General features: G+C 45.7%; 1 protein-coding gene across 1 annotated transcript; it reads left to right on the top strand.

Moving 5' to 3' along the window:
• Nucleotides 1-49376: 49376 nt before the first annotated feature.
• On the top strand, nt 49377-115972 carry PGBD5 (piggyBac transposable element derived 5). Its single transcript, XM_037510182.2, has 7 exons — nt 49377-49704; nt 95968-96395; nt 102231-102365; nt 105835-106015; nt 109323-109520; nt 111922-112027; nt 113890-115972. Exons 1-7 carry the CDS (start codon nt 49377-49379, stop codon nt 114083-114085), a joined length of 1572 nt encoding a protein of 523 aa, XP_037366079.1. The 3' UTR covers nt 114086-115972.
• The last annotated feature ends 538 nt before the right edge of the window (nt 115973-116510 follow it).

Here is a 116510-nt window from a genome sequence, read left to right as displayed (position 1 = left end):
TCTCTGCTCTGGCTGCCATGATAGCACCTAACAGACTGGGTGTTTACAAGCAGACATTTGTTTCCTCTGGAAGCTACCAGCCAGTGCTAGAAGCCACAGGACCAGGTCAAGGTGTCAGCAGGGTTGACTTCTCCTTAGCCCTCCCCCTGGGCTAACAGGTGGTCATCTTATACCCGAATCCTTACGGCATCTGCGCTGTGTGTGTGTCTGTGTCCGAGGACAAAGTCGGGGACTTGTGTCCATTGCTGGGTTCTGAAGGTGTGGTCCACTCGGAAAGGAGGAGGCCACTTGACTTATCAGCACGGGGACCTAGAATCCGCTTCCTCCCGAAGCTCCCATAGCGAGGGATTTCCCCCAGGGGCTGTTGGTGCCAGGCACCCCCCAAATGACAACCCTCTACCTCAGGTATTCAATCTCTCTATATGTGGCTTTTCCCCCTAACCTTTGGCAACTTACTTTAGAAAGCTATTTCTCATCTTAAATTTGTTCTGTAGTTCATCTAAATGAATGCTTTGTAATTTTAAAAGGGCACTCTCTTCCAGGTTTATTTTGTTAAATGACAGCAAAACAGTCATCCTTACCCATTCCCTGATGGCCTCCCCTCTGCAAGCCTTGTCAGATGAGATGTCAAGGTTGGTCTGTTGCAATTAGTATGCATTCCACGTGGGATCTCTGAGCCTTCCTTTCCTTGTATATAAAAATGACAGGCTTGGATGATGTAATGTTTGGGTACTTTTAGCTATAAATTTTTAAAAAAATTCAGATTCTGATTAAAAAAATTGTAAAGCTGTTGCAGCCACTGATTAATTCATTTGCACAGAAAACGATGAAACCCACACAAAATATGCCTTAGCATGAGTTTGGAAATTTACTAGCAGCAACAAAAAGCGTGTTGATATTGTAATGGTCATTGAACCAAAATGGCTGCATGCAAAGGCCCTGCTCCTGTTTACTCTGCTTCTGAGCTGCCGTCATGGACAAATGACAGCCAGCCGGTGCCACGAGGGAGCAGGTAGAGATTCTGGGTTGTGAGTTCATCCCAGCAATACCCACCCTGCCACTTCCTCTCCGTCAGCTTTCTCTAGGATTTCTCCTTCTCTTCTTACCCTCCCTAAAAAAAAATTCTACTTGCCCTATATTGTCTTTAATTTTCTATTTCTGGAAACATTTGACATCTGGGAGCTTGCAACTCTAGAGGGACTGTCCCTCCCAGGGTTAGCCAGTTCCTAGAGATAGTAAACAACTAAGCTGCAAGTGTGACTTATACTTGCAAGCCCACCCACTCAGAACTCATACCCCAACCATACCCTCTATGGGCTCTCATGCTCCAAGACTCTACCCTCTGGCCCTGATCTCCCAGGACCAGGTATCAGGCAACTAGGGACAGTCCTATGCCCAAGAGCCCTGAAATTACTCAAACTGGCCAATCCTGAGCCTGCTTACTCTGCCTGTTCCCCTTGCAGAAACCACACTCCCCCTGACCAGCCCCGGTGCTTCTCTGTGCAGCCCCCCAGTGTGTACCCTTTTCTCTTGGGAGCTGTGACAAGCTCTTTTCAATGGCAATCATCTCCTGGTCTGTTGGCCTTACTTTACTGAAAATAATAGTAAAATCTATATTACAACACTCAAGCACAATAATTACCTGGACACTCCGTCCAGCTTTGGCTGCAACCAAGGAGCCAGGGAATGAGGACATGGCTCAAGCAACAGGAGTATCATCTACAGTCAGATTCATCTACTCCTTGAAAACACAGACTTTAGGGGAAAACCACATGGTAAATATTCCAAAGCAAACCCAGGCTTAGCAACAAAGTTGGGTGAGAAATTAAGTCTAGTCACACTCCATGTGGCATTCTGAGTAGATAGGGGTGTTATCCTAGGAAAGGGCTTACTCTATATAGAGTGACTCAATCCTTTGTTCATTTATTCATTCATCCATTTGTTCAGTGACACTGTTGCCAGCATCACGTTGAGGATACACATGTGAACACACAGGGCCCTCCTCCCTGCCGTCACAGTGTATTGGGGTCCCAGATCCCCACAGGGACCCTGGAGAGGGAAAGTGCACCCAGGAGTTGACCATAGCTTTGAACACTGAAGGGAAGTGATCCATGAGGACAGAGGTCAGTGGGAAAGGGCCAAGGCACCCCTAGAAGCCCAAGAGCCTTTTCCTCCCAGAATTGCTTGGAAAGATTTGAAAATCATTAGCAGACTATTTCATTACAAGTCGAAACTGCTTCACTAGGCAGGCGAGCCTAAGGCTGCTCTAGCTACAATGTTCGTTCTCTCCCCTTCATTGGGCTGTCTCTATTTCCTTCCAGTTGGCATTGTGGGAGTTGTGTGCTTTAGAGGGATTAAAATCAGATTGAATAAGTAGGTAAAAATCAATTCAAATTCACATTCCCCCTGGGGGCAGGAAACCTATAATTGGGGATATATTTTTTTTTTTCAAGGCTGATTTCATGCATCATACACAGAGGCCATATGGGGAAGGTGATTAGAAGAGTGAGAAAATAAAAGACTAAATTTCTCTCTTGTCCTCCCTCCCTACCAGCTAAAGGAAAGCAGCTGAGCCTTCAGAGGAAGCAACAACATCCTAAATAGAGATAAAATTTCACACATATGCTCTGCAGATTTTCAAAAGAAGAAATAATAAAGTACTTGTGATATCAAGTAGCCTTCCTTGTATTATTTTTCAAAGCCTGCTAGATTTAACTCCCTGTGGCTTCTGGACTGCTCAAGTGAACTCATAAACAAAAGCATTATCTAATGCCTTAAAAGGCCACTGACCATCCTTTGCAGGAAGGTAAGAAAAAGTACTTCTTAGTGAAATGAAGGGCTTTAGTGATTCCTGGTTCAATTTAAATTTAAACAGCTAAAACTATTACAACACTAGCCACTTTAGTTTTCAGGGGTTGACATAATAAAGGGAAGTTTTATTGTTACATAACTCTGGCAGCTAGAAGTACAAGGTAAAGGTGTTCCTCCTTCAAGACTTCCCTCCTTGGTATATAATCAGCCATTCTCCCTATGTCTTGACAAGGTGTTGTCTCTAGTATGTCTGTGCCCTCATGTCTTCTTGCAAGGACAATGGTCACTAAAAAGCTTCTGTACAGCAAAAAGAGACTATAACCAAAACAAAGAGACATCGTACTGAGTGGGAGAAAAGTATTTGCAAACCATACAACTGATAAGGGACTGATATCAAAATCTGCAAAGAGCTCACACAACTCAACTAAAACAAAGCAAATAACCCAATCAAAAAGTGGGTAGAAGGACTAAAAAGACTTTTCCAAAGAAGAAATGCAAATGGCCAATGGGTATGTGAAAAAAATGTTTAACATCACTTGTTCTCAGGGAAGTGCAAATCAAAACCACAGTGAGGTACCACTTCACACCTGTGAGAATGGCCCATATTATTGAAAAACAAAACAAAACAAAAAAAACACACCAAAAACTAGAGAGAACAAACGCTGGCAAAGATGTGTGTGAAAAAGGAATCTTCTTAACTGCTGGGGGGAATGTAACTTGGTCCAGCCACTATGGAATGCTTTATGGAGGTTCCTCAGAACAATGAAAATGGGCCTGCCACATGATTCAGTGATTCCACTCCTAGGAATCTATCCAAAAGGACACAAAACCAGTAATTCAAAGGAAACCTGCACTCCTGTATACTGCAGCACTCCTTACAATCGCCAGAATATGGAAACTATCTAAATCCCCCCCAAACAGATGAATGAATGAAGATGTGTCTATACACACAATGGGAATGGTATACTCATGCCATTTGTGGCAACTTGGATGGAGCTGGAAGGAATTATGCTAAGCAAAATAAGTCAAAAGGAAAAAGATAAGTATCGGATGGTTTCACTCACATGTGGAATATAGAGAAATCAAACAAAGGGTCATGGAAAAAAACAAAGAATGTAAGCTGACCGTAGATCTGAGGCATCCAGCAGGGGAGGTGGAGAGAGGAGGACCAAACAGGGAAGAAGAGCTCAAGGGACTAGGGTGAGGGGTCACATTTACTTTGGCGGTGGGAGAACTACAGGACTACAGCAGAGGGGAGAAACCAGAAACTGCCCCCCAAATTAACAATAATGTAAAGAAAATAAATACATTTAATAAACAAAAAAATGAAGAGGTTGAAATGAATATTTAAAATCCATTGACTTTATTTTTTTTTTTTTACATGAAGTTTATCACATCAGTTTTTTTTTTTTTTTTTTTTTTATAAATTTTATTGTTTATTCCCCATACAATTGCCACCCCCCATTCTGACCCCAATCCCTCCCTCCCGCCCCCGCCCCCTAAAAGTGTCTCTGGTTCATAGTTTTTTGTTGATTTTGATTTTCACTTTCTTATAGTTTTTCATTTTCCTGGTCCATTATTTAAGTTTTCTAGATTCCTGCTATGAGTGAGACCATCCGGTTTATTTTCTTTTTCTTTTTGGCTTATTTCGCTGAGCATGATCCCTTCCAGCACCATCCATGTTGCAGCAAATTGCATGTGTTATCTTTTTGAATGCTGAGTAATATTCCATGGTATATATGTACCACATCTTCTTGATCCAGTCATCTATTTTGGGCATTTGGGTTGTTTCCAAAAGCTTAGCTATTGTAAACAGTGCTGCTATAAACATAGGGGTGCAGGTGTTCTTTGGAATTGATGTTTCTGTGTCCTTTGGGTAAATACCTAGGAGTGGAATTGCTGGGTCATATGGAAGCTCTATGTTTAGTAGGTCCAGAAATCTCCACACAGCTTTCCACAGTGGTTGGACCAGTTTGCACTCCCACCAACAGTGCAGAAGAGTTCCTTTTTCTCCACACCCTCGCCAACATTTGTTGTTGCTAGTTTTTTTAATATGTGCCATTCTCACTGGTGTAAGATGGTATCTCATGGAGTTTTTGATTTGCATTTCCCTGATGACAAGTGATGTTGAACATTTTTTCATATGCCTGTTGGCCATTTGCATTTCCTCTTCAGAGAGAAGTTCTTTTAAGCTCTTCTGCCCATTTTTTGACTGGATTATTTTCTTTGTTGTTGTTGAGTCTCATCAGCTCTTTGTAGATTTTTGTGATCAGTCCTTATCATTAGTGTTGGGTGCAAAAATGTTCTCCCAGTTGGTGGGGTTTCTCTTTGTTTTTGTTATTGTCTCTTTTGCTGTGCAAAGCTCTTTAATTTGATATAGTCCCAGCTGTTTATCTTTGCCTTCACTATCACTGCTTTGGGTGATGTGTCTGTAAAGATGTCTTTGATGTGCAAATCACGTAGTGTTTCGCCTATATTTCCTTCTATATATTTTATGGTTTCAGGTCTTATGTCTAGTTCTTTAATCCATTTTGAGTTGATTTTTGTGTATGGTGTGAGGTGGTGGTCAAGCTTCATTCTTTTGCATGTAGCGACCCAGTTTTCCCAGCACCATTTATTGAACAAACTTTCTTTGCTCCAATGCATAGTCTTTGCTCCTTTGTCAAAGATTAGTTGACCATAAATCTGTGGGTTTATTTCTGGATTTTCTATTCGATTCCATTGGTCTGTATGTCTGTTCTTGTTCCAATACCATGCAGTTTTGATGATTATGGCTTTGTAGTATAGTTTTGAAGTCTGGGAGTCTGATGCCTCCATTCCCTTCTTTTTTTCAGGAGAGCTTTGCTATTCGGGGTTTTTGGTGATTCCATATGAATTTCATCAATAATTGTTCTATTTCTTTGAAGAATGACATTGAAATTTTGATTGGAATAGCATTGAATCTGTATATTGCTTTTGGAAGGATGGCCATTTTAATAATGTTTATTCTTCCAATCCATGAGCAGGGGATGTCTCTCATTTTCTTGTGTCTTCTTCTATTTCTTTAACAGTGTTTTATAGTTTTCTTTGTATAGGTCCTTTACCTCTTTTGTTAGATTTATTCCCAAATATTTGATTTTTTTTGTTTCAATAACAAAAGGGATGGTCTTTTCGATTTCTTCTTCTTCAGATTTATTGTTTGTGTATAGGAAGGCTACTGACTTTGCGTGTTGATTTTGTATCCTGCCACTTTACTGAAACTGATTGATGAGTTGAATTAGCTTTTCTGTGGAGTTTTGGGGTTCTCTATGTATAATATCATATCGTCTGCAAATAGTGATAGTTTGACTTCTTCTTTTCCTATTTGGATTCCTTGGATGTCTTTCTCTTGTCTTATTGCCCTGGCTAGGACTTCCAGTATTATATTGAAAAGCAATGGTGAGAGTGGACATCCTTGTCTTGTTCCAGATCTTAATGGAATTGCTTTCAGCTTTTCACCATTGAGAATGATACTGGCTGTTGGCTTGTCATAGATGGCCTTTATGATGTTGAGGTATGTTCCTTGTATCCCAAGAACTTCAAGGGCTTTTATCATGAATGGGTGTTGCACTTTGTCGAAAGCTTTCTCGCATCTATTGATATTATCATATGGTTTTTATATAAAATCCATTGACTTTAAAAGTCTAAGAGCCCATCAAGACCCCACCACTGTGACCTGGTAACTAAAATCACTACCAAGTTTTTCTTAAAGACTCCCTGAGCTGGAGTAGCACAGTGGGGACCACCCATACTCCCTCAAATTTCTGAAATCCCTTTCAATGCCATATATTCCTCTGATCTCCTATTCTATAATCCCTACTCTTACCATTTGCTCAGCCCATCAAAATTAACCCTTCATGCATGTCCCCCTTCAGCCTCTCAGGTTTCCTACCCGACTGCCGAGATCAGTAAAGGCTCTCAGTTCTCTGTTCTTCCAGGGTCCGCCCTCCTGGAAGCACCTAAATGCTTCGGTGACAAAGGTGAGAGGATGCGGAAGCACGTTCCCCGCCGCCATCTGCAGGGCAGAGCACTCTGGTGTGGGAAACTATGCTCACTAGGACCTGCTCCACCTGCCTGCTCCCAGAGGTGCTGGCCAGGAGGGTGCACCACAACCAGAAGTGGGACGCTTTGATGTTACAAGCCCTGGAAAAGTATAGGTTCTTTTATTACACAGGTGCCCATGAAATGCCTATTGATGGCATAACACATTTCATTCTTTGATTTGTGATCTGAATGCTATATTTTATCTGTTTGTGTCATAATGTCAACTACCAGATTCTAAAATGCAATTCTGGCCTGCTTTTTCTGAGAAGGGAATTGTACAACGCTGTTCGGACATGTTTTCCCACTGAAACGGCACTACTTTTAAATACCTACTGTCCACATTATTAACGTGACAAGTACAAAAACCTGTCATGTGTTGTGAATACTGTCCTATATTGACCAGGCCAGAATTTTTGGAGGGGAGAGAGTGGGGGGCAGGGGGGACAAGTGCTCTGACTTAGAGTTTTTCACTCTCCTCTTCCTTTCCTTCTGGGGTCTTCATGACCCTCCCACCCTGTCATTTGGCTTCTCCTGGCCTTCTGCCTTGAGGTTTTTCCAGCCCAGCCTCCTGCTTACCTGGGTCCAGGATACAAATGCAGGCAGCCTGCATCCAGGGCCTGGGCCCTCCCCAACAACAGGGCAAAGAAGCGAGGGGGCACCTCTACTTCCCCTGCCCCAGCACAGCACCCCTAGCCCTTTGCTCAGGGTGTCCTTCGCTCCACTGGCCACTTCGGTTCACACAAGATAGCACAGTCAAACATCTTTTTGGCATAATCCCAACACAATCACCATAATTCCCCCAGTTTCCAACATGGATCAACGTTGCTTGATTAAACATATCCATTTAAAGTAAAAGCCTCATTAATATCCATGGCTATAAGCCTATTATACTTGGATAACTGCTTGCCTTCTTATTTGATTTATTCCTCTGCCCAGCTCCTATCATAAGGTCTCCCCTCCACTTAATTTAGCATCTAAACTAAACACGTCTGTCTCATCCGACCTGTAGGGCCTGGAGAAGCTCCAGTCTGGATGCCACCCCCTCAACCCCCACCCCCACCCCGGGTGTCTCCTTCCCATCTGTCTTTCAAACTTCCCCTTTTCTCTCCCAGGAGGAGGAGTCAGGAGGGCATTCAGGACATTTTAATCCTGGAGAGAGGCGGAAAACAAAATAAAACACACACACACAAAAATGACTTGCTTTCTACGTGGACAGTTTCTAACTTGTCCTAAGTACATAGAATTCACGTTAAATCCACTCCGGGTGCGCGTCTTCCAGGGCCCTCACTGCCAGCTCATGGTGTCGATGGGCAATCTTCCCGCAGACACTCATGGATGAGAGTGAAGATGATTCAGTTTGCTGAGCGCATCCCCGCAAGGTCACAGCTAACACGGGACGTCCCAGCGTGATAATAGTGTTCCTTCCGCCTTCTTGCCAATGTCTAGCCATCTAAGTACTGCTTGGGAGAACCTCTATCCTGACTGACAGTCTCCACACACTCCTGTATTACACTATTTTCCACATAAGAACACAATTTTTAAAAAAGTGTGACTCTTGCATGGATGCCTTGCTAGTCCCTAAAGCAGTGAGTCTCAAATATGTGGGAGGTATGGACAGTGTTGTCTCTAATTAAATATGAAGCCCTGCCTTCACCTTCCTTCTAGAAAGTTCTAATTTTCCTCCCCTGGGGGTATTTCCTCCCTTCCAATCTTCTTAGGAAATGACCTATCTGGGAGCTCCATTCAGGTGTATTGAGAACACTTGGGAGGATTCGGCAGATGGTGAGGGGTGTCTGTGTTGGAGGGTCTTATCTCTGCCCTCTCTCTTGTGTCCTTTAGGACAGCTTGGAGAAAATGTACAAGAAATTAATATGCAAGTGTCTAGATTCTTCTGGAGGTGTTGAGATGGGTACCAAAAGTCAGCATTCTGCAAGAAAGGGTGGGGTGCAAACTTCTTTCTCCCTGGACATTAATGTCACACAAAAGCAGATAAATAGGGTATCTGTCCTCCATAGCTTGGAACCATGAAGACTGTATGTAGCACAGAGCAGAGGACAGAGTAGCACATGAAGGTAGCTCGAGAGACTTGCACAAATGACAAATGGGTTTCTGTGGGTGATGGGAGCTGCTAATGGTTCTGTGATTATCCGGTCTCAGTAAGATTTGTGGATGATTTAATACTGCAGAATGAATTAAGTGTCAATTTGCTATTACTACAAGATAAATTCATACTAACTTACCTGCATTCAAAGTGTCCTAGTGGTCAGGACAAGGTGGGATGGCAAAGTGCACCTGTGGCCCCCGTCTCATGCAAGGAGCAGCCTTCCCTCAGGTGCCCAGGAGGGGTTAATGTCTACAGTGCATTGCAGGCCCTTATTTTCACACACACAATTTTTTTTTTGCTATTCCATCAAAATTTAAGTGCATCCAATGAATCCTGTGAAGCGTGTGAACTTCATCCATCATGTGTGATGTGGCAGGGGAAAAACAGTGAGACTTGCTGGTCTAAGTAATTTCTGAAGGCTCCTTCTGACCCCTGCCAGGGAGGCTGGGCTAGTCTTGGAATGGGGTGAGAGAAAGATGGGGGGTTGCCACTACTCCCACTTGTACCAATAGGATGAAAGTCAGAAACCAAAGGGAAGCCCCTTTATCTCATCATAGAACCACTTTTGGACAATGATGGGAAGCTGCCTAAAATTGCTTTCCAGCGGGGAGAACAGAGAAGACTATATTTGGGCTTGAAACAGGTCAAGGCTGCTGGGGTACAGCCCTGCACTTTGCCACTGAGGAGCCTGCATATTCTCCACAGGGGAGCGGGGATGGGCTGTGTCTGACTAGCACTTTAACAAAAAATGTAGGTTACATGCATAGTGTTCACAGTGATCATGCTGAGTGAAAGATCAGAAAGTGGAAGATAATTATCAGGCGATTTCTCCCATATGTGGAATATAAATAACCAAAGTAAATAATCTAACACATCACAACCAAAGCAACTCTTAGATTCTGAAAAACATAGTGGTTACCAGAGGGAGGAGGGGCAGAAGGAAGGGGAGACACTGAACTTTGGTGGGGGGAGGAGGAAGTAAGACGTACATGCACAGAAAGGTGAAGATGCAACCCTAAATTTATATAGTTGTTTAGATGATGGTAAATCAATTTTTTTTAGTAATTTAAAAGAAAAAGAAAATGGTTTAGGTCTGCTGTCCATGCTACTAAACTGGGACAAGGATTTATGGAAATTGTGGGGAAGATAGAGCCCCAAAGTTAACCTTATTACTTCCCTAATTCTGTCTCCAAATTCAGAGGTGATTTGGGATTCTTCTCCCACTGCCACTAGAGCATGCCTTTAACTGGACAGCCACGAGATGACTTTGCCCAAGAAGCCGTACTAAGCTTCAGCCTAATGCCCAGGCTAGAATTGCAAATCCTAAAATGCAGGATTTTGCCCAATGGTAGTTATGACCATCAAGGGCTGGCAGAGGCCTGTGCTCCTGTCCAATTACCCTCTGCACCCAAACATTCTTCCCCAAGCCCTGGCACTTCCATGCATACCAGTGTATTCCATCTGTTCCAGCACCTGCCTCCAATTCTGACAAGGACTTCCCACACTGGCCTCCACCACAAGCCAGCAGGATTCCTCCATTAATGACCCAGCACGGCTCAGCCTCATTGTTGCTCTGGTGACATCACCCCAGAGTACATTAAGAGAAAAACAGCCACTTTGTTTGACAGGTGGACATTCCTAACATGCTGTGCTGGCGCTGGATTATAAAGGTTTCCAGTTTTCCCCAAGACTTTTCTTTCCCCACTAAGACTTTTTTAAATTAGGAACCAATATGTAACCACTAAGATCACAATTTCCCTAGCAACCAGGAAAATGTTATTGCTTCTTGTTGCGGAGGTTAAAAATAACATAGTATGTGCCACTGTTACCAACTGGAATCTCCAAATTATCTTCTGTAACATCACCCTGATCACAGCAGGTGCCTAATTTCCTAAACCTCATCTATCAAGGTTACCTTTTTAAGGCACACATGCAAGTTACCTGTCTGAATCACTCAGCCTGCCTTTGCCTACAGAAGGAAAAAAAAGTCATAGTCAGTTTTGTCCCAATGGGCAGGGTGGGGCTCTTTCTGCACAGCGCACCAGAACAGGTGCCTGGCTGTCTTCCTCCTTTCCTGCCTTCCCCTAGCCCACTCTCCCACCCTCGCTTCCTTCCTTTTGATACAATTAACATACAATGAAATAAAAAGATCTTAAGTGATAAGTTCAATTGTACATGCAGGGCAAAAATGTAGACTTTCCATCACCCTAGAAAGTTCTTCCATGTACCTTTCCAGTCACCCTCACCTCTCAACCCCAACCCAGGGACAACCATTTTCTGATATCTATTGTTATAGATTAGTTTTGTCTGTTCTGGAAGTTCATAAGTGGAATCATAGAGTGCATTCTTTTGTGCATTCCTTTGTGGGCATAAGACAATTTTAAAATCTGTTTTTCTGTTGATGGACATTTGAGCTGTTCTCAGTTTGAGATCATCATGAGTAAGGCTCTTAAGAATAATTTTGTGCCAGTCTTTCTGCAAACAATTGTTGTATCTTTTTTTTTCTCTCTTGGACAAATGCCTACAGTGGAATTGAGACACAGGTTTCTACATGTTTAATTTTACTAGAAATTTCCAGAGTCCCTAGAGTAGTCAAATGGATGGAAACAGGATGGAAAATAGTGTTTACCAGGAGCTTTGGGTAAAAGGAATGGGGACTTACTATTTAATGGGTATTGAGTTTCAGTTTGGAAAAATGATAAGAATTCTGGAGATGGATGATTTGCACAACAATGTGAATGTATTCCTGTCACTGAATTGTACACTTAAAAAGGGTTATGATAGTAAATTTCATGGTATGTACATTAAACCGCATTTTTTTAAGTAAAAAATTATTTGTGGGGAAGAAAGCCAGCACATGAGATCAATAGGGGTTAATGTGTTTCCCAGTCAAAGCGAAGTTGTTCAAAGTTGAAGGTCATCTAGCTGGCTGACCCAAGCCAATCACTACAAGATGCAGCCACTATCCAGGGCACTCATGCTCTTGTCACTTGCTCACTGCCACTCACCATCTCTTAGTAGATGTATAAATGGAGTCTGTGGGGTGAACTGCTTGATTTAGTAAGGCCAGGCCAGAGACAGGACTGAAAAATTAATGCTTGGAGGTTAAGACTTGTTGGAAAGACCAAGGGTCGTCTAAGAAGTAGTTTCCCACTAAGAATGAGTGGGTGGAAACAACCTCAGATGTTGACAACTCATCACTAAATGTGCCATTGGACACAAATGCCAGGCCACGTGCTCAAGGAAACCTTGGGAACCAATTAGCTCAGCACTCTCATTTGACAGATGAGGCACCTGAGGTAGAGATGAAGTGATTTTCCCAAAGCTTCACAAATTGGTAGGCAAAGACCCAGACCTCCTTGCTGCTCAGTGCTCTTTCTACTCTTTCCTGAAATAAACCCATATTCTGAGGGAAGCTCATCCACTTTGAAATCCTTATTCGTGGGGGACAGACACCTCAAATCTATACCCCAGAGCCTCTATGGTGGCACAGTTTGCTTTTCCCTTCCAGCCTCCCTCTAAATTCCATTTTGTTCTGTCCCTCTACCTTACCCCCTGGACAGTGAATCCCACTGTGTTATCTGTGTCAATCTGCTGAATGACTGGGCTTAGTTGGACGTATCCGTGGAGCATAGAGATTGTTCGTTGCACAGTGCATCCTCAGTGAGACCTGCTAGTGCTCCCTTTATGGGTTCTCAGTCCATTCTCCCTTGGTTGCCTTCATGAAGTGACAGTTCCACAGCCGCCCTTCTTCAGCAACCTGAGGAACTCTTACCTTACTCATCCACTCTGCCTCTGACTTGTCTCTGACTTCCTCCAGAAAGACGAGCCGTTTGGTCTAACTTTCCTCTTGCCTCCACCTTCTGATGGATGGTGATGATCTCTGCCATCTACCCTTCCTCTCTTTCAGGTCAAGGAAAAGGTCTTTTTCCTACCACCCATGCCACTTTCTACCCCTGAGTTCTGGATTTCCCGTTGCTTACCTCCAGTGGGTTCTCCACCAATAAATTCTCCCTTCTCTGCCATCTTCAGTCACATCTTCACTGGGTCCTTCCTTTCATTTCTCCAAGATTTACCGATTTGATGTTCCAAATCCTCACCACCCATTCGCACCCCTGATCCCTCAGTGGGCCACACATTGTCCGATCTAGTGGGTGTACAGAGGTGTATTTATTCTACAAACCGCTAGCCTTCTGGCAGCCTTTGACTCTACTGGCCCCTCCTTCATGCATCCTCTCCTTCATGCATCCTCTTCTTTCTCTAATTGCCCTTTCTTTTCTTTTCTTTTCTTTTTTAAATTTTATATTTTTATATCATTTTTCATTTTTGCACAATGTATGCATTTTCCTCTTGGTTATATTTCTAATTGCCCCTTCTTGATCTGCTTCACTACTTCCTCTAGTTCCACCTGCATCTGAAAAAATGGTGTTCAGAGGGAGGCAGTTGGTCGACCATCTTTATTCTTCCTGTACTTATTCTTTTGGTCTCAGGCCCTCAGTCCCTCATCTCCTAAATGTGAATCTAGTTCTGACCACTCCGTCAAGCTCTAGACTAGTATACCTCTGCCTTCTGACATCACATTTGGGAGCCCAAGTCACCTGAAATGAAGCCTGTCCAAATGGAACTCACCTGCCTTCCTGAGACACTGCTTCATCGACATCTATCCTATTGATCTCCCTGCCCACCAATATAAAAAACCTAATGTTTCTGCACTTCCCTCTTCCTCATTCTGCATGTCCTATCAGTGATCGAAGCCTGATAAGCATTCCTGACCTTATACCCACAACTGCTCATATCTGGCCCTTGTCATCTCTCTAAGACATTGACAGTGGCCTCACAACCAGCTGCCTCCAGCTGGTCCCCTGCAGATTCATCTCCACGTCTCCATACGCTGACACAGAGTTCTCCCTAACACAGAACTATGTCCCTATCACTGTCTGGAGTCAAACATAAAAAAAAAAATTCTTATCAATTATGCAACTTTTCAGCTAAAATATAGTGCTTCCAAATAGAATAATGTGCAATTCCTTTGGCTTTTGATATACAGATTCCATTCATTTCCAAAGTTACTTTGGTCAGCACCTTTTCTCAGCACCCCTTAAGTGTCTTTGCTTCACACATTCATGGTACAGTTGGATTCTCTTTTCTCAGTCTGCATTCTTTCCTGGGATCACCCAACCTATTAAATGATTTTTTTAAAGTTTGTATACAATAAGATTCATTAAGCTTAAAGTTCTTTGAGTTTTGGGCCTCCCTGGTAGTGCAGGTGGTTGAGAACCACACTGTGAAGCTGTCCGCAGCCTCTGCAGTGCCAGTTTGATCCCTGCTGGCCGGTGAGAATTCCACGTGGCACAGCAGACCTCTCCTGTCTCGCCCGCTGCTCCCCTCAGCAGTGTATTTCCTCAGTCTGCCTGTTCTGCTCCCTGCTCTGTCTCTGGTGAATCCCCTCACCCTCCCGCGCATCTGGCCTGTACCCCAGCTCTTGTATAAATAAAATAAATATTTAAAAAAAAGTTCAATGAGATTTGACAAATGTATGTCACATATCCACATGCCATTCAGAATAGTTACTGCCCTAAAAATCTGTGCTCCACCTAGGTACTCCTCCCTACCCTGGCTCCACTGATATTTTCACTGTCTCCATAGTTTTCCTTTTCTATTATATGATGTAATTGAAATTATATAATATGTGGCTTTTCAGACTGACTTCTCTCAGTTAACATTTAAGGTTTCTCCTTGTCTTTTCATGGCTTGATAGTTCACTCTCTTTTGTGCTGAATGATACTCCATGTTCTAGATGTGCCACATTTATGCGTCCATTCCCCCACTGAAGGACAGCTTAGTTGCTTCCAATTTTTTGAATAAAGTTACTGTAAACATCCACATGTAGATTTTTGTGTGGACATAAATTCTTGACTCACTTGGTAAGTTGGGATTGTATGGTAAAACTATGTCTAGCTTTGTAAGAAACTACCAAATCATCTTCCAAAACGTCTGTACCATTTTGCATTCCTACCAGCAATGAGTGGGGTTCCTGTTACTCTACATTCTTTATATAATTTGGTGTTGCCAATGTGGAGCCATGATAAAGTGTGAGTGTGTAGTCTTGTTGCTTTAATCTGAAGTACCTGATGGCAAGTGATGTTGAGAATCTTTACATATGCTTCCTTGTCATCTGTACATCATTTTTGGTGAGATGTGGATCCATTCATATTTTCTTTCATAATTGAGATTTTCTTGGTTATTTTGAAGATTAACATGGACATTGTGATTTGTACACAACTATTAGTGCATTTACCAAAAAATATGAGAAGTCATATACTTTCTAATTCTCTTCTATCCTAATAACTAATAACTATCTAACTATCCTAATAACTATCCTAATAACTTTCAAGCTGAAAATTTGCAAACAAGCTTTCCCTAAGAAGATATCATATAATATCTCAAGGGTGATAAGCTGTTACATTTTAAGTCTCACTAATTCACACATGAATACCATGCATCTTACATATTCAACTTTTCAATCTTTCATAGCACAGTCACAAATTTATGAAGAAAACTGGACGACCACCAAACAAAGATGTTAAAAAATGCACAGTCTAAGAGCCAAGGTAGAAGTAAGATGGAGTAGTTTTCTTTTTCTTTTTTTTTTTAAAGATTTATTTTTTTATACAAGCACTGGGTACAGTCAGAAGCACAGGAAGGTGAGAGAATTCACCAGAGCCAGAGCGGGGAGCAGAACAGGCAGACTGACAAAGAAACACACCGCTGAGGGGAACAGCGGGCACGGCAGGAGAGGTCTGCGCGCCATGTGGGACCCTCACAGGCGGCCAGGGATCGAACTGGCCCTGCAGAGGCAGCGGGCAGCTTCACAGCCCGGCCCTCGACCACTGTGCCACCAGGGGAGGCCCTGGAGTGGTTTTCTTAAAGAAACAACATGGTGTAGAACTAATTTTAAATGTTCAAGATCGAGGGCCCATTCATTCTAGCTCAGCAATGGCTTTTGCAGCCTGCCAGCTGCCCTGGGGACATCACAGGCTTCCACTGTTCCCTTCTCCTCATCCTCTAACTTAGAGATCACCTGCCCTGTCATTGTTCCTGCTGCTCTTGCTGCAATCTCTAGGTGGAGCTTGCTTGGGTCTGTCTCATGTCCGGAAGCTCTGAGAGAATATGATCAGTTCTGTCACTCACCACCATCCCGGGAAGAGTTGAGTTGTCTGAGCCACCTGACCTAGGCACAAGCTGGCCTGCAGGTATACTGATTTGGGAAAGGCACCCCCATAGTCCCAATGACTTAGGGCCAGGTGCTGGGGTCACATGTACCAGACAGGGAGCCAAAGAGCTCCCTGACTTTCAGAGGGGTACAGTGTTTAAACAGGCTTATTCAAGCTTTCCTTCGGGAAAGTTCGTCATAAGGTTTCCCCTTTAATCAACCCCACTAACAAATATCCCCCCAACACACTAACATTTGAATAAAGGGCTCCTAAAGGAAAGGGCCATCTGATTCTAAATGAGTTGAGGGGGAGGAGAGGGGTCTTCCCCTCCCTTAATACCACAGTGGACCCCAGGATTTACTGCTCCAATGGACAAAGACACTTCCACTGCTGAACTCCCTCTTTTTGTCATGATAGAGGGCGCACAATGTAACTTGTAAAAGGATTTGGTCAGCAGGATCGAGAGTAACAGAATAGGAGGAATATAGCTGGGATGTCTGCTAAATGGATACATAAAGCCTTTACACTGATTATAGAGAAAGCTGGCTTTACATACCCATGTATTTAGATGCCAACATTTGCATAGGCTTTATTTTCATATGCATTTGACCTAAGGGCACCATTATATAAAAAAGTGAACTGATGAGGAGAAAAAATTATAGTCCAAGATGTCACAGTCCACTATGGAAGAGTGCAGGGGAAAGCAGAGCTATCACAGACTCCTAAAGATATTTCTAATGTTTTTTTTTTTCATTTTTGTTTTTGGAATTTGTGTGTGTGGATGTGTGAGTAAGGGTGAGAGAGACAGAAGTGACAAAACATGAGCTACATGAGCTGCAGTCTGAGCGTGAGGCTGTGAGTGCTGAGGGTGAGAAGGATGCAGTCACATCTCTGCTGTCTCACTTAAACAGACAGCAGTTCCCCAAAATGAGATGTGGCACTGTCACTAAAGTAAACGCTATTTTTCATGAATCAAAGCTAGGTTTGTGCCTCTAAAAATCATGTAGAAAGAAAGACTCACCAGCTTCCTCTAACCTCTTGAAAGAGACCCTATGCACAGATAGTGACGTATCTTCTCTTTCTTCTGTCTGCAGCTGCAATGACTGGATCTTCATGTGGTCTGAAGTAAGATATTTACTGAAAGGGAGAAAGAAACTTGGTATTAGCTAGGTTTGTTCCTCGCATGTTTCCCCCTCTCATTTCAATTCTAGGGCAAAGTCTTTCATTGCTGCTGTAATTCAGATTTTTCTAACTTCCATTTGAGGGCTTGAGCTTCATGGTAAAAATCACAGGGCCAATTGTAATTAGAGTGCAATTATATCTGCATTTCAGATGAGCACGATCCATTTTGGTTCTCATAATATTGGGGGATGAATAAATCATGCTCTTAAGTTGTGAATGGCTGCAGAACTGAGTCTCCAGAGAAAGGGTGAGGGCAGGATCCTAAATGCGCTGAGCTATTCTTGGCAGCTAAGGTGTTGCTTTGAGGAATCATGGTAAACTTGGATATTATTCTCTTTAGAACATGTTTAAATGGACCTGGAAATTTCATCGCTGAGCTGGAAACATTTTATCAGGTTATCTTAACCTTCACAAAAGAGCAAGTCACTCTACTTTTAAAAGAAACACTTAGAAAAAATAGATCCTTGTGATGGGCAACATGCCAGAAATGCCACCGTTAGTAAGTTATTATAAATGGGTCATTTACTTTTTGGGTTTTCATCTAAGGTGCATGTCATGGAAGAGGGGTAGAGCATGAGTTGTTTTCTTGGGAACACTACAGGGTATGTGTGTCTAGTCACTGAGTCACCAAAGAGCTTCTGTTAGAACCAAAAGCTAGACTCCTGTTCCAGGCAATAAAGAGGTTTGGGGATCCTGGCCAGCCCTTGTGATTTGAGTGATTACATTGTTGAATAAATGTTAAATTTTTCCTTTGAAAGGCACTGTTGGATGGCATCAAAGTATTAAGTCTGCAGAGACTTAAAACAAAGCAAAATCACTAACCTTACCTGTTAAGCAAATGCAGAGTTCACTTAGAAGGTTTCTGTTGAACACCAATACTAGAGCTTCTGCTTTGAGGAGTACAAAGGTGTGAGAGGCCAGATTAGAACCATAGAGGCCAGTTTTAGTGAGAAATCTGATACAAAATACCTGTATAAGGTAGGGACTCCAAAGGGCTATAATTTTAGGTGTTAGAGTAAACCAGAAATAAACCCTAATATGCAGAAAGCAAAGTAAGGAAACTTAACTATCTCGACTTAGTGCTTGGAACAGAAAAATCATTCTGAGCATACATAATTCTAACTAAGTTATTATGCAAGTTTTCAGACTAAATTCAAATCATCTTTGTAGACTCCCAAAGTCACAGTAGATAAATTTATTTAAAATGGTTCCAGGTTAAAAGACAAGGATGTCCACTCTCACCACTGCTTTTCAATATAATACTGGAAGTCCTAGCCAGAGCAATAAGACAAGAGAAAGACACACAAGGAATCCAAATAGGAAAAGAAGAAGTCAAACTATCACTATTTGCAGATGATATGATAATATACATAGAGAACCCCAAAATCTCCACAGAAAAACTAATTCAACTCATCAACCAATTCAGTAAAGTGGCAGGATACAAAATCAACACACAAAAGTCAGTAGCCTTCCTATACACAAACAATAAATCTGAAGAAGAAGAAATCAAAAAAACCATCCCTTTTATTATTGAAACAAAAAAAAATCAAATATTTGGGAATAAATCTAACAAAAGAGGTAAAGGACCTATACAAAGAAAACTATAAAACACTGTTAAAAGAAATAGAAGAAGACACAAAGAAATGGAAAGACATCCCCTGCTCATGGATTGGAAGAATAAACATTATTAAAATGGCCATCCTACCAAAAGCAATATACAGATTCAATGCTATTCCAATCAAAATTTCAATGTCATTCTTCAAAGAAATAGAACAATTATTGATGAAATTCATATGGAATCACAAAAAAACCCAAATAGCCAAAGCTCTACTGAAAAAAAAAAGAAGGAAATGGAGGCATCACACTCCCAGTCTTCAAACTATACTACAAAGCCATAATCATCAAAACTGCATGGTATTGGAACAAGAACAGACATACAGACCAATGGAATCGAATAGAAAATCCAGAAATAAACCCACAGATTTATGGTCAACTAACCTTTGACAAAGGAGCAAAGACTATGCATTGGAGCAAAGAAAGTTTGTTCAATAAATGGTGCTGGGAAAACTGGGTCGCTACATGCAAAAGAATGAAGCTTGACCACTACCACACACCATACACAAAAATCAACTCAAAATGGATTAAAGAACTAGACATAAGACCTGAAACTATAAAATATATAGAAGGAAATATAGGCGAAACACTACGTGATTTGCACATCAAAGACATCTTTACAGACACATCACCCAAAGCAGTGATAGTGAAGGCAAAGATAAACAGCTGGGACTATATCAAATTAAAGAGCTTCTGCACAGCAAAAGAGACAATAACAAAAACAAAGAGAAACCCCACCAACTGGGAGAACATTTTTGCACCCAACACTAATGATAAAGGACTGATCACAAAAATCTGCAAAGAGCTGATGAGACTCAGCAACAACAAAGAAAAGAATCCAGTCAAAAAATGGGCAGAAGAGCTAAAAAGAAACTTCTCTGAAGAGGAAATGCAAATGGCCAACAGGCATATGAAAAAATGTTCAACATCACTTGTCATCAGGGAAATGCAAATCAAAACTACCATGAGATACCATCTTACACCAGGGAGAATGGCACATATTAAAAAAACTAGCAACAACAAATGTTGGCGAGGGTGTGGAGAAAAAGGAACTCTTCTGCACTGCTGGTGGGAGTGCAAACTGGTCCAACCACTATGGAGAGCTGTGTGGAGATTTCTGGACCTACTAAACATAGAGCTTCCATATGATCCAGCAATTCCACTCCTAGGTATTTACCCAAAGGACACAGAAACATCCAATCCAAAGAACACCTGCACCCCTATGTTTATAGCAGCACTATTTACAATAGCTAAGCTTTGGAAACAGCCCAAATGCCCAAAAATAGATGACTGGATCAGGAAGATGTGGTGCATATACACCATGGAATATTACTCAGCATTCAAAAAAGATAAACACATGCAATTTGCTGCAACATGGATGGAGCTGGAAGGGATCATGCTCAGTGAAATAAGCCAAAAAGAAAAAGAAAAATACCGGATGGTCTCACTCATAGCAGGAATCTAGAAAACTTAAATAAGGGACCAGGAAAATGAATATAAGAAAGTGAAAATCAAAATCAACAAAAAACTATGAACCAGAGACACTTTTTGGGTGGTGGGGGGCAGGAGGGGAGGGATTGGGGTCAGAATGGGGCGTTTGCAATTGTATGGGGGAATATAAAAATAAAATTTATTATTTAAATTAAAAAAAAAATGGTTCCAGGTTGGTGGCACCTTCAGGGTACTATGAAGAGAAGATGTTTGTATTTGGAGGAACTTAATATCAGCCCTAACTCAAAGAATTCTCAGACTTAATGGCCCAAGGAATAAACTTCTCATAGCACAAATCACAAACCCTATAAGGAAATGAGGTACCATGTATGAGAACCAGCAAAAGCAACAGACAGAAAACAGAAACCTCAAAAAACCTGAAAATATGAACTCTCCCAAAATGACTACTAAGATATTATTTAAATAAGAACATCAAAAAATGAAAGATAATAAATGAAATGAAATCAATAGCAAACCAGCAGATTTGATAGAGATAAACAGAAATCTAGCTTTAGATAGGTCAAAAATATTTTCCAGAATGAAGCTGATAGAGACAAAGGGAAACAAGATATGAAGGAAGATCAGGATCAGAGACTGCAGTGATAAGGTGTAAGATGCAACATTAATAAAGCATGAGATCGGGCCCTCTCTGGTGGTGCAGAGGATTGAGTGTAGCACTGTGAAGCTGTCTGCAGCCTCCACGATGCAGGTTCGATCCCTGCCGGCCAGGGAGATACCCACATGGGGGAGACCTCTCCTGTCTCGCCAGCTGCTCCCCTCAGTAGTGTTTTAGGTCATCTCCCTGTTCTACTCCCCACTCTGTATCTGGTGAATCCTCTTACTCTCCAGTGCCTCGGGCCTGTGCCTCAGTTCTTGTACAAATAAATCTTAAAAAAAAAAAAAAAAAAAAAAACCCAAAGCATAAGATAGGGATGGGCGCTTCAGTAGGGGGAGTGCTATGGCAACAACACTTGGGGAAAATACTGTACTGTGAAAGCACTGCAAGGATGTGGAACAATGGTATGCCAATAACAATAAATAATTTTATTTGAAGAATAAAACAACCCAAATACCCAAAAATAGATGACTGGATCAAGAAGATGTGATACATGTACATAATGGAATATTGCTCAGCAATCAAAAAAGATAAACCCATGTCATTTGCAGCAACATGGATGGAGCTGGAAGGGATCATGCTCAGCGAAATAAGCCAGAAAGAAAAAAAAATATCCGATGATCTCACTTATGGCAAGAATGTAGAGGATTCAAATAAGGGATCAGGAAAAAAATTAATCATAATAAAGTAAAAATCAAAATCAACAGGCAACTATAAATCAGAGACATACTGGGTGTGGGGGCAAGAAGGGAGTAAGATCAAAACAAGGGTGGGAAAAACACAAGGGACCATAGTGATAGTTCACTGGTAAATGGGTGGTGGGAATTTTAGGGGGACTATAACCAAGATGAAAATGCATACATTGTACAAAAATGAAAAATGATGTAAAAAACAAAATAATTTTAAAAATTTTAAAAATGCAACAGCAAAGATGCAAAAAAGAAAATAAAAACCGGTAGGATAAATCCATTTCCTTCACTGGCCAGCAGAGGGCAGAGCAGCTGGAAGCGTGACCACTTTCGAAGGTCCTGTACAAAGAAGTTGTATCTGACTGGATTATTTTCTTTGTTTTTGTTGAGTCTCATCAGCTCTTTGTAGATTTTTGTGATCAGTCCTTTATCATTAGTGTTGTGTGAAAAAATGTTCTCCCAGTCGGTGGGGTTTCTCTTTGTTTTGGTTATTGTCTCTTCTGCTGTGCAGAAGTTCTAATATATACACAATGGAATATTACTCAGCTATCAAAAAAGATAAACACATGCACTTTACAGCAACATGGATGGAGCTGGAAGGGACCATGCTCAGCGAAATAAGTCATAAAGAAAAAGAAAAATACCGGATGGTCTCACTCATAGCAGGAATCTAGAAAACCTAAATAAGGGACCAGGAAAAAGACTAATAAATACAAAGTAAAAATCAAAATCAACAAACAACTACAAACCAGAGACACACTAAGGGGGGGGGCAGGGACAGGAAGGATTACGGTCAAAATAAGGGCGGGTGCAATTGTATGGGGAATATAACCAAAATGAAAATGCATACATTGTGCAAAAATGAAAAATGATGTAAGAATTATATAAAATAAAATATTTTTTAAAAGTTTGCAAAAAAATCTGTTATCTGAAACACTTACATTATCTGAAATAATGTAAAGATTGCATATGACTATGAAATAGCCAAAGTAGTACTCTATTAACCTAAGTATTAACATTTTCTACAATTCTCTGAAATAATGAGGTGGGCATCCAGCTTTAAGAATACAGCAGAAATAATCCAGGGAAAGTGGAAGGCAGAAATGATAAAGTAGATGATAATGATAAATAAAATAAACTTACCTTAGAAAGGCTCAAAAAACCCAAAAGTTAGTCAAATGAAATCCAGCAAAAAAAAAAAAAAAAAGACTGTATCATGATCAGGAAGATTTAATCCTGGGAATAAAAGATAAAAATGTTAGAAAACTGACTTATGAAATTCACCATAATAATAAAGGTTATTAAAACCTATCTCATAGATAAAACTATCTTGTTTTTTTACAACTCTGACCCTATTTTATTTTATTTATTTATTTTTTAAAAAGAGTTATTTATTTATGCATACAAGAACTGGGGTGTAAGCCAGAGGTGCAAGTGGGGGGGTGAGAAAATTCACCAGAGAGAGTGGGGAGCAGAACAGGCAGATCTACTGAAAAACACTGCTGAGGGGAGTAGCAGGCGACACAGGAGAGGTCTGCTGCGCCATGTATCAGCTCCCTGGCCAGCTAGGGGATCGGATTGAACTCATGCAGCTATGGCTGGTGACAGTGCTGTCTTTAACCTGTACCACCAGGGAGATGAAATTATTTTAATAGATGCAGAAAAATTGCATAAAATCTTTTAGCAAACTATAAAAGGAAGGAAGCAATTTCCATAGCTTAATGAAAAGTATTTTAAAATATTTATAGCAAGCATCATATCTAATGGCAAAATGCTGAAAACATTTTCTAGATGCGCAGAGTAAGCAACATGGCAAGAAAAAGAAAAGACACTAATATGTAAGAAAAGTAAATCCCAATTATTTGCTAATGATTATATGGAAAACACAAAAGAAGTTACCAAGAAGTTATTTTAATTGGTAAGAGAATTTAAAAAGTTTGTTGGATAAAATCGGCAGACAAGATTCCCCAACAGAGAAGAATTATGTAACATGTAGTAAAGTTACATATGCACTTGTCCTTTGACACAGCAATCCTGTTTCTTTTAGTATATCTCAGGTGGCAAAATGAAAGATGTGTACACAGACTACTCATTGGAACACTGTAATAGCAAAAGAATGGAAATAACCCAATTGTCCCGCAACAGGAAACTGGTTAAATAAAATGTTTATGATATATCCACATAGTTGAGTACCTTGTAGTTAAAAAAGGAATGAGTTACGCACCCCTCTACACTCAGCTGGAATATACCTTCATATACCCTGTTAAAAGCAAGGTGGAGAAAAGTATATACATTACACTCCCATTGGGTGAATGTGAGTCTATAAATATGTTGGTTCTTATTAAAACAAAACAAGAAAGAATAAATTAAGCAACTATAGTAGAATGATTGGGATAGAGAGAAAGTGGTAAAAACCAGACTTCTGAATATATCTTGTTTTGCAGAGCTGATTTTGTAAATAAGAAGATTTTTTCATGATTGTGTAATATCCCTAAAAATCAAATGCAAGGGGCCTCCCCAGTGGCGCAGCGGTTGAGCGCTGGGTTGCAAAGCTGCCCACAGCCTCTGCAGCGCCGGTTCGATCCCCGGCTGCTCCCCGGCCACCAGAGGAGGGTCCCACATGGCGCGCAGACCTCTCCTGCCGCCTGCTGCTCCTCTCAGCAGTGTACTTCGGTCCTTCTGCCTGCTCTGCTCCCCACTCTGGCTCTGGTGAATTCTCTCACCCTCCCGCACTTCTGACTGTACCCAATGCCTGTATAATAAAATAAATAAATAAATAAATCTTTAAAAAAAATCAAATGCAAATTGAAACAAATATAACTATTATATAGTGAGTTATTGGTATAATCAAATAAAGAAAATTATTCTAATTGAATTTTAAACATTTGATGATGTATTTCTAAAGAAATACTTCCTACGAACTTGAAAACATGTAATCACATGGTTAATAAAAATTGCCATTGGTGTTCTGAAAGAGAAGATAAACTATTATGTCAATGTGGTTAGGAACTAAGATTTCAATATCAAACATAATATGAAAGAGGTTCATAATTCATAATGTGCTTAATATTTAATCTTTTTAAAATGCACATTTCTTAGTTCAGTCTACTGAAAAAGGCTTGAGCCAGTGACCAATCTACCAGCAATAAGTACCACAAGTATCAGATTGTGATCCTTAAATATCATTTCCTACTAATAGGAAGCAGACTTCCTTTGGAGAAATGGCTGGTTCCTGGAAATGCACATGATGGAACTTATACGAAGACTTGTAGAAAATGAACTCAGAAATCACTTAAAGAGACTCCCAGGGGCCAATTCACTGTAAGATGTAAAGAAAACCCCAAAGGCTTCTTTAGTGAAACAAACATGCAGAAAATGAGCTGAGATTCACAAGGACAGTCCAAGAACACAGTTCAGGGATGGAGCTGACTTTCTGCAGAGCAGATCACTGCAGGGCCCTCCCTACCACCCTGCACCATGCCTGGAGGGGGACCCCAGCAGGGCCCCAAGAATGCCCAAATCTCTCTTCTACTGATCAAAAAGCCAGCTCAAGTTCCTGAGATATCTTCTGAGAAAGCACAGACATTCAGACTATGGGAAAATGTCAATCCCTGTTCAAAATTAAGACATTTCCTCTCACACATGAAGATTACTAAAACAAAGAGCTATCATTTGCCAAATGCTATTTATCAAGTACAACTACTATAACAACTTCTTTTGGAGAAGAGTCTTTGTTGATAAACATCATGGTAATAGAGACTGGATCCGAGAGCAGGAGTTTCAAATAACAAGAATATAAATGAGACAATTAAATCTCTCTTGGGGAAAAAAATGAACAGGAATTTTGGCGACTGAGGGCAGGGGTATTGCTAAGAACAGAGGGGAAAAGAGAAAAAGAGGGGAGAAAGTCAGAGGATGATGCAGTAGGACACAATGTCAGAACTAGACTCTAGTGTGGAATATTTGAATTTATGGTGTTAGGGGTCATTTCAAGGTCTCTTGGATACCATCACATAAATTGATCCTGTCCTCAGCTTCTCATCCATCAATTATTCTGTTATCGCTGATTGCTTTATATGACAGCAAAATTTAGAGTGGTAATCAAGGAAAAGGGACTGAATTGCACATCTGGGTCAGCACAGAGAAGAGAAAGAAACTCTAGGGGTCAAATTAAGTAATCTCAAAAGGGTCCTGCAGAAGTGGCAACTGAAAACCTCACATGATGATGAGAATATCAATTTCAAAGATATGCATACATTTTGGAGAAAATGTAGGCTATGAGGTTCAACTGCTCAATTAGGTCACAAAAGAAACAATACACTCCTTTTATAAAATGCTGACAACCAAAGTTAATTGTTTATCCTATTTCAGTTTCAGTGTTATTTTCTTTGAACTAATAACCTTGTGAATTTAGGGCTCTTATCATTATCTTCATTTGAAAATAAGAAAATTGAGACTGAGAGCAAGTGATAACTTGCCCAAGGGCACTCAGTAAACCACCAACCCAGGATTTGAGCCGACACTGCCCTCTCAAAAGCCCAAAGCTCATCAGTGAGGATTTAGAGTCTATTTTGTGTGTGTCCACTGGCAAGAACAGCTCACAGCTAAGAGCTCTTATGATTTATTGAAACTCTTCTCGAGGTCACCAACAATCTCCATCTTCCATTTACAAAATCCAATGAGTTGATCCAATAGGTCAAGAAGTAGCAGAACCCAGTGGCCCATGGGGGTCCAGTGCCATGGGCTCCCAGCTGGGCACAGAGCTTCTTCAGAGCTGCAGGCAGAACTCCTGCAAGGATACCACCCTGCTGGTCTGTCTTCCAGATGGTATTGGAAAAATTAGACTGCCACAAACAAAAGAATAAAAAAAATTACAAAAATTAACTCAAAATGGTTTAAAGACTTGAATGTAAGTCCTGAAACCATTAAACATATAGAAGATAACACAGGCAAAATTTTCCATGACATTGTCTCTGGGATTTCTTTATGGAATCACTTACAGTGGCGAGAGACACAGAATCAAAAATAAACAAATAGGATTACATCAATTTAAAAAGCTTAAGGGGCTAATCTTCAAAATCTATAAAAAATACATGCTGCTTAACAATAAAAGAACCTAATTGAAAACTGGGCAGTAGAGCTAAATAGACACCTCTTTAAAGAAGACATAGAGATGGCCAGCAGGCATATGAAAAAATGCTCATTATCACTTATCATGGGGGATAGGCAAATCAAAACCACTTCACACCTGTAAGAATGACCCATCTCAAAAAGACCAGAAACAATAAGTGTTGGTGAAGGTGTGGAGGAAAAAAAGGAACCCTCATACCCTGTTGATTGGAATATAGACTAGTATAGCCCCAATGGAAAATAGTATGGCGGTTTCCCAAAACATTAAAAATGGAACTACCACATGACCCTGCAATCCCTCTCCTAGGTATTTTTCTCCCAAAATAAAAACACTAGCCCAAAGGGATATATGAATTCCTAATGTTCATTGCAGCACTATTTACAATAGACAAGTTCTGGAAGCAACCTAAGCCTCAAAAACAAGAGTGGAAGAAGATGTGACATATATATACACAATGGAATACTACCCAACCACATAGATAGCTTGCCATATGCGACAACATGGATGGAATGAGCAGGAATTATACTAAGAAAAGCAAGTCAAAAGGGCCTCTCTGGTGTCACAAGGGGTTAAGTCTCAGCACTATGAAGTAATCTGTAGTCACTGAAGCATGAGTTCGATCCCTGACCAGGTTGCTGACCCACATGGCACAGCAGACCTCTCCTGTCTTGCCCGCTGCTTCCCCAAGCAGTGTATTTCAGTAGATCCCCCTGTTCGGCTTCCCTCTCTGTCTCTGGTCAATCCTCTCTCCACCCCCACAATCCCCCACCCCTGCACCTCTGGCCTACACCCCAGCTCTTGTATGCATAAATAAATAAAATAAACCTTTAAAAAAAAAGAAAAAGAAGTCAAAAAGAGAAAGACAAATACCTAATGAGTCCATCCATCTATGGTATATAAAAACAAAGCAAAAGAGGGCCTCCCCAGTGGTGCAGCGGTTGAGCGCTGGGTTACGAAGCTGCCTGCAGCCTCTGCGGCACTGGTTCAATTCCCGGCTGCTCCTCGGCCTCTGGAGGAGGGTCCCACATGGCGCGCAGACCTCTCCTGCCGCCCGCTGCTCCCCTCAGCAGTGTACTTCAGTCTGCCTGTTCTGTTCCCTGCTCTGGCTCTGGTGAATCCTCTCACCCTCCCGCACTTCTGACTGTACCCAGTGCTTGTATAAATAAACAAATAAATAAATAAATAAATAAAACTTTAAAAAAAAAAAAAAACAAAGCAAAAGAACAAACCCAAATAAACCCTTGTGATCTGACTTGCATAACAAAGGCTACCGGAGAGCAAAGGTGACTGGGGAGCAAAGGCCGCAGGATGCGCTACAGGTGCTTTGGTGCTGAGCGTGTAAATCAATGTTGCTTTAATAAAACTAAACAAACTATATATTTTGTCTTTAAAATGTGACCTACAGAACACTGCAAATGGTTAAAAACAAAGTAATGTGAAAAAAATCACAATCAAAATGCATTCTTAAAGTCACACATATTTTTCTTTGATGATGTGCTTTGATTTAATTTGGGACACTTTTAATGCTTTATTTGTGTTTATGTTAATCTTTGAAGGGCTTGGAAATAAAATTTCTTCTTAATTCATCTTTTTCTACGACAGCAAAAAAAAAAAAAGCTTCTTCCTCCTTCCTGGAACTTTATTTTTCTCTACAGCACATAAGACCATTTTATATTTTATATTCAACTTGATTATTTGTCTATTGTGTCCTTCCCCAACTAACTCACTCCAATAGCAGAGACTTTTGTTCTGTTTTATTAGCACTCAACCTTAATATTTAACCAGAAACACAATTTAGAAATATATTAGTATTCTTTAAAAAGCTAACAATAATTTATCCCATGACCCAGCAATATATCTATGTATATACCTAAAAGAAATAAAAATATGCCACCCAAAGTCCTATAAGGACACAGTGTATATAATATACTTACTCCTAACAGTAACAAACTGAAACCATCCAAATGTTCACCAACAGGAAAACAGATGAATAAATTATGGCATAGTATTCCTTAATTGGATTAATACTCAGCAATGAAAAGGAACAAACTGCTGATATAAAAAGGAGTGGGCATTAGATGATTAAATCAAAAATAGTAAAATATATTTCTAAAAAGACAAAATATGTTACTATAACCTCTTCTATCTAGAGTGCAGAAGCAAAAGACAATATTTTTTTAATTTTATTTTTATAGTCCCCATACAATTACAACCCCCTTGTTTTGACCCCAAACTCTCCTTTCCCCGCCACCCCCCATAGTGTGTCTCTGGTTCATAGTTGTTTGTTGATTTTGACTTTTTCTTTTTTTTTCTTCCCTTATTTAAGTTTTCTAGATTCCTGCTATGAGTGAGACCATCCAGTATTTTTCTTTTTCTTTCTTGTTTATTTCACTGAGCATGATCCCTTCCAGCGCCATCCATATTGCTGCAAATTGCATGTGTTTTTTTTTATTGCAGAGTAATATTCCATTGTGTATATGTACCACATCTTCTTGATCCAGTCATCTATTTTTGAGCATTTGGGTTGTTTCCAAAGCTTAGCTATTGTAAATAGTGCTGCTATAAATATAAGGGTGCAGGTGTTCTTTGGAATTAATGTTTCTGTGTCCTTTGGGTATATACCTAGGAGTGGAATTGCTGGATCCTATGGAAGCTCTATCTTTAGTAGGTTGAGGAATCTCCACACAGCTTTCCATAGTTGTTGGACCAGTTTGCACTCCCACCAGCAGTGCAGGAGAGTTCCTTTCTCCTCCACATCCTTGCCAACATTTGTTGTTGCTAGTTTTTTTAATATGTGCCATTCTCACTAGTGTAAGATGGTATCTCATTGATTTGCATTTCCCTGACTGCAAGTGATGTTGAACATTTTTCATATGCCTGTTGGCCATATGTATTTCCTTTTTGGAGAAGTTTCTTTTTAGTTCTTCTGCCCATTTTTTGACTGGATTATTTTCATTGTTTTTGTTGAGTCTCATCAGCTCTTTGTAGATTTTTGTGATCAGTCCTTTATCATTAGTGTTGTGTGCAAAAAATTTCTACCAGTTAGTGAGGTTTCTCTTCATTTTGGTTATTGTCTCTTTTGCTGTGCAGAAGCTCTTTAATTTGATGTAGTCCCAGCTGTTTATCTTTGCCTTCACTATCACTGCTTTGGGTGATGTGTCTGTAAAGATGTCTTCGAGATGCATGTCATATAGTGTTTCACCTATATTTCCTTCTATATATTTTATGGTTTCAGGTCTTATGTCTAGTTCTTTAATCCATTTTGAGTTGGTTTTTGTGCATGATATGAGTTAGTAGCCAAGTTTCATTCTTTTGCATGTAGCGACCCAGTTTTCCCAGGACCATTTATTGAACAAATTTTCTTTGCACCAGTGCATATTCTTTGCTCCTTTGTCAAAGATTAGTTGACCATAAATCTGGGTTTATTTCTGGATTTTCTATTCAGTTCCATGGTCCGTGTGTCTGTTCTGGTTCTAATACCATGAAGTTTTGATTATTATGGCTTTGTAGTATAGTTTGAAATCTGGGAGAAGGATGCCTCCATTATCTCTTTTTTTGCAGGAGGGTTTTGGTTATTCGGGGTTTTTGGTGGCTCCATATGAATTTCATCAATATTTTTTCTATTTTTTGAAGAATGATGTTGAAATTTTAATTGGAATAGCATTGAATCTGTAGATTGCTTTTGGTAGGATGGCCATTTTGATGATGTTAATTCTTCCAATCCATGAGCAGGAGATGTCTTTCCATTTCTTTGTGTCTACTTCTATTTCTTTTAACAGTATTTTATAGTTTTCTTTGTATAGGTCCTTTATTTCTTTTGTTAGGGTTATTCCCGAGTATTTGATTTTTTTGGTTTCAATAATAAAAGGAATGGTTTTCTTGATTTCTTCTTCTTCAGATTTATTGTTGGTGCAAAAGACAATATTTTTTACAAGCTTGAATACTCTCAGCTTTAAGCAAGATCCTAATAAATGTACACAATTTTTAAATGACACCAGAAGGAACATGTCACAAAATTTAAAGCAATTCAGGATTTTATCTATTTATTTTTTAAAGATTTATTTATTTATGCATACAAGAGCCAGGTTACAGATCAGAGATGTGGGGGGTGAGAGGATTCACCAGAGACAGAGTGGGGAACAGAACAGGCAGAATGACTAAATACACTGCTGAGGGGAGCAGCTGGCGAGGCAGGAGAGGTCTGCTTTGTCATGTGGGTTGCTCCCTGGCCAGCCAGGGGATCGATCTCGTGCTGCAGAGGCTGCAGATTGCCTCATAGTGCGGTGCTTAACACCTTGTGCCACCAGGGAGGCCCGCAATTCAGGATTAAAAAAAAAAAAAAAGCAATCCATGAGCCTCAAAGGTTTATGCCGTGTGAAAAACCAAACACTTAAAAACAAATAAATATGTTATTTCATTTTACGTAACTTGAAAAAACAGGCGAAGTTAATCTACAGTGATAGAAAACAGAGGTCTGGTTACACAGGGTGCATGGCATTGACTGAGGGGAGGACATTTCTGGGGTTATGGGACGTGTCTATTCTCTATTGAGTTCAAGAAATGTGGGTAAGTGCCAAAACTTAGCACATGACCTCAGTTTTTTAACTTGCTTTTTAAATATTAGCCTAAAAGTGTGGAGAATTTTTCTTTTTTCTGAGAAAACAGTGGGATCTAGTAAATAGAATTGCATTTACTAGCTAGGAGAGTTAATATAATGTTTGCCTGTTGAAATTTTTGTCAGGATTAAATACAGGATATTTATATTTAGTATTAATATCTATAGAAGGTATGCAAGATGCTCAAATTCTTGGTGTTGGTACAAATTCTTGGTACAAAATAAGTGTTCCAAGAATGTTAATTCTCTGTCTTGCTATTAAAAATAAAAGAGAGGGCCTCTCTGGTGGTGCAAGGGGTTAAGCACCGCACTATGAGACAATCTGCAGCCTTTGCAGCATAAGTTCGATCCCCGGCCAGCCAGGGAGCAACCCACATGGTGCAGCAGACCTCTCCTGACTCACTTTCTGCTCCCCTCAGCAGTATATTTCAGTCAATCTGCCTGTTCTGTTCCCCACTCTGTCTCTGGTGAATCCTCTCACCCGCCCCCCCCCCAAACATCTCTGGCCTGTATCCCAGTTCTTGTATGCATAAATAAATAAACCTTTAAAAAATAAAAAAAAATAAAAGAGAATTCTCCATCTGATTGTTTTGCTTCACCTAATTCAGTTTTGGATCTTTCAAGCAAACTGACAATCTTCTGAAAATGCCTCTGTTCTTTAGAAATTGCAAAAGTCAGCCCATAAGACCACAAGTGCTTTTGACCTTGATGCACAGCAAAAGTGGGTCAAATTGAATCAATTTAGATAATAGCAAGGTTAAAAGTCATTTCTGAAGTCTGTTCCCTAAACTTCACATGCCCTTTTTTTTTTTAAAGCAGAGAATAGATGCTGCATGTTGACAAAAACCTTTAAAAACTGTCACTTTGATTCTCAAAAGAAATGTCTGCTAAAGGTTATGAACTTGGCTGGTGCTGTCATTTTATTATTGTAGAAAATGAAAGCAATTATTGGTTCATTTTGCATTATTGACCTGGTTAACGATTCCTGTCATTCTGAAGACAGAGCTGAGTTTGTGATGGTTGGAACTTTGATGTGGCTCCCTTCACTCATGTCAAGACAGGGCCATGTTAGCAGGATGCCGGTCTAAGACAGGCTGTGAGAAGGAACCCACTCTCCTGCAAAAACTATAATGACAGTCATGGGGCTCTGGGTGACTGGGATTGGCGGGCAGATCAGAGAACATCAAGCCTTTATTTGAGAATCTGGGGATAAGGTGGGGGATCTCCCCCAGAGCTGCCCTAATTCTCTGGCTTCACGGGGTATATGAGCGACAAACAGCTCCAAGTTCCAAGTCCTGACTCTTCCGCAGTCCTGCCCAGGAAGTCCTTGCTTCCCCCCGAGGGTGATCACTCCCCCAGGACTGTGCAGTGTGTCTCCTTTACCTTCCCTCCATGACTAGACTTGATCAGAGGGTAGCCAGACTGGGAGCAGACTGCACACAGAGAAAGCAGTTGACGCCAAACTCCACCCCTTTGCCCACTTTTAAATGCTGGTGTCCCTTTCCACCTGCATCAGCAGTCCCAGGGAGCGCGACTAACCTGATGTGCAAGGTTTGTCTTCTATCTTCAGGTTTTCCTTGGGGGGGGGGGGTTGTGTGGGGGTACAATCCCAGGATCTTATTTAAGACATCAGAACTACAGACGGCATTTTGTGGATTAAAGTTAATATTAGGGAGAGTCTGTGGCCTCAGGCAAGACTTTTCATTCAACTGTTGGGTAGCAGAGTTGTGTGGTGGGGATCCACAGTGATCTGCTCCTCTGGGCCAGCTCCTCAGCTTTCATGCCTCTCTCAGCCCCGGTGCCTGCTCTCATTCCAGGCTGGTTCTGAGCACCAGCTGCAGCTCTGGGCACCAACTGTAGTTGATGTGGGGTCACAGCCATTTTCCTTTCCAGCACAGAGCCTGTCCTGAGGTGCATCATTTGTTATTTTGGATTTAGCCTTGGTTTTAGTGGGAGAAGGGGGTTTCACTATCCCAACCTCGGGCTTCATGGAGTAGCCTCCTTCATGAGGAGACACAGGTAACCTGGCCCACCCGCTTCCTCCCGTCAGTTTAGTTCCAGCTGTTCCGTAATGAGAGCCTCCGTTCAAGACAATGATTCTCCCTCCCTGCTCCCATAGTCCTCCAACAGTGCACCCTCTGTCCTGGGTGTCAACTCTGCACCCTACTCATCCAACCCAGTCTGAGTCTCCCAAATCCTGCATGTTGGCGCCACCCCGATTCAGCCTCTCTAGGGACTGAGCCTGCTGCGGCCCCTCCCTCTCACGGCTGCGAGGCCCTGGCTTCACTGTGACCGCAGTTTAATTCAAGTTTTTCTTACCCCTTTCTGCCAAGCTTTTGCTCCCGGTGTGTGCTGTGGTCATCTGTTTTTCCCTTCAGGGCTTGTAACCGCATTCTGCTTCTACCTAGGTGTGAGCACACGGAGGAGACCAGGCCGTGTATTCACGCTGCCGCCACCTTACCAAACTCTCCTCAGGTTCCCACCCTCCCCCCAAGCCTTAGTCTCTGTATAAGGTGGAGTGACAGCACTTACCTTGTGCGGTTGTCCTGAGGATTAAATGAAGCAACGAATACAGTTCCTGGCACATTGCCTTCACAGTAAGTGCCCAATGAGTGGTAGCGGTTGTGTGGTCTCTCTCACTGATAGTGCCCAGTTAGTATTTTTGCCAAGTTTCATTTTTATGCTGCATGTTTCATCCACATGCTCTGGATCCAGGCGTCAGAGAATGTCACCTTTTCTTGGGTCTCATCTCCCTTCAGAGGAGAGGGAGGGAAGAGAGAGCCCAGTAAGATATGATGCTAGAGAATGCGCCTGAAATTCTGAAAAGTTCTTATTTCCTCCTTTTACTCAGTTTCCTCATATAAATAGCAAATAGCACCACCTAAGGGACCCTTCAGGTGAGCACATGTGGAGACTATGAAGTTAAATTTAGTAAAATCTATTGTTATCATCTGACAAAATGCTCCAAGATGGCACATGCAAGGTGGCTCATGGTTTTCAATTTTTTCCATACTGTTTTATTATTCCTTAAGCAGGATGAGAACCACAGATAATGACCTCTTATGGCAGGAAGGGTCATCTGTGGCACCCTGGGTGAGAACCAGGAAATCCTTTAAGTTGCAGTTGTGACCCTCTGAAATTGCACCTAGTTTTTTTATGCACATGCATGTTTTTGGAGAGACCTCTATAGCTTTCATAGATTTTCAAGGATTCAGTGTCCCAACCCCCGGATTGTATACAAGGAGCTGTAGCTCCTTGAGAGCTTAGTTCTTTTCCCACTGCAGAGAACAAATGGTGTCTTTCCAAACTAATTTAAATGTGGTTATATCTGTCAACAGAGAAGAACATAATGAGACTAGAATAAAATAAAAGTGTTTATGGAGGGGGGTGCAGAGTTTTAGATGTGCAAACTCAGGTATTAGCTCACGTTGTATCCCACTGGGATCTTTGTTTAAGTAGTTTATGAAGGAAAGTAAAAAGAAGGAGAAAGAAAGATAGAATTGCAAGAACTAGGATTGGTTATAGATTACCCTTCTTATAGTTCATTGGCTTTTATTCAAAATGGCCTTGGTTACCAGGGAGTGAAGAAAAAGAAAGTAAAATATCTTGATACAGTTCTTAGAGAAGACCATGTCTAGTCGAAAACTGCTTCTTGTCAGTCAGTAAGTAGTTATGTGAAAAATGCAAAGCTCAGTCAGATGGAGTCTGGACATAAGATGGAGGCAGTTCAGTCAGCCTGAACATCCTCGTTTATGTACCCAAAGGAGGCATACTGTCAAGTCATGGGACAAGTTTATTGTTCCAGTCCATCTCTCAGGTGGGGTCACTCAGAAGCTAGTGGGTTCATCAAAGTCTCCAAAGACTCCCTGACACTCATACATGATATTCTGCCATCGACATAGGGTTGCCCAATTTAGTAAACAAAGTGACAGAAACTAAAGGATGCCTAGTGTTGACTGAAATAATCACCACTGGGAAGCGAGCTCAGCATTTAGCAAACGAAGTTCATTGAAGAGATTGTTCAGAACCTAGCCCAAAATGTTATCATCAGGGCCTCCCTGGTGGCTCAGGGGTTAAAGACAGTGCTATCAAGCTACTGCCAGCCACTACAGGGTGAGTTCAACCCCAGCAGGCCAGGGAGTAAACCCACATGGAGCAGCAGACCTCTTCTGTCTTGCCTGCTGCTCACCTAAGTAGTGTATTTCAGTAGATCTTACTGCTCTGCTCCCTACTCTGTCTCTGGTGAATCCTCTCACCCCCCCGCCACAACTCTGGCTTACACCCCAGTTCTTGTATTCATAAATAAATCTTTTTTAAAAAAGGCTATCATCAGATTTCTATAAATGACCAGACCCCCAGGACTGGTTTCAGTTTATATAGGTAAATTACATGCACAGAATATATATATATATATGTGTGTGTATATATATGTATTAAGACCCTATGTATGATCTTAACAAGTAAAAGTAGACTAGTTTATTTCTAACATTTCAATTAACTAAAGGAAATTGGTTTCTAACATTCTTAGTTAATGATATAGGAGAAGCACTATTCACAACTTCAAAATGATCCCTCAATTTTATAAAGTCAGTTCAGCCAGAGCTTTCTATAGAAAGACATAAGGACGAAAAAGGGCATTTGAGCCTCTTACCCAGTGAACACTGCTACCACATGAGTGTGCAGGTAGCCCTTTCTTCCACCAATTCAAACATGACAGAGGTGAACTTCCTAGTTTCTCACTGTAGGGATTCTTCCCAGCAAACAGAAACTATTGTTTTGCTGTGTCCAGCCTCTGAAGCAGCTTTACAATATTGTCAGAGTGGAAGTGACATTTTCAGCAAAATGTAGGATTCTTCTCTTTTCTAAGTCCACACTAATTAAGTTTGAATTTCACATAAACAATGAATCATTTTTCAGTATAACCACTTCCCATGTCTGAAATCCACATTTAACCTGGCCCCCTCTACAGAGATAACAAAGCCAAAGAGGCCATAGTCCCGACCCGCACGCCAACTTAGAAAGGTTCTCTAATGCTAACTTAGAAAAAATTCTTCTGGGAGCACAGACCAGGGCCCTCACCTTGGCCTATAAATTACAGAGGACCCCAAGAGAAACACTCGAATCATGGCCCATGCATTAAACAGTAATTTTCTAGACTAAGGAAGGTGGGGGAAATCTCTGTTCTGAGGAGAATTGACACAAAGGGGTCAAAATACAGGGCCCTCCTGATCTAAAGGCAGTAAGAGGTATGGTGGGGACCACCTCGCCCCTATGAAGGTCACAGTGTCCAGGAGCTGGCAGGAGGTGCCCAGGACACAAAACTCATGTGGGCTCCCAAGACGTCATGGTGAATTAAGAGGGCCTCTTCTGTGAGCAAAATCCTGTAATTACTAAATTATTCACTTCTCAATGATCTGAATAATAGTATTACTGAAATAAAGTCCATCTGCATAGATGGTGCCAACTTAATTACTGAAAATAAAATTATAGGAATAAAACATTTAATTGCAAATAATTAGAAACTCAAGGTCACGAGGCCATAAAATCCTCACAGTCAATCTTTTGCTTCAAGGGGACATGGAGACTGGCTATGTCCAGTCTACTTCTCCTGTAAATGAGCATTACATTCTCAAAAACATGACATCTAAATCACTGAGAAGGGCTTGGTGCTTAGTGTCATAAACCTGTCTTTAAACGGTGATATTGTTGTAACAAGTCTAGAAAAATATTTACAAATAAAACATTGAAAAGAAAAAAAAGACATTTACTCGCAAATTAATTTTGGATTATAGTTGAATCAAGATTGTGAAGCCCTCAAGAGTGGGATTAGTACCTTCACAAAGGCCACCCCAGAGAGATCCTTCTCTCTTTCTACCATAGTCTGCCAGTGACTTGATGGGAAATTTCCCAGCTTCCAGAAACGTGAAAAATAGATGATTGTTTAAGCCACCCAGTCTATGGTATTTTTGTTATAGCAGCCTGAACTGACAAAGATAAAGCTTATCCATTATATTTAAAATAACACAAACAGTAATAATGATTTTTAAAAGGCACATTGTGGCCAATGACATGTAATTAATGTCATCCCTCTTTTGTAAAGCCAAGAGCTTAATTAGGTTTGGGCCACTAAGTAGATTATGATTAAAAACAAACAGCAGTACAATGTCTAAATTCTCAATTCCTCTTATTAATTTTCTGCTAGAACAAAAGAAAAGCTCTAGGCAGGTTTTTGTGGCCACTGAAATTTAAGATGGCCAAGTCCTAAACTAGGAAGCCTTGGGGTTTGTTTTGATTGTGGATGTATGGAATTATATGGAATCTCTGCTCCTTCCAGAGGATGTTTCTCTGTAAGCTTGCAAATACATCTCAGTCTTTCAACTAAGATGCACAAAAAGTGAATTTCTGTTTAATGTGTTTCAATTGCTGTTTTGAATTCAGTTTTGCCTTTCTGGGTTCAGTTGTGCACTCCCATATTCAGATGTTAAAATCCCAACCCTACTGCCTCAAAATGTGACTGTAGTTGAAGAGAGGGACTTTAAAAGGCATTTATGGTTAAATGAGGCCATTAGAATGGACCCTAAGCAACATGATTATGACTAATAATAGAAAAGAGTAGGACACAGACGTGCATGTGAAGACACAGAGAAAAGACGGCCATTTGCAAGCCAAGGAGAGAGAGCTCAGAAGAAACCAGCCCTGCTCACACCTTAATCTCAGACTTCCAACCTCCAGACTGGGATAAATTTCTGTTGTCTAAGCCGCCCCATCGGTGGCCCTTCATTATGGCACCTGTGCAGGCTGATACATCTGTTACAGAAATGGTCCCTTTTGATTTAAGGATCTCTGCCCCACACCTCAACCATGAAGCTTTGCTTCATTTTGCAGTTTGTGATGCTACTTTGGCAAGTCAAGACGCTCGTGACATTGACCCGACTGTGACTCTAGCACCCCGGGACCCTGGAACACTGGGCCATGCACAGCTATGCCCAGGGCTGATGCCAGAGTTTGCAGGCCCATTGCAAAATGAAAAGTATAATCGCCTAAACAAAGTACTGTTAATGGTACTAAATTGGAACACTCTTTTCTCCCACGGCCTCTCTTTTGACCTGTCCTTGACTTATCATGGATGGCGTTTTTTATTTGCCATTGAATATCACTCTAAGTAAAACTTTGAAATTAATTAATAAGCATGAATTTTGCCATTATATTGTGTGATGCCAGCCTTAAGTAATTTGTGGGCTCACCAAAATTACACAGTTCATACTTCATAGCAGGTATATGCATACATATTTTCTTGTTAGCAGGACAGCAGAAACTGCAAAAATTAAAATTACTTCAACTGTTTTTAATTCATTTCTTGATACGCACATATTCTACCAACCTTCCCACCTACTTACTGATGAGTAAGGAATAGCTAAAAGGGCGGAAGCAATGTGGGGCTTGTCTCTCCCTTTCCTCTTATGTCACCATTCTCAACCTAAGTTGTTGGTTTACGCAGAAAAGGACCATGACAAAGTATATAACAAGATTCTTGGATGTTCACAAAAAGCCATTGCCTTCTTTGTGTGCAGTGTAAGTTCTGGTTTGCAGGGAAGGTATGTTTTTACCTTGTGCTTGTGCTGTGTCTCACTGAACTCCACAGGTGGATAGTCCACTTTAATCCGGTGCTTACCAGGGAGGGCGAATCCTACCTGCAAATGAGGAGGCAAAGAATGGCAGACTCTGCACCTGCTCGTGCTCCAGTGTCCCATCCACTTCACTCACAAGGCACAAGTTTAGAAATAAAATTACTGAGGATGTCAGGACTCTGAGAACAGGGTGTTAAATCTGTCCTGAGGCCTGTGTGAGGGGAGGGCCTTTGGAGTCCAGGACCTTGTGGGGGCAGAGATCCTGGGGTAAGGCCTTCTGGGGGCAGGGCCTCCTGGGTGTGGGGTTCTCTGGGGAAGAGCCCCGTGTATCTACATGGGTAGCCCACTGGAAGGTTAGCTCTGTCTCTCTTCCTTTCCTCTCCCCAAGAGCATTCAAACTCTGGAGACCAGAGTCAAAACTGAAAGAATATGAATATGTCCAGTTGCTTTATAACTACAGTAGGAAGGTGTCTCCCCTCCCCCCCCCCAGTATTTTCTATTTTCCCAGACTTTCCATTATAAGGCAATGACTTATAATACCTGACTTATAAAGACTGGTCTTTCAATTGGGTCAGCCCATTTGGTGACTCTGCAAAGCTCCCCCCTCCTCCACTGCTCAGGAGGAAGGTGCTACCTCTTACTTGCTCCTTATTGTGGTGAGATGGAACACATTGCATTCAAGAGTTAATCCTCAATTCCATGGTAATAATTTAGACATTCTCTAAATTAATCCTCACAACAACCCCATCATTTGGGTGTTACAATCAAGGTGCATGGAGGTCCGATCATTTGTCTTTTATCATATACTCAGTGTGTGGTCTTTCGCCTCTATCTCACAGCCAAATGCAGGGTTGGCTGAATCTCTCTGACCAGGAAGACAAAGCCAGAAGATGTAGGAAGGGCAGGTCTTCTGGAGTGGAGTTAGAGGTCTTTCTTGATTGGTCTTTAGACCAAAGCGCCTCCAGAAAATGTTCTATTGTCCGAAGAAGAAGGCACCCATTGGTCCTGGCTGCATGGGAGTCTGAGAGCCAAGGTCTCCAAGCTGTGGAGGGTTTGGGCACTACTGGGAAATGCTCCCTCAACAAGCATTCCTAGCTTCTCCTTCCTAACAAATGTTATAAGTTCCCTTCCTGATCCTTTGCTGCAAAAAAAAGGGTGACACTTCTTCCCCTTATAAAGACATTCTCTGCAAAGAGCCTGCTAAATACTTTTAAATTGTAGAATTACAGCAAAAGGGGTAACATATTGACTGATGTTGGGAGTTTTTGATTATTATGAGAGGCCAAATAATCTTAGGGCAAATCACACATTTCAAGAATCATCAAAATGACCCCAAGAGTAACATAAGGACTTGGAATGATTATTGGTTCAGAAAAAAGTTCAAGAGTCCCTGTTAACATCCCCCCACATCGTTCCTTCTTATCTCTAACCAAATTCTACTTAGGTTTCCTGAAAAAACTATGGAAGACACAGTAATCTGTGTGTGACCTCTGCAGTTTAATTCACCCCTAAACAATAATTAATACTGCTCATTTAAAGGATGGACATTTTGCTGGGCAGGGAAAAGAGCTGAAACAGAACAATGAGGCAACACTTCCACTCTGGGTATAAAGAATTTAAACCACGGTCACCACTCAGCCACTGGTTTCAGTGTTGTGGGTTGTTCCCCAAAGAGAGTGGGGGGTTGGGAGGAGCGGAGCAGATGACAATCAAGCACTATGGGTGGCCACTGCTTGAGTTCTAAATCTGATTCCATCATATATTAGCTGTGTGGCCTTAGAAAATTGAGCTTCCTTCTGTAAACATCAGCTTTGTCATCCATAAAAATGAGAATAATGACAATATTGATGTCATAGGGTTTATTTTGAGAATAGTCCAGGTAAGGCATTTAGCACAGTTCCTGGCATACAGAAGACACAGATGAAAGTTGATCATCATTTTTATGGATCTCCACTTTTCAGTCTTCTGTAAAGAACCACATGGTAATTCTGAAAAAAATATCAACTACTTTGAATTTTAGGGAAAGTGATATCTGTGTTGAATTAGAATTAACTGGAAAATCCTTTTTGTTTAAGCCTTATTGAAATTTTTCTAACCTCTATTAGTCAGCTATTGTGCTTTAATAATTAGAACAAATGTTAACAACAATAATAATTGAGTTGTTGTAACCAAGGGCATTATTAAGCCCAACACAAAGGTTTATAAAAAAATTTACTGGTGAAAGTAGAGAAGTGGTTGGGGATTGCACTGAATTTCTTGAAAATCTCAACCAGAAGGTTTCTTCTTGTAATTTGCTTTGCTTTCTCCTACAATTAGATTGCAGATTATTTTCTATTTAGGTGATCATTCAGGTGTGCTAGGTAGGTTATAGGTGGCCAGCTCCACACAGACAACTTTGTAAGAACCATCCTTTGGTCATTCTCATGGTAAAAATTATGAGGCACAGGTGTGGCTTTAACACGACATGTGAAACTATCAGTTTATAGTTTATATGATCTAAGGAATTTAACCCTGAAACTCCAATTTATACCTTAAGTTGCATCAAGTACAGGATTGTGAATTTGGGAATATCATAAAGTCTCCTCTCTAGGAGGGAGCATATCTCCCTGTTTCTTAAAATGCCCAGGTTTATACCATTAAATAATCTATTATTTTATGTTCAACATCAACCTCCCACTGCAATTTCTCCTTTATTTATTTTTTATTTTTTTAAGATTTATTTATTTTTGTACAAGAGCTGGGGTTCAGGCCAGAGGCGCGGGAGAGTGAGAGGATTCACCAGAGACAGAGCAGGGAGCAGAATGGGCAGAAGGACGGAAATACACTGCTGAGGGAGCAGTGGGTGCGACAGGAGAGGTCTGTTGCACCATGTGGGATTCTCACCTGTCTGCCGGGATCGAACCACCACTGCAGAGACTGATGGACAGCTTCACAGTGCTGCGCTCAACCCACTGCGCCACCGGGGAGGCCCTGCAGTTTCTCCTTTAAAGGCAATTGAACTTTAGGGAGGGGACTCACATAAAATCCCTTTCTTTTGCTGGAGAATAAGTAGAGTGAGGGTAGGGAAAATATTACCAATGGGGCAGAGAAAGGACACAAGACAAACATACCAAATCTTGGGAAGAGCTGACTCATAAATTATCCCATTCTCTAAGAATGTGAAAGGCTAACTTTTCTTTCTTCACTCTAAATGCCTCATAATGCTCATGTGTTTTGAAAAAAAATTGATTTCAAGCCCTGAGAATAAAAGGTGGATGAAAATACTAATCAGAGCTGTGTGTGCTGCTTTGCAGGGGTCTAGCTGCCCCCAATCATTTGATAGAAATTGTAATCATCTAAAGCACTCACAAGAGAAAAAACTCCTGTGATAAGATGCCATTCATGTCCCTTCTTTTTAATGTCCCTTAATCCTTCCCCCAAATTCTCTTTTGCTGCCCTCACTCCACGCTCACCATTATAGTCTTTCTCTTGTACCCTCCATCATATACACCCAGCAAAATTCCACTTCGTTAAACACAGCCCTCTGCCAACTCTGGGTCTGCCCCTGGCACCTGAACAAAGCTGAAAGAAAACACAGCATGAGTAGGTTTCACATTGAATTCTCAATCATAAATCTGAATGTTTGTTTAATTGACTTTCAACTCTCCACAGATTCAGTTTGAATATTTCACACCTTCTTTCCTCAGACTCCAACACACAGATCCATACCTTTGAATCTCTAATGAATGCTTTGGCCCTACCTCCAAAGAATCTGATTAAATCAGATCAGATTCTGGATATGAGTCTGTTTTTAAAGTTGTCCAGGTGATTCTAATGTACAACCAGGATTTCAAACTGAACACATTCCTCAGATAGGGCTGATGACCTTTCTAATGATCTGTAAGGAAAGAACATCCATAGACTCCCACTAAATTTACCTGGATGGGGGTCTTTACTTCAGACCCTTCTGAGCCTGTGCATTCTGGTCCATCACAATTTCAGCAACCACGGACCATGAGTTAGTAACCATCCCCTTGCCAGCACCTCTTCAGTATTCCAAATCATTACCACAACTATTCAAGCATCTTCTTAAGAAATCTCTTCCCTCACCCCAAATCTGTCTCTGGTACCTTCTTTTCTCTCTGCAGTAAACTCCTTAAAGTTTGTCTTTACTAAATACCCTGACTTCCTTTCCCATTCTCTGAAGTTCACTCCAACCATCCCCACATGTCCCTCCAAGTGTCTCTCCAAATTTCAGCATTGCTTGTCCCTTTCCACGTCTCCTCTGTGTGCTCAGTCTTCCCTCTAACTTCTAGCTTCGCCTTGAGACTCAACTCCTCCATTCATTATTTGGGGCAGAGAACAAGGAACCTCTCCTTCTTATGGGGAGTCCTTTCTGAAACACTTTGTCTTCATTTTCTGGCCTTTCAGTCTCCATCATTGATCTATTCTCATTTCACTGCTCTCTGAATTTGAGTGTGCTCCAGAACTCATCCTCAGACTCTTCCCTGTCTATATTAAAACCTTGGGTATCTCGGTTATTATCTGTCATATTTCTTGTTTTTTCTTGTTTTTTATTTTAACATTTATCCTTTATTTTTTTACATTTTTTTAGATAATATTTGCTTCCCCCCCACCCTGCCATATTTCTGCAGATGACTCTCACATTTCTACCTCCAGTCCCCACCTTGTCCTTGAGCTTCAGATTCCTTTCCCCAATAGCCTCCTTTCCAGATCCACTTAGATGTTGTGAAATTACTGAAAAATTTCTGGGAAAGCCCAAACAGGCAAAAGAGCAAAGTCACCTGCTTGTCTGAAACAACTATGAAAAATCTGATGCCTGCAGGCAAAGCCAGCCTTTCCACACTGATGACCAAGGAGTCAGATAAGGAAGATTTAACATTGGGTACCCAGTTTTTGCATCTCTGAAATGAATTCTTTAGGGAGGAGAGATTAAATTCCTCACGGCCTTCCTCTACCATCACCATATCTTTAGGTTGGGCATTTTAGAACTTGAAGTCACATCTATCAAAAATAATGACATTCTTAATGTCAATGACTCATTGTAAACTAAATACAAATGTGTGCTTATTGGAACAGCTCTCACAAAGTAAAATCTGCTAGATTGTGTCTCAGGATGGAAACCTCACTTTGATTATCTCATTAACTCTTTCTTACTCTTTCTCTAACCAGCATTGGGACTTCATTTCTAGTTAACAATGTGTTAAGCCCAACATATTCAAAACCAAACTCTTATTTTTCCTCTCCAATCTTGCTGCTCTTGCAGTACCTCAAGCAAAAAGCTATGCAGTCATTATAGACTCATCTCTCTCTGTCCACATTTAGTTCTTTGGTAAAGTATATGGATTCAAAATATACTCTAAATCTCACCAGTGCTCATGACTGCCATCACTACAATTTTGGTCCAAAGCACATTCTTCTATGGCTTAGCCTATGGCACAGTAATCTAACTGTTCTTAGAGATTCCATCTTGACTTTGCTCCAGCTGATAGTCCAGTCAGTAGCAATAGCAATCCATTTAAAATACAAGTCAGATCTCTTTACTTCTTTTCTCTAAGTTCTCCAGTGGTTCCCCATTTCACTCAAAATAAAAGCTAGCCTGATAAGATTTAACACCCAACATCCTCTCTGATTTCATCTCCTTTCACTTCACTCAGCTCTCTCTGTCACAGACATACCAGTCTCTTTAATGTGTTGAGTACAGCTAGTTGCTCTGGATTCAGGGGCTTTGCACTTGCTTCATCTCCCTGAATGTCCTGCACTAGCTCTCTTACTCCATTAAGGATCTGCTAGAACATCTGCCCAAAAGAGTAACTTCTCCCAAACAATTTACATAAACACACGTGCACACTTAGGCACTCTCAGATACGCTCACACCACCATCATAATTACCACAATCTCTGTTCCTCTATATTTTCCTGCTTTTAACAACTTAGAAAGTACATGTTTATGGGTCTATTTTTGTCTCTTATCTCTATATTTGAATGTAAGTGCTATTAAAATAGTTTTCTTTTTCCTTTTTTCCCCTGATGTATCCCCAGTAAGTACTTAGAAGAAGGTTTGGCACATAATATAATTCTCAGTTCATACATGTGAAATTAATGGATGAATTTATCATCAATAGATAAATTGGAAATCTCAATTCTGACAAGAGGGATTGCCCCAAGAGTTTCCTATAGTACCATCCTATTTTATTCTCTCTCTGGGTTGGCTTCATCACTCAAAACAATTTTTAGCCAGGTCAATAGCATAAATGACCCCAAATGTTGTAGTGTGTCATGAACATTTGCCTCCAACTTTCTCCTCCCCATGGTAACCATGGTTCAGCATCTATGACTCTTCCCTCCTCTTCCTCTCAGTTTCAGGAGCTCCTTGTCGGCCCCAGCCCTCTTTACTTTGGGTGATAAAGGTAATGTGGGGAGAAGCAGCAGCTGCTTTAACTCCAGCTCTACCTTCTCTGTTCACAGTGGCCCAATAGCCTATAGACTCCCATGCCTGACCTGGCCTGTGCAGCTTGGGGCCATTAGGATGGTCTCTGTCACCTTGGATTTTTGTTCATTTTTTTTTCTTGCATCAGTGTGGCCATTTGCAAAATCAAAAATTGTAAAAGTACCCACAGGGAGAAATAGACTATGTTTTATTGATCCTAAGATCTCGGCCCCCTCCTTTTTTTCCCATTACATTTCACACCTCTAACATGAAGTACTGTCTGATTGTTGGTGCTCAGCAGGTAAAAGTTCTATGAAGTTACCATAGCCTGAGCCTGTGTGAAAACATAATGATTATTCATAGGGCATGTATGACCACCCATGCCCCATGACAAACCAGGTCACAGAACTTTTGAGGACCATTTGAAGAAGGAAAATAATCAGGTTACTGCATATTTTTTTAAAAAGAACAACAGTCCCAAATGGATTTCTTTTGCTAAGCAAAAAATTTCACATGTGAAACTTCACATGTGAATGTGAAATTTTAGAAAATATCAACCAGTTATTTTAACTTATATATATTATTTATATGTATTGCATTAGAGTGATGCATAATAAAAATCTAATTGTCAAAAGCTTTTTTGAAGTTTAAATTGAAATTATTAGTAAAGAGGAAATAGAGCATCAAAGTTTAACTTAAAATATTTTTCCCCTTAGTGATACATAAAACAAAGGTGCACTACACCAGTGAAGGAGCAGTGCATGAAACACAGCCATTAGACCCAGTTACATAAAAGCCCAAACCCCTGTTTAACAAAACCTAAGGAATGTACACCAAATGGGTTACTTTTGCCATCTGGCACTCTTTGGAAAGTCACAGACTCAATATTAATCTAAAATTTTAATTATATTACAAAGCTATATTATTTGGAAGATGTTTTTGACTCAAAGTTAAAAGATATCAGGGCTTTGTTGGTGGCACTAGGGGTTAAGTGTCAGCACTATAAAGCTATCCAGAGCCTCTGCAGCACGAGCTTGATCCCCAGCCAGCCAGGGTGCTACCCACATGGTGCAGCAGACGTCTCCTGTCTCGTCCACTGCTACCCTCAGCAGTGTATTTCAGTCAGTCTGACTGTTCTGCTCCCCACTCTGTCTCTGGTGAATCTCCTCACCCCCACACCTCTTGCCTACACCCCAGCTCTTGTATGCATAAAAAAAATCTTTTTTAAAAAGGTAAAAGATCTCAATATAGTATTGGTTTTGTTGTACAATTTACCCTCACAGATAATGTTATCTTCAATAGTTAAAGATGTAGAATTATTATGGTAACCTTAAGTAGGAGGAGGCCCGGCAGGTTGGGAAAGTGTTTTTGGTTCTGTTTTCCAACTGTTTTCTTCTCTTTCCTTTCCTCCCTCCACATCCAGAAGCAGCCACTTTTCTTTAAAGGATAAAATAGTTTCACTTTTCTGTTTGAAAACATTTGCTTAACAAAGTAACATGCTAAATGTAGATTCTAGGCCGATATAGTCCTCCAATTTTTATTTGACAGGATTTGGGGTAATAATGTGACTTCCCAGTTTGTTTCTTTTGTGATCATATAATCCTCTTCTCAGTGCCAATGTCTGCTGTGTGAGCTACAAACACTTGTGAGTTTAGGAGGCACAAAAAGCACAGGGTTTCCTTGGGATCAACACCATACAATTGCAAATTATGGACAATGTAAGGCTGTGTCTAGCCTTGTAACTGCTATTGCTTTGTTCTATGCTTCTAGGAGTAGCAAAACTGTCCTTTGCAATTAAAACCTACACTCACCTTAGCGGCTGACTTTTTCATTGGCTACCTGGAGAAGAGAAGGAGTTATTTCTTATAGATTCCACCCCTCTGGATCCCATTCAATTATTTTTAGTAGAAAACGTGAAATCTTACAAGAGTCTTACATAATTCCTAATTGCAGAATTTCACCTTAAGCTATACAGTCATATTTGCCTCTTCAATTTTTGTTTCCTGATACATTGTGGTATGTCTGATGACCTATAGGTACACTGTGCAAAATATCTGGCTGGCTCACAGTTTACAGACGCACCGGGAGTCAGTCCTTTTCTATGGCATCATATCCATGAGAATGAAAATGCTTAAATTAAACATTTAAATTTATCATCTAATCCATATCAAGCAATGCTCTGTGACTCCCTTCCTTCCTATATATTGCCTTTTAGATTAACATGAATCCATGCCTGTACAGAGATTCCGGCCTGGGAGGAATAAATACAGGGGAGAGGAGCACAAGGGCATGCCATGCCTGCCTGTTCATACAATTGACCTCAGTTGGTGGTGGAATGGACCCACCATCTCCTCCTACACACGTAGAAACAGCAACATGCTTTATCCATATTGTGTAGTTTATTTAGTTGATGCCTACTGAAGTCCTTAACACCTCTGTGGATTTATTTTATTTGATGAATTATGGCCCAGTTACCATCAATACGACTCATTGCACTGTCTGTGGGAGAGGGGAACAAAACAGTAAGACAGACAGATAATATATCACTGTCAACAGAATAATCGCAACACACTCCTGCCCAAGGAAGAGGGGTGAATAGAACACTTCTTTTCTATTGTTTATTTGAGCACCGAAGGCTGGGTGATTGGGCTATATTTTAATAGATGAGTGTGTCAAATATGTGACTGAAGGAAATGTTGAAACAATGATGGTAGAATAATCAATATTTTGGAGGTAATGAACATTCTGAGTTTAAAAGATGTCAGACGTGAAAGACGATGAGGAATGATCAACTCCAGATGCCACCCTCAAATGACAAGGGTATTGATGAGACTGAGCATCTGACCCCAGAAATGGCCCGACGAGGTCTGCTCCTAACGCCGGCAAGATTCCGGGCAGCTACACAGCTCTTGCATGTACCGGCGCGTGCAGCCCGCCCCGCCGGGCCCCGCGGGAAGCTGCGGCGCGCGCGGGGATTGCGACCCGGGCCCGCCGCCTACCTGGAGAGTTTCCGCAGCGCCCAGGTCAGGACCACGGGGGCGGACAGCTCCGGGCGCGGGGCGCGGGGCAGGCGGGGGCCGCGGGCGCGGCGGGTGGCGGAGACTGGAGAACCGCGGCGGCCCCCACCACCGCCCCGCGGGCCCCACCCGCGCCGGCTCTTCCTGTCCCCGCGCTGGGCAGCGCGCGGCCTGGTGGGCCCGGCCGGGCGGCGCGTCCCTGCTTGGGCAGGGGCACATCCCAGCCGCCGGCCGCCCTCCCCCTTCCCGCTGGTCAAGGCCGCGCGCCGCGCCCCTCCCGGGCGAGCGGGGTGGGCGGCGCCGGCGGGTCGGGGCCCGCCCAGTCCCCGCCGCCCGCCCGGGTCTGGCCTCCCATTGGCCGCGGGCCGGAGGTGCGAGGAGGCGGGGCCCGCGCTGGCGGCTCGCGCCCGGGAAGGTCGGCCGGGGAGCGCGGGGTGCCGCGGGGAGGGCGCGCGGGACGAGGCGGGCGCGGAGGAGACGCAGCGGCGCTGGCGGCAGCCGCGGCGCCCGATCCTGGCCGCTCCCCCGGCCTCGCTCCCGCGCGCTGCGCCCCCCGCCGCGGCCCCCAGCCTGCGGCGCCCGAGCTCCGAGGGCGCTTCCCCGGGCGCCGGGCCCGAGGCGGCCAAGACGGCGGGCCGGCCGGGCGCGGGGCGGCGCGCGCTGTGCTGCGGGCTGCGCTGGTGGGGGGCGGCGGGCCGCGGCGCGGGCCCGGGCCCGGCGCGTGCGGCTGGGAGGCGCTGTGGGGGGTGGGCTCGCGGGCGGCGGCCGGGACCATGGCCGAGGGCGGCGGGGGCGCGCGGAGGAAGGCGCCGGCGCTGCTCGAGGCGGCCCGCGCGCGCTACGAGAGCCTGCACATCTCGGACGACGTGTTCGGCGAGTCGGGCCCGGACAGCGGCGGGAACCCCTTCTACAGCACCTCGGCCGCCTCGCGGTCCTCTTCGGCCGCCTCCTCCGACGATGAACGCGAGCGCCCCGGGCCCCCGCGGGGTGCGGCCGTTCCGCGTGCCCCGGACGCCCAGGAGCCCGAGGAGGACGAGGCCAGCGCGGGCTGGAGCGCCACGCTGCGAGACCGCCCGCCCCCGCGCTTCGAGGACACGGGAGGTGAGGCGCGGCCCGGGGGGTCGGGGCGGTGCTGGGACCCCGGGCTGCCCTGAGGACCTCAGCCCCCGGGGAGGCCTGCGTGCTGGGGCGGGAGAATTCCAGGTGCCGCGTGGGTCGCCGGGTTGGTGGTGCGGTACGTTCCAGGAATCAGATGAGGCCGCTGGAGCGGGGATTTAAAGTGCGAGAATCAGTCTGCGTGTGGGGGCTCGTAGGTGGAGATCATGGAGAGGAGGCCCGGCCAGCACTTTGTCAGTGGCAAGGACAGCCGTGGGAGGGTCCTTCCCTCACTTCCTGGGAGCGCGCCAGCATCCTGCCTCCGTTCTAGGCACACCTGTGGGGTCGCTCCTTAGGGGTGCTAGAGTTAGGCGATCCTCGTTGAGGGGATATTGAAAGCCTGACATGCTTGGAGGGTGGTGTCATTCGGTACAGATGATCCTGGAACAAGCCTTACCCAGATGCCAGAAATAGGACTGGTAGCATTTTGAGCGCGGACCAGTGAGAAGCCACCCACCGCGTCTTCACTGAGTTTTCGTTCTCTCCAGTTAATCTAGGAAACTTTCCCTCTCCCTGCCGTTCAACATCTCATGATTAGAACAAGACAGGGAGAGTGAAATGACCCGCTTAGCAGCATTAGTGTGTATACTCTTGCAGCAGAAGGCAGTTTCCCATGGTCACAGATGCACCTCTGTCACCTGGAGAAGGTAGCAGGAGTGCTGGCAGCCATGGCTGCTTTGAAGTCCTCTTTACTGCCTTCTTTTGCAGAGTTGGGTTGTCAGATGTCACTATTGACCCTGCAGAAGCTCAGCCGTTTCTGACTGCTTTGAGAGTTGGAGACCCGCGGTTTCCAGCATCATCTGATACTTCTGTCCCTTCCTGCTCAGCTTTCTGTGGCAGGCCTGTGTTCCAGCACACCATTTTAGTTTGTGGAAGTGTGAGCAACCGGTGTGGTTGAGGGCAAGGGAGTGGCCACATTGGGGCATGATGTGGCTTTTCCTGTGTTTCTTCCTGATGATTGTTTACCCAGTCAGGAATAGGGCACATAGGAGGCCAGGTGCAAGAGGCTCCCTGGTGGTGGCTGGGACTGGGGTCTGGACATCTTGCTGCAGCTTGCTGGTAGGCTGGTAGGGTAGGCTGGTTGCTGTCAGCAGGGAGTGTTCTGCAGACCTCCAGCAGGCGGCCTGCAATATGGATGCGTTGAGCTGCAGTTGGGCTTACAGAGTCCAATTAACTGTCTAGTGCATTAGGGTGGGTAAGTGTAAAAGTATCTCCTCATTTGGGTTTTAGTTAAGAGTTTAGGAATTTTCAAAGTCATATCACTCTGCCAAATACTTTTACACCCCCTTACATTTTCTAGAATGTCATGATGGCTTCCTGCTATGGACAGCTAGTATTTTTCATATAGGTTCTTTAAGCATTGTGCCTACCCAGAGTCCTGATTTGGCTGATTTAATGCTATGAGTTTCTGTGATTCAGTTTTTGATCTTGGAACACTTGAGATGCTTCTCTACCTGGGAAAAGCACAGCAAGTCTCTGTATATTTTAGGGGCAAGTAGAGGAATTATGTTAGGTTAAGTCTAGTTATGAGTAAAAATGAGTAAGGATGAATTTTAAAGCAACAGAATGTTCCTTAGTCACCTATAAATGGGAGGAATTCTGCAGCAAAGTAATTTAATTTAGCTGCTGCAGCACTTAGATAGTCGTAAAGAGCATTATCCTCTGTCATTTGGTGTTAGGTTCAAATTGTGCTTCCTTCTGGTGTCCACTGAGTTCACACCTGGACCTGAGAATCACAGTCAACCACTTGAACGAAAGACATTAGTGGTCATTTGGTGGCATTTATATCCAATTGTGTTTTCCTTTTTTGTGTGGACACTTGCTTTTTAAATCCAAACCTAATTAAGAATTTCCTTCTTCCGTGCAACACTCTCTCCCCCAGGGAAATTTGAGATGGAGGTGGAGGGATAAGGTTGATGGCTGATTTAATCATGAATTCAGATTCCCTGAAACAATGGAATTTGACTTATAGGGCCTGAAAATAGATGCAGAAATCTGTTGCTGGTCAGAAAAATAGTAGAGTGGAGAAAGATGAGTCTGCGAGCTGTACCCCGGCTGTTCCGAGAGCAGAGATTTAGCCTGCTGCATTTATTAAAGTGAACTATCTAAGACACTCAACCAGGGCATGCTCCCTACTTTCCAGGAATCAGCCTGAGTCTCTCTCTTCCTTCTTTGTTCTCTAGTTTATCAACTAATCTCAACTGGTGGACGGGGAGGCAAGCAAGAACAGGACATTTTGATCTGCAAGCGGCCCTCATAGGAAATTATAATAGGAACTGCTGTTGCTGCTAGAATCAACTGAGGAAAGCAGAGGATTGTAGACTTATGGGACAGGCTTCCTGCCTGCTTTCTGCTGTAGAAACATGTGTCCATGTATGTGCATAAATATGTTTTATTGAACTAAGGCGTGTATGTATATGTGTAGCCGTATCTTGTATGTAAATGTGTATTGCTTGCATGTTGGTTTGGGCTGAGGAGTTTCTTTTATCAAAGACTGTAAGTGCTTCTGGGGAGCCCCTTGATGACCTAGCACCCCATTCAGAGTCCCTGTATATGAAGGAGGTGGAGAAAACAATGAGGACCATTGTGCCTTCATCTGTATTCCCAGCTGCCTTTGCCCGGGGGTGGGGGGACACACACACACTTGGGAGATACTTGAGAAGAAGGGAAGGAAGGTGGAAGCATTTCTCTGGTTAAAGTGGAGACTCCTAATCCCTGTCTTCCCTGCCTCTTGCTTCTGTTTTCCTGTGAATTTAGCTTTCTGGATCAGTCTCCCAAAGTGTTGTCAATAATTGTGAGTGTCAATCCCCTCTTTCTTTTGTCTTCTCCTCCTGCCCCACCCCAGGTTCTGGCTATGACTTGAAGTGGGGATTCCCTTGGAATGATTTAAGGATAGATACTGCTTGCAGGGCTGCCCAATGCGCATAGCCTGCCTCAGGGTGGAGGGGCCGGCTGGGAGCTGAAAATAATGGAATAGTAGGCCCAGCCCCTCTCTTAAGCAGACTTACAGCATATCACCCTAAAATAGCCCCTCAAGCTGTCAGCCTTCTCTGCCCACTGTGCAAATAACCAACACAGCATGCAAGCTCACTCTTTGGAAACAGCATGAAATTTGGGCCCTTCTGCTTTTTGGGTTTCCGCCCTTTTAGTTTCTTATTCTGAGCAGTCTTGTGATGTCTTCTCTCTGAGGAGGCTGTGGAACAGGCAGGCAGATTCACAGATGCAGGGGGGAGGCCTCTTCTATCTGTTTGGTTTTGTCTTTTTTTCTCAGCTCTTTGTCATGGCTGGATGGGAGCTGAGCTGTTGGCTCCTTCTTTTAGATGTTGAACTTCATAGGAGTTTTTTTCCCATGTACCATGTCAGCCCCCTTTGTAATCATTCAGTGGGGAGAAATGACCTTGAAAACCTGAAGAGGAACATATGGTGTTGAAAATTGACATTGTTGAATGTTTTATCTTCAGAGTTGGTTGTTGATTTATTTGTTTTAAAGTCTCTTTGACTAATAAGTAACAAGAGAAAAATCTTTGAAGACCAGAATTAAACTGAGCCCTTCTCCTGTGATGTGATTTGTGAGCTAAGGTACTGGGCTTCCCCTCTGGGGTCAGTCTCAACAGCTGCTCCCTTCTCTAGCTCATTACCACCTGGAGCCTTGGTGAGCTACAAGGTGAAGGCCATGCAGCACTATGTAATAATCAAGCCATGCAGAATTCAGAGAAGGAAAAACATGTTTTGCTCTTTTCCCAGGAATCTGATCATGTGTAGGTGTGACTTGAGCTCATGATGATGATAACCCAAGTTCACATTTGTAATTTGCTTTCTTGTGCATCATCACTGAATTTTCACTAGCACTCTGTGAAACTGAAGCGATCATCTTTACTTTCCAGAAGAAAACATGTCTTTTCAGTCAGAGTCTGGTGATGATGATCACCTAGTTAAGGGATCATCACCCACCAAGAGTAGTCATATTTTTGTGTTTATACATGGAATTTATTTTAATTTGGGAGGGGGGATATAAAGTTGTATGAGGTGTAACATAAATGTGAATTAGTGACCTCAATCCCACAATCAGGATATGGAGCAGAAGACCTAGAACTTTATCAAGCTCCTTACTTCATCCCTACTATCCCTGAGCCATTGCAATGGTTGTTTAAAGTTTTTCCCCCATGAGGGGACGGGGTGGAGCACAGGTAGGTCTCGAATATACTGGCAATCTGGGAGTTTATGTGAGATCTCAGTTTTAGAGCCTAGAACTCATCTTTATTTTTAAGAACTATGATTGTATATTTTTTCTTATTAACAAGTAATACATGTGCAATTTTAGAAAATGATAAAATTTTAAGAAATTTAACAATTTCTCATTACCCAGAGATAATCAAAGTTAACCCTTCATATATCTTAAATGATGTATTGTTGAGTGACCTGCATTGTAATTCTAATTAGTATACTGTAAATACTTTCCATTTAAAATTTAAAATGTGATTTTAATGAGTTCATCATATTTTACAGTTCCCTTTGGGTGGGGTACAGAGATTATAGCCCTCTCCCCTTTTATTTACATTTATTTATTCACTTATCTTTTATGCCATGGTAAATATTCTTCACTTGTGTACTCTTCATTACTAGATTCTTAAGCACAGAATGATGGAGACCAAATTGAATCAAGGGCTTTGTACATATTCAAGTCTGTGATGTCTGTTGTGACATAGCCCTCCAGAAATGTACCCCCTTACACTCATGCCAGCAGTATGCTGAAAAGCTTATTAGGATCTTGCTATAAGGCAGCAAGCCAACGTGTGTTCCCACTGGCAGCGTGGCTCTTAGTGGGCATGTTCATAGTAAAGCCCACAGAGGTGTAATGTGCGGGGTGCATGAATTACAGTGCATAGCTCAGTGTCTACAACTACCACCCAGATCAAGATAAAGAACATTCCCAGCCCCCTGAAGTTTCCTACCTGCCTCCTACCAATCATTACGTCCACATCCCCATGGGTAACCGTTATTCTGATTCCCATCACCATCAATTAACTTTGCCTGTTATTTGGTCTGGTTCTTTCATTGATTGTTATATCTGTGAGATTCATTCATACTATTACATGTAGCAGCCTTTATTTTTATTTTGCTGTGTATTAGTCCATTGTCTAATACCACAGTTTGTTATCCATTATCTTATCAATGGATTTTAGATTATTTACAGTTTGGATCTTTTATGAATAAAGCTGCTACAGACAGACTTGCACATGTTTTTGATGGACATATATATCAATTCCCTTGGGCATATGTACCTAGGAATAGGATTGCTGGGTCATAGATTAAATGGATGTTTCTGCTTTGGCACTGGTGACAGTGTGGACTGGGTCGTCCTTTGTTGAGGAGGCTGTCTCGTGCACTGGAGGATGTTGAGCCACACTCCTGGTGCTGTATCCAATCATTGCATGCCCTTCCTCTAGTTGTGGCAACCAAACATATCTCTACACAGTGCCATATGTCCCCTGGGAAACAGAATCACCCACAGTAAGGAACTCATGCTTTTAGTGGATATTGCCAAATAGATTATGCACCCACCAGCAGGAGATGTGTTATCAGCGTAGATCAGCAAGCATATTAAATCCTGCTGGGATAAAATGATAAAGAAGACATATCCCCTGGGATCTACTAGGAAAGACAAATGCAGAAAAAGAGATAAGAGTCTATGGTGAATGCTTTAATCAAGGTAAACATGGATTTATATAGAATTCCAGAGCTGCATCACCTAAGCCAACTGGGCTGGGAAGAGGAGGCATCTCTGGTGGAGATGACCTGTAAGCTTCTTGAGGAACAAGTAAAAATTAGGTGGAGAAGAAGGAAAGGTCCATCTCAAACCAGGGGAGAAACTTAGGCAAAGGCTGGGAGGGGAGAGAAGGAAGACCATTTTTGCCTATGGACAGGCCCACTCTCCCGAAAACTGATCATCCTTATGGAGGTCTGCTTAGCCAAAAATGTCTTGAAATTTGGCATTTGTAACTGTTACCATTGCAAGTGACTGTAGCTGGAATCCACGTCTCAAGCTCGGGCATGGATATAGAATTATCTAACAAATATTGGATCCCACAGAGAGGGGAATTTGGCAAGTCTGGCGAGAAATAAATGCTTAGAAAGGGTAGAATTCATGTAGAAGCACTTGCGTCTTTAAGATGACTACAAAAAGATAAAACTTTCATTGGCTAAAAGAAGTACAGTATTTTCTTGGGGGAGAGGAATCTCATACCAAAGGAATGGAATACCTTATATGTCCTATGATGTAAAGATGACACTCTCTGCCTAGACTGGTACAAGGTAGAAAAAGCTGCATCCCCTTTGTGAATTCCAGGAAGAATGATTATAAAAGTGTGAACATCTGACCATATTTAGATAAATATATTTAACAAGTCATTTTATTATAAAGTTTTAGGAACACAACTCCTTCTACTTCTATCAACCAAGACAATACTGCCCCTTGGCCAGGATACTGGAACCTTCATGCTCGGATTCCCAGCTTCAACACTCTAGCCATATGATCTGTCTATCTCAGAGCCACTGTGCCTATTGGTCCCTTATGGAATGTTCTTCCTCCTGATCCTCAAATGGCAGCCCTTGCTTGTTTTCAGTATGGTGTTGGTACAAAAGTCATTGTCTGCAAGAATCTAAAATCTCCACCTTACCTCTGTCCCTCCTAAAAGCCATATAAGCTATTCATTTACAGTGTGTGCTGAGATTTTGGCTGTCTGGGTCACAGTTAAAATGGTAAGCCCTTCATTTTGTTGAAAGGATGAGCAAACAAAATAGATGGGTGCAGAAGTAGATTTTCTAAAAAGGGGAAGGAAATTGGCAGCAATGAAGAAATGTTTACAAGAAGTTGAATATTCTTTTTAAAGAGTTGAACATTTTTAACATCCAGATTACTGAGGGAGTGGGGGGAGCTCATGAGGGAATGAATTCCTCACCAGGAAGATACAGAAGCCAGTCTGGGGGTTGTTTTATAGGGATTTCTATCCTGCATGGGAAACTGAACTTGGTAGCATCTGAGAGATGTCTTCCTTCTGTTGGGGAAATGAATCTATTCATCAAGATTGTTTTGCTTCTATGAAAAAGCCAAAAACTTCATGTAGAACTTTTTGTGTGCACATACTTTTTGTTTTTCTTGGATCTATACCTAGGGGTGAAATCACTGAGTCACTTGGTAACTCAGTGTTCAACATTTTGAGGAACTACTGGACTATTTTCTAAAGTGCCTGTGCCATTTTTCAATCCTACCAGTAATGCATGATGGTTCCAGTTGCTGTATATCCTTGCCAACACTTGTTATTGTCTGTTTTTGTGATTGCAGCCATTTCAGTGGGTTTTGATTTGTATTTCCCTAATGGAGGATATTTTCGTGTGCTTATTGGCCAGTTGTATATCTTTTTTGGAGAACTGTCTATTCAGATTTTTGGTCCATTTTTAAATTGGGCTATTTGTCTTGTTATTGAGTTGTAAGAACTCTTTGCATAGCCTGGATATATTTCCCTTATTAGACAAGTTCAAGATCACTAAGATTTACTCCTATATTTTAATCTAAGAATGTTACCATTTTAACTCTTACATTTATATTTTTGATCCATTTTGTGTTATTTTTTCTATGTAGTATGAGATGAGATTCCAATTTCATTCTTTTTCTGTGAATATTCAGCTGTTTCAGCATCATTTGTTGATAATACTACTCTTTCCCCATTAAATTATTTTGGCTCCTTTGTCAAAAGTCAATGGGTTATAATTTAGTTTCCATTGTAGCACTATTTTTTTTTCTTTTCTCCTTTCCACTCTCATAATTAAATGTGTCTTTCTTTACTATTATTTGAAAACAATATACTTTTCCTCCAGTTAAGAAAGCTTTCCTGAGAACAAAACCTTCTGTTTCAAGAATCCACAACTTGTATTACATAGTCCTAGAGATTTATTACTGCCTTTTTACTTTACACACACACATACTGCACCAAATATGCATTTTGTCAAATGGCCAAATGTTTGCTTACTGAATCATAGAATGAACCTCTAGGATAATGCTGCAGTCTGAAGGTTTTCTTTTTTTTTTTTAAGAAATTATAGTTTATTCAAAATGTTAGGTGTTAAAATTCAGGAGATTGACACTGAAATAAAGGAATCATATTTGTTGTTGTTGTCCTTCGCTTCACTGTAACTTAGTCACTTTACTGCATATTAATGAAATGAAGAAATATTGACTGTCTTTGGGGCTGGTGTCTTGGCAATGCCAGTGTAGGGACGTCTGCAAGTGAAATCCTTCTTCCCTATGAGTAACTCCTCAAAGGAAAGACCTCCCATCTTTTCAACGTTCTTTTCATCTCTTAGACTTTAAGATTTGGTCACTATACAAGAGGACACAATTTCATTGACAGAGTTCCATGAACTAACACTCAGTCATTACTTTGACTTTTTTTCTTTGGCTATTTTCAGGAGGAAACTTCCGATGTTACCCTCACAATTTTATTTCTCATTTTTCTCTAGTTCTGCATGCAGTTGCCACTCCCTGCAATCGCTGGAGAAAAGCTAGGAATGTGACCGTGGACTGGTTTTTATTTCAAGCTAACAAATTCATTTCTTAATTTCTGTCTGCCTCTCAGAATGTGGTATGTGAACATGGATTTCAATCTTCCCGGAGAAGCCGATTCATGTCGGAACACTTGTGTGCTCACGACACATCAGCTTGGTTCCCCGACATTCTCAGGAAATGGGGATGACTTCCTCGGTTCTCCAGCAGGCTGTCAGTCCTCAAAGGCCTTCTGGATGTGTTTGCATATCCAAATGTCTTCAGTACAAGATACAGAAAGGGCACATTAATTCAGGGGGAAAATCTTCACTAACACATTTTCCAGAGAGAAATTTGCCACCAGGATTTATAATTCGGATGACTTTTGAGTACCCTTTGTCTCCTCATTACTGAAGATGGTAGTTAGTCCACAGTAATAATTTGAATATGCGTTTTGAGTGCAGCATTGGTTTTCATGATTTAAAACTACAAGAAGTTGTCTTCTTAAAGGTATTCTTATGTCTATTATTTTAAAACTCGGTTACTGAAAACAAAAATTTTCAGTAACTCTTTTCTTCATACTCTATTATTTTTCAGATCTAGAATGAACATGGCTTATAGTGTATATTGTCATACACGATTGTGGAATTTTTCTGTGTTCCTTAATTTTTTTTAAAGATTTATCCATTTATGAACACAAGAACTGGGGTCCAGGCCAGAGGCGGGGAAGGGGTGTGTGTGAGAGGATTCACCAGAGACACAGTGGGGGACAGAACAGGCAGGTTGACTGAAATACACTGCTGAGGGGAGCAGTCAGGAGAGGTCTGCTGCACTGTATTTCCATGGCCTCAGTGGTTGCATACAGCCTCATAGACTGCATCTTAACCTCTTGTACCACCAGAGAGTCCCCAAGTGTTCCTTAATTTTTAAAGTGCACAGTTTATCTTCATTAGGTGAGAATTTCCAAGTAAGACTTTTTTTTGAAATACAGATAGCCTGAATAAAATTAAATGACTATAAAATTACATTGAATTCTCAAGGGTTATTAGGTTCAGGAATATAAAAGCTAATATATGAAACAGTTCTATAAAGCTTGTAATCATAATTATAAACTATTATTCTGCTTTATTTCAATACTTAAATTTTATAACTGTCAGTTATAAGTGGACAAATACTCTTTCTAAAGTTATCTGGACCACATACTTTATTACTTTAGTATTTCTAGTATTTATGTTAATTGCCACTATTTTTCAGTTTAAACATTTGAAAGCTCTTAATCTCTTTATATTTTTTTGTTTCTAAATTTATCAGTTTATAGTTTACTTTTATTATAGTAAGTATACGTTTATACTTTAACGTAAAAAATTCTAACATAGAAAGCACATCTATGTATATTTCTGAGTTACAACCTGAATGTGGAAGTGAACGCTCATATTCATAACAGATCTGAGTGGTGTGACTCATGGGTGCTGCTGAGGTAATTATACTGCCTAGGGTGATGGGATCTGTGCAATGAAAGGACAGGCACGACCTTGAGGAGGCAGCAGCCATTCAGCCTCACCAAGACCAAGGCTGTTTAGCAAACTGGTCATCGGTTTTCTCTCCTTTTCTGATCTTGGAGTCTAGTCTTGGACCTGGTTCATGTGTTGTTGGAGCCTTTCCTTTGTTTGTTCTCTGCTCCGGAGCATGACGTCTGATAGTACATGTACTGTGAATTCTTCTCTGCTTTTCTCTTGCTCGCTGAAAGCTATTTTGCCTGGGGAGGCCAGTCCCAGGTGCCCTTTGTGCACGGACGTCGTCCTGCCACTTGGTCGCCATTTGGTCGCGACCAGCCTGTGTCCACTTCCTTTTCAGGTACAATTTCATTCTGCCTGAGGGTTTGTCTTTTTTTCAGTCCTTAGATTTAGAAACTTTGCTAGCACTTGCCTCTATGTGCCCCCTGTGACCTCTCCTTTATTCCTCCCTTTTCTTTTCCCTGTGTGAGGATGTAGCCTTAAAGTCTCATATCTTACTCTTTGTGACTTCCATCTCTTCGTACTTGTACTCTGCTTTGTTGCACTTGATCTTCCGACTTGTTGATTTAAGAGTCATGTGTCGCCTTCATCTTTTTTGGAGAACTGTGTGGTTGGAAACTCAGGGTTTTTAGTTATAGGTAAACTCTCTCTCCCCATGTTACAATGGAACTACTTTGAGTGCTATTGCAATTTTAATTCAAGTTCAAGCTGTTGTCTGTATCTTCTAGTAGCACTCCCATCCTGGCTATGTGTTTCTCCTGAACTATCTGTCTCTCTCTGCTGCTGAGACTAATACAAGAGAGGTTGTCTTTCTTTGGCAGCTCCCAGGCATGGGCTTGGTGGAATACGTTGTGTCAGAGAAAACTACCCTCCCTGTGTCCACTGCTGACTCCTGCAGAGCCCTCCCTGTGACCCCACTCTGGCTCAGGGCAGGAACGCTTCTTATTTCTGTTTCTCTGCCTTCGAAGCTGGCCCAGGGTAGAGTGCACAAGCCTTCCAATTCACAGGTGTCTTCCAGCCTCCTGGGACTCTGGGGCTGCTTCCCCTAGCCCGAGCCACTCCGAACCTCTCGGCCAGAAGCCACAGCAAGTGCCACAACCACCTGTTCCCAGCATCAAAGAGGCAAAATTGGGACAAAAGGGAGGAAAGGGCAATGTTGGGGTCACCATATTCTTTCACAGAGAAAAGTGAAAGGCTATCTCAAAGAAAAATAAAGAGCTATTGAGGGGCATTTAAATCATTTTATTTCAAACTTGGATATGCATTGACATGCTCTTGTACAAATGAAACAGACTTTGGGAGCTAAGTAAGTTCCACAGCATCTAACTTTGGTGTGCTTCTGAGCTACTTGTGTCTCTTTTGGAGAGAACAGGGCTGGAGGCGAGCTTGGTGGAACACATAATGGTAGCTGTTGGATTTCTGCAGCGCTCTACCAAATGCACAGTCAGAAACCCATGGGGTGCATTGGAGAAAATGATGGGGCAATGGGTTGTTTTCCTACAGGATTTATGTCCAGAGCTCTCATGCTTCAAACTTCCTAATAAGGATTTGGTTATAGAAGTTGCTTGGGTTCAGACAAGAAGTATGAAGGCAGAAGTCTCCCTAAATATGCTCATTCTGGAATACCAAGTGCAATGACCATGTAAGCAGATGTGTCAAGATGCCTTCAGCAGGGAATTGCATGCTTTCTGCTAAGCTAAATATTACCTAACTGAGACATATTAAGATGTTGCTGTTGCTATCAAAAAAGTCTTTTCATTTTGGTCTTTGAAGATAACTGAAATTTGTTTTGACCTTTTTTCCCCTCACTTTCTACCAAGAGTTTACAAGAACAGATCCTCGGTATCAGGAGATTTCTGGTCTAGACTCAGTCAAGTTCCCTGATCTTCACCCAGCCCATTTGTCAGCATCTGCCAAATGGCTTATTAAGTACCATATCCAAGGGAACCTCGGGAAGTTCAGGCTTAACTTTGGGTTAAGTTTGAGAGTGTAAAGAATGTGATCTTTTTGGTCAAAGTTTCCAAGTCTCCTGTGAAGCCATCCAGATCTTTGGTTCCTCAGATTTCCCAGCCTCTGCTAAATTACTTGGTAAATGATTAATCACTTAAGCCTCAGTTTTCTAGTCTGTAAAATGGGGAAATTATAGATAGCTCATAGCCATCTGGGGAGAAATTACATATTTATAAAGTATTTATGTTTAACCTATAGCAAACCCTCCAAAAATGTGAGTCCCCTCTGTCTATCCCCCAGAACCTTCCTTGAGGGTAAAGAGGAGAGATGTTGGGCCATATGGACTGTCTACATGGGACTTGCTCCATCAGGGAGTGCCCCAGCTTACTCCTTTTGATGATCACTCTATATGCAGAGTCAGATGTCAGTGAATATATTTAGTGATGTTGAGCATAATCATTTCTTGTTTCCAGGAAAGATAAGAAAGTCAGAATTCAAAGGGCTTGGATGGACTTGGAGGACTTGTTCAGAGGACAGGCAGGCCCCACACCCTCCACTGGCCACAGCTCCTGGCACAGGTCTTCTCCCGTCTTGTCTGGGTTGGTAGGTGTTAGCTCCCTTTACTGCCTGGGCGCAGAGCAGAGGCCAAAGCAACAGAACTCTTCCCCTGAGCTGGTGGGCTGGCCACAGACAGCAGGTGACTAGAGACGTGAGGTCCCTGGTTTGGGAGACTAGCAGTAGCAGAGAGCAGAGATTAGAACTTCAGGAAGCCTGCCCCCTGATTACTAGTTGATAGCAACATGTTTTCAGTGTTTCTTTAACCCTGCAAGTCAGCCTTGAGTGAAAATTGTATACAAAGTTTTTTTTTTTTTTCCTTCTGGGTCTGGCTGACACCTCCACTTTCACAAGGAAAATAGCTTGTACTGGCATCCAGGACTCATCTATCTTCACCCTTGGCCAAGCAGGGCCCGCAGGCTCTGACCAAACCCTCTGGCACCACAGCTCTTCCTGCTGTCAGGACTGGGCCACCAGGTTCTGTCTGTGGGTGCTTTCACCGAGCTCACCCAGGGCCCCTTGCTCTTCCCTCCCTCTTGCCCCGGCAGTGTGCAGTTGGTCCTGAGGTCCTCCACGTGACAGGTAGGATGCTGCCTGTGAGAGGGACACACCAAAGTCAACTGCATCCTTGAGCACTTCCTGCTGAGGACTATGCAGTCCCCCATGGTGTGTGCTGCCTGGGTCCTCTATGCATTGACCACACTCCACACCCCACTGAGTATGAGCTGTCCACCTACAGCCCAGGATCACCTGTAACCTGGGGTTACCAACAACCCAGGGGCACTGTGACCCAAGAGGGGGTGCCCCAACTCAAGAATGCTCATGACCTGAGGTGCCTATGAGCAAGGGTGTCTCTGCCCCAGGGACTAAGACCAGTGTCCCTTCCTCATACCATACAGCCTCTGGGGCAGTGAACATGGCCCATTCCCTGACTGTGCATGGGACCGTCTCTGCTGGTGAATGTCAGTGTCATCTGGAAGGGACAGAGTAAGTGTTGAGCAACGATGGTGCATCCAAGGTGACTGTAGACAATGCATGCTTCTCGGGATGATGATATAATCTCCTGGGCTTTAATATCTGGATCAGAATTCCAGCCCTGTTACTTGGTAGCTGAGTAACCCCTCTGAGGTAGTTTTCTCACTTATAAAGTGGAGATGTCTCAGCCTGACTTGGAGCAGAGTCAGGGCCATGTCCATGTTGAATGAAACAATATCAAGCCTCTTCCATAGCCTGGCATGTATGAGGGTCTCTGTGATTACTGGCACTTTTGCTGTTACTGTTCTGTGTTTATGCAGTGGGCCATGAAGTAAATCAGTATTTGTTGAGCATTTATTATGTCTCACGCACCATCCTAGATTCTTGGAATATGCCATTGAACAAAATAGATGCCTGCCTGCATGAGGTATGCATTCCGGAGGGGGAAACTGACAATCAGAACAAACAGCAGCTTAGAAAGGAAGCATGCTTAAAAGCAAAAAGCGGTAGACAGGACGAGGGGGATGGCGTGGGGAAGGGGGCCAACTGCAAAATTAAATGGGGCAGACAAGGTGGGTCCTGTTGAGAAGATAAGGCTGAAAGACTTACAGGAGGTGAGAGAGTTGGCCGAGTGACTCTCCGGAGCCTGTCCTTCCCTCCGGGTGGGGGGATGCCAGTGTAAGGCCCAGGTGCAAGTGTGCCTGGAGGCAGGAGCCCAGGAGCCCGAGGAGCAAGGGGAGAGGAGGGCGGGGGAGGGCCAGAGGCGCATCACGGGGGACCCCGCGGGGCTCCGCTTGGGACTCTGCTCTGCGTATCCGTGTGCTCCCAGCTGCAGGCCCCGGTTCTTCCCAGCAGTACCTTATGGTTAAGCTCTACAGAAGGCAAGTCACAAAAGGAAAGCGTCACCCAGCTCAGAGGGTGAGAGACCACTGACCTTCCTTGAGGGGGTCTGACTTCTTGATGTGGTTTAGCTGTACGTAGCCACAGAGGAGCACAGCTCATGCCTATGCCTGTGTGTTCCTGGAGGTGGTTTTGGAAAAATATCATCCTAGAGCTATTTTTATGGCCATGACATCTCTGGGTAATTAAAATTATTTTTGTATCATTGTTCTTAGGGATGAATTTGATAAATATTCTGAAGTCTCCTCTGTTGCTTGGATTAGGTTGTCACATAAAGATTCCTCTTTCTTCACGCAGTCGAGCACATGCACACACACGCGCACACACACACACACACTCACACACACACACACAATGTCACCTCCAGTGTCAAAAACTAGGAATGGAAGACTGGGGGAAAGCAAGGGGATGAGAGAAAACCTTGGATCCACATGATTGGGTTGTTATGCCTTAGAAATTCAGTAACATTTTCTCACATTTTCTGTGCCAGTACAACTGGGGAGATTTGGCTTTAGAATCCATAGTTAGAAGACAGTCTCCTGAACTGTTAGCTGGTGAGGTGGCGGCTTCCCCGCCTTAGCGGGGTCCTGAGCAGGGAATGTTGGGAGGGGGTCTCCTTCAGAGGCGAGGTTGAGCAGCCCAGGGTGTGTGTGCCTGTGTGCACGGGGGTGGTGGCAGTGGACTTGAGTGTTCATGCCCAGCTCCTGGTATCAGGTATCAACCAAAATGATGCTCCATCCAGTGGCACTGGTGTGTTCCAGCTGTTGTCTTAGAAAGCCCCGGGAGAGGGAGTCCAGATCCCTAGAAATGGCCCACAGGGGCATGAAGTTTCAAGGTGCTCTTCTGATGTGTTGATCTTAAAACTTGAGTGGCCATTGACATAGGAGCTAATACACAGGCTCTCACGACAATCCATGAGTATGCGCGCTCCTGATTTATTTTTTTCCTTGATAATTAGTGTTTCTTTTTATTTTTTAACTTTATTTTTTATATTTTTACATCATTTTTCATTTTTGCACAATGTATGCATTTTCATCTTGGTTATATTCCCCATACAATTCCCCCCCCCCCATTTTGACTCTAATCCCCCCTCCCTTTCCCCGCCCCCCCCATGTGTCTCTGGTTTATAGTTGCTTGTTGATTTTGATTTTTACTTTATTATAATTAGTGTTTTTCCTGGTCCCTTATTTAGGTTTTCTAAATTCCTGCTATGAGTGAGACCATCCAGTATTTTCCTTTTTCTTTCTGGCTTATTTCGTAGAGCATGATGCCTTCTAGCTCCATCCATGTTGCTGCCAATGGCAGGAGTTTATCTTTTTTGATTGCTGAGTAATATTCCACTGTGTACATGTACCACATCTTCTTGAATGGTGGAGGTGCACATAGCCGGGGGCCCAGGGGGTGTGGCACTGAGACCCCAGAGTTCTGAAAAGCAAAGGTTTTAGTGGCAGGAAATCTAGACAATGCTTTGGTGAAGGATGAGTTTACAAGAAGCTCTGAAGGAAGGGTAAACAGGAAGATGAAAAGGCGAACAGACTCCAAGTATGTGGGGAAGATGGCTACCCTCCAGGAGCTCCTGTGAGTGAGAGAGAAAATGGCAGTGCTCTGGGTGCACGCTAACTGAACTTCAGGAGAAAGAACTGCCTGGAATTTAATGACATTTGAAGCTTCCACTTAAAATAGACTCAATGGCAGTCTGTCATCATAGTCTCTGCCTCACCGGCCAGACTTCAACCTTCCCCAGCCACCTGCTCCTACCTAGTGGGAGCGATTGCAAAGTCATCCCAGCTGAGACCCTGGCTCAGGGCAGAGGGGGGCCTCTGGCAGAGGGGGGATTGTGGTGACATCCTGCAGGGCTTCCTCCTTCAGGGTTACCCCCCACCCCCACCCATGACACCTGGCTCTTCACAAACCTCTCAGCGTAGCTCCTGTGTGCAGCAGGGGTGAGGGGGCACTGATGATGTTAGCTGGAGTAGATGCCCAAGACTGAGTCCAAGGTCTGGCTTCTCTTGTCTGTGTTCTCTCCTCTTTCCAAATTGCTACTGACAACGACACCAACAGTGTAGACTTCTTATGGATGCCTTGAGCCCTTTGGCAGAAAGTCCTGGTAGAAATGTAAGTGGCCATGACCTTCTGTCTGTTCGGGGTGTCAGAGCCTGGGGCATGTGAGAGGGAGGCAGACGCAGATGCAAAAGCAGTGTTTGATGCTGATGCAGATGTGACTCCTCTGTGCCTGAGAGTATCATCCACTGGTGCCCAGCCACAGTACCACAAGACACTCCCAGGGAGAGGGAGCAGGTGAGGGATGCACCTGATTGGGGTACCACCAGGCATGTCCTTGGCCTAGAATCAGGTACCGAGCAGTCATTGTATGAGAGGTAGGGAGAACCCCTCATTTCATAGATGAGAGAATGAAGCTTTCAGTACAGAACTGTGTTTGACAGCACAGCTCCCTGCAGTGTGTTCCACAGTATCCAGAGCCAGAGTGGCATGGGGTGTGGGTGTGGCATAGCTGGGGAGTCCCTTGTGCCAGCCTATGAACTACTGCTAGGGTACAGTGAAGTTACTGGTGGTCCACAGCGAAAAGAGGAAAGATAAGGCCCCCAGGGGCAATGGTTTCATAGCTGTTGTTTCCATTATCGAGATTCCATCCCTTCTGCTTTTTTGAGGTTAAAATGATTGAAAGCTTGCTGGGTGTTTTTTGGAGGGGGGCGGGGGGAGAAGGTGGTTGTAGCAAGATAAACTTGGAAACCCTAAGGAGTTGTGCTGGTGTGTGAAATTGAAAAAATGGTGAACCTGATGCTTTCAGCAGCCCCCTCCCTGCCCCTGACCAAAAGGGCTCCTCACTTGGCCCCAAGTCAGAGCCTTGCTCACTCGGCAGCTCCAGCCAGCCTGGCGCCTCCTGGCCCCCCACCACACAGCGGCTGCACCAAGGCCGGGCAGCGCCAGCTGTGTCTGGGATCAGCACGGTGGAAGCTCTCCAAGCTACTTTAAAAGAAAAAAATTCAAAGGAACTGAGGTTGTCATTTGGACCACTGGAAAGCATCAATCCTGCCTTTTCCTGCAAAAAGTCATTTCATCTTTGCTCCTTTCTAACCACATCATTAAACGAGTGGGCGCCCAGCGGGACGCCTGCATCGGCTCCAGGGGTCCCTTTCTCTGGGGCCGGCTCTGGCTACTGTTGAGCCTGCAGTTCCTGGCTTCCTTTCCATCTAATGATTTGGGGAAGATCAGTGCCAGGCATTTGGGTCTGCTGAATAATTATAAAAACCATTCTATTTATGGGCTAGTAGAAATGGTGAGGATGAGATTTATTTCTTTGGGAAGTAGCACATTCTCTTCATTGTATCAAAAAGCTCCAAGAGCTGCCCGAATACTGCTCTTTATTCTCACAGCTTCACACCGTTGGTGCTGAAAACCGTCCTGGCGCAAGGGAAGAGAATGCTGGGACTTAGCCCGCGTGGCGCGGAGGGGGAGGAGGAGCAGGTCCCACGTTACATGCGTCTCAGCGTTAATACTTTCCCCTGATCCAGCGTCATTCATGAGCTGCACCTTGGTATAGACCATTCCAGAATGGTGCTATTGGAGGCATTCTGCCTGTAAAAACCTCTATTATATCCCCGCGGAGAGGAAGAACGCAAACATATTTTTTCCTAGGGGAAAAAATGAGGGGGACAGAATTGGAAAATTACTGAACTGTAGGACCAGATGCGGTTTCTGAATCCTTCCTAAATGTTCTGATGACTATATCAGAAAGTGAATCGGGACCCTGTCTTGGACCCTCACCCTGAGCTGTTGCAATTAACCCCCTTCTGCTTTGTTCCAGATGTCTGCTGTCAACAGCTTTGACAGGCCGCCAGCTGCTCTCCCCTCACCCCAGCTCACACACACTCAGGCAAACTCTGTCCTTGGCGAAGTGCCCCGGTTCTTTCTTGATGGACTAACCCCAAACACAGCGACCATCAGTGTGAAATGGAGGTAGACAGACTGGCACTGAGCCCCTGCTAAAACCCACGCCCGATGAGTCAGCTCCTCAGGGGTTCAGAGCTGCCGCGAGGGCAAGCTGGGCTTCCTGCAGTGGGCAGTGGGCCTGGGTGGCAGACTGGATATGCTCTGTTGAGGCTGATCCTGCACCCCCATCCGGGTGAGAGACCCAGCCTTAGACGCGGTGTGCCCTGGCCCTGGTTGAGGCCCAACAGCAAAGACAGCGGGAACGTAACTGCCAAATAAATGTGGCTTGATTTGATCTGTTACATGAGAGCACACACCGAAATTGGAGATATTTTGGTAAGAGGGGTCAGAAGAGCTCAGTACAGCGCTTGGGCTTCTGCCGCGTGGACGCTCAGGTGGTTTTGAGGAAACTGAGGCCGGTGTAGTCCCACTGGTGATGCTTTTGGTTATTTTTACCTAGAAGGTGAAAGACTGAACTGGAGCGGGTCTGGCAGTGGGGCAGCAATCGTCACCCATGCTGGCTGGAGGGAGGGCACTTGGGTTACTCTCACGGTGCAGAATGCCCCCCTCTCTGCATGCCCCACCAGGCCACAGAGAGGCCTTATCTGATGACTGTACTATTCCGGGCGCATCATTTACGTCCACTTGGGAAAACTCCAGCCTGGCTGTTAGCTGTTCACTCCAGGACTGTGTTTTGCTCACCCTCTCACCTCCTCTGGACCCCCTTTTCCTCTTTTCAGAAGGAGGTGGGGTGAAGCCTTCCCTGCATGAGGCACTCTCCCTTTGGGACAGGGTAATGTCCTCGTGTTCCATCCCCAGTGGTTGCAGGCAGATCACACCTTGTGCACCATGGTACCTAGAGAGTCCAAGTTACGTGTGAGTCCCATAATGTCGGAGAGGCGCTCCCGAGGACCAGGTGACATAGGCCAGCCCTTATGTGTCCTAACAAACATTTGTCAATTGCATTTTTAATTGTTTTTTGTTTGTTTTTGCCATTTACACACTATCATCAGACTATTTACTACAATCAATCTTTCTATATCATGGAGTCAATAAAACCTTTTTCAGGACTTGAAGTTTCGTTCCTGGGCGCTATGCCTACGGTGCCTACAGAATAAAGAGGCCCTGCTCCCCCATCGGCAGGGACGCTGGACACTGGGAGTTCTCTAAGCCCATAGATCAGGTTTGCAGAGTCCTTGGAATCTTGAATATTTTATAGGAAATTTTACCTATAAGTGTGCATGTCTATTTTTATGAAGACAAATTTTATCATTTTTGCAGAATCACCCAGGGTTTCCAGTCATGGCAGAAGGTGGTGTAAAGCCTGTGAGATGTGGCATGTTAGGCACAGATGTGCCTGGGCTGGGTGGGGGATGCACAGGTGAGGGTCAGGCCCGCACTGCCATGGCCTACAGCTGCACATCAAACCCCATGCTGGTGTCCACTCAGGCTTCCCCGCTGCTGGGGGTGGGGTGGGCATAGGAAAAGGGCCAGGGCAGAACAAGAGACCTTGTTTGAGGTTCCCCCTCTGTCCTCCCTTTCCATTCCACAGCCTGGGAGGCTCCTCTTACTTGCCTTGGCAACTTGATTCAGCTAAAGCCCAGGATGGCAACAGCTCCCCTTTGCTGTACCCTTGGGAGGTGGGTTGCCACCCTGACAGGTGGTTTGGGCAGCTCAGGTACTGTGTTTAAGTCAGTCAGTGCATTTGGGGATCTAAATCACTTGGGTGTTATCTTTTTCAAGGACCCTTCTTGACTGTGTGTCAGAGCAACTAAGGGTCAGAGACAAGTGGGGACTCAGCTATCTATCACCTCGTTTCTGCCCATGGCCTGGTCTTCCCCCACCTCAAGATTTCCTCAGGGAATACGTGGGCTCCTAGAGAACTCAATGAAACTTGTGTCCCCTGAAGTTGGGTAAATGGGAGTCTGTTGCCCGAATCCTCAAATCTGAGTCAGTCTTCTACTGAGTAAAACTGGGGAAATATTTGAACATCTTTTGTCACTTTGAGGCTTCAGAGTAGACGTGATTCGTGGGAAGGAGAACCTGCTTCCTGTCTCCTGAATCTGCTGCCTTGTGACTCCTGGTGCCCCAGAAATCCCCTGGATGCTGGTTAGAAATGCAGGTCAAGAACCACCCAGACCCTCTGAGTCAGCATTACAGTGAGGTCCCCGGAGTTTCCAGGCCACTTACGTTTGCATAGCCCAGCTTTTCACACACTTGTGTTTTCAGTGGAGTGACTGCATCTGAAGAACAGAAGTAGTTTGGGGAAATAAGTGCACTCTATCCCAAATTTCTCTTGCTGCTGCTTTCAGATAAGAGAGCATGCTTAAAGCAAATGGAGACTGTCTATCAGCCATTCTTAAAGTTGGCGGTAAGTGAAGTTGTTATTATGAAGAAGTAGAATTTGTTAGGGTCCTCAGACTTTTATGAGGCATCTCTTCCCCTCTAAAGCTTCTCTTGGCATTTAAGAAAGAGCTGATAAAGTGTTTATGCCTAGGTGTTAATATAATGATTTTTTTTATCTTCCTGAGCATTTTGAGGTATTATAATTTTCCACTAGTGGCAAGGATCTTGAATCAAAGGAATGGAATCCTAATGAGAGAATTGCAAGAATTTCCAGTAGCAGAAGTTTGCCCTAGAAAGCTGAGGCGCCCGCCCGCCTGTCATCGGCCCCTGTGAGCACTTGCCCAGGTCGAGCAGGCCAGGCCGATGGTGGTGGGTGAAGCTCCTGCCTGAGGGGCAGGCACCCTGACCTCATAGGGCTGGCTCATTCACCCACTGCCTGGAGGGTGAGAGGGTGACCAGCCATTCAGGTTTGCCTTACACTGAGGGGTTTCCTGGGACCCAGAATTTTCAGCACTAAAACTAGGACAGTCCTGGGCAAATGGGGGCGGTAGGTCACCCAAGGGCTGGAGGAGAGGAGTCTGTTATGAAGGCAGGCACACGTTATTAAGGGTTCTTTAAAGTCAGGCATCCCTGCCACTTCACACAAGGATGCCAACCCTCTATGTAGACTTCCTCGGACTGGAGTTTGGGGGAGCTGTCTGGACAAAGGTTGTGCCAGCTCACTGTCTTTGACAGTGCCCGAGTCTGACAGAGAAGAGGCAGCTCCCTGGGCCTTTGAAGGGGCCTGCAGACCAGTATTTGAGAACTCCCTTGCTTGGAGCCAGCCAGGCATGCAGCACTTGGCCATCAGCTGCTTTCACCCCCGCTTCTGGCTTGGCACACAAAACATATTCAGGGGAGGCTCCCTTCAGGGTAAGCAGGTCTGGGAGTGGGGGGCCCACAGGTGAGAGAAGTCAGGGTGAAGACAGGTGGGCAGACTTAGCCCCCTGTGATTTCAGGGGTAAACAACAGTGGCCACGGGACTTGGGAAGGAGACTTACTTGGCCATTACAGCAAAAACACCTTTGCTTCCGGTCAAGCAGTTGAAAAGCCAGTTTGCCCTGTGGACAGGAAGATTCTTGATTTCTCTGGTGCACACTTTTCTGGAAAGAGAGTTGGGGAAATGGAAATGACAACTGGGCTTATTATTGGGTCGTCTATGTCAAACATTAATGTTCGATTAAAGATCGTTTGAATATCATGTTAATAGAAACAAAACCTTTAATAGAAGGTTAATAGAAACAATCATGTTAATAGAAACAAAAGGTCAAACCTTTCTATTGTTTGACCTTTGCTCTAAAAAGCCATTTCCAGAAATGCCAGTTTTGGTCCAGAGCCTGCTGACCTCCCGGTGTCAGTGGCTTACATCTCTTCCCTGAACCGTAGTGAGGAACCTGGTTAAGGGAATATTGTTAAGTAAATTTATTTTTAGTCACTGAAGTCAACTTTACTCTTTGCCAGAGTGGCAGTTAAAATCCCTCCTTTTATTTAGCATCCTGTCCTTATGCCAAAGGAAAGAGGTTGACTGACTTGCTTTAATTTTTTCTCATGATAAGGAATGCCCGGCCTTGGGCTTAAATTCTGTAGACTCCTGCACTTGATGTTTCAGGGTTTGAATGTAGAGTCCCCATAATTCACCCTGTCCCTGTTTGCTGAATCACAGTGTCTCCTGGCTGTGGGGCCTCGACTTTGAATTGAGAGACAGATGGTTGGTAATTACAAGGTTTCCTTGCTACAGCAGGGGATTGGCAAGTAATTGCCTTGTTTTTTAAGGGAGAATTTTAAGCAACATTTTAAAGAGCCAGACCCACAGCTTTTACGTGACAGGAAAAGTGAAATGAATCCTTAAAATATTTGCACCTCCCTTCCTAATGCAAAAGGGATTTATGATGGCAGGATGAGCGCTGGGGCGATACTCAAGGCCTTCGCAGGTGGGCCCCGTGTGCCCAGGGGAGCCAAGTCAGAGCCGATTCCGGCACCGCCTCTTTCAGTGTGCACAGAGAAGACTCATTTACAGTAGGGAAAATTAGAAATACAAATAAGCCAAGAGGAAAGCACCCGGGACTCCCACTGCTCTGAGTTGAGCGGTGCTCGCATTTTGGCAACTGTCTTTATTGTACTGGTGAGCCTTGACCACTGGGGACGCCAACCCTGCACAGCCAAAAAATCCACCTGTAACTCTTCACACCCCGGAAACCTCACTACTAATAGCCTGCTGTTGACAGGACACCCTACCAATAACACAAACAGATGATTAACATGTATCTTGTATGTTACATATACTATATATTCTTTTTACAGCAAAGCATTGTACAGAAAAGATGTTGAAGGAAATCATAAGGAAGAAAAAATCCATTTACAGTGCCATACTGTATGTATCAATAGCTTAAGTTTAGGTTGTCTGTTTGCAAGAGTATCAGCATCTAAGTGGTCCTAATTTCACTCCATAAGAAGTGTGGGGCCCATTTCTTCATGCCAATTCCTACAGTTATCCTTTTAAAAAGTCTTTGATAGTTTGATAAAAATAAATGGGCCCTCATTTAGTTTTTCTGAATTCCTGCTATGAGTGAGACCATCTGGTATTTTTCTTTTTCTTTCTGGCTTATTTCGCCGAATATGATCCCTTCCAGCTCCATCCATTTTGCTGCAAACTGCATGAGTTTATCTTTTTGATTGCTGAGTAATATGCCATTGTGTAATAAGGGACCAGGCAAAAGACTAATTATAATAAAGTAAAAATCAAAATCAACAAGCAAATATAAACCAGAGATGGGGTGGGGAGCAGGAGGGAGTGGGATCAAAACAAGGGGGGGTGGGAATTGTATGGGGACTATAACCAATATGAAAATGCATACATTGTGCAAAAATGAAAACTGATGTAAAAATATATAAAATTAAAAAATAATAATTTAAAAAAATTAAAAAAAATAAATGGGCCCTAATCACAAATGATGTGTCCAAGGGTCAGCTGTTCCTGGATGTGTTTTAATTTAAAGGTGAGCTGATATGTTGTTGTGTTTTGAACTGTATCTTCCCACCATTTAACAGCATATCGTAAACAAGTGTTTTTCAATAAGTATGTCTGCACCCTTGGTGTTCAGAGTATTTTGAGGAAATTTTTTTTTAAGATTTATTTATTCATTCATTCATTCATTCATTTATACAAGCGCTGGGTACAGTCAGAAGCACAGGAGGGTGAGAGAATGCACCAGAGCCAGAGCGGGGAACAGAACAGGCAGACTGACGAAGAAATACACTGCTGAGGGGAGCAGCGGGTACAGCAGGAGAGGTCTGCGCACCATGTGGGAGACCCTCGCTGGCAGCTGGTGATTGAACCGGCACTGAAGAGGCTGCAGGCAGCTTCGCAGACCAGCGCTCAACTGCTGAGCCACCAGGGGAGGCCCCGTTCAGAGTATTTTGAAGATGCTGCTTGCACCAGCAGTCTCTGCATCCACTTGGAAGCTTGTTGGAAATACAGATTCTCAAGCTCCAGAGTCAGCATTTTTACAAGATCCCCAGTGATTTTTATGTACATTAGGGTTTAAGGACTTCTGGACTACATCATTTTAAATCGTTGCCTAATATTCCATTTTATAAATGTGCTATAATTTAGAAAACTAGTCTCTTATTATGTGAACTTGTAGGTTTTATACAAATTTTCCCTGTCATAATCAGTACTGCAGTGAGCATCCTTGCAATGAACACCCTTGTCTCCCTCCTTGTCTACATAGGAGAGTCAGCAGAGGATGCTGCTCGTAAGATCTTTGATGAAAGTTGTCAAATTTCACTCCATCAGAAGTGTGAATGCCCTTTTTATGCCAATTCTGGCAGTTATCCTTTTTTTTAAGGACTTTGATAGTTTGCTAAAAATAAATGGAACCTCATCACCAATGATTAATTCGACTACTTGTCTGGTTAAACATGAATTCACTTACTTATTTTGATTCTAAAGCATTCAGTTCCCAGTTAATTTTTTCCTTTGAGGTGGTTGACATTTTTCTTCTTGATGGCATAGAGGTCTCAGTTAAGGTATCATCTCTTTAAAATGTTGCAACTGTAGTCGGAGTTTCTAGAATGGTGTGTAGTTCTGTTCCAGATACAGGAGGGAATTTGGGGACAGGAAGCCTGAGTGGAAGAGTATGTCTGACGTAACTGTACAGCCTTTCGTCCTCAAGCCTGCATAAAATCATTGCTTCTAGAAGTGAGTTCAGATGAGACCAAGATGACCCACCCCTGCCACTTCAGAGAGAATCAGAAAAACCTCAACAAACTTTCTAAAGAACTAGTTCCCGTTTTCATATAATTTTTGATCCTGGATTTTTTTTTAAGAACATGGAGCTAGAGGAATTTAAGTATTTTAAAATAAAACTTATCATGTAGCAGAAAGATAGTAGTATATATAATATGTGTATAGAGTTTCATTTATGTAAAATTTTAAAATTTCTAAATAGAAGGAAGACACATGGGCCAAAAAGCTTTAAAACAGAGTGTCAGGTTTCAAAATGACCTTACTTATAACCTCATTTCCAGGATTCATTATTTCTGAGCCAACAATAAATTAGCCTTACTGAAAGTTCCTTTCTTTCTTGACCCTGATTCAATTACTTAATAAGGAGCCAGTGTGGTTTAGATTCAGAATTAGAATAAAGGACAGAGCAGGTAGACTGAAAGATGGCCCAGAATGGTCATGGACTCTGGGGAAGACCCCCTCACTTCACTGAGTCCTGTGTGCTGTGACCGAGCTGGCTGTGTGCACGCATGGCAGTGTGGTGCTGGGCCGGACCCTTAGGTCAGGTGCTAGAGCAGGGACTGGTGGGGAGAAACAGGCCCACTTCCTTCTTGGCAGAAAAGAGGCCTTGTGCCAAGTCTGTCCTCTGCAGTATTTTCTGCCTGTTCAGGGACACATGTGCAGGATATACTTCTAGTACCTTCTTGAACTACCAGTGGGTAATTCTGCATCAACACATACTGGGCGGACTCTGAGCACTTCCCCTTTATGTGCTGAATTCCAAGGATGAGGGCCCAAAAGAAGAACCGGGCAGGAGAGAAGGTGACCCTCTTAAAGTAAATAGTAGGACACAGAGGAAAGCTAAAATTCATATTAGAAAGATGTAAAATGAGAGAATTCAGAGGTAGGGAATGATTTTTCTTAAAAGATGGTAAGGAAGGTTTTATGAAAAAGAACACAAATTGAGCTAGATTTTGCAAGCTCTATAGAGAGTGGATGTGGGTGGGAGAAGGGCTGGAGTGGGTGCTCATAGGCAAGGGCACAGCATGGACGCAGGGGTGGGGCAGGCTCCCACTCCGTCCTGGGCGCTGGACTCTGGAGTGAGAAGGGAAGAGAAAGCACTTGGGCAGGGTCTGGGGGTTCCTAGGCTTGATGGGTGGCTGGGCATTGGGCTGACACAGCAGGGGTCAGCCCTGGAAGGCGCCCTGGCTAGCAGTCAGGATACTGCAATAAATAGTAAGTGTGGCTAAGGCTCTTGCAGGCTCTGCTAAGTGCTTTACAGTAGGCTCTGCCCAGGCAGTGTGCTCGGCAGGAACGGGTGAGCCCGTACTGCCAGAGGGCCCAACTTCTGCCAGGGGTGGGGGTGCATAGCTGATCCACCATGGCATGAGCCCAGCACCCGCCCCAGCACCCGCCCCAGCACGGACGCTGAGATTATGCACCAAGATGTGTGTCCTGCTGCAGTGGCCATCTGGGGAGCTGGCTATGACCTTGCCGGCACCAGGAGAGGCGGCCGGGGTTGTGTTCACTCCGGAGTCCAGGCTGCAGCAGAGTGCGCCCTTCATCCTGGAGGGGAAGCCGTGGCATCCCCCGGGAGTCCCGTCTGCTGGCCGAGCCATGTGCAGTGAGCCTGACAGCCAGATAGCGCGGTGCCTGAGCATGTCCATGGGCTGCCAGGGAGCAAGTCGAGAAAGAACGCACTCAGGGCTTGGGGACAGAAAACCAGGGTTTCGTTCAGGCTCTAACTTTCTATAGTTTCAGGCAAATTCCTCAGCTCCTGTAATGTGGATAAAATAATGAGTATTTCAGAGGTTCCTTGGGAGATCAGCAGGAGACAGTATGTGTGATGGTGGCTTATAAACTGGAAAGCACTGTGCACATGGGAGGTGTTATTCTCATTGTCTGTCTGCTGTGTGAAAACCCCACAGAAGTCTCTGGCAGCTGATGGCCGCCTACTCCTGAGCCGGCCTCACCTGCCACTCTGGGCAGACAGTATGTCCACAGCAAGTTGAGCTTTTTCTCTCTCCCATTCCTGGGTTGATTTGACCTATCTCTCTCCGTTGGGACACTTGAGATGCTCTTATCTTTATCCCAACTAAGTTGTCCCTCTAAAAAGCGAAGCCTTTTGCACAGGCAGAAGCTGTGTTCCTGGGTCTCGGGTGCATGGGAGTGCTAGCCACAGACTCCCCGCCGCTGGGTGTGCGTTTGCTTACAGGATTGTGTTCAGCAACCCTAACATCATCCCCCTCTCCGCGCATGGACGGCACGTTGCCCCTCCTTTCTCCTTCCTGCTGCTACACAGATTCTTGGCTGCAAGAGGAAGAAGCTCTTGCATGTGTCAATTTGGAGAGTGGGGAGGAGAAGGGGGACCGGGTTCTGTCCAAGGGGATGGGTGGTGGCACCACTTTCCTCCATAGATGACCGGCCTTCAACTCGTGCTCCTGGGGCGCTCTGTGGGGTGCCCTGCCTCAGGTGTCCTGAGGCCCCACCACAGGAAGGCAGAAGTCTGGCTGCTGCCATTGACACTGATTTGGCATCTGAATTAGAAACTCACAGCAGAGTTAATTTCTCTATGTAATTAAGTAAAGGAAAAATGGCAAGAAAGTACTGCTTGTCTCTTCCACACGACCTGTTCCCACTCGGGCTTTGTTTTCCATCCCATGATTACAAGGGAAAGCCATTTGATTTAATTAAGCCAAGAGGCCTGGCGCACACCCACCCATCTGGCACTGGCCTCCTGTCCTCCATGGGATAGTCTGTCCTTGGGTGACACTCACCGGGCCCAGGGTCTGCAGCATAAATAGCATTCACCCCTGCCCTGAGGTCTGCCCGCCCCAGGGCAGCAGGTAAACATGAAATCTATTATAGCCCAGTGTGACACAGGTAATAAGGAGATGCAGGGGCCAGAATTCCTGGGCTTAAATTCAGCCACATGGGAAAGCCATCAGATCTCCTGGTTCAGTTTCCTTCATCCATAAAGTGGGGGCAGTAATAAGATCTTAAAGGGTGGGATGAAGATTCCATGAGCTAATACATGTCAGTGCTTAGAAGAGCACATGGCACAGGTTTCCCCTGCCATCCAAAAGTACAACGTATTTGGTATGATTTGGGGGTCTGGGAATGTGCAAACACTTGTCCATATAAATGAATGGTAACAGTGTTCCCAGAATCCAAAAATAATCTACTAAAGCATCCCAAGTAGGAACCTTCTCCTTTGGGATAGCGGGGAGCCTGTATGTGGGATGTGCTTGGAACCTGCTGGCTCTTTATGTCACGTGAAAGGGTGAGCTGGTTGCTACAGGACATGGGGGCGGAGTGAGGCCTGGGCTGAGGGGCTAGTTGGGCTGAGTGCAGAAGGATGGACAGGATGGAAGATGGCAAGGCAAAATCCAGGAGCCTGAGGTGGTGGTGGGTTGGCGAACATGGCTGGTTTGTGTGGTGAATCCCTGGAATGAGAGGTACCTAGAGTGACAGCCAGGGTACAGTGATGAGGGAGCAGAACAGCTCTGCAGCGCTTCCTGCATGAAGGGCTCTGCCCTATGCTATGGGTAGAGTGAGCCACGGCATGTCAGGTGGGGCAGTGGCGGGAGTCCCTTTTTAAAAATTAACTCTAGCAATGGGTGGAGATGGGGAGACTGAAAAGCGGCTGTGAGCCTTGACCTGAGGAGCTGCAAGGTGGGGAGCCCTCAGGATGTGGAGCTGAAGGGTCTGCCCATGGGCGGGATGTGGAGGTAGGGAGAGGCCGGAGTTGAATGGCCCATGACTGAGTGAATGGGGTGCCTACAAGAGAGCCTGTTGGGGAAAGAGGTGCTTCCCCAGAGGTGACCATATAGGTGGTCAGCTCCAAACAGAGCCCGCACTTGAGTAAGAGTCGGAAATCATGAGCAGGGACTGCTGGGTGGTTAAGAGCCACCTGAGTTCCTTCAGGGCCCCACTGGCCCTTGGGGCAGGTTTGGGACTAGAAGCCCCCACTCCCCTTTAGATGGCTTGGCAGTGAGGTCCTTCCTATCTCCTGTACACATGGCCTGGGGCAGTGACTGGGGTGTCCTTGTGACAAAGGAGGATAAAGCTGGCCCCCTTCACGGGGGTCTTGAGGAGATGGCAGGAGGGGGGAAGGACCGGGGGGAAATGCTCACTTTGTGTGGCCAGTGTGGTCTTCGTCCTTGCGGGATGTCTGGCCTGTGAGATCCTGTCCATTGCAGGAAGCCTCCAGGCTCAGGGCTGTGTGCCCACCCAGGAGGAACAGGGGCATGTGGGTGGCTCCAATGGCCAGTGGTGGTGGGGAGAGAAGCAGCCCCTCGTAGAGAGCCACTTGCAGTAGGGGATGTCCCAGCTCCCCAATTCCAGGTTCCCACACCCCCACCCCGGCCCCTTGCTGATCTTCCTGGACACTAAGATGTGGGTGAGGATGAGTAGCTGAGCACGTGTGAACTAGTCATGGGCTCCAGGTGACTGGGAGATTTTCAAGTGCAGAAAGAATAGCAGGTATGACCCGGGCGGGCGAGCAGGACAGGCAATGGAGTGATGCTATTTCATCTTCCCTGTACCCCTCAACTCAGCCTAATGGCAGATACTAGCTTTTTTTAAATAAAAAGTGTGTGCATTTAAGGTGTCCAACAGGATGATTCCACATACATAATGAAATGGTGACTGCAGTGAAGCTAATTAACATCTCTCTTGGTTCTCTTCTGTGCGTGTGGTGGGAACACCTCCAGGCTTCTCTCTTAGCGAAGCTCCATTTGCTGTGCAGTGTTACTCACTGTGGCCATCTGTTGCAAGTCCCTGGATCTCCAGGTCATCCCGTGTGACTGTGTGACTAACTTTGTGCCCCCTGACCTTCTCACCATCCCCCCACCTCCTCACCTGTGGTTACCACCGTTCTACTCTCTGCTTCCTGCATTGGATTTTTCTAGATTTCACATTGGGATCAGGCCGTATTTTTCTTCCTGTGTCTGGCTCACTTAGTGTAATGTCCCACAGCTTCTTTCAAGTCACAAGTGGCAAGATGTCCTTATTTTAAGGTTGAATCATAGTCTGCTACATATACATATACGCGCACACATGTATGCCCCCTCCACACACACACATTACGATTTCTTTATCCTTTCTTTCATCAGTGGACACTTAACTTGTCCTATGAACGTCATTTTTCCTACTATATTGATGGGCATTTAGGGTCATGCTAGTTTTTTTATACACAATGATATATAAAAACATTATGTGTGATTATTTTTTTTTTAGATGGGTGATGTTTTATTCATCATGGACTTTTTGCTCTAATTTTGATTTTTAAAGATAGGGACTAGATAGTCTTTTTCTTGTTTATTGATTTTTATGGCATTCTCCTTGAATTTGATGCCACAGGCACATTCTTTTTTTTTTTATCTTTTAGCATTTTGTTTTTATTTTATTTTTTTATTTTTTTAAATAATAAATTTTATTTTTATATTCCCCATACAATTGCAACCCCCTCATTCTGACCCCAATCCCTCCACTCCCGCCACCCACCCCCCCAAAACTGTCTCTGGTTCATAGTTTTTTGTTGATTTTGATTTTCACTTTCTTATAGTTATTCATTTTCCTGGTCCCTTATTTATTTTTTCTAGATTCCTGCTAGGAGTGAGACCATCCGGTATTTTTCTTTTTCTTTCTGGCTTATTTCACTGAGCATGATCCCTTCCAGCTCCATCCATGTTGCTGCAAATTGCATGTGTTTATCTTTTTTGAATGCTGAGTAATATTCCATGGTGTATATGGACCACATCTTCTTGATCCAGTCATCTATTTTTGGGCATTTGGACTGTTTGTAAACAGTGAGCTATTGTAAACAGCTGAGCTATTGTAAACAGTGCTGCTATAAACATAGGGGTGCAGGTGCTCTTTGGAATTGATGTTTCTGTGTCCTTTGGGTAAATACCTAGGAGTGGAATTGCTGGATCATATGGAAGCTCTATGTTTAGTAGGTCCAGAAATCTCCACACAGCTCTCCATAGGTGTTGGACCAGTTTGCATTCCCACCAACAGTGCAGAAGAGTTCCTTTTTCTCCACACCCTCGCCAACATTTGTTGTTGCTAGTTTTTTTAATATGTGCCATTCTCACTGGTGTGAGATGGTATCTCATGGTAGTTTTGATTTGCATTTCCCTGATTACAAGTGATGTTGAACATTTTTTCATATGCCTGTTGGCCATTTGCATTTCCTCTTCAGAGAAGTTTCTTTTTAGCTCTTCTGCCCATTTTTTGACTGGATTATTTTCTTTGTTGTTGTTGAGTCTCATCAGCTCTTTGCAGATTTTTGTGATCAGTCCTTTATCATTAGTGTTGTGTGCAAAAATGTTCTCCCAGTTGGTGGGGTTTCTCTTTGTTTTTGTTATTGTCTCTTTTGCTGTGCAGAAGCTCTTTAATTTGATGTAGTCCCAGCTGTTTATCTTTGTCTTCACTATCACTGCTTTGGGTGATGTGTCTGTAAAGATGTCTTTGATGTGAATATTTTTTAGACTGATTACCTAGAAATGAATTAGTGGGTCAAAATGGCCAACACTTTTTAATACAAATTTGTCTTCCAGAACGATAGTCAGTGCGGGCTAGTGGTGTAGGAGATCGCCCGTTTCCTCAGTCTTCATCCACATTGGCCTTGGGCAGCCTTTTTCCTTTTTGACAGAATGGTAGCTGAGACAGCAAATCTTACTAATGAAAGAACTGCCCAACAATCATCTTGTTACAGTCTTCGCAAAGGAGATGATGTGATCCCCTCATATCAGAGCCTGTCCCTGCAGAGAGGCATGGGAGGTGGGAGCAACAGCAGTCAAATATCATCTCCCACATGGTGGTTTAGGAACATAATCAGGAACGGGAGATGTATGAACGTGTCCCCAGAATAACTTCTGTTGCTTTTGATTCCAAAAATGAAAGTGTGTTTGGTGTTTGTTAACTGTGATGTGCTGTCTTGCTGAGCAGCCTGTGTTCTCCGAACTAGGGCTTGGGAAGAGAAACCAGAAAGAGATCTAAAGGAGGGGTCTACATTTTTAAATATTAGTCTCTATAAATGTAGCATCCTTCTCAGTCCTGCTCAGAATCGGGCCAGAGATGCATCCTGCCAGGGGCTCACCGGTCTCCAGGAGAGAGCCTGAAGTCTAACCACCATGCCCGTGCCGAGAAGCACACACCCAGCAGTAGCATTTGGCAGTCAGCATTAGCAGCAATAGCTAAGTTCAGAGTGTACCAGCCACTGTGTGCGCTTTGCAGAATATCATTGTATTCTCGCAAAGACGCTTTGAGGTAGGTACTGTAATCATTCGCATTTTACACCTGGGGAAGCCAAAGCCTTGTGGGGTTATGCACCTTGTCCAGGGCACCTGTCTGATGGGGCAGATCTGCCTGCCTTCAGCACTGGCACACTCTTCATGAGGAACGTTCTTGGAGACTTGCAGGGCCAGGAGCAGCATTGCTGGCATGGTGCCCAGTGGGCTCTGGGGTGGGCACCCCATCCCAGGTCCACATTGGCCTTGGGCAGCTGGTGGAGCTGACTCACCAGGCCCTTACATCTAGGGGTGGCCAGCTGGCCTTTGCTGTGTTGCAGCAGCGCAGCTTCCTCCCACACACCTGACACCGTCGGCATTTCCCACGGGTGGCCATTTCTGGGTGTCTGCTGCAGTCACACACACCTCTCTGCTCTGCAATTCCCGTGGCGCATAGCATCGGAATCAAGACCAGGACATCTGCAGGATGTCTGTCCCTCTCTGCTGCTGGAAACAACCCACCATTCTGCTTTATCCAAGGAAATTGCTTGAAGGTGATCCAAACCTGGACTTTGCACCTCTGCACTTAGGAAATCGCCTCTCTCTGGGAGAGCATGAAGCTTTATGAATTTAGAGTTGGGAGGGGGTTTTCCTAACCCTGGAGCATTGCCTTCCCACCATGGGGCAACTCTTTCCCTGACTTCTCAGGAGATTTCCTCCAGTAAATACTCTTAGTGGAGGAGTGGACCCTTCCTTACTAGCAGATGGTAATTGTAGCTGCTGTTCATGGACACGCAGACTGTGCCAGGCAAGGTTCTAAGAACTTGACAAATACAGCCATGGTCCTCTTCCAGTCAGTCCTGGGAGTGAGGAGGTATCCCCTGCCTCATTGCAGAAGCAATGAATTAAGGGCCTGCTTCTTGACTGTGGGCAATGTTTTCTAAAGTGCCAGAAATTACCTCTGACATCTTAGTCTACCCCCATTATACAGCAGATGAGGAAACTGAGTCATTTGCCCTGCATCTGGCTGCTCATCGGTGGTGAAACCACACTAGAGTCTGCTGATTCCCTCTGCTGTCCCTGCCCCTCTGGTGTCTGAGCACACATGCAGTGCCCACCCCATCCAGCAATACTGGGCCCTGGCCCTGCAGTGTGTGCTGAAAGTGAGCTTCCACGTTAGAATGAGGATTCTAAGCCATAGTGAGGTGAAGACACCACCAAGTGATGTCAACGATAGCAGCTTGCAGGAAGCAGGGCCACCCAAGGAAGACCAGGAGCCAAGCCTCAGTGTGCCCTCTTGTAACGGGGGCTGCAGGGTTGGTTGATCATCGTATTTTCTGTGGGCCTCCTGGACCTCAAAGGCTCAGACTGCCAAAGTGTGGACAGAGTAGGGGAGGTGCACTGAGTCTAGGAAGACAGGGCTGCTGCCAGTTTGGGGGGAGTCAGGGGGTAGACTCCTGGGCAGCTAGGAGCCCTCTTCTGAGCAAAATGTACCAGTAAAATGACATGCAGCATCTCTCTGTTCTTTTGACTCCATGGAAGGGAAGGAATCTGTACCTTCCTGCTCAGACATCCCTTGGCTCTGCCCACACTATACTCTGTTGTGTCCATGTCAAATGAGGAGGCTGTGAGATGACAATGAAAATAACAGCAACAACAGTATAACCCATGGGTCCTGGGTGCATCTTGGTATGCCCCAGCTTATTTAATCCTACAGCAGCACCAAAAGTAGGTGGCCAGAGGCTAGCAGAGGAAGGGCCTTGCTCAAGGTCACGTAGCTAACAGGTGGTGGGTCCACACCCAGGCTGCTGGTGCCAGCTCTGCTCTCTCAACCACTAGTTGTGGGAGGACTGAAGAAAAGACAAAACCTCATGTAGAAGTGCCATACTGGCGATCTTACGTGCAGAAAGATCTTAAGTGCAGGAGATTCCATGTGCAGGAGATCCTAAGTGCAGAGGTGCAAGGTGCCAGGTTTGGATCACGCTGGCACATGTCTGGGAGAGGGAAGAGGGATGCACTTTCCTGCTGCTGCCCATGTCCTGCTGCATAGTTTGATGTTTCATTGTGAGGTTCTTCAATCTATTAAAAAAAAAAAAAAGATAAACAGAGGGGCCTCCCTTGATGGCACAGAGGTTGAGCGCTGGGTTGCAAAGCTGCCCGCAGCCTCTGCAGTGCTGGTTCGATCCCCGGCTGCTCCCCGACCACCGGAGGAGGGTCCCACATGGCACGCAGACCTCTCCCGCCGCCCGGTGCTCCCCTCAGCAGTGTACTTCGTCAGTCTGCCCGTTCTGTTCCCTGCTCTGGCTCTGGTGAATTCTCTCACCCTCCCGCGCTTCTGACTGTACCCAGTGCCTGTATAAATAAATAAATAAATCTTAAAAAAAAAAAAAAAAGATAAACTGGAAGAGAAAGCTCACATGCACTTATGCTTTTGAAAATGCAAAGTCTAGCCTGTCCATCTAAGGGGTTGAGAAGAGGGTCAGCCGTTTCCCTTGTACACCTAAAGCATCCAGTGTGGACATTTAAAGCTGCCAACCTGCTTTCAGGACCAACTCATAGCTAATTGGAAGAGGAGAAGACCCCTATGGGGTCAGGGGAACTTCCCTGCATCTTCCACCATCAGTGCCCCCTCTCCCTTCACATCCCCAGTCGCCAGCAGGGATGCTTGCTTGCCTTTGCCAGCATCTGCTCATAACTTCTAATCCTTCCCAGAGTCTTGACACACAATGCCCTTGGTTAGAAAGAGGACTATTTATAACCAATGGAAAGCGCAAACAAGTGTTTGACTGTCATATTAACATTTCTAAGATTCTTTTATTTTTTCCAGCCTCATGAAAAATTCACCCCCTGTGGTCTGTGCTGCCTTTCATCTTCGCTAAGTTTGGATGTTTTTGCTTGTCTGCTCTCTTATTCCCTCGTAGAAGCTTAGGGAAGGGTGAAATTCCAAAGACAATGGGACTGGAATCCACTGGCAATCTCTTCAACTTCTGCTCTCACCTGCGGGGTTGAGGACAAGTTCTCTGTGCGCTGGGACTGCGGGCTCTAGAAGGACCTGGGACCTACTTCACTCCTGCTCCTCGTGGGCTCTCATGGCCCTCGTTTTAGAAATAGAGTGGATGCTTGAGGCACAGAGCACACGCACAGAGCATCCCTGCTAGAGACCTCTGACCCCACTCTGGTTTTGCAAATGAAACCGACTCTGCCTTGAAGGAAGTCTAGAAGAACATCAGGACCCCTTGTTCCCAATTCTCTAAAATAACATTTACTGCTTTTTTTTTTTTAACTTTCAAAGGCTGTGTGTTTAATTCTTTCAATTATTTCCAGAAGTCATATTCGGAAAGATATAAAGGAATAATAAAAATTCTATTTTCCTGTATAAAAATCCTGTAGTCCTACACTTAAAGGCCGTGGTGGCTGACTCCTGCCTTTCATCTTTTCAGTTATTTTATATTACACAGAACACATCTAAAATTTTAAGTTTGGATCATACTATTCTTTGTAAGCTTTTAAAGAGTTTCTTGTGAAAGGATTCTTATACCCTTAAATATTCCTCAACATCCTTTTGAACTCACAGTTTCACCTCATGGAAGTTTCCTATTTGGGCAGGCTGGCCCCCAATTCCCTCCGCTGTTCAAGGGTCAGCTGTACTTAGGTTTCAGACCCCAGCTGGTTGTCTTTTCTCTGGCCAGGACCTGGCCCCCACGACTGACTCAGTGGCCTGGTCTGATGCCCTAAATGAAAACTTCCCTGCGTGCCCTGGAGCTGGGTCTCACCACGGATTTGACCTGAGTTTTTGTAAGAACCTCATTGTGAAGCTACATAATTTAAAGCTTAGGAAAAAATAGCATTGTCACAAGATAGGACAATTGAATAGCTTTTTGTTGGAAAGATAGCATGAACTCTCACTGGGAAAATGCAGACAGAGTCAGAGCTTGTGCTGCTGCAAATAGCTGGGAGTCTTGGTGATCTGAGTGGGTTCTGGCAGGTGGAGAAGAGTCTCTCTGTTGACACTAACAGGAACTGTGCCTCCGGAAGGGTCTGTGAGGTCCTGGGCCCAGCTATACTCAGAAGGGAAAAGGAGGTCCTGATGATACGCTGGGATATGTTATCTGACCCACCAGCATTAATTGAGAACCTGCTCTGGGTCCAGGTCCAGTGCCTTTGGGATATACAGCCCTCATAATACATGGAACCAGATCACAGATGGGCAGCTTGGGGGGTCCTATGTGAGCAGGACTCTTGGCTTTCTCTGTCTCATTTCCAGAGAGACTTCCATCAGTTCTTGGCCATATTGGAGCTGTGAGGTCATGTTTTGGATGGACCCCCACGTGCGTCCCGTCATCAGGCCCTTGTACTTTCTCTCGAGCGTCTGTGTGTGCTGAGTGGGGAGTGTGCTGAGTCAGGAGTGAGCAGGAAGTGAGCTGTGAGGTCATGCATCACAGTGTGGTGGTTAGGAGCACAGACCTGCTCTGGGCCAATGGTGAGTTCTGGTTCTGCCCCTCACTAGTTGTGTGACTTCAGGCCAGTCCCTTAACCTCTATGTGACTCGGGTTCCTCTTTGGATAAATAGGGGCTAGTGATGGTGCAGACCCCTCAAAGTTGCCATGAAGGAATCAATCAGTTATCACCGAAGCAGGCAGGACACACACCTATGTATAAAAACATAAGTGCTCTCTATGCATTTGTTTAAAAATGAAACATGACTTACTTTTATTTACTGATAAGCAATAAAGCTTCCCCTCGCTGGACTCTGCAATGACCTAAGAAAGTAGAAGCTACCTGCCAGGAGGAAGGGGTCACTGGGAATCACCCCAGTCACTGGCCGCAACATTGGCCTTCTCTGGTCTTTATTCCTCTTGGGATGATGAGGCTGGTGATGGCATCTGTCCTCGAGGCCACAGTATGACAGCGGACTGCGCCCCACTCCCTACACCCAGGCACAGGTACACAGTGGGCTCCGTGTGAATGCAAATCACCCCTGTGCTCCTTGCCAGCTGTCCCTGTCCTTGCCCTTCTGCATCTGCAGAGGCCCCTGCCTGTCACCGCCCAACTTTCATTCTTAGATGCGGAAGCTGTGTGAGGCCTGTGCTGTTGCTTACTTATCTATCTGTGAGCAGGCAGAGGTGGGAGCAGCCAAGCTGCTGCTTTTTTCTGCCTTCCCATCATCCAGCCTGTTTCTACCTCCAGCCCCACTTGTTTCTTATCTCTTCCTTGTCTCTCCTCTGCTTTCTCTCCCCCAGCAGGATGTGGGTGGGTAAGCTGGGAAGAAGTGGGGGTATAATTAGTACCCAGAGAAAGCAACTCCAGCTTGCCATTGTTTTTTCTTGAACCTGCTCTGCTGAGACAGAACCTGCTACCATCATGTGCAGGGTGCCATGTGTGACCCAGCGGTAGTAGAAAGGCGGGTGAGTACCCTGCAGAAGCCACACCCCCGTGCTCTTCCTGCTCACTCCTGACACTATAACCCCACTCAGCACACACAGACGCTCGAGAGTAAGTACAAGGGCCCGATGACGGGACGCATATGGCGGTCCGTAGACCAGGGACTGTGTGACTTCAGCAGTGACAGGCAGGCCCGTAAGAGGAGGTAATGGATTGTGCTGGTGGTCCTAAGCCGTGTGTGTGTGGGGGGGCAGGGTCAAGACTGGCCTATGCCCCCTCCTTTTTGTCTGTGTACTTCTTTAGTCTCCCCATATTTTTTAAATGCTATGACAGGATTACAAAAATGGCACATTTTATATATGCCCAGCCCACTGTGTGTCCCTGTTAGTTATCTGTTTAATCTCATTTGTAGATAAGAACAAAGGTCTGAATCAGGCTGTTGAGGAACCTGGATAGAATGGGTCCCACCCAAACTCCCACCTCTTCAGACAGACAGACAGACAGACACACACACACACACACACACACACACACACACACACACATACACACTGCTGTGATCCTATCTCCACCTTGGGCTGGAGGGGTTTCTGAGCCCCAGATCCCGCCCAGTGAGCACCCCCATGCTTTTGGCCCCCGGCTGTGAGCTGGAAGGACGCTACTGACTACCTTCAAATGCTGAAAATTCATCACCCTTTTTATTTTCATTACCCTTTTCTCTCACTCCTGCACTCACTCCACAAGGCATCCGAGGGCCGCCTGTGGGCCTGACACTGTCCTGGCCCTGAAGGCAGAGTTGGGAATAAAACATAGAAATCCTGCCCACATGCATGGCCCATCCTTGGATCTTCTCTGCTAGCCTCTCCCCAGGGAGTCATCCTGAGGGCAAAGCCCCTGCTGACTTCCTCTTAAAATACCAACATGTCAGTTTGCACCTTAGCAGCCAGACCCATGGGTCCTGCTCCCTGCCCCCCATCTCCTCCACAGCACACATTTCTAAAAATTTATTTTATTCAAGAAAAGAGCTACAAGCCCATGTATATTTAAACAGTCAGCTTTCAACTCTTCCCTCTCTCTTCAACTTCCCCAAAGCCTTCTCTTCCTGTACCCGCTCCTCAGCCTCCTTCCACTTGAAAGTCAACACTAGCTGGGAAATCACACCGCTAGAACGACCGGCCTGGGGCATGCCGTGACACTGGCATGGGCGGCAGCACGGGCAGCTGAGGGAGAGCAGCATCCAGCGCCTTCATTCGCCGGCTTCTGCAACCTTGAGCACGTTCTCTACCTGCTGGCTTTCCAGCTGCAAAGTCGGGGAGGTGGTCCCAGAATGTGCTTGGTTGATCATTGTAAGAATTAAATTGGTCAAGTAAGTGCTCCTTGTAGTGCTTGATGCAAGAAGACCCTCCAACTGGTGCCTCCAAGGTTTCTGTGCTGTCCAGTGCGTACCTGGAATAGGCTTCATGAAGTCCGGGGGACTGCGCAGCCTCTTCACAGCCGCCTGCTTCCCAAGTGCCTGGTGACACGGCCCCTTCTCTGTTGCCTTTCTCGAAGGAAAGACTAGAGTGTTCCTGGGGGCCTGTGTGTGGAACTGGCCAGAACTGCCAGCCGGAGGGGCGGCAGTGGGGGGACATCAGTGACCTCAGCTAAGGCCCATGAACGGCGGCAGGCAGGTGTGGGGAAAGAGCAGCACCCACGTAGGTGGAGACTAGACACGGACCTGGAGAACCGCAGTGGGTGTCATGGGAGCAGGAGGGGAGCAGAGAAAGCTGTGGAATCTTGGAGGAAATCAGCAAACTCTCTGGGTGACCATGCAGACTGCCACTCTGCAGAAAGTGGGTGTCTCGAGGTGGGCGGGCATCGGATGGTACCCCAGCGACTTCTCACCACTGCATCCTCTCCCCATCTGGTTCTGCCAAAGAGGGAAAAACACTTCTGCTGTCCTTTCTGTCCCTAGGCAGAGAGCAGAGACTTTAAAAATACAGCCTCATGTGAAAAATAGAGTGTCTAAATGAAATATAAACTGCGGTCGGTTGCTAAGGCTGCTGTTTTGTAAGTGCCATCTGCTAAGTCAGCTCCCGGGAAGAGCCACAGAAGCCTGTGATAAGGGATTAGCAGATGCTGTCATGCACGTGATTAGGTACCATCTTTGGGCACCCACCAAAATCCGGCACTGTGTGGGGTGCCTGCTGTCTGGACATTCATATCCCCCCTTCATCCTCACCCCCACTCTGTCAGTTCTATACTGTTGTCATCTTCACTTTATCAATAAGGAGACCATAGTTCAAAGAAGGCTACAGGATGAATATTTGTGCCCTCCCCCCCAAATTTGTGTACTAAAATCCAATCCCCAAGGTGATGGTGTTAGGAGGTGGACCTTCAGGGGTGACTCAGTCATGGGGGTGGTGCCCTGGTGATGGGATTAGTGTCCTATAAAGGATACTATAAAGGAGAGTTCCCTGGGCCTTCTACCTTATGGCAACACAGCAAGAAGACAGCCCTGTGGACCAGGACGCAGCTCTCACTAGAGGCCATCCAATCTGCCTCACCTTGATCTTGGGCTTCAGACCTGCAGAACTGTGGGAAATAAATTCCTGTTGTTTAAGCCCCCCAGCCTGCGGTATTCTGTTATTGCAGCCCAAATGGACTGAGACAAAGGAAGGTAACTGGTTCTAGATCACACACCGCAGCAGTCAGGGAGCCAGACCCCAGTCCAGGTCCTCGACTTTGCAACATTCACTGCACAGCCAGAAGATGAGACTTTATATAACTCCAGTGGACCCTTGAACAACATGAGGGTACAGGCACTGACTCCCCACTACCCCTGCCCCATGAAGTTGGAAATCTGATTATGACTTTTGACTCCCCCAGAAGTTAAATACTAATAACCTGCTGTGGATCGAAAGCCTTACTGATAATGTAAGTGTTTTATTATAATAAAAGAGTTGAACACATATCTTGTATGTTATATATTAATATATTACTTATTGTGCTAGTACACTAAAATAAACTAGAAAAAAGAAAATGTTATTAAGAAAATTATAAAGAAGAGAAATTACATTGACAGTCCTGAGCTCTATTTATTGATACTGTAAGTATACATCTTTGTGTAAGTGAACCCACACAATTCATTTCCGTGGTGTTCAAGGGTCAACCGTATTTATATTCCTCAAAATACTTACATCATTGTCTTACCATTTAATTTAGTCCTAGAAGGGAGAGAGCAATGAAAACACTGAGACACAGCATCGCAGCTTCTCAGAGGCTCACTTAGTGAAGAACCAGGCACAGAACCATCCCCTGCCCACCCCTAACCCCAACTGCAGGTAAATCTGTTTCTCATTGTTAGAGACGCCTCTCTGCTGTTTTAACTCTGTACCAGGGAAAAGTGAAACCTGTGGTTTGCCTGCAAAGTGGATGAGCCTGGCCTGGGGCTTTCTCACAGCAGTATAGATGCAGAAACCACAGGCCACATAGGGCTCGAGCGAGTTCACAGATGCAGGCGGCAACCCTGTCACCCCTGGACGTGGCTGCTGTGGGAGTGGCTAGGAGGCTCTGCGCCTGCTTATGTTCATTCATCCCCTGCCATGGGGTCATCCCTGTGCTGGGTACACTGTTTACACCACTGGTTGTAGTGTCACCGTGTCACTCGCCTGTAGACCCAACTCTGGTTGGAGGGATAAAAGTCCCTTGTTGTGTCTAAACAAACACATGTGACTCCATCTCTGTTCACTGACAAACTTCAAAATTCATTTGTGCACATGACTTTGAACATGGAAAGTCCTGCTCCAGATAGAGAGAACACTGGAAGGTCCTTGGGCCCAGGTATGAGCAGGGAGGGTCACAGTAGAGTGGACTCTGTCATCTGCCCCTTTGCCGGCTGCTCTGTTAGCTCTGTGCATCTGGAGACGGTCAGGACCACCTGCCCAGCAGAAGGCAGAGGTGTTCTAGAACAGGTGGACTTCAGGTGGCTGGCATTTGAGCTGGCTATCACACAGAAATGAAATCCCATGTTTTGCATGAGCTAAACTAGTTCCTAGAGGTGTCTTTGTGCCCATATAGTGAAACTTTTTAAAGGTTAGTTGTTAAAAATGTTGATACATCAGCCTCGGATGCATGTCCCCCATTCTCTGCACACAGCTCTTTGTCTCGTGACACTAATCCTGTTTGTGGATATGTGTCTGCTAGCCAAAGGATTCTCCTAGTCTTTAGGGGACTACCCATCGACTCTATGGCCCGTATTTCCCATGAGCAACATTGGCTGAGTCAGATGCCCAATTCCAAAATTGTTTTAAAAATTGCCTTTTTTTTTGGCCAGCCACTGTGTTGCATTGGCTTGAGGAAGACCACGTGCATGGGGGCATAAAGCTCCCGGGACGTTTCCATAACAAGGAAGTCCTGCAGCTGTGTGACCCCTGCTGGACTTGGGGTCTTTGGGCCATGTGTCTGCATGCTTCCTCAGGGCCCCAGGGAGTAACCAGTACCCGCCTGGCTTGCTCGTGTGCCTTCCACTGGAAGGTGCCAGGTCGGGGACAGACACTAGTCTGAACCGAATCAGATCTAACCAGAAAGGACCTTGACACTGTTCACATCTGCCCAGGGAGAGGGGCGTAGTTATATGCTATTGGCCAGAAGAGGGTTAGGGCTGGGTTTAGGGCTTAGAGTTAGGGTTTAGGGTTATGGGTTAGGTTGGGAGCACTCAGCCCAGGGCTCCTACCCCAGGGGAAGATCCCTTGATCCAGCTAAGGAATGAATTTGATACCAGTCCCCTTGTTGGGAACAAAGAGGTTAAATAAAACAAGCTGTGAAGCTCTTGACCAGCCAAGCAGCTGAAGTCCATGACTGAGGCTTGGGCCTCAGGTGTTTGTCAGACCGCTGGCCCATCCTGCACGTCAGCCATGGCGGGGAGGGAAAACAGAGCATGAGAGAAATGAGGATTAATTTAGCCGAAGAGAAAGCCCAGCTGCGCTGGCACGGGAACAATACTGGGGGGTTGGCTATTTTCTACATCACCCTTTATGGAATGTAATTGTCAGTGCCTCAAACATGAGGAATATTCTTGGGGTGATACAGGATGTTCCTGTTGTATTTTTATACCTGTTTCATTTAGCCTGGAAATAAATGACTTCATCATTTTAAACCTTTACTTCAAATTATTGTGATCCTTATCTATGTCATAAAACTACTGATGACTTGCACCTCTAAATACTAGGGGTACATTCTCATCTCTCTCAAAAGGAATGCACCAGTCTCTGAAAGGTTGCACTTTGGAAAGCACACCAGGCCTCTCTGTTCTTCCAGATGGGGTGAAGGAGGAAGTCAGTGCCACATGCAGGGCAGCCGGCTGCCTCCGGGGAGGGGTGCAGGGGAGGGTGGCTGTGAAGTGGGCAGAGTGAGGGGCACCAGCAGGGCCCTCACAGCCCCATGGTCAGGGTAGGACAGGGACACAGACAGCTGGGACAGGCCATTGCCCTGTCAAGGTCAGACGATGTCACCCCCTCTGATCCATAAGGAAACTGGGGTGCAGAAATGTTTTTTGGCCCAGGAGGGAGGGCCAAGAGGAGGTCTGAGTGGTCTCCCCCAGTTCAGAAAGGGAGGGAAGAACTTGAGCAAAACCAGATCCGGAGTTGGCTCCCCTAGGCTGGAGACCTGATAGTCTTCTGTGATGTGCTCCCCACTTTGCCACTGATCAGAGGGGCCTGATCAGGGGTCTCCACTCCAGGACTTGCCAGACTTGCCCACTTGGCTTCCTAGACCACATGGGCAATGGGGAGGAGTAGCTGGAGGGGTGCCAGTCCCCTCCCCCTCTGCAGCTGGCAGAGCTGAGCCCTGCTGAGCTGTCTCCCACTCTTCCTCCCAGCCTCACCCCTGCCCTTGAAGGTCTCTTACATACATGCTTCGGCTTTCCTGGTCCAATTCCACGCTGCCTTTGCTGTGTGTGTGTGTTCCAGTTTTATTGACAAGAATCACTGTGTAAGTTTAGATGTACAGCAGGCAGGCATGATTTACGACATATACTGTGAGATGATGACCACAGCAGGTTCAGCAACATCCATCTTCTTGTATAGTTACCACACCTTTGCGCTTTTTGCAATGCAGATTCTCCTTTTTGCTTCAGAGGTATTTCTGGTTTTGCACTTACTCTTACTTGGCCCACTGTGAAACATGTGCATTTTGGAGGTAAAGGGAGGTCATTGTGTGCGCCAGCCAGCCATAGCCCTCCTTGCTCCCATGAGGCACTTGTGCCTCATGGCACTGTTAAATTGAGGGCGCTGTTAAATTGCAGCAGGCTGCAAGTGCATTTGGCCTGAGCTGGGCCAGGTAGGACAAAGGCGCTGGGAAGTGGGTGACCTTGGGCTGTATCCTTATACTTCTGAGCCACTGTTCCACACCTGCAGGACAGGATGATGCTTTGCAGGGATGTATTGAGGATCATGCGAGGTTGTAACTGGAAAAGCTCCCTGTAAATGAATTAAATGTAATGGGGTCTTATCTTGGTTGAGATGCTACCCCCCCCCAGGGCCGCTTTATTGAGTGGACATGTTCTTAAGCGGGTGATAAGGGATGAATGTCCTAAACAGCGTTTTCTCCTTCCCTCTGCTTCTCCCCGTCCTCCACTCCCTCTTCTCAAAGACTGGCCGGTGCCACCACTCTTCAAATACTAGGAATCGTAGCAACTGAAAAAGGCCATGGAAGATGCTTGTAGTCAAATGAAGCAGAGAAGAAGGAGCCAGTGGCTTCCCTGTTTCTTCATTAAGCAGTTGGCCACGCCAGCTATCCTGTGTAAATTCATATTGACTTGGCCTGGGAAGCAAAATTACTTTTTAACTTTTGCAAGAGGAAATTTTATTCTGCTTATTCAGCATGATATAGCAATTAAAAGGTTGGTTTTCCTCCTCTTTGAGAGTAACCTCTGAATAATTTATGGCTTCACCCACCGGTGGCTGCAAGGTTTTCCTGAAATAAAATGATTTTCATTAAGGCTGGGTATGGAACTCGGGCTGCTTTTGAGACTCTGGTCCCCCTGTCCTCCTGGCTTCCTGTCATGCCAGCACCGCCTTCCAGGCAGCACCGCCTCCTCTAAGACCAGTTTGTTGTCCGTGGCCCCAAAATCACCTGCCACCCTTCCAGAAAATGGTTGGCAAAGTTGAACTTGGTGGACATTTTGCTGTCTGGGCCTCAATTTCTTCTGTAATCTAAGGTCCATTAGAGTATTTGAGAGCTCTCAGGCTGGCCATGATGAACTTCTGTTGATAATGTCTCAATAAAAGCCACCAAGGAAGTTTGGGGCACCTTGCTAGGAACCAGTACCACCCTGGGTGAATCCTGTGTATTTCTCCCATTCATTCTACCCACATAACAGTATTTGCAAAGCAGGTGTTGCTACACCCATTTTACAGATGATGTTTGATACTGTGCAGTTAAGTAAATATACATTCAACTCCCAAATCTGTCCATCTGAATGCAAAACCTGGGCTGTCTTGTGTACAATGTCAGTCTTGATTTTGTTTTTTCAGAGAATGCCTAAATCACAGTGATAGAAGAAGAAGTGGGGTAGAACTCTGGAGACTGTCCACCACTTTTTTTAGGAATCACTAACAAAATGCAATAGGAATAAAGCTTGTCTCCTGCAAATCTCTACATACTGTTAGCCTAGCTTAAGTCACTACATGGAACTGAAAGTCATGTCTCATAGATGTGTTTCTTACATATGTGTGTGTTGCTATATATTTCAAAAGATTGCATTAGTCAAAAACAGAAGCTTTTAGGGCCTCCCCTGGTGGCGCAGCGGTTGAGTGCTGGGCTGCGAAGCTGCCCACAGCCTCTGCAGCGCTGGTTCAATCCTGGCTGCCAGTGAGGGTCCCACATGGTGCGACAGACGTCTCCTGCCGCGCCCGCTGCTCCCCTCAGCAGTGTGCTTCATCTGAAGGTCTGCCTGTTCTGCTACCCGCTCTGGCTCTGGCTCTGGCTCTGGTGAATTCTCTCACCCTCCCGTGCTTCTGACTGTACCCAGTGCTTGTATAAATAAATAAATAAATCTTTAAAAAAAAAAAAAGGAAGTTTTTATTATGTTGGTGAAATTACTTAAAATTGCCCAATCAGATTCATTCACTAATAACTTTAAAACTATCACATAGACTGTGCCTAATAAAAATTGCAATCTCACCTGATGGAATTTTCCAGACCCCAAGAGATGAAAGCATTTCGATACACAAAGTCACCTTAACTTAAAACAACACAAAAGCCAGAAAGCCACAGCCAAGCCTTGTGTTCAGACTTCGGTGTGACTCTGTGTCTTGTCCCCTCCCTCCTGTGACCCTTTCTCTTTGGATCAATATTTCTGAATTGCAGGGTCTGTAAGTACATGGCGCGCAGTGTGGCGAGAGGCCCCGGCGGTGAGCTGGCAAGCGAGACACCGCGGGAAGCGGCGAGGGACCACGCTTCTGTGTGGGGGGAGGTCGGACACCACGGGGGAGGGAGGGGGCAGAGGTTGTGCTGCTCTGGAAAAGGTGGTGCTTGCGCGGACTGGAGGGGGCAGCCCTGTGCGGGACTGGGCGTGTGAGGGTCCAGTAAACACGTGGTCTTTGTTTTTAGGGCCAACCCGAAAGATGCCCCCCAGCGCCAGCGCCATGGATTTCTTCCAGCTCTTTGTCCCGGACAACGTCCTCAAGAACATGGTGGTGCAGACAAACATGTACGCCAAGAAGTTCCAGGAGCGCTTCGGCAGCGACGGCGCCTGGGTGGAGGTGACGCTCACGGAGATGAAGGCGTTCCTGGGGTACATGATCTCCACCAGCATTTCCCACTGCGAGTCTGTCCTCAGCATCTGGAGCAGCGGCTTCTACAGCAACAGGAGCCTCGCCCTGGTCATGAGCCAGGCCCGCTTCGAGAAGATCCTCAAGTACTTCCACGTCGTGGCCTTCCGCTCCAGCCAGACCACGCACGGCCTCTACAAGGTCCAGCCCTTCCTCGACTCCCTGCAGAACGGCTTTGACTCCGCGTTCAGGCCTTCCCAAACCCAGGTGCGGCCAAGTGCAGGGCACGAGCCCAGAACCGACCCCACCTGCCCGCTTTGCCCACCTATGGCAGCGGAAGACCCCGGGGCGGCCCAGAGGCACCCTTGAGCCTCCCCCCATTCCTGTCTTGCTCTGAGGTCACGCCCAGGTATCCCCTCTCTCCCATTCCACTCGCTCATCTAATCCTGTTAGATCAGAGGGAAACAATAGATGATTCTCCAAGCCCCTGAGCAGTCAGGATTTGTATTTTGTTCTGAAGTGCCATTTGCATCTTCTTTTCTCCTTATCTTCCCTCCCCTGTAATTGCACATTTCCCCCAAATTATGTTTTGCTCTAATATTCATTTTCTTGTCATAGCTTCTGAGTGTGTATTCATCTGTTGGTGGTGACAAGCCTTCTGGGTGGCAAAGGGAGGGAACCAAAATCTCTCACAGGTAACCAGGAGTTATTACCCGGGTTTCAGTCCCTAGGCTCTCACAGATGGCGTGGGGCTGGCACAGGTGCCATGGAGCAAACATGAGCACTGTCATGGCTGCAGGGGTCTACCACCTGACGGAGCATGAGCCTCTGGGTGAGAGAGTGTTAGAACCCCAGATATAACAGCTGCGTGCCCCCACACCTTCCCCCTCTGGAATAGGTCTGGAAGGTCTGAGCTGTCTGCTCTCGGCTCCTGAGCCCCTGCCTTCCGGCTCTGATATGGGACACATTTGGCTGTAGCGAGATGCAGTTTCAGAATCGTTCTCCAAATTGCTCAACTGAGCTAATAAACCGAGGAGATGGCTAATTTCTAGTGATTTCTCCAACCAAAATTTCAGGCAGTTCTTGGCCATTGTGAACTCATTTCCTTTGATTGTTATCATTCTATATGGAGACAGAAATTTACTTCACTTTTATTTATACATTTAAAGACCCACCAACCTGCTGACTTTTGTGCTTTCCCTTGAAGGGCCTTAATCAGCCCTCAAATGCTTCCTGTTCTTCAGTCTGTATCTTTCCCCTGCTCCGTAACTTGCCTTCTTTATGTCCTAAAAACTAAATGGCATTTGTGGGGAAGATGGTGCCCTTTTTCAGGTCTATGGGAGCACTGAAGTTTCTCCTGCTGCTCTCCGAATGCACATCGTGACTCCCAGGTATTTGCAGTGCTCTCTCTGGCTCCCCAAAGCTTTTCCCTCCTTGCAGTTGCCCAGTCTCCAGCACTCCTGCATCGACTCTGTTTTGCTCGACTCCCTTGCTACTGACAGGGTGGCCCAGTGCCTTTTGCCTTGTCTCCCTCTGTGTCACTGACCTTCCTTCCAGGTGGTGGGGTCTTTGGGGGGCATGGTCTCTGTCTTACTGGTCCAGTAGAACCAACACAGGGCTGGGCACATTTGTTTTTTGTCCCTGAATATTTGCTTGATGAAAATGGAACCCAACCAGAAACGTGTTGGCTGACTGCCAGGGGGAGAAAAGATTCTGACCTTCTGAAGGGCTGCTGGAGAGGGCTGTGGCTTGCTGTGCCTGAGTATCTCTGAGGAATCAACCAGCCACCTTGAGGGTGAATGATATTTAACAGCCTAAAGGCAAGATTGCTGAGCATCCTGCCAGCCCCTGACAAGGCAGCCTCAGCCATGACTGTGTTCATGTTTGTTGCATGGCACGTGTGCCAGCCCTATGCCATCTGTGAGAGCCCACAGTCCAAAATCCAGGAGGTCCCCGAGGCTGGGATAGTGCGCAGGCCCCCTGCAGTGCCCACTAGCTAGCTCTGAGACCTGTAGCCATGCCCATGCCAGCCCCAGGACTTCCTGAGTGAGCTGGCTCTGTGGGTGGGCCGGTATCCCAGGAAGCAGCTCTGCCCCACTCTGCTGCCTGGCTCGGATGGGCAGCTGTAGGGTAAGGGTGAGGGCCAAGGAGAACCTGGAGAGATGACCACGTTATTCTTTCAGTTCACGTCTCACCTTTGCTGGCATTTGAGAAGGCTGAGAGAAGGGGTCTGAGTTAAGGTTCAGTTAGGGGAAGGCCCTCTGGTCATGGTGAGGGTCCCTTTTTTTTCCACTTTATATTTAACCTTTTTTACCTTTGTATTGGCAAAGCTCTGTTTTCTTTTTGTTACCATTTTCTACCCAGTGGGGTAGGTCTACAGGGCAGGTCAGAATCCAGCAGGAAACAGTAGTGACGCCTGCAAAGGCAGTCGAGGAGAAGTGGATGCAGAGGCTGTGGGTGGGTGTGATCAGGGGGCAGACCAGGTGGTGAAACACCCATGGTCATGACCATGGATGCCAAGGATGGGGAGCAAGTCTAGCCCAGTGAAGGCCACAGCCTGGGGGCAGGCTGGAGGCAGTGGGCAGGCAGGGAGTGGCTCTTGGGTCTTTCTCAGCTTCCCAGCTAGCCAAGCAAACTAGTCACCAGGGGAAGGGACCTGGGCTGTGGCTTATAGAAGGCCACAGCACAGGGTAGGTAGGATGAAAAGTGTGTCTGGGGCAACAGACAGGAGCCCATTTTCCAGTTAGATGGCATTTGCTGTTCCTTCTTCCTCCCGACTCTGGGTTCTATTGAGTCATCTCTGTGTCAGCCAGGGATGACTCATTACCTGCAACACATGAGTGCTTCTTAACGTGATTAGGCTTCCCTGGTAGCTCGAGGTTCCTATTGGGCTCTTCCTTCGTGGATAAGCAGCTCAGCCCTGTCTGCGCCAGCCCTCGCCTTTCACCGTGGGGGGCTTCAACTTCCCCTGGGTGGTGCATTTTCCCATTGTCCTCTGCTCGGGTCACATTACACTTGATTTCTGCCTTTTTTTTTCCTCTTAGAATAGGAGAGGGTTCTATATTGTCATCTCTGATTAGAGTAGCTGAAAACCCTAACGGTTTCCTGGTTTACCTCCAACCACCCTCTGAAATTCCCAGTTTGGATCCTGGGACATTCCGTTCAAGGACAGGGGATGGAGCAGTGGGCTTGGCAGCACACTGCTGTCTGCCTCCCCAGCTCCACAGGGCTCCATGGAAGGGTCTTCACTTTTGCCTGCGGAGACCACTCGGAACAATCTCCCTCCAGGTCTTCATGAAATATCAAGGTCTATTTGGAGTCATTCTAGCAAAATGGCCAACTCTCCCGCACGGTGGGGACATGGGGCAGAGGGGAAGGGGCATGTGGATGCATTTGCTCAGACTTCCCCAGAATTGCGCTGCCTCTGCCCCGTTACATATAATCCACTCAGCACACAGCGCGCCTGCCTGGCAGACTCACATGTGCCCTCTGCCCTGCAAGCTCCAGAGCATTTTTATTCCAGCACATGTAACCTTTGGGTATGAGTTTAGAACTTTTGCAGTTGTCCCAAGACTGCCTGGATGGAGTGTGTGTGCGTGTGTGTGCATGTGTGTGTTGTGTGTCCTCACAAACTCAAAATGGGAAGGTACTTCATTTCCTCAAAACTTGGGGCTCTTTCCTTACATGAATTTTGGGGGGAAAGGATTATGCAGGTAAATAAATGGATGCTCTGTATTTCCATTGCCACGGCCCAGAGGAATTTGTACAGAAGGGGAGTGGGAAATACAACGGAGAGCAGACAGCTGGCCCGTCTGCCACCTGGAGGAGAAGGCCATGGGTTTCTGGCATATGTGTCTGCAGAGCCATGGGGACATGGGGAGAACTACCCTGGGCCTCATGGAGAACTGACCCTTTGAGAATTCATGTCATGATGATAGCAAAGAAGAAGGCATATGATTAAATCTTTGGAGGCATATGATTAAATCTAAATTTGCAACTGATTATATGTTTAATGCAAGTGGCATAGATATAGGTTGGGTTTCTGGAGATGAGCGTGAGGGCAGCTCCAGTTCTGTGGCCTCGGAGTGGAACACGCTCCTTAAATAAGGACCGCTGGCTGGGCAGCAGGCAAGCAGCACACCTTTTCTTCAGGCCACATGCCCCTTCCCCTCTGCCCCATGTCCCCACCGTGCGGGAGAGTTGGCCATTTTGCTAGAATGACTCCAAATAGACCTTGATATTTCATGAAGACCTGGAGCCACTGAATAAGAGAAGCAAGCACAAGAGCCTGGGAGGTGATGAGGGGTTGGGGGACATGGGCCAGCAGATCTCTAGCCCTCCCTTGATGAGCACAAGATGGGGGAGAGAAAACCAGGGGGCTGTTATGCACAGCTAAGACCACACACAAGGCTGCTGTTGTAAATGAAGGTTTTACGGGAACCTGAGTTCATGACAACATGAATGAAGAATATGTCCAAATCACAAGTGGGAAGAATTATCCTCCATTCTGCCCTGGTCAGATCACATTCTGACATTGCTTGGGAGCTTGTTTGACATGCAGAAACAGTCACCCTCCGCCACCGCCAAACCTACTGAATCAGAATCCACATTTGGTAAGACCCCCAGATGACTGGTTTGTTCATGAAAGGTTGAAAAGCACCAGTGGGGAGCAGGGGCTTGTGTACGTTTTGTGCCAGTGGCAAGGCAGTGAGTCTCTTAGAGGCTGTGCATGGGTCATAGGGCCTCTGGAGCAGCTGGTCCCTTCTGCTGCTGCAGCCAGGATGCAGTCACAGGTGACACCTAACTGACTACGTAATAGCAGGTTCCCGTAAAACCTTCCTTTACAACGGGAGTTTGGGTCTAAAAGGCACAGGCTGCTGCCCCCAGGCCTGCAGATTGTGTAGTCTTCTTGGAACTATAATTCCCCTACACGCTTCATTTCCATGGACTAGACACTCTTCCTACACGCGAAATAGGATTGGAGAGGGAAGTAAAGCAGATTCTTAAAATTTACCCAAAAATCTCTGCCCAGAAGCTTCAACTTGCAGAAGGAAACCTTTGAGCACCACGGGGAACCTATTTTTTTTTTATGCCATCTTTTTTATTGTCTTTGAAAAAGTCTTAGCACTGTGGTATCAAGAAGTTAAAATAGGGCCTCCCCAGTGGCGTCAGCGGTTGAGTGCTGGGTTGCGAAGCTGCCTGCAGCCTCTGCAGCGCCGGTTCGATCCCTGGCTGCTCCCCGGCCACCGGAGGAGGGTCCCACATGGCACGTAGACCTTTCCTGCTGCCCGCTGCTCCCCTCAGCAGTGTACTTCAGTCCTTCTGCCTGCTCTGCTCCCCGCTCTGGCTCTAGTGAATTCTCTCACCCTCCCGCACTTCTGACTGTACCCAGTGCTTGTATAAATAAATAAATAAATCTTTAAAAAAAAAAAAGAAGTTGAAATAGGTGAAATAAGTTTAAAAATTGCTTTGGGAATCCCATGTCAGAAAGGATAGGACAGCCTGGGGCTGGTGGCAGCTACAAGGCAACAAGGGAACTGAGTCACTTCACCGTAGTGTTTACAAAGAGAGTGTCCAGCCTGGGAAAAGAGGGTGGTGGGCCCACATGGGAGCGTGATCTTGAATGCAGGAAAGAATATGTGTGTTTCTGTTTCCCACAGGGCTGAGGTCAGATCAGTAGGTTTAGGTTAAATGCAGGCAAAGTTTGAGGCAGTGAGAGAAAGACTTATGAGTAGTTGGAGCTTCCTTTGAAAAGAAGAGGCGCCCACCCCCAGGCAGGTCTTGCTGGAGTCAGGGCCCCTGCAAGCAATCCCAATACCAAGGGGGAGCTTGAACTGATACTAATTAGTTGTTATTATTCCCGTTTGCTAAATACTTGTAATATGGTAGGGCCTGTGGCAAGTGTCTTGTGCACAATTTCTTTCTCTTCCCCAAAATGCTGGTGTCAGTATCGTTCCCCTTTTAGAGATGAGGAGACTCAGGGTCAGAGAGGGAGAAAATGACAACTGGTCAAAGGCAGAGACTGGATTTGAGCCCAAACCTGATGACCCTCCGAGCTCATGCCATCTTCCTTGAGAATCCCTGCTTTTTCCTTCCTGGCAGGTGCTACATGAACCCCTGATTGACGAGGACCCCGTGTTCATTGCCACGTGCACGGAGCGGGAACTTCGAAAGAGGAAAAAGCGGAAATTCAGCCTCTGGGTCAGGCAGTGTTCTTCCACTGGCTTCATCATCCAGGTGGGCCCCAGAGGCCAGGGGAAGATGATCGAGGGGTCTCGGCTGTATGGGTAACCTATGAGCTTGCTTGTTCACCCCTTCACTGCGCCCCACCAAAATGCTCCAGCTGCAGTTGGGCTACTTCCCGTCTCACTGGGATGGGGGCATCTGGCACCATCCCTGCATGTTCTTCCTGCCCCTCCAGCTCTTTGGCTTAGATAGCAGCAGTAAGGCCTCATCGAAGCCCAGGCTCTCATGGTGGCAACTGGGACTGCACCCCAGCAGTGGGTCCCAGAGGGGACTGTCTGCTGTCTTGAGAGCCTGCTATGTGGCATCCCCAGAAACCCCCCTGCCAGGTGTCTGTCCAGCATTCCAGACCCAAGGACGCCTGCCTCACAGGCTGCCCAGGCACTGGCTGACTTGGCCTTCATCAGGAGGCATGGCCTCGGAGCCAGTGTCCCTGCTCGCTATCCCTGCCCTGCTCTGCTCCAAGCCACCTCAGGTGCCCATTTAGAAGAGGCTGCTGAGCTCAGCTGTGGGGATAATGCTGGATGTTGAGCTGCCAGGAGCAGCCGGGGCACAGAGAGCACCAGAAGGGCAGGCTGGCATGCACAGAACGTGGCACCTGAAAAGCCGCTGCTGCCCTGGGCTGTGCTTTCCTGTTGTACCGCTCAGGACGCCCTTTCCCATCGGTCAGGCTGGCCAGCCCTGGGGTCACAGTTGACCCCACCTTGCTGAGCCTACTTGACTGTAGCCCAAGCACAGGGCTTTTGCATTCATTTCCTGCCATCCTCTCCCTGCACCCCCAGTCACTCCCCTACCCCTCTGCCTTGCCCGAGTGAGAGGATCCCTAAGCAGGAGCAGCCCAGAGCCACAGCAGGGGAGCACAGGGCCTCCAGGTAAATGTCTGCTTGGAAGCCCCAGCCTGCCCTCTGCCCTCAGGCCCAGGTGGTTCTGGTTGGGCTGGGCCCGAGTCTGCTGTGCACAGGTGAATCAGGGCCTCCCAGCAACAAGCAATTCTCAGACACCAGCAGGGTGTTTCAGACACAAACACAGTTCTGTTCAATTCTGACACTTTCTACCTGGAATATACCATCAGATTTTGAAAGTTAAGAGCTTAATCTCCCAGACTTAATCTCCTTAGACTTCAGGTGCCTGTCACAAGCTATTACCTGTGCTGCTGACCAACACCTGTGTAATCAGATGTTGGTCAGGGCTCCTCCTCAGGTTCAAATAATTTGCTAGAGCAGCTCACAGATCTCAGGAAACCCACTTACTCTCTAGATCACTGACTGACTCCAAAGAGTCTAGCTTGGCACAGTGGGATGGAAGAATGTGCACAGATCACAGCTTCGAGAGAGGGTGCATCACCCCTGCCCTCTCCAGCCCACCACGCTCCACCAGTCTCCCTGTACCTACCAGCCCAGAAGCCCTCTGACACCCCTCTCTTTGGGTTTTTAATAGAGGCTTAATTAGTCATAAACCTGATTAATTACATCAGTCACTGGCAATCAAATTCAACCTCCAATCCCTCTTTCCTCTCTGGAGATTTGGGGTGGGACTGGAAGTTCCAATACCCTAATCACATAGTGGCTTTCCCTGGAAGCCAGCCTCAGTTCTTACCTGCACCCCAAAGGGAGACCTCACTGCTTTGAAGCCCAAGTTACCTGATAATCTGCATAAGCTGGCTTCCAGAAGATTTGCTTTATTGCTGGAAGTGAGTTTCTAAGCCTCCAACTCACCCAGTGCCTGAGCTGAAAAGGCATTTATGAGAACACTGTTGGCCAGAACTCTTTCGAAAGATGTGATTCTCTCTAGGTTGTTAGTAGATCCAGGAGAGGATGAGAGTTCTCCCTAGACACTGGGACCCTCTGCTGTTAGGATTGAGTGGGGCAGGCATGGCTGGAGGAGTTGTGCAGAGATGGCTCGTGTGCCTTTTTTTAAAAAAGATTTATTTATTTATGCATACAAGAACTGGGGTATAAAGCAGAGGTGGAGGGGATGAGAGGATTCACCAGAGAAGAGTGGGGAGCAGAACAGGCAGATCCACTGAAATACACCGCTGAGGGAAGCAGTGGGTGAGACAGGAGAGGTCTGCTGCACCATGTGGGTAGCTCCCTGGCCAGCCAGGGATCGAACTTGTGCTGCAGTGGCTGGTGATAGCTTGAAGCACTGTCTTTAACCCCTGTGCCACCAGGGAGGTCCTGTGCACCTTTCATCTGCTCTTCAGTCAGGGGCCACAGCCGCCTCGAGAGAAGGTGTTGTGCCACTGACCGTGGGTGTATGGTTCTGTCATATGCTCTGCTGCTGATGTGTGACCTCTGGAGCCCGGGTCCCCTGTCACCCCTCTTGCTTTTCCCCAGGAAGCATCATTGGTGGTTTGCATGTTCAGCCCCGTTCCCAGCACTCATGTCCTGAAGGATAGTCAGGGCAGCCTCCCTGCCCCCAGGTGTCAGTTGTGATCCCCTGGCACTGACAGGCACTGTGCCTGTCCTCCCTAAAGGAGGACAGTAGGTAACACCCACAGGACTCCTTCATGGCTCAGTCATCTGACGACCATGTTCCTCTTTAACCCACTCCCTTGACATGTTCACTGGACAAAATGTAAATGTTGCTTAGTGATTCCAGCATGTCGTCTTTGCTGGCCCCTGGGCCGCAGGTGAGTTTCAGTCCCTGATGCTGTCTCCTCCCTTGCAATAAGAGGTACATGTTACCTCTTCTGCCTGCCTGGTGGTTGCTGTAAAGAATAAGAGGAACAGGGCTTCCCTGGTGGTGCAAAGCACAGCACTGTGGAGCTATCTGCAGCCTCTGCAATACAAATTCAATCCCTGGGAGTCCAGAGAGCTACCTACATGGCGCAGCAGACCTCTCCTGACTCGCCTGCTGTTCCCTTCAGCAGTGGATTTCGGTCAGTCTGACTGTTCTGCACCCCACACTGTCTCTGGTGTGTCCTCTCACCCTCTCTGCACTTCTGGTCTGTGCCCCAGTTCTTGTATGCGTAAAGAAATCTTTTTTTTAAAAAAAAAGCATAAGGGAAACAATAATTGTGGACACATTTTGTGAATTAAAATTAGCTGTATTAAAGTGGACGGTGCCCAGATAAGTGTATCCCTTACCAGCGAGCTAGTCTTTATTTTTATTTCATGTCCACTGAAGTCACTTCCAGGCTTCAGAACTGGTGGGGAGGGTATTTTCATTGACCTCAGCTGCCAGTTCATTGCATGTAATTGTCCGCTCTCTTCCTTCTCTGGCTTTTCCACACTGGAGAGTTGAACTGAGTCACCAGCTGCCTAGGTTGCAGGTGGCCTTGGGAGAGACCCGAGCCCTCTCAGGGATGAGGAGAGGACAGGGTGGTGGTGGCTGAGTGGCCCCAGGAATGGGCGACTTGCCTGCAAGTCCCTAGCCCAGGACAGCCACCTGTGCTTCCTGAAACTCTGGGCCCTGCTGATACTGCTGTGAGTGCCCTGACCCCTGTGTGTTTCTGTTAAAGATCTACGTCCACCTGAAGGAAGGTGGGGACCCCGACGGGCTGGACGCACTGAAGAACAAGCCCCAGCTCCACAGCATGGTGGCGCGGAGCCTGTGCCGGAACGCAGCGGGCAAGAACTACATCATCTTCACCGGGCCCAGCATCACCAGCCTGACCCTGTTTGAAGAGTTTGAGAAGCAAGGTTTGTCAAGGCTGTTCTGAGCGTGGCCCTCTCCTCCCTGAAGATGGGGTGGGAGAGGCCTGTGGGTGCAGCACAGAACATGGCTCGCCTGGTGAGGGGGCTCTTCCCCTAGGGAACAGGCCCATCTCATCCTGTGCTGTGCCTGGGGTACCCCTGACCCTGCAGGCGCTGGAGAGCTGAGGGACACCAGTCACAGGCCGCGGTCTGGTTGCAGAGCTCTGCATCCTTTGTTTTGAGGTCACGGCCACTGAGGAGATCCAGTGTTTTAGTCTGCTTCAGCTGCCAGAGAAAATACCACAGACTGGGTAACTTGTAAACAACAGAAATTTGCTTCTCACTTCTGGAAGCTGGGTGCCTGAGCCCTCCTCCAAGCCCTCTCCCTCACCATGTCCTCCCAGGAAGGGAGGGGCAAGGGAACTCTGTGGGGTCTCGTACAGAAGGGCCTAAACCCCTTCATGAGGAACCAATGCTCCTGACCTAAGCACCTCCAAAATATTCTACCTCTTAATACTGTCACTTGGGACATTAGGTTTTCAACATGGGGATTTGGGGTGGGGGACATAGACATTCAATCTGTCGCACCAAGGTACAATTCCCGAAGCTCTAAGGATGTCTCCTGAACTCGCCCCCCACCCACAGTGGGGCCCCTTCCAGTAGACACTGCAGAGAATTGTATACAAGCAGCAATAGCACGGACCTCAAAAAGGCCTTGTTCCCGCATGCTTAGATCTTGTCTCATTTTTGCCAAGACTGGACCAGCCTTCCAGGTGCTGGCAGACACGGGGGCTACAGAAAAAGATCTGGTCCAGGTCAGCAGTGGCCTTCACTTGGCACCACCTTTGGGGATTTATAGCTGGTCCACTCAAGAGAAACACAAAACGCTCCCCCTCAGCGATGGCAGCCACACGGACTGCAGACCTGTTGCTCAGCAACAGGCCAGATGTCTGGCCTTAAAATGAAACCTTCTCAAAGTAACGGGGAGCGCACAGCTTCTGACCTGTGATCTCCACGCTGTGATGAGTTGGCAGCTCCAGACTCCATGCTCCTGCTGGCCTGGACTATCTCATTCAGTCCAGACGGGCTCAATATCCCATTGTTGTGAGAATTCAGTGAGACTGCGTGAAGTGGGCCTGTGGAAGCCAGTCGGAGGAAATGGCCCTCATGCGTGTCACCAGCCACACTGGGAGGGCGGCAGCTTCCTATGTTAGGCACGGGACGAGAGCCAGCCCGCCCCTCCACTCGCTGCTCGTGCAAGTCCAAGTGTGGGCGCCGTGTGTATGGTGTAAAACCCCTGAGGTTCCAAGGTCTGCTCCCTGCCCCGTGTGCTCGAATCACCAGGATCCAGAGTCAGGTAGTGAAGTCCAGGGAGTGTGTTGTTTTGGGGGCAGGGGGGTGCAGAGTGCAGATGCCAAAAAACAACTACAGGTCACAGTGTTACTTCCCCCAGGGCTGCACATGCTCAGATCCCAGGGGATAGGGGGCGCTCCCCGGCTCAGAGAATTAGGGAGAGGCTGGAAGAGATTTTTCGGGTGGGAGGAAAACACTTAGACATGGAATTTGAGTTTTTCCAAGAGTGGGCAAAGATTTCATTGCCTGTTTTATAGAATTATCTAAAGCTGCTGAGCCCTTCACACTGGCTGGGCCTCCAGCGTTCAGGATGGCTGGGCTCCACCGTGGCCATGGAGGTGTCTGCACCCACATCCTGGGACTCAGCTGTGTTGGTATCAAACATTGTGTGCTCTTTAGAGCCCCGAGAGAGCCTGAGGGCAGCCAGGGCTGGAGAAGTTGTAGTGAGGGCTGGAGAAGTTGTAGTGAGAATCTGGCTGTGTCCCCCTAGGGCGCAGAGACGTCTTTGTAAAATAGAGCCAGAAAAGACATTGATGTCATAATTGCTATTTTTAGCAAGGAACAGATTCAGGAAAACCTGAATGATGCTTAGATTTTCCTCGAACCCTTCCACAGGGCTGCAGCTGCCCTTGGCTGCTTGGGTGCGCCGAGCCCGGGAGGTGAGAGCACACCCTCATCTCCATTCTGCTAATCCCCGTCCCTGTTCTGAAAACAGATTCTTCATCGAAACCATAAGACTGGGGTGGTTGGTAGGGTCTGAGCAGCTGGGAGCCCTCTTCTTTTTGGCAACAAGCCTGGAAGATACTATCCAGAGGGTCTTACTTCAAGCCCACTGCTGCTCATAGGGTGCCGGGGACGGGTTAGCTCAGGAGTGAGGAATTGTCCTTCCGGGGGGCACCGGGGTCGTAAAGAGGGAGGTGTATGCAGGGGATACAGAATGTCCCTGGTTGCTGACCATGCTGTGTCAGTCTTCCACTTTCTGAGAGCAAACAGAGGAGGAGACGAGTCCCCGTTCCCAGGGTTTTCAGTCAGAAGTGCCACTTCAGCTCACCTCCAGGTATCCAGACTGAGGAGACGGGCTGCAGGGAGAGGCAGCCTCATGGCCCCTGTGGCCGCCTGCCCGGCCAAGCAGGGCAGATCCATGAGGAAGGAAGACTGGGCAAGGCCTTGAGCCCAGGGTAGAATCTAGTGAAGGCTCCTCATTCCTGATAGCAGCACCTGAAGACCATCCTTCCCGCCCCCTCCACCACATGGAATCTTCCAGCATTGGAGGCCACACTCAAGCTCCTCCTCGCTCAGGAAGCTCCTGCACTCGCTCACATGGCACTTTGTGTCCACAGGAAGGACAGTGGCTTAATGCATATTTTTTGATGATTCTTTCCTCTACATTGGACTTAGCTCTCCCAGGGGAAGGTACTCATCCGACATGGCTGCCTCTGGGTGCTGTGCCGACCGCCATGTGCTGGGCCTGCACTGGTTGAGGTCTGGGGACAATTATGGTCGTTTGGACATCAGACAGACCTGTGTGTACTGACCTTTGCCTTCCCAGCCGTGAGCCAGGGGGCTCCAGGGAGCTGCGGTTCCTCCTCTGTAATGTGCGTACAGTAACCCACTAAATGCAGAAGTTTCTAGAAGCATCTGGGATAGCAGGTACATGTGCTTAGCACTGTGCCGGGCACAAGTAAGCACTCTGACAATGAGCTCCTACTTTTACTATTGCTTCACTGGTTATGTTTCAGTTTTACTCATAATCCCAAGTATACTTATCAAAGTACTGAAAGAGACAGCAGATCTGGGATAAAGTCCCCAAACCTTAGAGTCTCTTCTAGAAGCCTTCTAAAGAGCCTGTTCTCATTGGCCTTAGAAGGGAACAATCCCATCCTTTCCTTGAGCACCCCAAGGAGTGAGCCGCTGGTGTCCTGATAATATATGTGCGCTTTGGGGCCCTTCTCCCCACCAGGGATTTACTGCTGCGGCCTCCTGAGCTCCAGGAAGAGTGACTGCACAGGCCTGCCGCTGTCCATGCTGACCAACCCGGCCACCCCCCCAGCGCGGGGCCAGCACCGGATCAAGATGAAGGGGAACATGTCTCTGATCTGCTGGTACAACAAAGGACACTTCCGCTTCCTGACCAATGCCTACTCGCCCGTACAGCAAGGTGGGGGCAGGTGGGCGCAGATGGGCGGGGTGGGCAGCAGAGGGGATCCTGATGAGCTTGAGCAAGACCATGGCGCGGGTCTGAAGTCCTCTGCCAATGTGGCGCCCTGGCGCCAGGCTCGTCTGTGACTCATCAGCTTCTGAGCCGTATTGTAACTGCTGCCTTGATAAGACCGTCTCCCTGTTAGTTGTCAGCTGTCAAGGGGAACCGTGATTGTGGGTTTTGCAGGGGACTTGAGCAGCCTGCCTTAGGTCCCCCAGATCATACATTAGCAGTGATAATGGACTGCATTTGAATGCCATGCCCATGATCACTTTTTCATCCTGGATTTTGTGAAAAACCTTTTGATTGGAGCAAAAACAAGCAACCCTCTTATCCTTTCACTGTCTTCTTTAGAAGGTAAACACTTGCTTTGCCTCTTTGTCTGGGTGGGAGGCGGATATACATTTGATTTCATCCTTCATTTTATGTAGGGATTTAAAATTCACTCTTCACAGGGATTTATTTGGCAGGGAGTCTATATTTAAAGTAACTACAGCTAAAACATTATTAAGCTCTTGAAAAGAAACTTGAAATGACAAAGGAGCACTTTATAAAAATATTTATAGTAATATAGTGTATTTGAAAAATCCCTTGTGTTCCTTTCTATCCGGACATCTTTCCTGTTAAAAGAACACTGCCAGGGAGCTCTAAAGTGTGTGTGTGTGTGTGTGTGTTCGTTTTGGGTTAGAGTTGTAGAAAGCTGCCACTCTCTGGTGGTGTCAAGTTCCCATTTGGAGGAAATACTTCAAACTGGCCTTGCAAGCTGAAGGCAAGAGTTTGAATTGGACTTCTGTACTCTGATGGTGGAAGCCAGGTAAGGGTATTTCAAGGGAGTATGTATGGAGGAGGTTTTAGGAGGTGTTTCCCCATCCAACTATTTTAGGTGATGGCCTCTGAAAAGGTGTTCCCAAGCAGGGCGTGCACTGTCTGAGCTGGGTGAGACAAGGTGATGAAAAGAAAAGGATGCATTGGGAGGTTAAAAAAAAGAATGTGAAAAGGTTCAAGATGACAAATCTTAAAGCCCCAGTCTCAATGGTTGGGCCTTAAATCAGACACCAAGAGACTAAGTAAAGAGGATAGTAATTGGGAAAAAAGAGAAGATTAGTAGGTATGATTTTTAAATATGCTGAAATTTTATGTTTAAGTTAGCTATAACTTCCGTTTCTAAAGTATTAGAAATCGGGGCCTCCCTGGTGGAACAAGGGGTTAAGCACATCACTATGAAGCTATCCAAAGCCTCTGCAACATGAGTTTGGGCCCCGGCCTGCCAAGGAGCTACCCACATGGCGCAGCAGACCTCTCCTGTCTCACCCGCTGCTCCCCTCAGCAGTGTATTTCAGTCAGTCTGCCTGTTCTGTTCCCTGCTCTGTCTCTGGTGAATCCTCTCATGTCCCACACCTCTGGCCTGTACCCCAGCTCTTAGATGCATAAATAAATAAATCTTAAAAAAAAAATAAAGTATTAGAAATTGTAAAGTCCCAAATTCTAGACTCCCTGAAAGACCCCCAGGAATCTGCTACAGCACTGCTGCAGACTGACCCCTACCTCCAGAACCCATGGTCCCTCCCACCGTGCCTGGGCACAGCTCTCCCATGGTGGAGAGGTGTGAGCACCTGGGAGCCTGGAGGTAAGAGGAGAGCAGGTGAACCCTGAGTGGTGCAGCTAGAGGGAGGGAGTCTCGGGGGAGTGGAGCTCCCAGGCTGGGAGTCAACTGTGTTCCCTCCTCCACGCCCCCAGAAGTGCTGTTCCCAGTCCACCTCTTAGAGTTACTGTTTTAATGAAGAAAGTTTTCCTTTCCTTCAGAAACATGAGTTTGCAAACCATCTCGTGTCCCATCCTTGTAGATATGTCATCATTTCTTTTTCTGTCCCCTGTTAATCATCATTTTTCCCACCAAATGAACAATGTTGTAGTGAATATGTTCATACATAAATCTCTGGCTGTGCCTCGGGCATTTCCTGAAGTGAAATTGTTGGGCCAAAGGGTATGTCATTGTTAAGGCTTTTGATGATGGCTCCCTTTTTGTCTCTCAAGGCCCAGTCAGCGCAGCCTTGAGAGACACTTAGAGCCTTGGGTGCCACTTAGAGCCACTGTGGCCCCATCATCGCCCCACAAGCCCTGTGATGCCCTATGCCTCGGGCACATGTTTCAGCTGACATAGAGCCCCGCATTCACCCACCCTTGATGGTTTTTTCTCAAGTCCTCCGGAAGCTTCCAGGGACAGGCGTTGGCTGGAGTTGTTCTCAGCTCGGCTCTATTTTAACTGAAGACGACCAGACAGGGTAGAGATAAGCACAGTTGTAAATCAGTGTGGGGAGGAGGTGGTTAGAAGGGGACTTACCGCCTCCCTCCTCTGCAGGCGTGATCATCAAGAGGAAGAATGTGGAGATTCCCTGCCCTTTGGCCGTGGAGGCGTTCGCTGCCCACCTTAGCTACATCTGCAAATATGACGACAAGTACAGCAAGTGAGTGCGTGGGGTGCGCAGCCACGGGAGTCCCAGGAGAGAGAACTTGGGGGTGGGGGTGGTCAGTCATGTCCCCCATCATTAGGATAAAAAAATGAAGACCCTGTGAGGTGTATTCCTTAGCCCTCATCCTGGCCCCCAGGCTTGACTATGCAGCCCCCTCCCCTCTTGGCACCCTGCCTCCTTCCCACCACTCTCCATCTCCCTTCCCGTGCCCAAAGATACCCTCTTTTCACCGGCTGCAGTCCTGCCAGCCCTCCAAGTTGGTCCAGACCCTGCGCGCTCTCCCTGCCTCCAGCTCCCACTGCCCTCCTCCTCCTCCACATCCCTGGACACTTGGCATCTGCCTTGACACTTTCACACTGAAACAGATGGTTTCCAGAACTGGCTACTCAAATTACCTCAAACCCAAATACCTGCGTCACGTGTGGGCTCATCTTAAGCGCACACAAGGCTCAGTTAGAAGGCACGCAGGTGCCCACACCACCACACCACAATGCCATGTCCTGTCCAAGCTTAACGCGGCCATGAGCAGACACTCAACAAATGGATGCCACTGAAAACAAATGCCCAATAAATTACAGATGACCTGTGCACCGGGCAGGGACTAAGGTGTCCAGCCCCCTGCAGTGTCAGAAACCTGCATGTAACTTTTGTCTCCCCAAAAGTTTAACTGCTAATAGCCGACCGTTGCCCGGGCGTCTTATTGACAGCAAATACTTGATTAACACCTATTTTGTATATATTCTATGTATTGTATATTCTTATAATCAAGTAGAGAAAAGAAAACATTATTAAGAAAATCATAAGAAAGAGAAAATACATCGACAGAACCAAACTCTTATGTTATCCAAGTTAGCCTCGCCTGTCTGTACAGCCCAAGTCCCAGTGGCTCTCCCAGTTCCAGCCCTGTCGTGGAGGGGCAGCTGGACGAGGACTGAGCCTCGCCATCTAGAATAGGGTTGGATTAACCCAAAAAAGCCACTGAGCATTTACACGCCCTCTTTGAGGGTGATTGGTATTTTCTGGACTTTGTCTTTGCAGAGGGAAAGCCAAGGACCTTATTCTCCCTTGTTCGGCCTGGGTGTGAAGGGATTCTCACTCCAATGAGTCTCTATTGAATACCTACTATGCGCTCAGGATCTTGCTGAGACTCATGGGGTTATTACCAGAAAATCTGTGTTTATTCAGTAGGCACACTGGGTGTGTGCCCTGAGCGGGGCATTTTGGTGCTGGTCCTTGAACACTTCGCAGTCAGGGGACGGAGGCAAACATGCAGATGGAGGACATAACACGGGATGAGTCCTAACTTGAGTTAGCCCCGGGGCAGCACTGTCCTCAATTTTGGGGTCTGGAGAGGCCTCCCTGAGGTGATGTCTGTCCTCCATCAGGCGGGAAGGTGGAGATGGCAAAGAGGTGCGCACTGGGGAGGAAGTGTGCGCTTTGCAGAGGCCGAAAGGTGAGGGCAAGCACAGCCTTTAAAAGTGGAAACAGCCTGCTTGCACAGAGCCCAGCATTTGAGAAGGGGCCCTTCTCTGCAGGGACCGCAGAGGGGTGTCTGGACCCCGTTCCCTAAGGAGCCGGTGAGCCACCCCTTAGAAGCCTGGCTCCTGGTTTCAGTGTCTCCTCCGTGACCCACTTCCTTCCACCTGATCTTTTGATAGAAATTATTGTCATCCTTGTTTTAAATAAGCTCATGGTGACTGCCTCAGCGAGCACTGAACCCCACAGCCTGACTCCTACCCCCTCTTCCCCTTGTTCCATCTCATCAACTTGTTGAGTGACATCTCTGGGGAATCTCTCTGACAAGGGTGCTCGTGAAATGCCTGGGTCAGCCTTTCTTATCCCCTGTGTCCACTTAGGTATTTCATTTCTCATAAACCAAACAAGACGTGGCAACAGGTGTTCTGGTTTGCCATCAGCATCGCCATCAACAACGCCTACATCCTGTATAAGATGTCGGATGCCTACCACGTGAAGAGGTACAGCCGGGCACAGTTTGGTGAGAGACTTGTGCGGGAGCTTCTGGGGCTGGAGGACACCTCCCCGACCCACTGATGCCACGGGCATGGGCCCCGGGCTTGGTAAGGACGAGGTGGAGGGAGAGGTTAGAGGGGGAAGAGAGCCTGCCGTCTGGCCTGCCCCGCCAGCGACCCGGAGCCACCCTGGGGTGTGGCTGAAGCCTGGGAGGGAGGCTTCAGGACTCTGGAGGGCTGAGGAGAGACCTGGTCAGAGGACGACGGCTATCCTGGCTTCTACTCAAAGAAGAGCACGTCTTCCCTCCGGCCAGGCCGCCCAGCCGCCCACCTCGTGATGACCCTCTGCAGGGGCAGGGCCACAGACCAGACTCCTCCACGCACCGTCCAGTGCTGCTCTCCGTCCTCATGACACCCCAGCGAGCCTGCAGGGGAGCTCTCCTCTTAGCACAGGGGGCCTGGGAAGGCTGTGAAAACCAAAGGCACCAGGGATAGGACGAGCCCTGTAGCATGATTTACTAGGAACGCCTGCTCGGTAGGTGTGAAGACATTTGCGATGTGGCTCCATCTCATGCCACGTCTAAAGGTGACGGGAGGAGCAAGGATGGGCTCTGCGTGCGGAGACGTCCAGCGTGCTTAGAGCAGGTCTCAAAGAAGACACACAAACTGGGGTGCCATGAAAACACAGTGATGAAATGGGACATGGTGGCCTGTTCTGGCCAGTAAACTGGGCCCTCCTGCTCGTCTCATCTATTCAGCTGCTGGAGGGGGTGGGGTGGGGGAGGGAAACTGCCAACAGAATCGCAGTGAAGTGTGATGCTATTTTTTATTTTTAAATATATCTTCAGGTTATTTTCTTACTGTTGCTTAAGATCTTCTGTAAAAGGAAAATGTCCCACTTCTTTTCTGCCCCGCCACCCTCCCGCCTCACCCCACTCCCGGCTCCTTTGCATGATCACGGTTCTGTGCCTGTGCCCTGCCCACGCTGGGGTCAGAGGGCAGCTTGCTTCCAGATCAGCGTGGTTGCTCTCCATCAAGGCCCACGGGGGGCTGCGGCCCTGAGCTTTGTCACAGTTGTTATCACTGGCAGAATTACTTGCTTTGAAAAGTAGGTGGCTTGGCTGAAGGGAGCAGCCACGGGTCTCTCCAGGTGAGCCCTGGCTGCATCTCTTCACTCGTGTCTGGGAAGCTGGCGGGGTTTGCTGGTCTCACACCCACCCTACCCACCCCCCAGGAATGGCGTGGCCGGCAGTGGCAAGCCCCTCGGTGGGACTGCGGTACCTGCTCGGTGGTGTGATTCCCATGGGGCTGGGGACTTGCCCACAGAAAGGGCTACACAACCAGCTGCTGGCCACGAGGGCGCCACCTGTTTCCCAAACATTCTCTTTCCAACCCGCATTGGCGCGTCTCTGTGGGTGACCTCGGCCAGAGCGGTCAGATGATCCGGCTCTCCTCACAGATGAGAAACAAGTAATTTCTGGAGTGACACCATCCCCCTCCCCCCACTTTATGTAGCCCCCAGATTTTCACAAATGCAAAATCTATTCTACTCAGGCTTTGGGACTTTTTTCCTCGTTCACACTCAGTTAACGGAAAGCATGCTCCCCCCGCGCTCCATGTCCCCCCCCGCACACTAGGTCACGGTGACTCCCCTCACCCTGTGGTTTTAACTCGACGCCACGGATTGTAGGTCAAATTTTAGATTGTTTCACACACCTTTGCCGTGTCCTTTGACTGGATTGAAAGCACTTTTACCACATGGAGAAATATATTTTTAATTTGTGATGCTTTTCTACAAGGTCCACTATTTCTGAGTTTGATGTGTTTCCAACACTTAGGGAGACTCTCATGAAAGCTGATGAATTTTCTTTTTTGTCCAAATAAGTCAAAGAAAAAAAATAAAAGTCTATTTAGATGTTGATTCTTTGTGAACATGTGAGTTTGTTTCAAAGGTTGGGGACAAAAATCTGGGTTATGCTTTTAAGACTTGCTTTCTTGGTCTATAATTTAGTGGATATAATCTGGTCATCTGATCGGTGTTCAGTATCATGAACCACTGAGCAGTTTAAAGAAATTCAACGAGCGCTGACTTATAGGAAGAGTCCCACGGGTAAGCTCGTAGCTTAGATGCCTGTGCCTTTGAAGGAAACACCTTCCCACCAGGAGATTCTGCCTCATCTCTTGTTTCGTGTTGCGTGGTGTTCCACGTAATCAGAAAGAGGCATCACCAAGTAACTAGTGCGTGTGACCACGTTTCAGGGCTGTTTTTTAAAGGGTAGCCACCTGGTTTCTGAGATGTGGTTATAAAAGACAGCAGTTAAGGGAGGTTTCTCATGGAGCCCCCACTACGTTGAGGAGTTTCTCTTTTCTTCCAGAATAAGGGCAAAGTGACACAGAATACTGACTAGGAAAATCCATGGGGACCCAGACCTAGGCTTACTGACAAGACTGAAGGGGCTGTAGGAACCGCTCCTGGCTGTCTCCCTGGGTGTCAGGACCCACGGTTG

Source organism: Talpa occidentalis, unplaced genomic scaffold (genome assembly GCF_014898055.3).
Source record: "Talpa occidentalis isolate TD23 unplaced genomic scaffold, MPIMG_talOcc4v2.1 talOcc4.14, whole genome shotgun sequence".
Taxonomy (NCBI): domain Eukaryota; kingdom Metazoa; phylum Chordata; class Mammalia; order Eulipotyphla; family Talpidae; genus Talpa; species Talpa occidentalis.
Note: the sequence above shows the minus strand (reverse complement) of the source record. Positions and strands in the feature narration are given on the sequence as shown.

Bases quoted from the DNA above. Each gene is read 5' to 3' on its own strand.
- PGBD5 (XM_037510182.2), top strand. From the start codon at position 49,377: ATGGCCGAGGGCGGCGGGGGCGCGCGGAGGAAGGCGCCGGCGCTGCTC. The intron at 102,366-105,834 runs GTGGGCCCCAGA...TTTCTGTTAAAG, and splicing joins CCACTGGCTTCATCATCCAG to ATCTACGTCCACCTGAAGGA. The intron at 109,521-111,921 runs GTGGGGGCAGGT...CCTCCTCTGCAG, and splicing joins CTACTCGCCCGTACAGCAAG to GCGTGATCATCAAGAGGAAG.